Source organism: Prosopis cineraria, unplaced genomic scaffold (assembly GCF_029017545.1).
Source record: "Prosopis cineraria cultivar Desert tree isolate PC_DT_omini unplaced genomic scaffold, ASM2901754v1 PC10, whole genome shotgun sequence".
In the NCBI taxonomy this organism is placed as follows: domain Eukaryota; kingdom Viridiplantae; phylum Streptophyta; class Magnoliopsida; order Fabales; family Fabaceae; genus Prosopis; species Prosopis cineraria.
The window spans coordinates 33,620,177-33,731,376 of record NW_026555341.1 but is presented as its reverse complement, the minus strand read 5'-3'; the positions used below and the strand labels follow the sequence as shown (position 1 = coordinate 33,731,376).

Here is a 111,200-nt window from a genome sequence, read left to right as displayed (position 1 = left end):
TTCCTCAAAATCTAAATTCCACAATTTCTTTATTATATAAAAATCAGGATGTTACACTAACAATGCAATTGATATTGTGGTGTCACAACACAACGCTCAGCCGGTGCCTTTATGCCAAAATGAGATAGTTTTTGTCAAAACTCACTCCTACATCTTAAGTATAAATAGACCCACAACGCATGCAATAGCCCCTTGAAGTGTGTGTTCACACACTTGTAATCTCTCTCTCTCTCTCTCTCTCTCTCTCTCTCTCTCTCTTTGTGTGTGTGTCTATCTCTCTGATTTATCTTAAACTTTTCACTACCCTTTGGTTCTATATTCCAAGTAGTGCTTAAAGATGTATCAGATTCCAAAGGCAAGCTTGCTACCTTGTAATCTTTGATTTCATGCCTCAATTGCACCTTTTTGCTCCAAACGTGATCCATGGTCATCCTAGAGGCATGCTTCAGTTGCATGTTGCATCACTAGCATTCATGAACAGTAGCAAGAGAAGAGAGATGTTAAGAGTGAGGAGAGAGAGAGGAGGGGGATGTCATGATATATAGGCCCTACACAATGAATGTTTAGTCTAATTTAACGATTGGGAAAGATTGTCTTAAGTTTAATTATTCAGGGTAAAAACATATCACGTACAAGTTTAAGGTTCAAATCGCGTGCCCCTGCACCTATAGTTTAAGGTGTAAATTGCTATTTAACCTGAATTTTTTTAATCCCTGAAAATTAAAATCCTTATATTTTTCATTGAAAATAATAAAATTAAATTTTTTTATTTTTATTAAATGATTATATAACTCTATGATTAATTACATAATTATTATAGCTCAAAATTTATATAATAATGTTCTCTTCTAAATAGTTTTTACACATACAAAATTTTTATAAAAAATTTAAAGAAATGTAAACAATGTATTAAATTAAATTTTCTTTTTTCAATTTTGGCTTAAAGTATTAAAAAAAATGTTTTGCAAACTCCAAAAGTATTTTTGTTTGTTAAATTTGATAATTTATTATTAATTTTAAACTTCAAGAGTTAACATATATAATAAATAAAACTCTATCCACTTGATTGAAACAAAATAAATTCTTTAATCATTTCAAAAATGGCAACAACATACCAATTTTTTGATTTCTTTCCATCAAAGAATCATACAAATAGATGGTTGATACCCCTAAATTCACTTTTGATCGAAATAGTTTTATTAATTCCAACAATTTTTACTTTTTTTTTAACTTGCTCAAATTGAATCCTTTCAATTTTTATGGTGAAAATATAGTTATAAAGTTTTCTAACTTATTTTCTAACTCAAAAAAAATTGTTCTAACTTATTAATTTTTAGTAACCCTAAAAACTTGTCCTTGATAAATGAATCAACTCAAGCTCTATCATGTACTATTTCCATTATCAAACTCTCTCTTAAGGTACCTATTTAACCTTAAGCAAAATTTTAAGAGCCCGCAAATTAATTTTTTTTCTTTTATTTTTTGATTGTTCGCATTCCTATTTATAAGATTGATTAATGAAAAATGTGTTCTGAATTGATAATAAAAAAGAATAAATTTTAAATACTTTTTTTGATCCCCAAAATATAAGAATTTATTATTTTTCATTTTCTAATTTTTAATAATTACATTTTTTTCAAAAAAATAGTACTTTCAATTATTTTTAAAGAAAAATTATACAAAAGTCTCACATAAAAAACTAATTATTTATAAGTCACATATACTTATAAATACTGCAAGACAAATAAAATATTAAAGATTGACTTGTAAATAAGTTCAAAAAATAATAATTTCTTTTTAGGACCTACTGACTGTAATCTCCCCCTTTTTAATACACAACAATGATCAACAAATGCATAAAGAATTTTTTTTTTGTGAGAAGCAAGCATAAATTTAAATAACACATAGTTTAATAAATTTATTTAGATAGACAAAGGATTTATTATTTTTAGAGCCAGGTTAATAAATATAAGAAATATTTAATATAAATTTTAATTAGTAAATAGTATTGTATAATCTTGTTAAAAATATTGTCAATAGTATTTAGAAAGGGAAAACTTATATACTTGGTTTTATATAGTTAATGGGCCTGTTTTAATTAAATAAAAACATGAGGACCTTTTATAAATTATTTAGAAAAAATCGCTTATACATCTCATGGAGCAAACTTATTTACAAATAAGTCCTATAAAATTATTAAAAATTACATCCATGTCTCTTGAGATCTAAGTATAATTTTAAATTAAGATACAAAGATAATTATTAAAAATACATTATATTAATATAGTAATTTACAACTGTTGGATATGTGTACAAATTATTGATGAAATAGTTATAAATAATTAGTTTTAAATATTGTTAGTAACACATAATTAGTTTAACCATTGGATATTTAAGTTACAATTTTGAAAAGTTAAAGTGATAATTGTATATTATTGATTAAGTAATTATAAATGTAAAGTAGTTGTATTTTTAATAGGGACATTATATTTTTGTACTCTAATTTCAAAATACACTCAAGTCTTAAGAGACATGGATATGATTTTTGAATTTTCAGGAACTTATTTGTAAATAAATTTACTCTACAGGACCTATACATAATTTTGTCAATTATTTACTCTATAATAAATTCTTGTTATTAGTTTTATTAATAGTATAAGATTCACTTATTTATGACTTGATTTAGACATAAGTACATTAATTATATAAGACTAAGTATAAAAATCTTACTCATTTAGAAATTGAACTAGAATTCCACTGGAAAAGGGGCTCACACTTAGTATCCAACATTGTTTCAAATAAAATTTTCTCTAACAGAAGGATATGTGTGTGTGTGTGGGAAATTAAAAAAAAAATTGAACTGAGATTAATGTTTGCGAAAGTAAAAAGATGGTGAGGGACTCAGATATTTCACTCGATAAAATAAAACAAAACGAAACATATTATATTAATTAAATTTATTTATATATTATTTTCTTTTTATGACATATTATTTACTAAATTATTATTATAAATAATACTATTACTCAAAGCCCATTAGAAATTTAAAAAAAAAATGAGTGAAACAAATATGTACACAATACACACTAGTTTAAAGTATATACCATTGTCATCCTGATTTCCTTTGCTTTATTCTCGTTCCTCAATGGGCCTAAACTTCTCTCATCCATGCAATGAATTTCCAAGAACGAAAGGTTCCTGAGAAACAACCATAGACGACAATGGCAATAATGATGATCATGATAGTGATGACTAATATTCTCTCTTTCCATTCTCCGGCCATCACCACCACCACGTTGTGATTAAATTGTATCATTGCCTTCGTTAAAAGGCCTAAATGTCTTATTCTGCAATAGGCCTTAATTTCCATTCCTCCTCCTCTCCGCCGGCAACTGCATACACCACCTCACCGGTGATCATAGCTTTCACGCTCGGCATCCTCATATGTTTCATCGTCAGTTTTTGCTTCATCTACTTGTGTCGATGCTGTTTCATGAATTACTTCTTTTCTTGGGCCTTCCATCGTCCCACCGCCGACCATCTCGTTCGCCAGATCCATACCCCAGCCGACGGCGACTCGTCTCCGTTCCGTGGCCTCGACCAGGCGCTACTTCAGATCTTCCCGACATTTCCTTACTCCTCTGTGAAGGAGTTTCAAGGGAAGAATAACAAAAACAACAAAAGCTATAGCCTAGAATGTGCCATTTGCTTGTTGGAATTTGAGGAAGATAGCTTCCTTCGCCTCTTGACCGTTTGCTGCCATGTCTTTCACCAAGAATGCATCGATCTCTGGCTCGAGTCTCACAAGACATGTCCTGTTTGTCGTACAAATCTCGATTCATTATCAAAGGAAAAATCTCATCAGGAAAACCAAACAACAAGATCAGAGCCATTCACAGAGAACAACAATAACGATAACGAGACCCGTATCGATGTAAGCGAAGAAGATGATGATGATGATGAAGATTCTAGAAGAGAAGAGGAAGAAGAAGTTTTTTCTAGGAATCTGCAGCAAGTAGGAGAAGGAGATAAAGCGAAGAGGTTTTCAAGGTCACACTCAACGGGTCATTCCATAGTTGTGATAAAAGGTGGAGAAGAAGAAGAAGAAAGTGATGATGATGATGATGAGAAGAAGAAAGAGGATAAATATATGTTGAAATTACCAGAGCATGTTCAGATAAAACTGATAAGAGGAGGAGGACATAGCCACACAAAGAGTTGTGCCTCTTACAATGAGATGGCCAAATTTAGTAGTAGTAAATGTTATTATGCTGAGGCCGTATCAGGATGCACTACTTCCTCCCAGCCTTTAAGGGTTTGAATTTTATTCTAGAGATTAGAATACAGACACATGCACATGCAAACACCATCAGCTAGTTAAGGCACATATATGGCATGTATATGCAGAAACAAACTCTTTTATTAGTTGAGCCTTGCCAATTAAATCAGGCCAATTATGGACACAACTTTTCAAGGAAAGAGTAGAGATATACTTGCCCTATAAAAGAGAGACAAAGAATGAAATTAAAGAAAAGTGAGAGAGATCACACAAATTTTGATTTTGTTTAGGATAATCAAGTTGTATCATAAAAGGTTTATCCAAGTTAGAATCAGCATTAATTACCACACCAAAAGTGTTCATAAAAATATTAGATTAGATTCAAATTAAACTTGTGTTTATGAAGAAAGAGAGAGAGAGAGAGAGTGTGTGTGTGTGAGATCACAATTGGCATGATGTTATTCATGATCAGTGCAAAATTGATTCATAATTTCATAGTATTGATAACACGAGGTAAATCTCTTTAGAAAGATTGATCATACTAACATCGAGCTTATAAGGATAATAAGGATTTGATCCTATATATGCAAATTGTTGATTGAAAAGATCTTATGTATCGACTTCATTTTGTTTGATCATGAGCCAACATGCATTGGCAATTGATGGTTGTGTGTTATTTGTTTTGCAATTTTATTTTTCCAAGCTAGTAAGTTTACGTCTATAGTTTATTTTGTTTTAGGATTACATGAATAATTATTATTCCCTTGATTCTATATATATACTCCTTCTATTAAAAAAAATATAAAGTATTTTTAATTAAATTTTATCTCTCAATAAAATAATTAATTATCTTTAAACCATTATTATCTGTTCATATTTACCCTTATTTAATAAAATGTTTCACTTTAAAATAAATATAAAATAATTTATTTATTAAAGACACTTTTGAAAACAAAAGGAGTAATAATTATATCTTGAAACATTAAAAATACCTTACATTTTTTAACATTCAACTCTTCAAAAAATGTATTATATTTTCTAACAGGAGGAGTATATAAATTGCTTTTATCCACTACTTCGCTAGAGTTAATAAAAGGTAATTAAAATTATTAACACTGTCCTAAAAAAATTTTAATTTTAACCTTATTAAATGCATCATCTTTAAAAATGTTCTTTCTCTCTCAAATGTAATTTTTTACTCTACCCGTAGAAAATATTGTGGAAAGGGAGAACTCAAGGAAAATAATGATTTGGGCTTGGGCTTGGGCTTGTGGGCTGACAATCTTGATATAGGCTCCTTTGCATTTTTTTTAGGGTGTTAAACAATAATAGTTAAGAGTTTATGTTCATCTTCGCTGGGCTCTAAGGAATTTTATATTTTTATTTACAAACCTTAATAGCTTTACTGATTTGGGAGGGGATGATGGCAAATCCATGTCCAAACATTGGCTTTACATACAAGGAATTCAACCTATACATATATATATATATATATATACATGGTCTCTTTTATTATTTAATTTTTTTCACTCACACACCCTCCATGTTAGCCCGAGCACATAGTTCAATTTCACCATATTTACCTGAACTTTATATAGTTCAATCCTACAACTTTTCATATTCAAAAGGCCTCGGTGCCACTGAGGATGAGTGAATAACACTTGTTTCATTTTTAACAAAAACAGTAAATTTTATTAATTTTCAAGAAAACAAAGATCTATAATAATAAATAAGTCTCATCAAAATAGACAGATGATAAATAAGTACCACGATGTGCAATAATTACTTTCAAGTCTTTAGAAACTTATCTAATCTATTTTTATGGAAAAATATATCTGCAGGTCCTTACAATTTTACTCAATTTTAAATTAAATTTATGCAATTAATTTTATTTTAATTGAGCCCTTATAGTTTAACCAATTAAATTTTTTAATCCCTGAAAAATTAAAATCCTTACATTTTTCCTTTAAAAACCAAAATTAAGAACTTTTATATTTTTATTAAATGATTATATGACTTTAGAATTAACTACATAATTTTTATAATTCAAAATTTATATAATTAGGTTATCTTCTAAATATTTTTTTATGCATGTAAAATTTTCATAAAAATTGTCATAAAAATATAAAAAGTGGATTAAATCAAATTTTCTTTTCCTAGTTTTGGCTAAATGTATTAAATTAAATTTTCTGCCAACTCTAAGAGTACATTTGTTTTGTAAAATGAAATAATTCATTTTTGATTTTAACATTTAAAGGTCAATATATATAATAGATAAAACTATGAAGGCTTGATTAAAATAAAATAAATTGCAGAGACTTAATTCAAAATTCAGTGAAGTTATAAGGACCTACAAGTATATTTTCTCTATTCTTTTTGCAACATTACATTTTTGGCCCCAACCAAGATAATAAAAAACATAGTTGTTAATATCAAAACTAAAGTTGTTAATTAATAACAAAGGTGAAATTGTTAATATAAAAAATGAAGTTTTAATTTAGTTATGCAATAACAAGTGCGTTTCTTCTATTAACAACTTCAATTTAGTGATTAACAATTTTAGTTTAAGTATCAATAACATAATTGGTCATAATAACTTCAGTTAATTAATCATGCAATAACAACTATGCTTTATGTATTAATAATTTTACCTTTGTTGTTAACATAATTTTAGTTTAAATGTTAATAACTAAGCTTTTTATTATTTTGTAGAGGGTCATAAACATAACATTTACAAAAAAAATTGTGATGGTTAAGACCCTAGAGATTTTAGATTAATTAATTATCTCATTTCATAGTACTATTTTGTCATTTACCTATTTTAATAAGATTTATTTATCATGTTCTCAAAAAATGAAGATGCACTCCATAATTGTCAATTGTTCATGCTAGAGAAAATAAAACCTATTGAGTTATAATCATACAAACCTAAACGGTTGAACCTTTTTAAGCAATAGAAAAACAAAGTCATCCTCTTTAATTTCTGGTTCTGAAGTTGACCTTTATCTTTGGTTTGAATGGAAAGAAATTGGGAGGAAATAAAACGGAAGAAGAGAAAAATGGAGTGAAAAGAAAACTAAAATAAAATAAAATGTTATTATCTTTTGTGTACTTTCTCAAAAAACAGAGGAAAGAAAATGAATAAATGTCATAATGACAACAATATTTTTAGGTCAAAATATATCATGCATATTCCATATGATCATCTTTATAAAAATGAATTAAAATCAAAATTACATAAAAATTAGCATCATCAAAACAATTTAAAATTCAAATTATTTTGGTATGAGATATATTTTTATTTTATTATATTTTAAAATCAAATAATTTAGTAACAAATATTTGCATTCAGAACTTCGATCACCATATTTTCTTCCTTCGTCCCTTCCTTCAGATGCCATTGACGAAAACTCATTTACCTAATATTCTTCATGGGAGAATTATAAATTGATCCCACATAAAGAAATTAATTACTGTAGGGTCAATTGACAACTAAATTAAACTCTATTAATAATTTATTGTGTTGTCAATATAGTTTAATTCAGTTATCAATAGACCTTGTATTAATTTTTTTTGTATGGGACTTCAATGTTATTCTCCCTTTATTCATTTAGGTTTTAAAAATCTAGTCCTTTGAGGGGAAGACACAAAGATGATGAACAAATTAAGGGGAAGAGCAGTTTTTGAAACAAAGTTCTCTTCTCAAAATTTCTCCACATGGAGAGAAAATGTGGTGAATCTCATATGTGTTATAGTGAGTATAGGTAATTAAATGCACTTCTCGCATTAGCAAAAAAGACAAAAGGAAAAAAAATATTCATAAATTTTTTCTTCCAAGAACACCTTACCATATCTTTAAATGAAAAAAAGTATAAGAGTACCTATAAAATTTATTTTAATAGGTATAAGAGTAATCGAACCATTAAATATACCTAACATTTGTTAATTTTCAATGTTCAGCCAAAGTCTCCTTGCCAAGTGGAACACAAAATATGACGTGTCTCCCTTCTTCATCCTTCTCAAATGCAATCACACCAAAAACTACTCCATGATCAACGCTATCTCCAAGCTTTATGACCTAATAATATAGTAGGTTCAAGTCCCAACCTTCACCTCCTATGGCCATCATCTTTGACTTCTTCCTCATCTAGACTCTTAAACTTTCCCATAATTAATTGTCAATTAATGATCTAAAAACTAATTTTCCATTGTAAACTAGTTGAATTATGATATTTGTCGAATGAGAAATTGGTGAGATGCATACTTGTTGGGGGGTAAAGTGGAAGGTGCCAACAAAAGGGACGATAAGAGAATTCTCAAAAGAGTGAAAAGACTCGACGTGAATGACATAGAGGGAAGCATGGTTCCAAGAAAGAGGCTGGTAAGTGTTACAGACAACGACCTTCATGAATCCTAGAGACAGCACTCATTCAAATTCATGTCTCACAATTCTTGAATCAGAGCAATCAATTTGTATTTTGAATACCTATGCCTTATCGCCCTTCGCTATCTCATCCGTAAATCTCAATATCCCTATGTTCATTCATTATATAATTAATTACTGCTCATCAGAGTTTCCAAAGATTAATCAAATAGAAAGGGAGAATAGATTAGCAAAAAAGTGCGTAGATCGTGAGTAAGGATGGCAATAGTGTACTCGACACTAAAGAGGACAGACATAGGGCAAATATGGAAGAGGATCACTGCACCCTTAAGGCAGATGTACGCTCTTGTTTTTGTTTGGTTGGAAAGAAAATATAAGAAGAAAATAATAGAAAAAATAACTTTTTTCCTATTTAGATAAGAGGAAAAAAGTGAGCAGAAAGAAAAGTTAGGAAGAAATTGAGGTGTGAGATTCATCCCATTTCTCCCTACAACTTTTCTCTCCAAATATGAGGAGATTTTGGGGGTAAAATTTTATTCCATCGTTTGCCCTCCCTTTCCCTCTTATCAGTTTTGGCGCCGGACACTCATCTATTTTCTTTCACACATAGCAATGCTAAGGAGACCGACTCAGGCAACATAGTTGTCTTTTGGCTTTATCTTCTTCTCTAGCATGTTCCTCATTGCAATTCCTCAATTCATGGCTTAATCATCTTCATCCTTGAACAGAAAGTACATTTTAATAAAAGTGCCCACTTTTGATTTTTAAAATGTAAAAATAACATATTTTTACTAAATCATTTGATTTCAAAATCTAATATGAAAATTCATTTTTAACTATTAATTTGATTTTAAATTTATTTAATTATGTTAATTTTAATATAATTTTTGCTTTTAATTTATTTTTATTACACCTATAATTACATGAAACATGATATATTTTGATATAAGGGCTTTATAGTGATATGATATCCATTCATTTTCTTCCTTCTTATTTTTTTATGTCATCCAAACAGAAGGAGTGATAAAATTTTCTTTCCAATTTTCTCTTTTCTTCATTTTTTTCCTCTTAACTTTTCCTCCCATCTAAATGGAGGGGTAGTTCCAATGGCCTAACGAACAACAAAGGCACTCTTATTAGATATTAGTGATACTTGGCAAGGAGACAAGGCTTAATGTTGAAAATTAATAGATGTTAGTGATATTTGCGGTTTGGTTACTTATACACCTACTAAAATAATTTTATGACCACCATCACACCTTTCTTCACTTAAAGATACTAGGTGCAACTTTGAATTGTCCTGAAGGAAAATTTTGCGATATGGAATGTGGTATGTAAATTTTGCAATTTTTCATCATTTGAACCAAATAAAAAAAACATTTAAGTTCCAAAGCTTATTATATATGTAATATTTTAATGACATTTTTTTTGCCAAATAATATTTTAATGATAGAGATGAGATAAATGACCATGTTAACATGTTCAATATTTCTAAAAAAAAATAATGACCAATCTACGTCGTGACATCCTAGTGTAATTATTATTTTTTATTATTTAAATTATTATTTTAAAAATTTATTAATTTAAAAATTAAATTATCTTGCATCTTTGACTCTAGGTCTCCACCACTACTCTGGTGGCTCATTTTTTCTTTTTCTGCTTTTCTTTCCTTATCTAAACGAGAGAGAGTTGTTTTTCTCCTCTATTTTCTTTTCTCCCCATCTTTTTCCTCTCAGTCCAAACATAATCTAATTGGGAAAAAACAAAAACAAAACCTGCATATAATAACTTATTTTAACTTATCAAAAATAAAGTCACTTATGCCATCTTCATCAGCAACATTCCCATTAGTAGCAAAGTCTTCCCCTCTATTGTCACTTTGAATTTGTTTAAATCATTAATTTAATCTCTAAAATTTAATCTTTATCAAGTAACTTCTTAAAATATTAAAACTATACACAATTAGCCATTTTGAATATTTGAGATAACATCATATATAAGGACTAATTTATGTAATGCAGTTTCTTTGTTTTAAATATGTTTATTTTTTAAGTTATTCTCTTATCTTTTGATCTCAAGAAGTTTTCCCCCTAATTTTTTAATCACTAACTTTTAATGTTATTGTACATTGCATGGAAGTAGTATTTATTTATTTTAAAGATACTTCTTTTTTTTGGCAGCTGGCTTGATCCTCAAAGAATTCATTCCAGCAAGACTCTCTCTGTTCGTGAGAGCTTTGAGACTCTCTCCACACTAGGTGTGTGAGAGCTTGAGATCACCAGTGAGTGAGTGAGTGAGTGAGTGAGTGAGTGAGTGAGTGAGAGTGTGTGTGTGTGTGTGTGTGTGTGTTTGTGGGGTGGTGGGTGGGTGGAGGATCGAAGGTTGATTCTATATACTGGAGTGTGGGTGTTGAAGTGATATGGAGGCAATTGATGATTCTGATGCTGTGATCAATGAACCATTATTATGGAATAGTGAGGAATCTAAGGCAATTTTGGTTGGTAAATTGCTTGTTGAGAAGGAATGAACAACCTTATGTTTGAATCAATGGTGCGTAAGGCTTGGAATCTTCAAGATGGCCTGTATATAACTATTTTGCAAGGAAATGCTTTTGCATTTCGGTTTGATGATGAGGATGAGCATAGGAGCATTTTGCAAGGACGTCCTTGGTCAATTAATGGCTCTCTGTTGAATGTTCAAGAGTGGTATCATAATAAATCGATTGAGGAACTGGATTTTAGCCTTTGTTCATTCTAGATTCAGATTCACAATGTTCCTTTGGCGGTGATGAATTTTGAAAATGCCGTTCAAATTGGTAATCGTGTTGGAGAAGTCATGATGGCAGAGGATCCATGTTGGAGTAATCGATTGACTCGAGGCTATTTATGAGTACGTGTTATAGTGAATTTGGGGAAGGCGTTAGAATCTAGTTTTTGGTTACAGAAGCCTGACAAGGAGAAGGTTTGGGTTACTATGAGGTATGAGAAGTTACAAAACTTTGTTATCGTTGTGGAAGGATTGGACATAATTTTTGATCATGTGGTGCAAAAAGGTTGATGTCTTTTGCAGATCTAAGTGTGCCTTGATATGGTGCTTGGTTAACGACCAATCTGATGAGATTTTAGGAGGATGTGACTATGGTGGTTAGGCAGGGATGGGTGGAGGCAAGTTGAGGGAGGAAAGAAGGACGGATTAGGCAAGGAAGAAAGGATAAGAATGTGGAAGGTGAAGTAAAAGAAATAGGGAGGAAGAGTGAAGATGATATGTTTGTTATAAAAGTGAGCAATGGGATTAAAGGTGATCTAAAATTGAAAAGATTTGATGGTGTTAAGTTGAAAATAGAAAAAGAGACTTTATGTGGAGAAGTAAGTGACAGGACCCACTATAATAAAGGGTTGACAGAGGGTGAGAAGGGGGATAGGCCAAGTTTGTTTGGGCCTAGTTGTAGTAATTGTGAAAATGTTGTGGAGGAGGTGGTTCAGGAGAATGCTTTGATTCTGAGCCAGAACAGAGTGGGCTAGTCAAGGTGGATGGAGCTGTGGACAGTGATGCTAGGGTTGGTGGTCCAGTGGTCAAACAAGAGGTCCAACAGGTGGCTGAGTAGATTAGTAATTTGAGATTGAAGCAAGTTGCACAAGAGGAAATTGAAAATTTATGCATTAAACGGAGGAAGATTTGTTTGTGTTATAGCATACAGAAAATGTGCGTAGAGTTAAAGCCAGACTAAGTTAGTGGTAGAGTTTTTGGTGGAATATTGGTGTGGTTGCTGAAGGTAGGGAGGAATCTCTGCTGAAGGGTTTTGAAGATGGTGTGGCTAAGGCGAGGGAGGATGGGGTTGTGTTGGTTGAAGGTGCTGGTGGCTGGCCTCAATTAGCCACCAGGTCACCATGAAACTCTTAAGTTGGAATTGTCAAGGCCTTAAGGTGGCCTTGACAATTAAAAAACTGAGGGAGGAATGTAAGTTGAATAAACCCTCAGTTGTTTTTTCTTATGGAAACAAGGATGAGAAAAGAAAGTATGATAAAGGTTAGAAAAAGATGTAAGATGGAGGAGGAGGTGTATGTGGAACCAGTTGGTATAGGAGGAGGTTTGGTGATATAGTAGACAAATGAGGTTTTGGTAAATGTTTGACACTGTTCTAGTAACATAATTCATGCAAGTTTGGAATCAAATTCTATTAAGGTTCCTAATTTTGTTACTTTTCTATATGGGGCTCCTAGAGTTGAAGATAAGGAGAGGGTATGGGGGAAGATACAAAGTATTGCTGCTAATATTAGTAGATCATGGCTGTGTGTCAGTGATTTTAATGACATACTCTCCAGTTCTAAAAAGATGGGAGCGAGACCTATGGATTTGAGACAAATTCTAAATTTTCAAAGCATGTTGACTGATTATGGATTGTCAGATCTTAGTTTTAATTGCTACCTTTACCTGGTGTAATGGTAGAATTAGTAGTGATCATGTCAAGGAAAGGTTGGATAGGGCTATATCCAATGTTGAGTTTCAAGATGATTTTTAGAATGCTACTGTTATTGATACATGCTATATTACTGTCAAGGGCTTTATTGTAATTCACTTTAGCTAAAGATTGAGTGTTACCTTTAGAGTTAGTTAGAAGAGAGAGAATAACCTTAGTGACGTGTTATGGGCTAGGGTATATGGTTGTACCTAGTGCCCATTTTTCCCTTTTTTGATGAATGAATCAGCTTTCTTTCTCTTTCGCTCATATCAAAGGTATTAGAGCCTGGCTCTCTGGCCATGTCGCCGTCGGAGACTCGATCTTCTGATCGTCTTGGTGACTTGGAGCATCGTCTTGAGCTCCAGAATGCCATAATAGAGACGACCAATACTTGCTTGGATCAGACCGCTTATGATGTCAGTGAACTCAAGCAGGCCACAGCTCACATGGAGGCTTGTATGCAAGCCATTGATGTAACATCCCAATTTAAATTTTAATAGTTAATTTTGGTTAATAGAAATTTTGAAAAATATTTAGAGATAAGAAAATTAGTATAAAATAATTATTAATCTAACTTAGGATATAATTCTAAATTAATTTTTTTAAAAAAAATTATTATTAATTAATTAATTAAAAATATTATTAAATTATTATTATTATAAAAAACAGAGAAAAGGTATGAATAAAAAAAAAGGGAAGAAGAAGAAGAAGAGCGAATTTTGCTTTCGGCGCCGCGTGCTGCAATCATTACGTATATATAATAATAATAAAAAAAGGAGAGAAAGGAAAGAAGAAATAATAAAAAAATGTGGGACCCACTGAATTTTTATAAAAACTCACCCGTTTCCTTTCATTTCTTCAATTCTTTTCTTGTGCACGAGCTGAGGCGAAGAGAAGCGAGTCGCCGGTGCAAAATATCTAAATTTTTAAGGTAAGAGTTTTTAATAGGATATTTAGGGTGTGATTTTAAGCTTTTCAAGACTAAGTAAGTATTCTAAAAATTTTTCTTGGCCATCCTTCTTCTTTAGTTTCTGAGTTTGTAGTGGTAAAAAATTTAAGATCTGGAAGAGGGATGAATTTATGTTGAATAAATATGATTTTTGAGGTTGTCAGTAGTATAATAAATGTTCTAGAGTATAAATTTGTTGATGATCTTTGAATTTGTGGCTTATGGATCAAATTCTAAACTAGATCTGAAAATATGTTGTTGATTTATTGAGGTTTAGATGATTATTTGGGATGAGAAATGAATTATTATGGTTATAGGATTATGATTCTAAGCTAGAGACTCAATTTTTAATTTTGGGTATTTTAGGTACGAATTTATGAAATAAAAAGAAAATTTTGATAATAGAAATTAGTTTAGAAGTTGATTTTTAGATTATTAATGTTTATTGATAATTAAAAGAGGAGTTAAAAAATTTTACTTAATAGTATTAACTCTAGATTTGTATTAAGATTGAGATTAGGAATTATGTTATATTTTTAATTCTATTATTAGAATTATTTTATTAGTTTCAAAAATTGAAACTAATATTTATAAATGATATGTTATTTGTATTGTATTACTGGTGAAGATTGTGGTGAGAGAGAAATTTTAAGAAAAATTTATTAAAAAAGCCAAAAGGTAACCATGCTTTTAATTTGTGATTAGTATTACTTCATGTTAATTGGGTGATTATTGAGAAAATTATGAATTTGTTTGATTATTGTGGGAGGTGTTGGGAGACTTGCTATTGTTGTTGTATTTATGTGTCACGTGATACGCCCCTATTGGAGCTCAATAGGTGGCTTGTAAGGGCTCGAGCTAATTTACCTTTGGCCGGGTAATTTAGCACCGAGTGAGGGCTACGGCTCGAGGTTAATGGAGGGATATAAGGATGGTTGTTTGTGTGTATTGTAATATTTCTTATATTTGTTGGAATTATATTATTTTTAATTCTCACTTAGTAAGCACACACTTAACTGTTTGTATACACTATCATAAATTGGCTTTGGTTACTGGGACTTTTGAGTGTCATTATGTAGTTAACAATTTTTAGGCGAAGAGCCACGAGTGACACGTGGAGGAGTTTCAAAAGCTTAGTGGTATAGATCCACTGTCTCTTTTGGATATTTAATTTATGATTTATAATGTGTTATATTGCCAATATTAGGGCTTTTTGTTTATTGTCAATTATATAAATATATAAATGTAATCATGCCTTTCAAACTATTTCTATTTTTGGTACAATTTGAATGACTGTAATTTTAATATTTGGTTTACTTTGGATTGATTAAAATGGCATGATTATAAGGTCAAATAACTGGCTTGTGTTGAAAATTGACTAAATTGCTTATTTTACTTGTTGGGAGTATAAGGATGGACAAATGTGATTTAGTTTACTTGTTGAGAGTATAAGGATGGACAAATGTGATTTAGCCTAATGGCATGTGGGAGGTAAAAATTTATCTGAAATGTTATAGTGTGTGAGTTGAAGCCAATTATAAAATATTTTATATTGAAATTATTGATATAAAAATATGTTGGGTGGCTGTAATCTAACTATGGTTGAGTTAAATTATTTAAAAAAAAATTTTGGTGTGTTACAATTGATACTAAATTATCTCTGCTCAATGCTAATAATGGGAAACGACCTGCATCTAGTAGTCATGGAAACAATAGGCAGGAAGGTGAATCTCCATTTAATACACGTATACCTCAATTCGGGTCTTACTGTGAGCAGCTTCATTCCTCTTCCTCTTACTCTGTTCCTACTAAGCACAATCGGGTAGAGTTCCTGAAGTTCGATGGTTCTAATTTTTGAGGCTAGGCATATCGTTGCCGACAATTCTTTAAGGTCGATGGTACTCCTCCAGATCACCGAATTCGTTTGTTGAGCATACATTTAGAGGGTCATGCTTTGCGATGGCATCAAAACCTTCATGAGACACCGTTCCTTTTCTGATGTTGCTTGGGAGGATTATCTCCGTCAAATGGAAATTAAATTTGTAGATGAGAAAGAGGAAAATCCTACCATTGCCATTAAAAAACTTCACCAAGACGGGTCTGCGGCTGAATATGAGAGAAAGTTTGACGAGTTCCTTTCTGAAGTAGATATTCCGAATGATGTTGCTATGAACTTGTTTATTGGTGGCCTTAGGACTGATATTCAGAAATCAGTCATCAACTTCACCCCATCTACGTTGGCTAGTGCTATGCAAATGGCTCGAATATAGGAAGCCACCATTGCAACTGTTCACGAGAATGCACCAGTGTCTACGCCTCAGAGTTTTTGACGCATCTCTCCTTCTTTTTCTCATGTCAACGAGTATACGACTGGCATGGCTAAGCTCATTTCTATAGCAAGCCCAAAACAGAGCCCACTTACAACGCAACCCACCCCTGTTTCCAGCCTCACTTCGTCTGGGTCTTCTAAACCCATGTGCCATCTTATGAAGAAAGATATGGAAGATCGGCGGTGGAAGGGGCTTTGCTACTGGTGTGCCAAAAATACACCACAAATCATAAGTGCAAAGATTCTCAAGTGTTTGCATTAATAGTAGACGATGCTGAGGACATTTTTGAAGATGCTCTAGATGATGAAATATCAGCTGGCCAGACAGGTACAGTGAATGCCATTGAAGGACGGGTAGGTACCTCTACTTTGAAACTTCTGGGTCATATTAAGAAACAGCAAGTGATCATTCTAATTGATACTGGTAGTACCCATAATGTGATTAATGCTTCAGTAGCAAAAACATTGAAGTTAAAACTTCATGAGCGATCTAGTGTTCAAATTGCTGTAGCTGATAATAGGCGAGTTTGGGTCACTAAGCAGTGTCAAGCGCTTGAATGGGAAATGGGTGATGCTATGTTCATTGCTGATTTTTTTGTTATGAAAATTGGTGGATATGACATGATCTTGGGTGCCCAATGGTTGAAGACCTTGGGTCGTTTCAGCATGGATATGAATTTAAAAATATTTGAGTTTAATGCCCAGGGGCGTCCATTTGTGTTACGAGGATTAAGCGGTGCAAAGTAATCTATACCTGAAGAATTAGTGGCTATTCGAGACTTAGTGGTTGCCAACTCTATCTTTTTGATTCATACACCTGGTCAATTGCAAGTGGGATTGGACTCTAATTCTCCTCTTCCTACAGATAAACAACATGATTTGAAATTATTGTTGGATTCTTTTGCTGAGCCAAAATTATTACCTCCTTCTAGGACTTTTGATCATGCTATTCCTCTTCAAGTTGAAAAGCCAATTAGCTGTAAACCTTATTGTTATGGTCCTATACAGAAGACTGAAATTGAAAAATAAATTCAACAAATGCTTGATAATGGTATTATTAGGGAGAGTTCTAGCTCTTTTGTAGCCCCTGTGGTCCTAATCCAAAAGAAAGATAGTACATGACGTTTTTGCGTTGACTATCGAAAATTAAATGAAGCTACTGTGAAGAACAAATTTCCCATTCCTGTCATTGAAGAGCTTTCAGAGGAATTGACTGGAACTCAGTATTTTTCTAAGCTTGATTTAAGGGCTGGCTACCATCAGATTCGCATGAAGGAACATGACATTGCTAAAACAATATTTAGAACACATGAGGGGTTATATGAATTTATGGTGATGCCTTTTGGCCTTACTAATGCCATTACAACTTTTCAAGGGCTAATGAACTCTATTTTCAACCCTTTTTGCAGAAATTTATCTTGGTATTTTTTGATGACATTTTGGTCTATAGTAAGGATTGGGTAACTCATTTATATCATTTAGAGCAGACACTTTCTCTTCTGCAGCAGCACCAATTATTCGCTAAGGGTTCAAAATGTATCTTTGCTGCCACTCAAATTGACTATTTGGGTCATATCATTTCTGCCCAAGGTGTCCAAGCTGACCCCGGTAAATTAGAGGCTATCGCTTCTTGGCCACTACTTACCTCACTTCGTGACTTGAGGGGTTTTCTTGGCCTTACAGGTTATTATAGGCGATTTATTAGAATTATGGGTCTATTAGTAGACCATTAACTGATTTATTAAAAAAAGCTGAGAAGTTTACTTGGTCTCCCAAAGCTACTACAGCTTTTCATACTCTCAAGCAAGCCATGTCTTCTCCCCCAGTACTTGCTCTCCTAATTTTTCTGACATTTTTGTTATTGAGACTGACACTTCTGGTTATGGATTGGGGGCCATTCTTTCTCAAAATGGGCATCCTTTGGCTTTTGCTAGCAAAGCTCTTACTACTGCTAAGAAACCTTTATCGGCTTATAAGTGTGAGCTTATGGCTATCATTTTTGCAGTCAAACAGTGGCATTCTTATCTCTGGGGATGCAAATTTATCATCAAGACTAACCATTTGCCCCTGAAGCATTTGTTAGATCAACGGGACTTAAGCCCAGACCAATTTAAATGGCTGCACAAATTGTGGGGACTTCATTTTGAGATTATTTACAGAAAGGGGAGTGAGAATGTTGCTACAGATGCTTTGTCTAGGCGTTCTGATGGATCATGTTCGGCCCTTTCCACTCCAATTTCTCCCCTTTATAAGCGCGTATGGGATTCCTGGCTCACTGATGATAGCTTACAACAATTAATTCGAGATCTAGAGTAGGATCCTATATCCCATTCCAAATATACTTGGCAACATCACTTGCTCAAACGTAAGGGTAAATTGGTGGTGGGAGCTGACCATGGCTTATGCAATGATTTACTCACTTATTTCCATACAGATAGCATTGGAAGGCATGCGGATATGCATCCCACTTTCAAACATATTGCTTCTTTTTTTTTCTATTGGAAGGGATTTGAAAGAGATGTTCGCAATTTTGTGCGTGTTTGCACCACTTGCCAACGTTTTAAACCTGAATTAGTGGCATCTCCAGGACTTCTTCAACCCCGTCCCATCCCTGAACAGGTTTGGTTTGATTTATCCATAGATTTTATAAGTAGTCTTCCCAAGTCTTTTCTAAGACTACTATTCTCGTTGTAGTAGACCGATTATCTAAAGCTGCTCATTTTATGGCCCTTAAACATCCTTTTTCTGCAGTGGATGTAGCTCATGTTTTCATGGATAATGTAGTTAAACTACATGGTTTTCCTAAATCTATAGTAATTAACAGAGACCCTATTTTTTGTGGCAAATTCTGGAAGGAACTCTTCTGCTTGTATGGTGTCAAGCTTCAATATTATCAGCTTACCATCCACAAACGGATGGCCAAACAGAAGTTCTTAATCGCTATCTGGAATGTTATCTTCGTTACATGACCGGTGATTTTCCTAAATAGTGGGTTAAGTGGTTATCCTTGGCTGAATTATGGTATAACACTACTCACCATTCCTCTATTAGAATGTCACCTTTTGAGGCTGTTTATGGCATATCACCTCCTGTTCATTTGCCTTATATGGCAGGAGATTCATCCAATGACTTAGTTGATCGAACTTGTTTGTCACGTGAACTCGTTCTGCAAATATTAAAGCAGCACTTGTTGAAAGCACAACATAGAATGGTGTAGCAAGCCAATAAGCACAGGTCTGAACGTAGCTTTGCTGTTGGTGACATGGTTTATCTAAAACTTCATCCATTTAGAAAGAATTTACTTAATAATTCTTCTCTTCACAAACTTGCCGCTCGCTATTTTGGACCCTTTAAGGTCGTTAAACGTATTGGCACAGTTTCTTATGAATTGGAATTGCCTTCTAATACTCGAGTGCATCCGGTATTTCATGTCTCACTCCTTAAGCAATAAGCTGGTCCTTCAGTAATTGTCAACCCTTCCCTTCCTCCTGTTGATGATCAAGGCCAGTTCTGCTTAAGCCTGAAGCTATTTTAGGAAGGAAGATCATTAATTGTCACCATCTTCCGGTTACTCAAGTTCTAGTTCATTAGAAGTTTTTTGCACCGGAAGATGCTACTTGGGAAGATCTCTCTGTTATATAGTGACAGTTTCCCCACTTTATTACTGCTACACCTCCAGCTACAACTAACCTTGTGGACAAGGATGTTTTTTAAAGGGAGAGTATTGATACATGCTATATTATTGTCAAGGGATTTATTATAATTCACTTTAGCTAAAGGCTGAGTGTTACCTTTAGAGTTAGTTAAAAGAGAGAGAATAACCTTAGTGACATGTTATGGGCTAGGGTATATGGTTGTACCTGGTGCCATTTTTCCCTTTTTGTGAATGAATCAGCTTTCTTTCTCTCTTCGCTCATATCAGTTATTCATGTGGAACCGCTTGCTCTGACTATCACAGGTTGCTTGTAGATTGTGATTATAGTGAGCCTAAATTAGATTTCCTAACATTAATCATTGATTTTTCAGAATTATAACATCATAAACCTTCTTGATTGACCAAAATGAGACACTTAGAAGCCTCTAAGTGTGGTGCACCATTAGACTCAATGGACACTAATGAATCTAGGTCAAGTAAATTTAGAAATTAATACTATGTTCAGCCTTATTCTACACAACATCAAGGTAAATCATAAATTCCAGAATTGAAATAGCGTAAAAATCTAAATTCAACATTCATATTCTCATCAAATCTGAATTAGAATCACAAAATCTTCAACCACAACAGAGGTCCAGAATTTGAATTCCTCAATTAATCAAGACAAGAACATGAAATCAAGAAAATAAACAACAATTACAAATCCGAAAATCTCATAATATTAAGCCATCTTTCAATCTGAATTAGAATCACAAAATCTTTCAACCCACAACAGAGGTCCAGATTTGATTTCCTAATTAATCAAGACAAGAACTGAATAAGAAAATAAACAACAATTACAAATCCAAAATCTCATAATATTAAAGCAGCCATCTTTCTTGGAGCTCTAAGATGACAGCCTCTCATGCTCTTCCTCTTTATTTGGATCAAACCTTGAGAAGCCTCCATGAATGTATGAAGATGAAGATCAGATCTAGAATTAGTGTGTGCTGATGAAATTATGGAATTGAAGGAATGGATGAGGACGTGAATAATGGACAAGAAAATAAGAAAATGGCGTGAATCTCGAAGGAAGAGGAAGAACAGTCTGGACTTGAGGCAATGATAGTGAACATGGGGTATGGATGAAGAAGATGAGAGAAATGGATCTGGAAAATGGAGGGAAAATGGACGAAATTGAGAGAATTATGGCTGAAGAGAGAAGTGTGAAATGTGTAGAATGAGGCTCTAATTTGAAAATATGGCTTTTGCATGTGTGAATAATGTAATGGGTGATAATTCTAAAGTGGTCCAGATCTGAATGTGGCTAATTATGAGCTGGAAAATTTAAAGTGTCAAAAGTGTGACTTCATTAAGCTTCAGCCAGCTACCACGTGAATTCTGCATTGGATCAGATATGAAATCACGCATAAATGCTCTTTGTTAATCCTCATGATGTGTCCACCCAATGCTTCTTTGAATCAGCATTGAATCACGCACCAATGCTTCCTTGTTTTCCCTTAATGATGTCAGCTATTACTCTCTTGTGGATCAAATTTAATTCATGCACATCATGCTTTTCCTTGCCTAATCATTCATTTAACTCCTTTAATTAAATCTGAAAATAGGTGCCAATTCCACCCCCTCAGTTCTGGAGTGTTAAATGCCAATAAGCTTTTTCTTGCTCTTGAATTCTCTAATGAAGTTGACTTAGTCTTTGCTCTTTGATTCCAATTTGCTCCTTGAAGAATCTGAAAATAAAAAGATACAAAACTAAATAAATTCTAAAAAAGAAATTAAAAAGGTCAGAAAAAGAAATTATTCCAAAATCTCAATTTAAGATGTTAAAAGTGTCAAAACAATCATCAAATAGTATTATTAGGGTTCATAGAGTCAATATAGAAAAGATAGCTCAAAATCAATAATTAAACCTTAATATGCACAATTTGATGCCAAAAACCAGTGTTTAGTATGTAAAATATGAGTAGGTCATTGATTAATTGGTTTATGGAATGTATCAGCTCGGTTAACTTGAATTTAGTGGCTTTTGGTAGAAATTTGGAAAGGTACAAATGGTAGGGACATCAGACAGGGAGATCCTCTGTCTCCCTATCTGTTTATTTTTTGCAATGATGTCTTATCAGCGATATTTAGATGAATGTGGAAATGGTAAGTTGAGGGTTATCAAGTTGGCTCAGAGTTGCCTTATGTTGCCCCATTGTTTTTTTTTATTGATGATGCACTTTCTTTGTGAGTGCAAAAAAGAAGAATTGTAGGGTATTGAAGCAAATCTGGAAGAATATTGCAATGCCTCGGGCCAAGCTATAAATTTTGATGAGTCTTTGTGTTTTTTCTCTGGTAATGCTGAGAATGAGGTTAAGCGGAATGTGTTTGCGGTTTTGGGGATAATGCTTCAGATAACCCAAGGATGTATCTTAGTATGCTAATGGTTTGGGGTCGGTCCTCTTGCATTTGTTTTAAAGCAAGATGATTTCAAAGTTGCAGGGGTGGAAACAACAGACTTTTAATTTGCTGGGGAAATTTGGTTTAAATCTGTTTTCAATACGATTCCAATTTTCCTCTGACTTGTTTTAAATTTTCTAAGAAAGTGTTGTTCTAAGCTTGACAATATAGTCTCAAAGTCTTGGCGGGGGCGAGAGGACATGAGGGAAAGGATATTGGAAGGCATAAAAGTCTTTTTGTATGTCTAAAGATGAAGTTGGTATGGGGTTTGAGACTTTAAGACCTTCAATAAGGCTCTACTTGCAAAAATGGCATGGAGGCCTACTTCAGAATGATGATGATCTGTGGTGTGGCATTTTGAAAGGTGCGTATTTTTATAGTGTGATTTTTACATGCTAAAAAAGGTAGCCAAGGCCTCTTAGGGTTGGTCAAGTATCTTAGAGGGTAGAAGTTTAATTGAGGAGGATGTTTGTTAGAGGATTGGGTCAAGGACAAGTGTTAGTTTTATGGATCAGTGGATTCTATCTGCACCTAGTAGATGTCTTGAGAAGAGAAGCTTAACAAATGAGATGAAGAGATTAAAGTGCAAGAGATTATTTCTGATGTGAAAAATGGGATTTTTCCAGAGTTGAGAATTGCTTGAGTTTGTCTGATATAGAATTAATTTCTAGTATCAGAATCCCTGTTGTGAGTACTGAAGATAAGTAAGTGTGGTTTGAAAAATAAAGATGGCATTTACTCTGTGAGAAGAGGTTATAAGATGGCAATGGATTTGGCTTTTTAGGGAGGGGAAAAAAGATTCGGGTGGCTCTTATAAAGCTTCAAAAGGGCTATGGAAGAATATATAGAAGATAAAGCTTCCTCCAAAGGTTCTTCATTTGTGTAGAGAGGCTGCAAGTGGTGTGTTGGCTACTGGAGAAGCATTATTCAAGAGAAAGTGTGCATGGATCCTTTGCGTCCTATCTATCCTTCACATGTTGAGTCTGTTGAACATGTGCTATTTTCTGTCCCTGGGTTAGACATGTTGGTTTGCATCTCCTCTAGCATTGAAGGTTGATCTGGTTGGTATGAGTCGTTTTGGTAGGTGGTTAGATGAGTTTTTGTTTTGCAAGTTTAGAGGAGATGAGTTTGAAGAATTGGCTGTTTTTGTTGCAATCTGTTGGGTGATATGGAAAGCTAGGTGTGCTTTTATTTTGAAGATGTTGATATTAAGCCTGATTTTATGTCTGATTAAGGCTTTAGGGTTAGTTGAGGAGTTTTGGGGTGGTTTATGTAAAAGGATGAATTGCGTGGGCCTGCTGCTGTCACTGAAAGGCATCTGTGTGAGAGAAACTTGAGATGGGGGTGATTAGATGATAAGATTAATATAGATGGCTCTTTCATATTGATAGTAGGAGATGGGTAGGGATTCTGAAGGAAATTTTTTGGGAGTTGTGGGGCTGTGGTACTGGGTGGTTTTAATTGGAGAAAAGCTAAAGGAGTTTATTTGCAACCGTAAGGTGCCTAATAAAACTTAAAGGAAAGTTTTATCGCACTTCTATCAGACCGGCAATGTTATATAGTAGTGAATGCTGGGCTCTAACGGGATAGCAAGAGCATAAAGTTAGAGTAGCAGAGATGAGAATGCTACGATGGATATGCGCGATACACGCAAAGAAAAAAATTTGAAATGAGCACGTATGCAAAAAAGTGAGGGGTGGCACCTATTGAGGAAAAAATAGTAGGAAAATCGGTTGAGATGGTTGGGCAGTATAAAGAAGACCAAGGGAGGGGCACCGTAAGTAAGAAGATGGTAATTTTGAGTCTGATTAAGAGAGGTAGAGGAAAGCCTAAGAGAATACTCTTGGAAGTTGTTGAACGCGATCTCTTAATTAATAATATTCTAAAAAGCTTGATAAATGATAGAGTACAATGGCGTCTTGCAATCCATGTAGCCGACCCCACCTAGTAGGATAAAGGTCTTGTTGTTGTTGTGTTGTTGTTGTTGTGGGGCTGTTGGTGCAAGCTGAGTCAGCTTTATGACTGAGTGTTTGGCATTGGTGAGGCTCTTGAGATGAAGGATATTTTTAGTGATGGAAATGTTATCATTGAGACTGATTGTCAAGAATTATATAGGAGGGTCAAGAATCTTGATGCTGCTGGTTGTGAGTGGGCATGTCATGATCTGTTGTAAAAGTGTTTTGCTATGAGTAGATCTGATGCAAGTTGGTCTTTGTCTTTTGTCTCGCGTAAAGGCAATGATGCTGCTAATCATATGGCAGCTCGTTATGGGAGGTATGGTACTGCAAGGATGGCTTTGTAAGCCACCATCCTCCTTGAATTTGGTTCTGCAGAAGGATCTTTGTAGCAGAAACACTGATGCTGTGAAGAAAAAGGGTATTGGTTAACATTTGTTTCTGTTTTGTGATGTTTTTGTTTGTTGTTGTTTTTGTTTTTTTTTTTATTGTGTATTCGTTTTGTTTTTTCTTTTAGTTTGTATGTTAGATTTACTGCTTCCTTTTTGCTTTCCTGATTAGTGTGTGTAATTGATTTTTGCTGATATTAATAAAATTGGTCTGTTTTCGTTCAAAAAAAAAAATTATAGTTCTTTTTTAACTTATGTGTGTGCTGTGTGTGTAACATCATTCTATAGGATACTTCCTTTTTTAAGCTTCTCTCTCTTTTAGTCTAAAAAGTTCTTTCTATTTTATTTTATTTTTGACGCGAATAACATGTTTTTATCATTGTCATTAATAATAAGTTTAGCTTTAACAAGTTTCTCCATTTATATTTGTAATACTCAATATTCCCCGTCTCATTTTACAAAATATTTTTAAGGTGATTTGGGTTCTCAAATATAAGATGTTTTTAAAAAAATAAAATTTCATTAACAATGTTTATCTCAATACTACTTTCATTATGTTACTTCTTAAATATATTTTCCTCATCTCTCTTATTAATGAAAAATATTTTTAAAAATTTAAAGAAAAACTAAGATTATATTGTATTGTATTTAACAAATTTCTTTTATACGTGTAATTTTGTCAAAAATATTTTATAATTAAATTAAGATAGAGAAAATATTAATTTACTTTTAGTTCTTTAATGTCCCGTACACGAAAGAGTAAAATTTAGTTTAATATTAAATATAAAAAGTTGTTTCTCCGTAATGAATCATGAACACTCTGTTGCGTGATTCCTGATGCATATTTGTTTGGACAGCCACTGACAATTTTAGAACAATTTATTAACTATGGATAACTACTAGTATTTATTACTCCAATCCTTAATACATGATGAAGTTTGAAATTTTTTTTTTTGTTTTAAATATAAGATGAAGTAGAATAATTAACGCTTTCTTTCACTTTTACCCTTTCATATATTTATTGTCATTTGAATTTCAAAATGACAATTTATTGTAGTCATTAATTATATGTAAAACTGAAAAATTATAACTAATACTCCTTTTGTTATAATTTACAAGACACTTTAAAAATATTTAACAATTCAAAATATAAGATATTTTAATAATAATAAAATTTTATTAATAATATTTTTTTAATAAGAGAAAACTTATATATTTAATTTTTATATGCTTAATGTTTTATTTTAATTAAATCGAGACATATAATTCTAGATTATTTATTCTATAATCAATTTTGTTATTAGTTTTATCAACATATTAAGACCCTTTTGCTATGATTTAATTTTATTAAATATATAACGCTTGGTACACAAGTCCTATCCTTTTTGATATTACTCTTTCAATTATATTCTCTCTATTTAATATTCTTTTATAAATGAAGTATTAATTGGAGGGCAGTTTTGAAATTTTATTTTTTTATCTTAAAAAAATAAGATTATAAAATTTATTTAATAAATTTTATTAGTATGTGTAAAAATATCTTACAAATTGAGATGAGTGAATATTTTTTAATAAGTATAAAGTTTGTTAACTTTATCTTATATTAAAGACCACATGGAGTATTAATTATTGATATACTTCCTCCATTTTTAAATATAAGAGAAAAATAATTAATTTATACAGTTTAAGGAATTAATTAATTCTAATAACTTTGTCAAAAATCAAAAAGTCTGAACTAAAATACTTTTGCAATTAATATTTACTTGTTTTCTTTAATTTAATGATACTATCATTTATGAAATAATAATTTAAAAAGAATGTAAAAAATGCTTATTGAAATTTGTATTTTTTCTTATAAAAAATAATAAAAAATATAACAATATCTCTTGTAGTAAAATATATACACGCACAATATATTTAGAAAAAAAAAAGGAGGTTGCAATCACCTCAAAACTTTACTCTGGAGGGCATCATTTACCATTAATTATTAGTTTGTATACTCTCTTTTGATTAGTAGTTCAATTTTTTTATTAAAAAATCTAATTTAATTACCAAAAAATGATGATTAGCCCGAAAGGACACTAAAGACGGTGCTGAATGTAAGTTTCTAATGATTTGGATAACTCGTCCCTTATTTAATATTTCAATTAAAAATTAATCACCCCACCCCAAGAGGAAAGGATACATGCCTCCCACTTATTAGCGTATTCTCATGGGAGGACTAAAAATTAACTTTAAAATTAATTCTTCATAATATTGAAATCATAATTTTAGGGTCAAAACCACAATTTTTATGAAATATTCTTTATTTTTTATGGATCTAAGTCAAAGTCATAGAGTAGTTGGCCTTATTAATGATATACACATTCTTTATTTATTTTAAGTATTAGGATATTTGTGGGGAGAGGGGAAGAATTAGGACATTGTGTTTATCTTTGTGATAGTGTTTGAATTCTCTAAATTTGACAGTTAAAAGTTATCTAAATTTCATTTGTATGATTTAAATTTCAACTTTTTAATTTTAACTAAATTTTTAACATTTATTTTTGTATTTAATTTATTTTAAAATTAAAAATTTTAAACTTACTAAAAATAATATAAGATTCAAATTGTTCAAATGCATACTAGACATGCTGGATAATCATTTTTATTGAAGCTGAGAAGAAAAAAGATAAGCATTTTTGGTTCTCAAACCCATGGGAATTTGGTTATCATCTTGGGGGATCAATATTAATTTAAGGATAATAGTTACCCTCCGTTTAAAAATGTAAGATATTTTTAATTAAATCTCAATCCTAATAAATTAATTACTACTTTTAAATTAATATTATTTTTTTATATTTATCTCTATTAAACACTCAACGATAAATATAAAGTTATTTATCAATAAAAATATTTAAAAAAAATAATAATTATATTTAAAAAATTTAAAAATATTCAACCCCTTAAAAATATTTTATATTTTTTAATAAATGAAGTAGAAGTTAATTTTTTTTCAATTTTTAATTCTAATTAAATTTAAATAATTATAATAAAACGCATATCAAATCAAGTGTCAAGGAATGAAACCAGTCCAAAACCCAAAACGAGGGTGGCCCCACACGGGTAGCCCTTCCCACTCCTTCTTGTAACCTTGTTGGCTAAGGAAACTCAACGAAAAAGAAGGGTTATGTAAATTGCTTAAGGATTATTTATCTCAGAAAATAATGATAATGATAGCGATTGGGAACCCCAAAGCCACAATTCGCATTATACACGGATATGTGAGGAAAGGTCTCATATGCCGATGATTTTTACACACTCTTCTGCTATATTTATGCGATCTATCCGCCTGAAGATATTTCAGTACGACTCGGACTAGAGTTTCGAATTCAAAAGAATTTGGACTCTGAAAATATTTATGGAGCGAGCTGTGAATTGAGAAATTTGAGAGCTTTAACGAATTTGGGTTTTCTTAACACTGGTGAGAGCGAACTGCGTTGGGATTGCTTTCACTTGTCCTTTGTTTAATCAATTGGATATTGTTGGTGTGAGGAACTGATCGTGTCAAAGATGATGCTGCATTTTGAACAGCCTTCTAAGCTGAAGACTAAGAAGGTACTACTTTCCGTTATGGGGTTTATTTGGATTTTTTTGTTTATTTGTTTGTATCTAAATTTTCACGTGCATATTGTAAGCTTTGTCCTTCTTCTCTTTTACCGAAAGGAAAAAGCGTAGTCTTTTCTAGGCACCATCGCGTTAGTTCGGTTGATGCTTGATGGTATACAACTGATAAAGTAAGACGTAAACAATTCACACTCAAATTTGATAACTTCAGTCCTTACTTGCCAGTGCCTTTCACTGGAATTAGCGTCTCTATATAGCCTTTAAGAACAAGGAAAAAGAAGTATGAGGCTAAGCTTGGTCCCATAAAGTGCATCTGTACTGGCAGATTGAGTTTCTGCTTGCTTATAATTTCCTTTCTTTTTTCTTTTGGATCTCAAAACCCAAAATTTTGTCTGTATTTAGTTTTTTCTGTGGAAGAAAGAATAGAAGGCAAGAAAAGAATGTCAAAATAGGGGGACAAGATATCCTCAGATGAAAATCACAAAACAGAGGAGCACAGTAAATTAAGAGGACTTCAAATCAAACCTACTAGAAAGATTCCCCAAAAAAAAAAAAAAAATCCTTGTTAACTAAATGCACCTTGATATCGAGAAAGTTCCACATTGCCTTTTCCTTATAAACCTATCTATAAACCTTGCAGCAAGAAAGCCTTCAAAAGATCAAGGGCGCAACCTGTGTTCTCCATTACACCAAACTTTTTATTCCTCAAAACAGCAATATTTTGAGAAGTATATGGAATTTGTATCTGAACTATTCATTATAATGACACATTCAAAGGGAATGGCTGTTTAAGGATTAGCAGTAATTGTTTATTTTTATATTATAATCCTCTAGGGAGCTGCGGTCCAGATTAATGACTCTCCCTTAAAAGCAGCATAGACTAAACTCCCAATTTTAAAGAATAATTGGCAACTTGTATTTTTAAAAGTTAATTATACTCTCTTTTGTCACGTTTTGACTTATGTTTACCTAAACAACTATGGCTGAGGACAGGACTGACCTATTACTGAAGGTACAAATATATGGTACTGTTTTCTTAATGCTTTGATATTGAAGATTTGTAGTGTTTGCTTGCAGTAGTTCTTTAGTCTATATATTTTGTCACTATGGAACTGATTTATTGTTTACCTATCAGTATACATAACCTTTATCAATAATATAATCAGTATCTTCTTGATAATTTCTGGCACAGTGGCACTCATTACAGATTTTCATGTTGACAGATTGTGTTTGAGGATGTATATGTTGCACATGATTCTGCTACACTTGAACAACTCAAGGAGTTAAGCTCAAGGCGCAGAGCAATTGAAGAGTCTATCAATGAGAGCAGTTCCATTACAAAAGCTATAGCAAGAGAAATGTCTGGAGGGTTGGTATCTTGTCATGAACAGGTAACTTCATGTTCTTTTTGTAAGGAACCTTCTACTTAGCACACTATGAAAATGACAATAATCTTGGATCCTTGATTTCAATTTATTTTTAAGTGGTAATGTCTGCAAATTACACTCTTAAAATGAAATTTCACATGAACTTTTGAGGTGAATGTAAGCAAATTAGTACTGTAATCTTCTTGAAATTTTTTTGGTGGTGCCAATGCTTTTAAATATAATCTTTTATGGACAATGACTTCAGGAATGACCTCACGGAGTTGGAACTTTTGTTTTTGCGTATCTTTCTGGCAATGGCACAGTATGAAATCACTTCTCTGACCAAAACTGTTGAGTCTTTTGACAAAATTGAAATGACTATTGTTTGCCACATTTTTTAATTTCTAGGAATATTGATGAATTCTATTGATGAATTCTTCCCATTCTGTATGAATGCCATTTATTCATTTTATTTTGGCCTGTATCAGGATCTTCACAGAATAACACAGTATCTCCCATTGTTGGAAAATCTATGTTTACATAATGAAGAAATCACAAATAGGCAAATGCATCAATTGGATGCCTCTCTTAAGATACGCTGGAGTAGTGCTCTAAGCCCATCTTACCTCTTTAGGAGTACGAAGTTTTTCCAGATTGACCATTTGCTGTTCGAGCTTGGCATGATCCTTTTTCTTTATGGTGCAATCCTAAGGGAGAGGGCTTTAGAAGTTTTATCAACAGGTATGCATTAAGATTCCCTTCTCCATGATGATTTACTTGTTTCATTGATTACACTTATTTATAAGGTGTTTGTTTTGTTATAGATTTGGTCCAATCTGCCACCACTTTTAGAGAAGCTGCTGGTATTTATCATCACCTGGCACTTAATGTTCTTCCCAGCTTAATGGCTGTGTGGGCACCAGGAGCGCCACCAGAAACTCATCCTTCTGTCTCCACTGTCATGAGCCTCATTTGTTTGGCTGAAGCACAGGTTGGTGTTACTGGTGCTACTTTTTGTTAGTTCTATATCATAAATTGCTTGGTCATATCTTGAAACTCGGTTAGTCATATTATTTCTAAATTGTTTCAAATTAATTTTCCCATCTGAAGAAGATGGGAAATTTTTACTTCTAGTGGTTGATAATGTTATAAATATCTAATATAGGCAGTAGCAACAAGGAAGGCTGAAGAGAACGGTAATTCTTCAAGTCTTTTAGCGAAGCTGCATCACGGTGTTACACAGTTTCTTGACGAAGCAAGTGGGGTTTTAGAGACTTCTCTAAGAAAGGGAAGAGACATTGCACCAAACTTAATGGTATTTTTTTCATATTTTCCCTATTAGAATTTACCTGTCTTTCCATATTAGTGCAAATCTTTGTACTGTCTGAAATCTGAATCTAATTCACGGTATATATTCCAGTTAAGCTAAATCTGAACTAGCAGTTTTAGTCCTTATGCTAAGGAATTTGCTCGATTGGTAAGAGCAGATAGAATCATATATTTATTTCTTCCAGAGTGCATCCTATATGCCCTCGTCTTTCACACTACTATACTCATATTTTTCTTTGATATACAATTTCTTCTTCCATCCATTAAATTTAAATATTAAAACAAGATTGTGGTTGAGAAATTACATAATTATTTTCATGTGTTCTTTTTTCCCTTCATTTATTCATTTTAATCCCTCCCCCTGGAGACTAAGTTGTGTTCATGGGAGAGGTGAGACTGAGAATAAAGAGGATTGCACTGGAATGAGTGTGAAGGTGTAATCTGTTGATACTTGCTAGGTTTTCACTAACAACCAACTGAAATACTCTTTTTCATAGAATGTTTCGAGAAAGTGTTGGGATTATTGTAGAGATGAAGATATAAATCATACATACATACATACATACATACATAACATTTATTTTACCATTTTCGTGAATTTTAATTAAGGAGAGGCAACTAGCCAACGGCCTTTAACATAGAATGCCATTCAATTCCCTCCCAATCCTCACTCCTGCTGGGAAACACCTATGGACAGGAAATTCTGACGCCCAATGCTTTCATTTTTGTTTAGACCATGAAATTCCAAACCCCCCCAAAAAAGAAAAAAAAAATTCATCTTTTCTTCATTTTCTCACTGGTGGGCTTTCTCATATGCAGGAATTTATTCATTGCTGCAAATCCCTACATGCGTTGAGAGGTCAGCGATACCATGCAGAAAGTCTGAAGGCTTCCGATCATATGGGGGCTGCCATCGGAGTTCTTCAGTCTGAATTGAGCAAGGTCAAAAAGAACGTATGGGGTGATACAAAATGGAAATCTGTATTTGAGAAGGAAATTCACAATGCTTCTGAGGTGCTCCAAAAATTTGTACGTGAGAACAATTTTGTTTGGCATGAGAAGATCCCTTCAGAAATTGAGTTACCATTGCCCCAAGGTAGCAAAATTGTCGATTCCATACCTTATAGTCCAAAAAGATGGGAGAGACACCTTTCTTTTAAGATAGCAAGGTAGAGGAAGTTATATAAATTATACCTGTGTCTGCCTTGCCTAAAACTGGTCCTGGCTCATCAAGAATTTGATGTTTCTTCCTTAAGTTTTCTCTCAAGTTTGGTAGGTTAAAAATTTTGATAGGATTGAGTTCCATGAAAAAGTTGTGCAAATCCCAACACATTTCTGGTTATATTCCTTGAAGCATAATTTACTTGCAATAGATATACTTTCTCTTAGGCTGCCCGCAATATTAAAGCATAATACTTTACCCTTCGAGAATTACCAACCATTTGTTTTATTTTACTTCCAAAAAACATTAGGTTAATGGAAATCAACTTTCAAAGTCAACTCGTGTTAGTGTTGCCTTTTTTGAGGGAAAAAAACAAGTTGGCTGGTGTTACTTGTTTCGAGAAAAACAAGTCTGTTTGTTGTGAATTAGTTGATAATTAGAGTACCACTCTTCCAACTTCCCCCTCCCTCTCTTGTTTTTGCTTCAATTGTGAATTATATAAATGACAATTTGGTCTCTCGAAATATCATAATATCAAAAATTTGACATGTGAATTTGTGATTTGTTGTTGTATTGTCGTAAATATAAGAAAGAAAATTGTAATTATTTAAATAAAATTTTTGATCATTACTTGTTATTTTCAACGCTTGAAACAATATCAAGTATTTGACATGTAAATTATATAATTTATTGTTGTATTGTTGTGAATATAAAAACAAAAATTATAATTATTTAAACAAAATTTGTGATTATTATTTATTATTTTTAACACTTATAGCAATATTAGGATTTTGACATGTAAAGTTATAATTTGTTGTTACATTATTGTGAATATAGAAAGAAAATTTATAATTATTTAAATAAAACTTGTGATCATTTTATTTTTAATAAAAGCAATTAGGTCATTTACATAAATTCATTAATAAAAGAGAAGTTCTTAGGGGTTTCAGTGGAATTATAATATTTTAACTGACGAAATAATTATTTATGTAATTTAAAAGATTTTATTGTTATTTTTTCTTTTTTTTTTTGAAAAAATTGTATTGGAATGCAAGCAGAGTCACTCAATGAACAATGCTAATTTATAATACAAGTTAAATGATTATTCTTAAGGAAAACATGTTGGTAGAGGCAACATATTTCTTTTCAAATCAATCTCACATGATTGGCAATCGGGTATACTATTTTGCTTTGTCTCTTAACTTAATTCAATAAATGGACTCAATTAGAAAATTAAAGATGAGAAAAATATAAGTTGTATAGCATGCAATTATAAATTTTCTTTTAATTATTTATTATTTATTTAATTTTTAAGTTTTAACTCATTATAATTCAACCACTTTAATTTATTGCATTGAGAAATTAAAGAAATTATAGAAATTGAGTGATTTCAAATTTTAAGCTAAGAAATTATAAAGATTAAAAAATTAATTAAAGTGATTGTAAATGCAAACCTTCTTTCATATCCTTCATATGCCTTGCATTAAAAACTACTTCATCTGTTTAAAAATATAAAATATTTTTAATCAAATTTTATCCTCTAATATTAGTTACTTACTTTCAAACTAACTCTATCTTTTTATATTATCTCTGTTAAATACTCTATAATAAATATAAAGTCATTATCAGTAGGGGCACTTTTGAAAAAAGGTAATGATTACATTTAAAAAATTTAAAAATGTATTACATTTTTAAACATCTAACTTTTAAAAAATACTTTACATTTTTGAACGGAGGGAGTGTAAAAAAAATTAGAGAAGGTGCTTTATAATAGTAATAGAAGGAATGAGTATATTATAAATTATAAATTATAAACTCTCTTTAATATGTGTACTAATTAATAAAAATATTTTTTTAAAAAATTATAAATTTAGAAGATAAAATTGAAGTCACAACACGCCCATGTTGCTTCAATCATCAAAGAGGAAACACACAATCAGTTGGGAACATTAATCCAGACGAGCAGGCCTGGGAGCCTCAAGGCAACTAAGACAATTGCCTAGGATGCCAAAAAAAAAAAAGGATTCCTTAGTATGAAGGAATATGTAGTTGTACAATTTTGTAGTAAATGTTAAATGAAAAAATAAAGTCCCAACTCTTCTCCCCATTAAAGAATGAAAGCATTTCCACGTTCCCAAAATCATATTTAATTATTAGGTTAGCCTTAATTTAATCATTACTTATTTTTTATTCTTTTCTCTATATTTTGTAAGATTCTTTTGTTTAAAGATATGCATATAGATGTTGCTTTAAATCATTTAAAAGACTTTACTACTTATTTAAAGAATTATAGAGAAAATGGTTTTGCATCTGCTTTGGAATTTACAAAAAATATGGCCATTAAAATGAACATAAATCTTAATTTTTGTGAAAATTGTATAAATCATAAGAAAAAAGCATTTTAATGAAAATATTAGTGATGAGATCATACATTCAACTAAAGATTCTTTTCATATTGAATATTTTTTTATACATTTTAGATCAATTAATTTTTTCATTGAGAGTCGATTTGAATAATTTTTAAAATATAAAATTATTTTTAGTTTTTTATTTGAATCTAAAAAATTTAAAACTTTGGATGATGCTGAAATGAAAAAATTTTGTATTAATATTGAAAAGTTCTTAAGTTTTAATGACAATTATGATATTGATGGTTTTGATTTATTAAAATTTTTGAGCGAGATATTAATAGAAAAAATTAACACACCAGTTGAAATATTAAACTATGTCAAAAGATTAGATACTTTTTTAGATGTATGTATTACTTATAGAATATTATTAATAATACTTGTAACAGTTGCTACTGTAAAAAGAAGTTTTTTAAAATTAAAGCTGCTCAAATCTTATTTAAAATCAAATATGTTACAAGATCAATTATATGAACTAGCCTTATTATCTATCGAGAGCGAAATGTTATAATTATTCAATTACAAAACTTTGTTATTTGATTTTGCATCTCAAAAAGCTAGAAAAAGTAATATAATGATCAATATTTTATTATTCTCTCCATTAAAAAATGTAAGGTATTTTTTGAGGAGTTGAATGTTAAAAAATGTAAAGCATTTTTAATTTTTTGAGATATAATCATTATTTTTTTCAAAAGTGCTTCTATTGATAACATTTTATATTTATTATAGGGTGTTTAATAAAGATAAATATAAAAGATAAGATTAATTTAAAAATAAATAATTATTTTATTAAAAAATAAAATTTAATTAAAAATATTTTATATTTTTAAACAGAAAAAATATATATAAAGCCTCCTGTTTATTTCACCTTAAGCCTCAAAGTCTTTGACATGGCCCTGCAGAGGAGCCTCAAAGCGACGAGACCTCAGGTCAGTCTGAGCCAACACAACATTCACAGCTCGAGAAAATAGCGGGTCAGCGTCAGACAAGTGGCTCATGCATAGTCAGATATAAATCATTGAATCAAAGCCAACTTTGCTGTGGGTGGAGCTCAATTGTTCCCAAGGCTCTTGGAAGCAGCTATGGCCTCCACTATACACTGCAATTCGCTTCGTTTGAGCCGACCATTTCACACCTCAAGACCATCGACCACCTTTTCCCCATCTACCTCTTTGGCCTCAAGTCTTCGCAATTCGGTTTGCACAAATTCGAAGCCTTTAAACAAATCGACTTCCAGGTTTGCCTGTGCTTCTTTCTGATTCCCTCTAGTTAGAGTCTGCTAGTAATTTGATTTCTTGAATTGTTTGGCTAATTCAAACTTCTCGAAAACGAGGAAATGATCCTTTCTGCTCATTACTGATTTTATAATTTGAGACGTAGAAAGAACTAATAAGTAGTTCTTTTAAAGTTTATTGGGGATGAAAGCTAAGAAAGTCTTTCTGTTCGTACTGAGATTTTGGTTATGGCCGTATATTTGCTAATACTTGAGGTTAAAAACTAGATGAATCTAGCAGTCCATGCTGAGATTTTGGTTATGGCTGTTACTATCATCAATCACCTATAAACTAACCTAGGCTTTAATATAACATGGTTATGCACCTTTGAAAGTTATAACTAGGTAGCTCGTTACCAGGTGGGATAGGATTGTTTCTGCTGTCGTATCTGAAGAAAATGCAATTGGATCGAGTTTCTCTGCTACTGATGTCTTCAAGTTGACATACTTAGAGGTCGGTTACTGGTTCTTGCCTTCTTGTTCTTGCTCTAAATTTATCATGAATTTAACTTCTTTTGGTTTTATTTGACATGGTGAAGTACCTTTTTAGGGAAACAGTTGGGTGTGGAATGTAGGTGGTGTAAACATCTTGGTTGATCCAATTTTGGTGGGCAACTTGGATTTTGGAATTCCCTGGCTATATGATGCTGCTAAGAAGGTTCTCAAGAAATTCCAGGTATGTTTTGTTAAATGCTAAAGGGTTACTACTTACTAACGACCTCTTTCTTTAGCTTCTGTCCTCTTGTTAATGGCTGAGCTTGCTCTAACTGATTCACTACTATAGTGCAGCTTAGTGATCTTCCTGAAATCAATTATTTACTCATCACACAAAGCCTTGATGATCACTGCCATTTGAAGACCTTAAAACCCCTCTCTGAAAAATCTCCAAACCTTAGTGTTATAGCAACTCCGAATGCCAAGGAATTACTGAATCCTCTTTTCAACAATGTAAGTGTACTATATATTCCTGAAATATTTTATTTCTTGTGGTGTTGAAAGCACAAGTGCATATGTTCTTGGAATTGGACTTATAGCTTGTTTTACCAGCTATGTTAAGTTGTTAACCATGTTATTTATTGTAGGATTTTATGTTCAATATTTCTGTGGCCAGAGAGAATGCTCTTCAATGAGCTAGTGTTGAATGTCAGTCATCTGGACTCCTTGAACGCACTCATTTTTGTGGGATTAACATTTTTTTAAGTTCTATCATTGAGACTCAATGAATATCTAGATTATTAAGGAACCATAGTTTTTCTTTACTTCCCTACCCTGCAAAGCCTTTTCTTTTTCATCTATGCGGAAAAGTTGTTAAAGGGAGGCTTGGTGCCCCATCACATCTGAACCTAGATATTATTGATTTGATTCTCTTATGTGAATCTTAACATGACATTTTTTCTGGGCTTAATTCTGTCCTCTTCTTTCTGTTACCAATTTATTATTTCTGAACAACAGCACTTCATGGATAAGTTTCTCCCATTTGCTTTCTATCTGTGCATCGCTGCACATGTTTCTGGGTTCTTTTTTCCTCTGATTATATAGTTTTTTCTTCATTCCCCCAACCTTTCATCTGGGTTTTTTGTTCACTGAACTTCCGACCTAAATGCTGCCTATTGTTATTTACCTTTTTATTTTTAGCATGCTTTCATCTATCTCTTAACTAATCGTATACTGGAGTTGTTTGCAAAATCCTTCTTTACCACTTACATTTGCACCTAGTTTATTTGCAGGTAACGTATTTAGAACCTGGACAGACCTCTGATATTGAAGCAAGTAATGGTTCTAGGATCAGAGTTAAGGCTACTGCTGGACCAGTTCTTGGACCTCCTTGGCAACAGCCTGAGAACGGGTGAAGTTTTTCAGAACTTCTTTGCTCTTCTAAATTTATGTGTAGATCTAATTTCTTTATATGTTCACTTGAATTGTACTCAGTAAAGTGATTGGGTACTCCATTTGTTGCAGGTATATTGTTGAATCCCCGCAAGGTCAATTGACTCTTTACTATGAACCCCACTGTGTGTACAATCAGAGTTTCATTGAGAAGGAACGAGCAGATATTGTGATCACACCAGTCATAAAGCAACTTTTGCCTAAATTCACTTTGGTTTCAGGACAGGAAGATGCTGTGAAACTAGCAAAGTTGCTGCAAGCTAAGTAATTTCTCTTTTTTCTTTTTAAAGATGATCATCCAACTTCTCTTTTAAGTGCAAATGAGTAATTTTGTATATTCAGTACTATCAATCTGGATTTGACTTACATCAAAACCCAAATAGGAGGAGCTCTCACAACGTGGATTTTCACGTTCAAAATAATGAAAACTTTTAAGACCTTGTTGATGGGGTGTCAAGTCTCTTCTGGTCGACCCAACTATTGGTCTTTTTAATTCATGTAATAATAATACTAAATCATTCATTAGGATTGTTTCTTTACCTTCCATTAAACAATAACATTGAAATGAGAATATTTGCTTGAATATAAATTTTTAGGTCTTTTTTTGCCTGAAATACTTAAAGTACACATAGACTTGAACTTTAGCTGAAATAGGCGATTCTGATCATCCATTAATTTCTTATCAGGAGCGTAGCTTTATTTCTTAGTTCTCTCTTCTAAGTGTGCCTCTGCGTATGTATGCATGTGAGAGAGAGAGAGAGTAACCTTTTTTCTTTGTGTTATAGGTTCATTGTGCCAATGAAAAATGGAGACCTAGATAGCAAAGGGCTCCTTTCAAGCTTAGTTCGGTCAGAAGGATCAATGGAATCATTTAAGGTTTGAGCTATTTTGCCAACACTTTACCATTTGTTTTGTTTTTGCAAAATATAAGAGTTTTGTAAAACTGGCTTCATGTTATGATTTGGGATATGCTAGAAATTAACATGGCTGTAACTTGTTAAAACATTGTTTGCTTTCAAAATGATAGGGGAAGGTACTTCTGCTCTGGGAATAAGAAGTTGCATAAGTTTGTGACTAGGCCATTTAAGAAAGTTCACTAGAATTCATTGGCCCAAAAATAAAAAATAAAAAAAATGGTCCACTGTAATACACCTTCAAATTCTTGTCCTAATTTATTTTAGTTTTCCAAAAGTTGTCTTTTTCCATTTGATTAAAATGTCAAATTTGATTACTTGTCTACAGTTTTCCCTTCAATTCCTTTCCAAATTCTGGTGTTCCTAGCAGTTAGCATAGAGCTAAGAATACTAATTAACAAGGATGCAACTATCTCTCAATTCATTGGTTGGCTTGTGGTTGTTCTTGTATCTTCCACTAATGAAAACAGCTTTTAGCTTTGTCAATTAGATGTAGTTATTGCTTTCAAAATGTACCTTCTTCCTTTTAACATGTTTTTGGAAATGATTAAATATTATTATGCAGGAGCTCTTATCAAAAGAGTTGCCAAACTCGAAGGTTCTTGAACCCGCACCTGGAGTGCCGTTAGAAATTCAGCAAATTCAAGCTTACAGTAATGTTTTACCTATAACTTCAGGATGATTATAGATAATAGTCAAATATATTATGTAACAAAGGCACTATTAATTATGTAATTAAAATAAAATATTCAGTATCAGAACTATCCAGGTTTTTTGTTCTATCTACAACAGAAAGTCTTAGATAACATGATAGCAAATCCTTGATAACTACACCTTAGGTGTTTCACACCCACACAGTTTTATTCTGTTTCACACCTTTAATTATCTTGTTTTTACTACAGTTTTCTTAACCATTTAGGGCACAATGATGTTCATTAATGAATAATAATGCCTACGACAAGCTTAAACTCTTGGGAGCCCGAAATTCTGGTCTTTTTTGGCAAAGCTAAATTAGTTAATACTCACATGAACAACATGCCTTGATGGTGTACGATCGATCTGAAATAACTTGGTGTCAGTTAGAAATATCAATAAGAAATATTGTTAAACCCAAACAATTTCTTGCTGAAAATTTAAATTTTGGAATAGAATAATCTGACATGATGATGTAATTTTTAGAGTCAACTTATTAGAAATTTGATGATTGTCTCGTCCATTATTTTCATTAAATAGCTCTTAGGGTATTGTTGAATAGTTTGACCTGATATTTGTATATTTTCAAGTAAAAAGGAAAAAAAGAAGAAAGATATACTACTGCTTTCATCTTTTTCCATCTTGCCATGAAGGCCTAATGTGCTTATTGCTAAAACCCAATTTGGGTTTTATATGTAAACAAAAGGGGCTGTGTTTGAAGCGTGAAAAATGGGGGATTTCGAAGATTAGATCCTTTGGACAGTTACTCAATGGTATTGGGTTGTGAATAACCATAAGCCCGGTCGATACTGGATAAGCTGAATGGGCCGAAAAAAAAGCCTGCTGGCCCAATTCATCCCAAGGTATAGTGTTGCATTAATCATGGAGCTGCACATGGATAGGGTCGACTTCAAGATTACTCCTGCTAGGTGCCCAAGTATTTATGCTAGGTTTTGCCTTGAAAAAATTTTTACAACTACTTTTTTGAAAAATATATAAACAAATTATTTTTTAAAAAAATACTATTATTATCATTTAACATATATTCTTTATAAAACTAATATTAAAATCACAAGTAATCTTTTTTAAAAATTACATCTAATCAACAACTATTAATTATTTTTATATAATTTTTAGTTAAAAGCAAATTTTAAATTTTGAAAGAGATTAAAAGATTATAATAATAAGAAATGTCTAAAAAGGTCATAAAAATAATATAATTCAGGATAGTTCTCAACCAAAAATAATATCATGAAATAAACATTATTTACAAAAATAAAAAAAATTTACATGTTTGGGCTATTCAATAATTTGACTCCTGCCCAGTATATGAATGGCTCAGGCGGGGTGCTTAGGCCTAAAGCGTGTGATAATAAAGCATGTATTATACTAGTACTATCACCAAAATCAACACAGATTAGCAAGGGCCAAGGCTTCCTAAATTGGTCCTGAAATTTAAAGGGCAAGTTACACTTTCACATGGTTATATGAATTTAGTCTTTAAAAGACTACGACCTATCTCTTGGCTTCTAAAAAAATAAATTAAAAAAATTTCATCAACCTGCTGTGAAATGATGCTGATTATATATATATATATATATATATATTAAGTATAAGGAATAGGTTTTGCCAACATTAACGAATATTTTTTCTCAAATATTGAAAATAATACATAAACTTCTCCCAACTAAATTGTTATATGCACCAAGATTAGAATTTAAACATCCAATCACTTGCTAATTATATTTATGTTAACGAAATCTCATGAGAGTCGAACAAAATCTCCACAAGATAGTTAAGCATTAAATTGATGGGGCCTGGATATATATATATATATATATATTTACAAATGAGATTATGAGTCATCGAGATTCCAAGCTTTAGAATAAGTATTAAATTTTTAAAGGTACTTGTTAGAGATAATTATAAATAATAGATTATTCAATAATGAGTTTCGCATATTAATAACAGGACTTAGTAATATTGAATGAGCCATGTCATTACTAATTGAACCAATGTGTATTGGTAAAATTGGATATATATAATTTTACCAAAGCAATTCTCTAAGGTTGAGATTCCTAACTTCTGGTAATTTTTTTTAAAAATATTTTCTCCATTTTATTTTTTTTTATAAAACATAAAATTTCCTCTCTTCTCCCTTTCTTAAAAAAATAAATTTTATAAAATTCACATATTCTCAACTTTAGAGTATCCATTCCCCAATTTTGGAGCACAAAGTTTGTGACAATGAAGACACAGTGGGAATCAAATAGTGCCACTCAAATAGTGGTACCAATTCATCTTAGGAATGGTTGGTGTTGAATATTAATAATAGGTTCTCTCAACTAAATGTGGAGGTAGGTTTCCCCATTCAACAACTCCTTGAGGGGTTTGCGCCCTTGCCTATAATTTAATTAATACTTAAATAATTATAAATAAAATATTCTTCTGGACTGGAGTCATTTGGAGGTTGAAAATCTTGGTTTTCAAATTTCTCAAATATTGTATCCAACACTTTTAAATTTTTATTAATGTTTTATTAATATTTTTATAATCTTATTTTTAAATCACTTCGAATATGTTTCACTTAAATAAAAAAATTTAAAAAACTCATGAATTTTGTCAAAAATTTTTATAAATTTTTAATTTTATTCCTATTAAATAAACATTTTTTAACATTTCATTAATCTCAAATTATAAGATAACTTTAAAAGTATTTCATTGTTCCAAAATGTAAAACAATTTGACAAGAATAAAGTTTTGTTAATGATGTTTTTTAATATTATCCTTTAGATGAAGAGAGAATTGAAATCATTCTAGTATAATGATTAAATATGTAGATTTAAATTTATACTAAACCAAGGTCACCTTGAAAAATTTATGTTTTTGTTATGAAAAAATAAATTTATAAAGTGTTACTATTGAGCTTTATTAGTATGAGTAATCTTGTCTCAAATTATCTTGTAATTTGGGATGTAGGAGTAATATACTTTTTTCTTATTAACATTTAATGGAGGGTAAAATGAAAAATTATGGCATGACTTATAAATGGAACCAAAATGCTTATCCAAAAAAAAAAAAGACAAAATTTTTTCTCCCTCTCTTCACATCCACATTATAAATAGGATTAGAGAGAGGATTTTACAAAGATCTTGATGCTTCCATGTAGGGTAAAATATACTTTTGATTCTATAATTTTATACAGTGTTTCAATTTCATTTCTTAATTTCATAAAATATTTTTTTAATCATTTAACTTTAACACCTGTAGTTTCAAATTATTATTTTTTCTACCAATTATTATCATTTTTAAAAATTAAATTTAATATGTTAACTTTTAAGAATGTTTTGTTTATATTTAAAATTTTATTTAAAAAATTTTTGTAATAAAATTAATGATGTTAAGATTAAAAAACTGTATAGACACTTCATAAATTTAAAATATTAAAATAAAATTTTATATAAAATTAAAGGAATGTAATCACGTTAACATACATATACATACATAATTTGCAAATCATTAACTTTTTTTGGTGAAAGTAAATCATTAACTGGTTATGTCTTGTCTTGGTCAAGAATGATAACGAAACGTCTACTCCCCGGGGCTTCGTTTATTGAAGAACGCCAATTGAAGGCTGCCCTTTTGTTCAGGGAATTTTATTTAGAAAAAATCACAATTAAATATCTGTGAAAATTAGTAATAATCATTTAGAATCTCAAAATATTGAAATTGAATTTCAGAATTATGGTCCTTTTTTGCAATTTATATTTTGATTAAAACACTCATATCTAAAATGCACATTTAATCACTTATTTTTAAAAGTATTTTAATTTTAATTATAACAATATTTGTAAACAGAAAAAATCCCAGTATTTAAATTCAATTTCAAGATTTTATATTCCTCAATGATTATGACTTATTTTGGCATGTCTTTATTTGTGATTGTCCGTTTTTGTTTATATTTTAACCTGATTTAGCTAAATTTAATCAAAAAGAATTATATCAGTGCTAATCAATTAATTAATTATATATTTAACTGCGAAAGTCTTTAATTATATATGCGTTTTTAAATATTTATGAAAAATTAATTATTTTAAACTGCATCTCATAAAATAAGTCTACTTTTTTACACTCTAGAACATATATCAAATTTTCACGTGATCATCGCAATTAGCACCAATTAAAAAAATAATTGTTAGAGCTAACGAGCAATGAAATCGACTTCAACTCTGTCATTTAGCAGAGTCTTCTTTCCTTACTTTCTTGCTTCATTTCCCCACTCTTTGAACCTTTTGTTTTTTTTTTTAAAGAAAAAACTGATATCTGAACTTTTTTTGTGCAATTAACAAAACTTAATAACTAATTAATCTCATATATATATATATATATATATATACATATAGAGAGAGAGAGGGGGGGGCACAGAACATACCTTTCTAAAGATAATACATAAGAGGTTCAAGCAGGCTGGCTCAGTTGATTCTTAAACATATATAAATTGGGTGTGTATAATTCACTAAACTCAGTTCTTTTTTAAAAAATAATAATAATAATAATAATTGCAAGCTTTAATGGCTTAATTCAATAAATACTCGCACTATGTGTGTGTATGTACGCGTGGTTATATATGCATGCTTGTATAAGTTTGAATATGTTTAAACGATATAGATTTTGTTTTTTTCACATACATGTAAACCTTTGTTACCGACAATTGGCTACTGCTAGCTTTAAAAGAAAAAAAAAAAGCAAAATACTCTAAAAATTGTTAAATTTTATTGTAATTTGTTATACTATAATAATTTTCTTGGCCTCAATGAAAAACCCCAACAACTCTATAAATTGAACTGTTCTACTTTGTTTTTCCCATTTCATCATATGGTAAAAGGTGAAAATATAACTACCATCCGCCCAAACTAATTTAGAGCCTTGCTATATGAGGCCATTTCTTACTAATGACATTTTCATAAGCACCTTAGAAATACTTTTTACATTTTATTTAATGTGGCTATATATATTTTATGGTTCAAACTCAAGATTATTATAAAATAAGTCAATTCAACTCACTCAACTAGTCAGATTAAGCATCCCTCGGTAAGTTAAATTATTTCTTTTGGACTTTCACATAACTTATTGTTAATTAATTTATGTTTTTTAAAGCATTTAGTTGAAATTTTGATTTTTAAATTTTTTACATATTTTCAATTATACTTTTAAATGGAATAAATATAATATTTGATTTATTTAAAATATCATTATCAATTACTTAATGACTTATATTTTGAATTAAAAAATATGAAACATAATTAATGTCTTATATTTTAAGAAAATATAAAATATGATTAATGCTTTATATTTTAAACAAAACGAGACTTCTAAAACACTTCATATTCATAATCAATATGTATATATGCATGCATGCTTACTTCAATAACTCATTAACAGTCTATTGGGTTAAAGTTGATTGGACTAATGCCTGCTCCTCTTGAATTTGACACCTAAAATAATGTTTTGCATATTTTTATTATTGCAAGCGATATCGTTCTTATCAAAAGATCACATATCGTTTAAATTGAATATTATTTTTCTTTTTAGCTAGATATTTATGAATGCGAAATGAAGATTGTTAATAATAAAAATTTTGATTCAAACTTTGTTAGTCATTATCGACTTATCTCTCTCTTAAGTCTTATCTCACAACATTAATAATATATAAAAATTGATCAATATAATAGAAAGGGACTATATATATGGTCTTAAAGGAATCAAAATTAGAGTAAAACAAAACTCAGAATAATAAGGAATTATATGTCATATATTTAATTATTTGAATATGACTAGAAAACAAGAATATTGTAATATTAGATTACACACACACACACACAACAATGACGCAAAGAATACGAAAGAGACAAGATCAATGCAAGATTCTCGTAAAATTCACGTTGTAAAGTGATGTATTATATATCAACACATATGTATACACACGTGTCTCTGACTGGGGAAATGTGTGTGTGTGTGGGGTCAGTATTAAATATAAATTATCATTTTGGGTTTGAGGTTTTTTTTGTTTTTTTGGAAGAATTTTCCTTATCGTCCAACTCGTAATGACACATTCATAAACTCAAATTGGGACTTTATTTTCTATATTATTAATTGTTTATTCTATACGCATTTGTGTGTATATATATATACTCTCTTCGTTTAAAAATATAAATTATTTTTAATTAAATTTTACCTTTCAATAAATTAATTACCTACTTTCAAACTAACCCTATCTTTTTATATTTATCCTTATTAAATACCTTATAATAACTATAAAGTCACTATCAATAGGAGCACTTTTTTTTTTTAAAAAAAAGTAATAATTATACTTTGAAAGACTAAAAATATTTTATATTTTTTAACATCCAACTCTTTAAAAAATATTTTACATTTTTAAATGGAGGGAGTATATACCTCTAAAAAACCTTAACTAAGGGATCACTTGGCCTTCTATTCCCTGTAAAGCCAGGTTTGTGTGTGTGTCCCAACAATCATGTGCAAAAAAAATCATTAGTCCAAGTCGATCTTCAAATAAGGATAGAGCCATGCCATCCTCACATATGAAAGCTTATCAAAACACATGCGCTTAATTTCTACCGTTGACAAAATGACTGATTAATCAAGTGATTGTTTTATTAACGATCGTGAAAGAAAATTAAAGCTATCTTCCACATGGTGGTTTGGTAAAAAGAAACATGTTTTTTTTCCCAATAAAAACTCGATTTAAGATGTGTCTATCTTAAGGATTTATATTAAGCTTTGGGTAGTTTAAAAAGCACTTATAAAAGTCGTTATAAATTACCTACTAATTATGAGGTGGTTATATTCTCAAGGAGAGTCAAATCCATGATCTTTATAAGATACAAGTCACATCCTGACCCACCAAACCAAATTAGCAAAACATAGATCTCATAAATTACAAAAATACTATTAGATCACATCTCGATCTCATCAACCAAACTTACAAGACTCAAAACTTCATTTATATATTTTTAATCCTCATCCTAACCAATGTTCTGACCACTTAGTTGGATCTTGAGATTTATTTGATCTTAAGCAAGTATTTAAATTTAAAAAAATACCTATAAAAATTCTTAATTTACAGCTTGTTCATTAACAAAAGTCTCACATTTATAATAATATTTAACCTCATGGCTTTTTAGATAATTATTTGCAAAATTCTTATTAATTCTCAGCTTTTATTAACTTGCTTAGCCGAATGTTAATTGCAATGACATTCTACCACTTGTAAATTAAATCTGCGTTTTTAAACAATGATGTGACACACATAAAAGTTGCATATTATGTACACGTGGTATTTGAATAGGTGCTGACTCTCCAAGAATTTGGATTCGATAACTATATTTAGTATAAATATTAAGCATATATAATATCTGAATTGTTGAAATCCAAATCAACCGTTTAGATAATGTCACTCATTTGTTAATCTTAAATAAAATATGAAATTAGAATCATTAATTTAGATTTTAACAGTTTAGATATTATATGCATTGAATCCAAATTCACTCTTGGAAGTGCACAAAAAAGTTAAAAAAGGACTAACATGGAATAATGTTAATTAAATGGAGAAAAATAAAAAATAATAGGAGTCGGTTGCTTGTCACGCAACGAAGATAATGTAAACAAGAGAGAATATTTGAGAACATTCACCAAATGTAAAAATCGAGCACAGTAACAGTATTGTGGTTACGCCTAGAATATTCTCAAGCTGACCCGACCACGCCATATATACAGAATTCTCATGCTTGATATGACAACATTGTGAAGATATCATAAAGAGCCATTGGATTCTCAGTCTTAGATAAGTATCACATTAGTTCTAATATCTTATTAACTTTAGATTGGTGTAATTTTTTTCCCCTATAAGTTTTAAAAATAGTGTAATATTATTATATTTGACTAACATTTCACCATTAGTTGAATAATTTTGAGGATTAAGGAAAATTTTATCCGAAAAATTTAGAGTAATTAATATCATAAACTTTCAATTGCCACACTATTTTTAGATTATTAATATTAATATTCTTGGCCAAAAAAATAGATTATCAATATTCAATTTAAAAGAATGATTTGACAACCGATAATGGTTTGATTATAATTAAACATCACTAAGTCAAAATTTAGAATAAAAGCAATACGCACCTTTCATTTGCCAACAATTGTTGATAGGTTTTTGTATTCTTTTAATTTAAACATTAGCAATTCAATAACATTATTTCAGGTAAAAGTTTAGAATACTAACTGTTCTTTTTAACAAACTTTCAAAGCAAATTTTTCTTTTAGCCCTAATCAAAATTAGTTAATTAATAATCAATATTAGTCAAAGATGACATTGTACTATTTTTAAAATTTTAGGAACATTATGTTAATGGAAAATTATGGATACGAATTACTTATAAGGGTAACTTTATCCCTTTAACCTTTTTCTATTCAATAATTTAATTTTATGAATTTGACCCCTTTTATAGTACGAGTCAATGTTTTGAAACTCAAACCAAACATCAAACTTGAAAGAGCAACAGGTCGCAATCCTTATGGTTGAATACTTGAGCTGATTAGATCGGTGGTTGAATCGGTGATATAAAAATTAAATAAAAAATAATATTTATATACACAAATATATAAATAAAACATTAATTTATCGATGATGCTTGAAATCTTGATGTCAAAGGCTAGACTCCTGAACCGCTGGAGTTGGAGGCAAAGGGATGTCGACACAAGCTTGCAATTTCAAAGCAAGACGCTAGAGCTGGAAGTGCGCCGTCATATCATGACTCGTGAGCTTTCAATTTCAATGTTAAAGACTAGATCACTAGAATTAGAGGCAAAGGTTGAAGGAAAGATTAGACATTGAGTTTAGTTTATGGAGGAGAGATCAAAGATTAGCGAAGAGAAGATAAAAAAGAATTAAAGATTAGAGAAGAGAAATCATGAATTTGAACAACTGAGCTTAAATTTCTTTTTTTTTCTCCCTATTATCCACTTTAATTTTTAGGTCAAAATTGATTCTCTTAAACCCACCTAGATCAACCCGGTCTAAATGTTCAAATGATCTAAATGGTTAAACCAAACTATTTTATTGAGTGGTTAATAGTCGAACAATCCGATTTGATTCGAGTTTCAAAATACTTGTACGAGTGGCTATATTGCAAATTGGTTAGGCTAGGAGGCGGAGAGAATTACCAAAACCAAACTACTTCAACAATTTAAACTTTTTTTAATTATTTATTATCAGTACAATTAATGGAATTAACTTGTTGGATAATTGTTTACTTCTGATTTTAAATATCTTACAAGCGTTATTACACATGATTACCAATAATTATAGATTTACTTGATAATTACTATGATGACAAATTTTTAATTAACTGTTGAATTCAATATGTAATTATAAATAAGACTCAATTTAATTTATTTAATTTTAAATATTAATTATGAAATTTAACAGTGATATAAATATATATATGTATATATATATTTACAAAAACGTGTATTTGGTTCCACTGAATGAACCTTGAATCAGTTCTTTACCAATTCATTTTTAAAAACAGTCATCACACTTTGACCCAAAAAAAAAAAAAAAACATCACCACCCAAATATATGCCCATATAAACGGGGGGAAAGGGCAACCTATGCCACAGTATCTAGCTAGCAAACTTGCATTCCGTTATTAACATTAATTCTTATAACAATATAAAGCCTCCTGCATGGTTCTTTACGGTTCATTAGCAAAATAAATAATCACAAGGCTACACTATCTGCAATTTGAAACTCAACCTATCTCTAAAACTGCCAAGTGATCAATTTTTTCAACAGCATTCGGAGGTTCAGACTCATACATCATGACTCTCATATAATCTTGGCATAGATTGTGGAGGAACAATATGCAGAACGGAGCTAACTCATGAATCCCCCTCCACCCATGTTGGGTGCACCTTGCGATGATACCTGTCCCTGAGATACCAGTTGTGACCGTCCCGGACCTTGAACATACGCTGCTTGACTCATCCCTGCACCAACCATTTGCTGTTGCTGAGGAATCTGCTGCTGATGTTGCAGTTGCTGAAGTTGAGGAAGCTGCTGCTGCGGCTGCAGTTGTGAAAGCGGCTGTTGTTGCTGTTGCAGTTGCGGGAGCTGCTGCTGTTGCAGCTGGGAGAGTTGTTGCGGCTGCACCGGGGGAAGTTGTTGCTGTTGTTGCATGTGAGCAACCTGCTGTGGCTGTTGCTGTTGCAGCTGCGGAAGATGCTGCTGCGATTGCATCTGCTGATGCTGATGCTGCTGCTGCTGTTGCTGCATTTGTTGCTGCTGCTGGCTGGACAATTGTGGCTTAAATACCACCATGTCCTGTTGCATAGCAATTTTCAGAGAAATAGTGGAAGTATAAACAAGAAGATACCATTATTCTTTGGATTTTTTCATAAGAATTGGGTTTGTCAAGGAGATTTAGACCTTGTTTGGTACGAAGTATTGAATTTTAAAAGATTGGGAATGGGATTAGGATAAGAGTGAGAATAAAAGTTTTAAAATGCAGTTTAGTATGTCATAAGACTAAAAAATAATAACAATAAATAAGACTCAAATTTAACCCAAAAAAAAAAAGTAGCTAAAAGACAACATTTCCCTCATCTTCATCATCATCATCATCATCCTTCTCTTTCCTGCCACTATCTCCACTCCACCGTCAACACCATTCAATCCAACTAAAACAACAATAACTTGAACTTGATTTTTAATGAGCTTGCATAATTATATTCAATTACTATTGAACTTGCATAACCAAATCTAGCTTCCAAATTTGAACCACATTCGTCCTCCTCAGTCACCGCCTCCACTGACGTCAAGCTCACCAGATCTGGGCCGAGGAGGGAGAGGGATTACTGTCTAGCTCACCAAATCTAAAGTTCTAGGGATGCTGATAACGAGGAGCTCACCAAATCTGATCTTCCAAGGATGCCGACGATGAGCAAGGAAATGGAAGGGGGAGCAGATGTTAGGGAGCCAGGGGCGCTGATCCTCCAGCGAGCGATGGCAACACAAGGAAAACAGATGGGGTAGAGGGCTTTCGTCTGAAAATATTCAATCTCAGGACTAATTTTTCAATACCAGCAGGATGGTGGTATTGGGTAATCCCACATAGATGGGATCGGGATTCAATTTTTCATTATCTTGTACCAAACATAAAAAGCTGGTGCTAGCCAATCTCAGTCTTAGTCCCACCTCACCAGTCCTCATACGAAACAGGGCCTTAGTGCAGAGTTTTAGGTTGTTTTTCGACTACAGATGAAGGTAGAAGTTTTGGTTGCACAAGCACACATACCAAGTATCCTACACTTCGTGAATGGGCATTCAACAATGTTCTTTCAAAATATAAAGTGCAAGTATAGTAATGTACTGCATAAATAAAGAATATTTTACATGATACAACATTTTTACAACAACAACAAATAGATAATGACCGTTCTGTATAAATAATCAAAACAAAGGTCAGTTGCCTGTTGATAGTGTCATGATTATGCTTTCATCAGAACCACGTTGGTCACATGACATGTTTGAAAATAGGTGTCTAAGCTTTATAGTTAACTCATCTCCAGGGCAAGAGAAGAGTAGCTCAACTTCTATGCTTACTACAGTGTAAATAGCATTAAATGGAAGTATCAACAACTAATTGAGAAGTACTCACACGAACTCTCACGACAGTATAATAATAAACACAACGCTGCATGTACCTTAAAATCGGCATACTTCAAAGAAACTCAGAAATTCTTTTGATATGTGAGCTAATTGATTACGGAAAAAAGTGCGGATTTCATTCATCCCTATTCCCATGAAAGAGAAGAAAATTTAATGTTCAAGAGGCTTGAGTTAAGAATTTCTCACCACAGGAAAAAGCATCCCAATCAAGCGGCAGGCTTTGTCAGAGACAGATAGTAGCAACGTCTGTGAGGGTAATCGGATAACGGCACACTGAAATGAGGAAAAAAAAAAGAAAAGAAAAGAAATTCAGCACCAGAATAAGCATACCAAAGCCAAGAAATATAAACGGTCCATCCAGACAGATCATATTAAGTAGATGATTATATAGCCACCTCTTATTTTTGTGGTGTTGAGTTGTAGCAGAGAATTTAAATTATAGAAGATTGGAAAGCCCCGTAAAGCCCTCTCTCTTTTCCTTTCCTCTCTTTTGCTCAGTTTTTTATTTTTTAATTGATCTAGGAGGGAGATTTTATTTTAGGGTTAACGAGCAATTTTGCTTCTCACTATTCCCTCAGAAACATTTGATATTCTAAACTTTCAAGTGGTGCAATTTCCCTCTTCCACTTTTGAAAATTGTGCATATATAAAAAGGGACCTCAAAGAGGATTTAATCGATATCAATTTTCTTATAGAATACTTATTTGTAATTTTATGGGTCCTTTTTTGTAAGTTTTGAGATCCTTTTCTTGAATATTTTGGATCAACTAACAGTCAAAGTTAATTTTTTAATAGCAAAGTACCCAATGCACCATTTTCAAAAGTTGAACAAGAAAACTGCACCGCACGAAAATTTAGGATACTAAATGCCTAAGAGAATAGTTGAAGGGAAAAAATGCCCTTTAACCCTTTATTTTATGCCCCCATCTGCACTTCTCTTCTTTTTCTAGTCAATTCTTCTTCTACTCACTAAAAGAAAAACACAGGAAATGCTGCCCGTTTGTTTTGTATGGGTCTCATAAGTATGCCCTGCCCGCGTTCTCCTAATTCAAGTTTACAATAACTATCCCTTTACATGCAAGCAAACAAAGAATACCCACAAAACAAGCTCGTAGCATATGCAGGCAGCAGGCACAAAAATTACAATAGTTACAATACTTCAATGAAACAAGTAAATTATCCATTCTCATTCAGCATCTCAAAAATGGAGTTTGAAATAACACAGATAATTATACAAAGTGTGATTTACAAAATTTGAGCGACTGGTTATACACTTGTGATCCCAACTTATATCTGGCAACAAAACTTTCTAGTTCATTACCTAGACAAATTTGAAACCATTGTATTCAAGACATTGATAAACTGCAACTTTTAAACACAGATAATTAAGCATACAATTTCAGTGCATATCATAAACTCATATATAAGGTTCACTTTATCAATTGGTTATTTTTTCCCACTAATAAGTAATATATGGCATGCAATTATTATGCTTACAGGACAATATGGGACATGCCATTCTTTTTAGGGGAATGCAGAACAAAGTCAACATTAATATAAATAATTACTTTTGAAGATAACATCATGCAGACAGAGTCATAGTTCCATGTAATCTACGCTATTATATTTTTAGTGAAGTGATTTTTTTTAATCTTCAAATTTAATTAATTGGAGATCCTCGCATTATAACAGCTACATTTTATCTTACTTTCTAGAGCGAGGCTTATCGATTAATGAGATTGTTGTAGATTAGTAGAAGAAATTAAAGAAAAGGGAAACAAAAACTAAGATGCACTGATAAATTACCAGCTTCTTTTCCTGAAGCTGAGCAAGAAACCCATTCGGGTTCATAGCGCGAAAAACTAGGAAATCCGCCTTCCCAACATATTGCCTTTTGTCAAAACATTGTCATGTCAGAATATATACAGAATAATGTCTGAACACATACAGCTACACACTCTAACATAAATGAGCAAGACCCAAGCTGAGCACAAAAAAGAAATTACTTGTTATTCATGTGGTCTTGAGATATAAGACGAACTATTTGCATTGTTTGCGGCCAGTTTGATGCAAGCCTGGGACCCATAAAAAGCAGTCATTAACTTTTTATAATTAATGCCCAGTTAGGCCAATATAGGTGACAATTTAAAGCAACTGCTGATGATTTAGGCCAGGAAGACATTTAGGAAAATCCCATACTGCTTCAGCCATATCGATATAAATTTGGAGCAAATGATGTGTCATGAAAAGTTAAATATCTCAAATGTCTTAAGGTAATTTACTATGAAGAAATGGGAGAAATGTCGACCCAAATAGTTACAATCACTTCCATTTGCACATAATACAGAATACTCATGCACACTTTGCCCCATTAAAAACATGTTCTTTAGATAAAGATTATATAACTCGTAAAGGTAACCCTGAAACGGATTTCATATGTCACTAGAATTATAACTAAAGTGGGATACCAGCTAAAATTAGTGTGTGTGTGGGAATATTGAGTAATTATTGTACATTATTAGTCTTTGTTAGTCTTTACTCTATTATCTTCTCTTCAGTTGTATGTATACACACTACGGTATCTCACATGAATGATAAGAGAAAATATTTTCTTTTCTAAAATCTACATGGTATCGGAGCCTAGTTTCGCTCAAGACTTGTAAGCCCGTTATTTCACACAATTTGAAGTCTAAAATGGGACTGACTAGCTATAATAGGGACTCGTATGCACCACACCATTTGAAACTCAAAAACCGGACTGGACCTAATTGGAAGCACAGGAACTTGGTGTTTGGGGCATGTTTGATATGAGGAGCTTGTGGACTCACATTTGAAGAGGAGGTTGTTAGGTTATCCAAATATGAGTGAACTTAAGCGGATTTGGTAAATCTCACATCAGATAAAGTTGGACCCAATAACTAATATAAAATAAAAAGAAAGGACACGTTAACTTGAGCCTATTAAGATGTGGTGTCCTTTCATAACTCTTACTCATTTCTCCTCTCACCTTGTTTTCGAGCTCTATTGTTTTCTCTTCAATTGTATATAATTATACATATGTATGTATACACTATCACATCCCACATGAATGATAAGTGAAAATATTTTCTTCTCTAAAATCCACATTGAGTAGTAGGGGCTCTTGTCACTTGAGCAAGCGGTTAGGAGTTCAAATCTCATTCCTTGTATATGTTACAATTTAGTTAGAAGAGATCTTCCATTTTCCCTCAAGACTTCAAAAGAGATAATCTCTATTGTTCATAGAGTCTACTCCTTATACTTGTTAAGGATAAAAAACTCAAGTGAGGAGGTTAGAAGTTTGACCTTTTCTATTCTAAGTCCCAAAATCAAAAACTCTAGGAATTTATTGATTTTCGTGGATCAGTAGAATAAAAACTCAAAAGTTAGCTTCTCAAAATGCTTGTTAATAATAGTTACCCTGTTTTTGGCCCCAAAAAAAGAAATTAATGGTTACCCACTACCAAAAGCATGGTTCGAGGGAAATCATCATCTAGTAACTCAAACTTTTTGAAAAACCAAGTAAGCCATCAAGGCAGCAGGAATCAGTAATTTCTTTAATGCAAAATCAACTTAACGACCCATAAAGAAAAGAATATTGGATTGACAGTTTTAGAAAGTCTAACCACTGAAAATGATCCCTAGACTTCATGAAGAAAGAATAAATAAAGGGAAAATAGTGATGAAGGACTGCTGGAGAAATTTTATATCAATCAAGGACTAGTTGTTATCAAAATCTGAATGGAAAAAATCCCTAATGGATTGTTATTAATTTAAAATAAATTGTAAAAATCTGAATGGAAACTTATTGATAGAAGACTAACTCAAATCGACAAGTATCCATTCAATTTTTGACAATAAGTAATCCTTCATTGATATAAATTTCCTTCAACAGTCCTTAATTGATATTTTTTCAAGAATAAAACTTCCTGAACTTACGATTCAGAAGCTGAAAAACTCCGATAACCCTGCCATGAAGAAAGTATTCATAAAATTAATGCGTGCCACAGAATTACAGGAATTACCACTATTAGGAATGAAACTGAAAATGAACAAGATTATTGCAATGGTCAAGTAAGGAGATCTAAGATAAAATGAATAGAGAAGTCAGATAGATAATTATCAAGGTTTGGGATCATACCTCTAGTGTGGTGATAATTACGGGCTGTCCTTGTCTTTGCCCAGATAAACGCCCCTGCATGAATTGCAACAATTAAGAATATAAAACTTATGCAAAAGCATGCAAGAATAACAATGAGAAATTTTCATGACTTATGCTTTGGGGCAATTCCTACTTATCATTTGATGATTTACTATTATTTATGGTTACAGCCACTGGACAACATAGAATTGATTTATAGAATTTTAGAAAATAAAGAGATAATTTCAATGAGATTAAAGCAGAATTGTAAGGGCATATTAGATTTAATGAACCACAATAGAATAAACCAAGGTTTCAAAAACCAAACCAAACTGACTAATTCAACTAATCGGATCTTGAACCAGCTCTGAGTCTAGTTCACTGAAACCTCAAACAAGCAAAAGTCAAAGACCACATAACCCGATCAAAACCCAGAATGACGAGTTGAACTGAGCCAATTTTTTTTAAAAAAAAAAAACGCTTGCATTAAAAGACAAAAAGACTAAGTTGTGTCTTGTGCAAAAATGTTTGGCCTATTGAAGCTCACAAGAGCTTCCATTGCACACTACTCCTTGCCTGATTGCCTCTCATTGCTTCCTTTCATATAGTACCCTGTCCCTTCCATCTTTCATCCCCCCACGATGTGCGATTCACTTCTTACCATAGCACGCTCCTTCAGTCCTTGTTTGGCCACAACTTCTTTTTCCATTTTCATCTCATCTTTGGTGATTTTTTTGTCAATATTCATGACTTTTTTATTGATAATGGAAACATATATTTCATATTTGCTCTTCATAGTATTTATCTATATTTTTTCTTGATCAAAATATTTTAAATTTCAGTTTAAACTGGCCTACAAAAAAAGCCTGATGATCACAACTTGAAAGAACATAAAACATTTTAGTCTTTCTCTCCAATATAAATTTCTTCTTTAATTGATCTTTGATTAGTTTTTTATTGTTCATAAAAATTTCCTCAATATGTAGACAAAAACTTCATATTTGTATTTTAAATTATTTATCTCTATTTTTTTAAATAAAATGTATAATATTTTAGTTTCTATTTGCCTTTAAAATGTTTGTAAATGACCATCCTATGTCTATATTTATACTTATAATCATCCATTGCAATACAAAAGTAAAAATATGTTAATTTATGATCAATCGGCTCGACTAGTGAACCCGTGAACCATTATCTCGACCAATTCAATGACTGGTTCAATTTTTAAAACCTTGGTATAAACACAAGGTAACAAGAATTTTCAGCAATATTTTTCCTCACCTCTTAGCAATGATATTGTCCATTTCATAATGTCAACCATCCATAATTTATCAAAGAATAAGGTAGTACAAGTTATGACCATTGCATTACATGGGATAAATAAAAATTGAACGTGGTGGCAAAGCAGAAAAGGTATAATGCAACCTACAATACAGACATTTATGATATGTAGAAATAGTGATAATGATAATCTAACACAATGTAGGCAAGAAGTGAAGACGCAGCAGAGGATTTCGAAAGGCCATCCATCTAAGATACATAAACTGAATTTATCAACATCCAATATTCACTTCAAGTTAAACATACTAACGGAAAAACAAAGACATGATCCAACAAAATGGGGAATTGACAAAACTGTGGTCTACCTTAGTGAACCATAACAGAAAAGGCAACCATTGCAACTAAAATGAAAATTGCAGTTTGCAATAACAGCCTTGATTTTTCTAAATTGAACACTTAATTTCATATCAAATAACAGTTTCGAATTAGATGGCAAAAAATGATTAGCAGTAATACTTCAAAAACATACTCCAATCATGCTATAACTCAAGTTTAAGCCTTATAAGGCATAAGTGACAAATTATTCTTATCAAATATAAAGAAACTGATGAAAAATGCATGATGCTCAACTGATGCTGGACAAAATTCATTATAGAGAAAATGGTAGGATTTCATATTCCATGCCAATTAGTCTAAAATATTCTCAAGTAAGGAAAAGGGAAAATGCATGAAAGTAAAAGCTTAAGAGGCAGAATTACAAGGACTAAAAAGGGATCAAGACAAACCTCCCAAACCTTCACATATTTTGATTGTGTAGATTGCATACCACCTGAGGTCTGTTGCTGTAAAGGCATATTGGCTGCTGCATTATTCACAACAAGTGGTTGCATCCCCGGTTGTACTTGCTGAGACATTCCAGGAGTAGGAATCATTGTACCAGTGCCAGAAGAGACAACTGATGGACCAAGGCCACTCATCACATTTTGGTTCGTGTTAACTCCCATCTGTGCTCCTGCAATGTTTCCTTGGCTCATGGCTAACCCTGGCTGACCCATACTAACAGTACCTTGCAGATTTCCCAATGGTTGTGAAATCCCAATATTTGAATTTCCAGACATATTTGATGTGGCTGAAGTTAATGAACCAAGACCTGAGTTTGCTCCAACCTGCACGGGACCAGTAAGAGATCCAGAACTAGTTATTGAATTTATGCCTGACTGTCCAGATGAAAATACATTTTGAGCTGCTGGTACAGAAGACGCCATTCCACTGGATATCATGTTTGACATGTGCATAGCCACGGGAGTTGGACCCATTGACTGAAGTCCCATTGAGGTTCCTCCACTTAGGACCTGTCGTGCTTGAGAAAGATTGTTAAGAATGTTGACATTTGCTTGAGCAGGACCCACTGGACGCAGGGCCTGTGACACTGGCATCATGGGCTTTACATCCTGTGTATTTTCATTACTTGGCATAATATCTTGAGAAGCAGAAGATGGAGATGAAGTCTGCAAGCCTGGGACAGCTTGACTAGGAGCACGTGGAACTGATGACATATGAGGAAAAGTAGGTCCTGATACCATGGAAGTAACAGGAACAGGCTCCTGAAGAGATGTGATAAATTCAGGATCATTTTGAGATTTAAATTTAAAAAAAAAAAATCAGTGCTAAATTTTAATAATGATTTGATACAGGGAAATTGAGGATCTTACCACTTTTATAGTAGCAGGGGCCATATTCCCAGCAGGAATTGGTTGCCGGTTTGCGATAGATCCATTAACTAAAAAAATTCATAGAAAAAGCAGACATATTAATAGATCTTACAACAAATATTACAACATGTAAAAGAAGAAATATGGTAAAATCAGAATCATCAGAATTTAATCGAATTAATTGCATGGGGTTGTAAATATCTGGCTCTATATTTTTTCCCCCCTAATTGTGTATATCCTCCGTATCATGCTTTCCCCCTTTTATATCAAAGGGGATGCTCTGTATGTATTGTAATATTGTGCCAACAACAACAACAACAAAGCCTTATCCCACTAAAAAGAGTTAGCTACAATGATTGCACGATGTAATTGAGCTTTGTCTGAAATCAATTCTTCTAATAAGCCATTAATAGAGAGATCTTGATTAATGACTTCTTAAAGTGTCCTTCTTGATCTTCCTCTATCCCTCTTCATAGGGCTAGAGTTTATTTGCTTGCACCTCCTTACTAATGCCTCTACTACATTCTTTTCACATGACCAAACCATCTTAAATGATTTTCTATCATTCTCCTCTATTGTAATGTTGTGAGATCAATAAAAATCATCTTGATGGAGACTTGATAGTATGACATACCGAGTCTCACATTGAGTAGTATGGGATGCTTAATGGGATATTTAAGTGAGCTAGTTCTCAAACCTCAATAGCTAGCTTTTAGGGTAAGATTCCCCATCCCACTTAGATACCCATCACATCTTCAATGCAATGATTCACATGGGATTACAACATAAGCTAGAAATCAAAGACAATGAGCCTCAAACTAGTACGGAATTGAACTTAGGTGAGGAAGTTACACACTTTGAAATGATTTCTAGCCTCAATGGCTCCTCCATGTCCAACTTGTGCCAAGTTAAAGCTCAAAGGTCCCATGTCAATGACTTCTAACCTCAAAAGGCCAACGGTTATGAAAAATCCAGAGAAGCTGAATGGCAAAAGTTACTGTGAGCTAGCCCAGGCAATAAAACTTGTTAAAGGTTGTTGAAAGGTCAAATATCTCGCTAGCGAAACACCCTTGTCAGACGCATTGAATACTCAGGCCTTATAACGACGATAGAAGACTGAAAACTCAATGGGGCTTGTCTTGGCTGATAAATGATATGAGCCTAACAATAAACAGTGTCCTGGTTCTCCCAAGTAGACATGAAATATAGGACATTGTTCACAACTCCTGTTTTCAAGTCCTTCATATAGATAATGGCATAAAATACTTGAACAACACCTTAATAGAGTCGACAAATTCTACCCAAAAGTCCTTGAGAGAAAGAATAGACATATTCCAGAGATTTTCAAGGCATTAGCAATGTTCTTAAATTTTAGTGGGGCAATGCTATCCTAAATGCTACCAATCTTAGCCATTGAATGCCAAGCAAAACCCCATCCTTAAAGACCCCTCTCTAAGTTCTCCACACCAATTATCCCACATTTTAACTTGAGAATAAACTTCCTTTAAAATTTTTTGAGTGCATTGTATATGTTCACATTCATCACAATGGAAAACTTAATCCTAAAGCTGTCAAATGTGTGTTCCTTGGTTATTCTGCATCTCAAAAAGGGTACAAGTGTTATATGACCCTATTAAAAAGAGTGTGTTAGTTGTGATGTCACATTTAATGATGAAACCCATTTTACCCTCAGTCTTCAATTTGAGGGAGAGTTGGAGTGAATTTCAACCCATGGAAGAAAGAGCTTTACAAATTCCTCACTACCCTTGGGTGCCAAGTCTAAGAGTAGTATCAATCCTAAGAGTAGCACCATGGTAGAAAATATTCCCATCCCAGAAACTGAAGTGAATCCTAACACAAGAGGAGACACCAATGCAAATAACACAAATGGGAAGGACTTGACTATCTAAGTACGGATGAAGAAACCAAGTAGTAAACCAATGCTAGATCTTGACCTGCAAAGTGAAGATAATTAAAAGAAGAAGAAGAAGAAGAAGAGCAAGGTAATCCTGATGATTCCAAACCTATAACTGAAGTTGATAATCTTGATCTTCCCATTGCTCTTTATATCCTACAGATAAATTTGCATCTTATAAAACCCTTTCACCTCAATATTATGCCTTCACCATTGATCTTGATAGAATAAAGATGCTGTATGATATTGAGGATCTTACAATTCCTAAGTTGAGAAAAGCTATTTGAAAAAGATGAAAGGCCTAAAAAAGAATGGCAGATGGGAAGAAGTAGATCTTCCTCAAGGAAAGAGATGGTAAAATATAACTTGGATAGTACCAATACAAGGCAAGACTAGTACCATGCAACAAGCTCCCCCATACTAGAGACGCTACAAATACCAAGTCCTTGCTGAAACTAAAGCTTCCAACATCATCTTATCTTCACATAATTCCCAACCATATCCTATGCTCTGATAACAGTAAGAAAAGGAAGCATATAAGTAGGCTCAACAATACATCTTAACCCAAAACCTTAATGCTCAATGTTATGAGTCCACTTACACTTGACATATCCTAACAAATCTTGTTGTCCTTAGCAGCCAATCTAGATTGGCCTCTTCATTAGCTTGATGTTAAGAATGTCTTCCAAAATGATAATTTAAAGGAAGAAGTATTAATGACAGTCTATAGGATGAAAAATCATCTTCTTTGATGCAAAGACACATAAGAAATAAGCAACTTAATTAGTGGCCTTCCAATCTCAATTCATATAACTTAAGGAAATGATCCTAGAAACACGAATGAAGATCTCCAACGGAAAATAAAGACAATATGTTATCGTAGTATATGCCATGGCATTAAACCTTCCTAAAAAACCTAGGCACTGCAGTCAATTCATGTCTTTTTATACTGTCCTTTCACCCCAAAACCATTCACATCAATAAAAGAAGCTGTAGTGCAAAATCGTATATTTGAGATCTAACATGGTATGATGTGTTCAATTGATGCCAAAGGATTATACAAGTGTCAAGCCAGCAAGTCTATTGATTTACACATAACTAGCATTTATAACTATCTTTGACAAACGATGCATCTGCTAAGCTTATAATCAACCTTGTGGCGTAGAAGTAGGTACTGTCACGGTAACTGGTGCAACAGGGCCTGCATCCACCTTCACAGGACTTTGATTTGAAGGTAGAGTTGTGATTCCAGAACGACTCAAAGCAGAACAGGCTTCCCTGAAACTTTCAGATATTAAAACAAGAAAATGGGAGTTTTTTGTATCAACAGGTGGACCTGCTGCACAGCTGTTTCGCTTCCCCTACATTGCCAAAGGGATGTAGTCAACACCTTGAAGAGCTCAAAAGCTAATTTCATTTGCATGCTAAATTTAAAAATAAACATTAAAAGGAGGGAGAATAGCAAATAGTTCACTAAATATGCTCTACTTTTGCTTTACAAAGGTGAGCATCAACTTTACTAAGTTATCAGATCATGCTTGTGGTATGAGTGGTTTATATTAGACAAAGTATCTGATATCTCGTCCTTTGAAAATAAAATACATAATTCTTTTGTTAAAAGAGTCATAACCCATCCTTACCGCATTGTAAATGACTTTAACTTTGGGGAGCTGCTTTGGACAGATAACAGATAGAGAAACAGAACACTGCATGCAAAAGATTACATTCCAGAGATAAGGGAACAATGAAGGAGACAGACAACCAAATTTAAAAAAAAAAGGAAAAAAAAAAAGAATACCTGAGGAAATGCTTTAGCAACAGCTTCAGCATCATGTAGACGATTCCCTGTATTTGATTCTATGGTTTCACCTTGATCTAAATTCTGCAGTCGTGGTACATAAACTGGTGTCGGCAAAGGGTAGGGATTACTTGCTGCAACAAGAATGCAGTGCTTTTGCAAGTCCACGTTCTGTTGACTTTGCCTTCCATTTTGAGAAGTGGGGAACATCTGAGAATTTGAACATTTTGTCATGAATAAGATTCCAAGTTTTCAAAAAGAAACCCTTGACAATTTTAAATAACGCATTTCAATGTATTAATTATTATAGAAGACTTGTGTGCAAGACTACAAAGTGAAAAGCAACCCTAACAATTAAATTTAGGCACTCTTTACATGCAGTAAAGGTCATTCAAAACAGGTGTATGTTGTTAGTTAAATGAATAGTCACACACAAAGCTGCATCAACCAAATACATAATAGGACTAGTTTTAGCACAAATTCCAATATGAAGTAGTTTCAAGACATTATTGAATATCTAATATTTAGGTTACTAAATAATTAATTCACAAGTGATTTGAGATTTGACAGATGATGAGGAATGAGATATTTCCTATTGTTTTGCTTTACCAATAAGAAGATAGGTCCTAACTAATCACTAAGGAAGCTGAAGCACCAAAGTAGAGCTCAAACTCTAATCTTCTGTTCTCTCTTGTGCTTTGTTTTGGTGGGCCTGTGATTGGAGCAGATGAAAAAATGCTAAGACACAACCACTATAGAGCAGCTCTTCAACTTCATCAAAGGAGGACTTGATAATTTGAGAACAAAGTTTCCTAGCCCAACTGAATCCAATCCATTTTATTTCCATGGATGTGCAAGCATACATGAAAAGATAAAATCCAAAATGAGTATATACGAGAAAAAATGAACGTGTCATCTATTGAGCAGAAAATGGTAGAAAATCATTTGAGTGTGGAAGGCACCAATTAGGCGAATGGAATGGATAATCTTGAATGCTGTAAAGAGAAGAAAAGGAAAATAAAAAATAACACTTATTTAAGTTACTGAATAAAACCTCTTAGTTAACATTATTCTCAAAAGCTTGGTTGATGATACAGCACAATAGTATCGTGGAATCCATCTCACCGACCCCACCTAGTGAGATCAGGCTTGTTATTGTTGTTGTTGTTGTTCAGTCAATCCAGGTTGACCACGAATTTTGGCCATGGAAAAGGAGCCCAAGAAGGAAATTGGACTTGTTTCCAAGGCCCATCTGGCCCATACACACCCTACATTCAACAATAAATTTTTCTCAATTCCTATCTTTTCTCCTCAACTTTTGCTCTCCCTATAGTTCTCATCACCATAAAATTTGATGCCAATCAGCAGGCCTTTTTGAAGGATTCAAAAAGTCAATTTTATTACTTCCAAGTTTTATAGGTTTCCAACATTCCATGCTGTCTAATTCTCATCTTATCTGTCAGACATGCTTCTGCATTTTCTCCAAAAATCTAAAGTCTTTTAGTTGTCTCAGATTCAAGGTTTTGATGTCAAATTAAGCAGTTGAATCCACCTCAATCAGAATTAGAAACGATAATTTAGTTTTCAAATGTAGTGCAAGTTTTATAGAGCCAAACTCCTAAGAAAAATTTGCTACAGAACTATTGAAGCAATACAACATTTCAAGAATTGTGCCAGAAACAAATGTAACATTTAAAGCACTAAACTCAAGGACTGCAGCCACTAGTAATTAAGTGTTTTGAATGAGAAATTGAGAGCCTATAGCTTAAATAACAAGTTCAGCTAGCATGCATGCATCAACTTTATCAAGCATAAGTGTTAGTTTTATCAAGAGACTAGAAAGCTTGCTTGTCAGGATTTCTCTTAATTTGGTATGCTTTTAAGACTCTTCTAGCATTTGCAACAAGTTATACCTTCTCTTCCTACAATACCTTCTTATTTCATCAACAATAAATAAATTATCCTATCTCTTTCTTTCTAACACCAAGTCCTAGCAGCCTTAAACTCTGCAACCTCAAGAAGTTATTCACTTTATTCAAACCCAGGAAACCAAAAGAATGACTGGGAAGTGGCAAGACATGAAAAAGCCCAATCCCCATCAAAATACCTTTCAAAAAGGAAAAAAAAAACACACACACACATGCATGCATGCATGTAAGCGTGTATGCACAAGCTGGAGTTCTACACAGTGCCCCTATATCAATCCCCACATTGAATCTGGCCTTGTCCAAGATCCTCTAAATGTCAATATATGTTTCTCCCTTACGTTAGAATATTCCATTCAAAGTAAGCAAATTCGGGATGCTGGCATTAAGAAATGGTAGAGCCTTATGGAGATGGAAATACTCTTAAAGTCAACTGAAACTTGAAAGGAGAACATGACTCAGAAAAAAGAAAGAGGAAACTAACGTATTATACCATGATAGCTTCAGAGAGCCCTTCTGCAATTGCAGCATCATCAAAACCACCGCCAACAAAGGACAGAGCTGAAAGCCATTTGCAGAATGTATCAGGGTCACTTGTCCAGCCAGTCCGTTGCGCAACAATGCCTGCATTCAACGATGCCAAATCAAGTAAATATGTGGAATTTTCAGAGAGGAAAAAATTGTATTGTCTCATTGCTATTCTAATGTACACACTGGCCCTATATATAGACATCAAGAGAGATAAAAGCTAATAAATACTAATAAAGCCTAATTAATGAGATCCTAATAAATGCTAATAATTCTCAATAATAACATAATATTCCCACACTCCCCCTCAAGTTGGATCATAGATGCTAATCATGTCCAACTTGCTTATACAACTCTCAAATGCAGGCTTGGGTAGTCCCTTGGTTAGTACATCCGCAGCTTGTAACTTTGTAGGTAGGTATGTCAGACATACAATACCTCCTTCTACTTTCTCTTTGATAACATGTCTATCTACTTCAACATGTTTAGATCTCTCATGCTGTACAGGATTCAATGCCATGCTTATAGCAGCCTTATTATCACAATACAATTTCATTGGTGGATCAACTCTGACTTGTATTTCTTCCATGACCCTTCTTATCCATAGTTCTTCTGTAATTCTTGAGCTAATGCTCTCAATTCTGATTCAGCACTGCTTCTGGATACAACTCTTTGCTTTGACTTTTCCAGGTTACTAAGTTTCCCCACACAAATGAACAATAGCCAGAGGTGGATCTCCTATCTCCATAAGTCCCCCCCAATCTACATCGGTGTAAATCTCAATTGTCCTTTGATCATGCTTCTTGAATAACAATCCCTTACCAGGTGTACCCTTAAAGTATCTGAGAATCCTATATACAGCTTCCAGGTGTCTCTTCCTTGGATCACACATGTATTGACTTACTACACTGACAGCAAAAGCAATATCTGGCCTCGTATGGGATAAATAAATCAGTTTCCCAACCAGTCTCTGATATCTGTCTTTATCAATGGTTTCTTCTTTCTCCTTGTCTTCTTCTTCTTCAACTTCATTATCAGAGTTGTTTTCTCCTTCTAACTCCTCAGTGCCGCTTTTCTCAGGTGGCCTCTTCTTTTTCGAGACCACTATAGGAGTTTCCTGAGGTTTACAACCCAGCATGCCAATTTCCTTGAGAAGATCAAGTATATACTTCCTCTGAGATACATATATTCCTCGTTTTGACCTAGCAACTTCCATCCCAAGAAAATATTTCAAGTTCCCAAGATCCTTAACTTCAAATTCCTTACTAAGGATAGTTTTTATCCTTGCTATTTCATCAACATGATCTCCTGTAAGGATTATATCATCAACGTACACAATGAGGATGCACTTCTTAGCCCCCTCAGCCTTAACAAACATCGTATGATCTGACAATCCTTGCTTGTAGCCTTCTAACTTTAGGACCTTTGAGAATCTGTCAAACTATGCCCTAGGTGACTGTTTCAAGCCATACAGTGATTTTTTTCAGCCGACATACTTTGTCATTTCTGCCTCTATCAAACCCAGGAGGTAAAGTCATGTAGACTTCTTCCTTCAATTCTCCATTTAGAAAAGCATTTTTGATATCTAGTTGATGAAGATGCCATTCAAGGTTGGCTGCCACTGACAATAGGATTCTTATAGTGTTTAGTTTTGCCACTGGCGCAAACGTCTCTTTGTAGTCTATGCCATAAGTCTGGGTGAAACCTCTTGCTACTAACCGTGCTTTCAACTTGTCAAGTGTGCTATCAGCCTTATACTTTGGGGTAAAGACCCACTTGCAACTAACCAGTTTCTTACCTCTAGGTCTTTCAACAATCTCCCATGTTTCATTTTTTTCCAAAGCTCTCATTTCCTCCGTAACTGCATTTCTCCATTCTGGTATTTCCAATGCTTCTTGGATGTTGTTAGGAATAACAACTTTATCCAAATTAGTGATGAAGGCTCGGTAACCAAGAGAGAGAGCCTTGTAAGACACATGCTTCTGAATCGGATGCAAAGTACAAGACCGAGGTTGTTTCCGAAGGGCAATAGGTAGATCAAGATCAGTAGATTCACTTCTTTGTTTTGAGTCATCTGGCTTACTAGATGGATCAATCTTTGGTATGTCAGCTTCAGGGACTACCTCTGGTTCTGACTCTCTTGGTGCCTCAGGTACAAGTTGCTCACTATCTTTTGTTTTCTTCTTTCGAGTATAAACTAACAACTCCCCCTTTTGTGGTCTTTCCACATCTTTCTCTGTTATCTTGTTTTCCTCAAACTTTGGCATAAGAGAAGAGGTTGGTGAAGGTGGGGTGTTGGACAAAGGTAAGGGTGATGGTTCTAGTAAAGGAGACACGGACTCAAGAAGTATATTAGGTTCTAGTTCCCAAGTCTGAGATTCACCTATATTCTCCCCTTGAATTGAGGAATTGGAATAAAAAGGAGTTTCTTCATGGAAAGTAACATCGAGGCTTACAAGGATGCATTTAGAAACAGGATCAAAGCATTTATATCCTCTTTGGGTAGGAGAATAGCCAAGGAAGATACACTTGATAGCTCGAGGTTCAAGTTTACTGCTTTGGTGAATATGAACAAAGGTTGTGCACCCAAACACACGAAGCGGAAGTTTGGTTTCAATGTGGGATGTAGGAAAAACACTCTGCAATTTTTGGAGAGGAGTTTCGAAGGCTAATATTCGACTGGGCATCCGGTTGATGAGATAGGTTGCGGTTAAAATGGCATCTCCCCAAGAAAACTTTGGCACGTTGCAAGTGAACATGAGTGCTCTTGCAACTTCAAGGATATGTCTATTTTTTCTTTCTGCGACCCTATTTTGTTGGGGTGTATGGGCACACGTACTGGTATGGACAATCCCATGCATTTGGAGAAAATTACTCAAAGATTGGTTGAAGCATTCAGTGCCATTATCGGTGTGTAAAACTTGAATGTTAGTGTTGAATTGGTTTTTGATCATGGTAAAAAAACTCATGAATGTGGATGCAGCCTTGGACTTGTTTTTCAAAAGGTAAACCCAACAAACACGAGTATGGTCATCAATGAAGGAGATGAATCATTTTGTTTGAGTACGGTTTGAAATGCGAGATGGTCCCCACAAATCACTGTGGATGGTTGTGAAAGGTTTGATAGGTGTGTATTTGGCTCTAGGAAAGGAAGTTCGGTGGTGTTTGGCAAGTTCACATACCTCACACTGGATTTCACTATGATTCAAGGTCGGGCATAAAGTTGGAAACAACCGCTGAAGGTAATGAAAATTGGGATGACCCATTCTCTTATGCCATAACATAAAATCATGAACTTTAGAGGTAGATGCAAAATTACCAACAATAGGTGGGTTATCCACTCGAGTGATGACCTCTAAATAGTAGAGCCCCTTATATTCTTTGGCATTGTCGATTGTCGCACCAGACGATAGATCCTGAAACACAAAATGTGACAGGAGAAATTTAGCAAAACAATTTGAGTGCCTGGTCAGTTGACTGATTGAAAGTAAATTACAGTCAAGTTTTGGCACGTGAAGGACAGGTTCCAAAGCAATAGAATCTGATATACGGATACTCCCTTTTCCTGCCACCGGTGCTAAGGAGCCGTCTGCAATTTTCACTCTAATATTTCCAGCACATAGGGTGTAAGTGGTGAACAATTGATGACAATTAGTCATATGATCAGATGTCCCGGAATCCACGATCCAGACCACTGCACTTCGAGTCGTCTTTAAAGCCTGAAGGAAAGACCCTCTTTTTGAAACAAATGCCATGGGTGCAGATCTGGAATTATGCACAACACTACATAAAAGTAGCCACAGCACCACCCCTAGCACTTCAAATGAGGGAAAAGCTTTCTGGTAGATTGAAAACAGAAGCCACAACCCAATATAACTCCAAACCCAGCAAAACAGGGCACTAACAAGACCATACGACCTGATATGGCTCGAAAACGATGTGCCCATACACCGGATTGTGCTGGATCTGGCCGGAGAGAGTGCGTCGTTGTCGTCCGAGAAGATCGCATCCTGAACGAAGCCTCCACCCGCCTCCACGCGCCGCCGAAAGCTTGCTGACGCAGTGAGCAGGGGTGGCACGTGTGGTCTACACGCGCCGCCGTTCGCCGCCGCCGCCCTGGGTTTCGTCGTTCGGAGCCTCCTGAGTACGTCTAGGGTGGCGATGAGATTCAAAACTCACTCCACCATTGTCCACACAAACGCTGTCACGTACTGTTCAGGCAGCCCCATTCTAGCCATTCCAGAACTAATTTAATTTGAAATTTTGAGCCTGATGCTCTAATACCATGTGGAATTTTCAGAGAGGAAAAAATTGTATTGTCTCATTGCTGTTCTAATGTACACACTAGCCCTATATATATACATCAAGAGAGATAAAAGCTAATAAATACTAATAAAGCCTAATTAATGAGATCCTAATAAATGCTAATAATTCTCAATAATAACATAATATTCCCACAAAATATACTCCATATATTAGTCAATTGCATACAGATTTTCTGGCGTAAGAGAGCAGAATTCAGACTTCACAATATTCAAGAGATTATATTGTTGAAAATTAGTAAGTAGCGAAATTTTGTCCAATTCCTTGCTCTACTTCAAAACTAACAGACAATTGTTAATATATTCTATATTTAAAATTATACTCAATTCATCGAAAGAAATCACACTCATCTAATTCCCTTGTCAAAGAAATCAATTTAAAGTGCAAGGGATGGGTAACAAAGGAATATTTGAAGAGAAATAGTAAGTGGTAGAATCATAGAATGTATTTACACATGCGCTTAAAAGAATAGACTCACTTTACCAAAAAAACAGGAAAAAAAAAAAAGAATAGACTCACAATCATGCATCAACATCTGAAGTCCTAATAATTCAACAGTAATGCAGTCTAAACAAGAGAAGATTTTAACAACACCATTAAAAGATTATGCAAGACTGTACCAGAATAACATCCACGAGTACTAAAGGTAACTAATGCAAACTCAACGTTGGAAGTCGAAGGCTTCTGCATAAAAAAGGGAAAGGAGAATTTAATAGACAAGCAAACCAAAATACATCTATTGTCAAGCTAGAAAACATATCACATCCACTAAGATAGCAAAAGCTAGAAACTAATGTACTCTACTTCACTCGTTATTGAGGGACTAGGCTTTTTCCACACTTCTCATGCTAATAGCATTTGTGGGACTTCACCTAATAGCTTAAACGTTCAGGATGGATTAGTCTTCCTATACAGCAACCAGAGCAAATTTCCTTAATACTTCTTTCTTTCATTTTTAATAGCTACTTTCTTTCTTTTTTACAAAAAGGAAAATCAGCATCAGAGGTACAAGAGAAGATATAGCATTAGCGGCCAGAAGATATCAAGAAAAAATTAGAGAGAGAAAGCCGGGGGTGGGGGTGGAGACTCCACTACATAGAAAAGCTTTTTCAGTCTCTGTGCAAATCAAAAATTATAATTCATTTGAAACACAAACACTCATTCACAGAGCACTAAAACAAGGCTGTAAACAAAACTTTATCCCACAATAGTAGGAAAGGCAAGGAGATATCCTTGAAGATATGAGCAGCCCTTGCCTATAATAGTAATAATTTCAACCAAAAACACATTAAAATCTTGCAAGCTTCCAACACCGAATAAATCCTTTGAATCAGTTACACAACTTTCTTCTACCCAGGTAATTGGGTCAAAATAAGACAACAATAGCTTCAAGCCAGAGTTTAGGACTAAAAGACAGCATAAAATAAGATCACATAAACAATATTCAAGCAGTTGATTAGTTGAAACTATCCAATAGATTATCAAGACCAAATCATGCATATCTCCAAACTGACCAGTGCTGGAGCCTTGTTAGTTTAGTAGAGCTTTAGCATCAAGCAAAAATAACAATTATAATATTGGCAATGAAAGAATCTACTGGCCAGTGCATAAAATCAGGAAGAACCAACAACATAATAAACAAATATTTGTCCCTCAATGCCAATAAGAAGACAGCATTTTACTTTACCATCCGTGAATAAAAGTACACTAGATTAAATAAAAGAGCTAATAAAAAGTGAGCAAGATCACATTAGACACTAATACAGTCCTCTCATCTTTTCCCTAGATAGTACTATTTTCATTTGAGTGAAATCATGCATACCTGCCCAGTTGTGTCATTTCCACCGAAAGACCTGTATGAATACCATAAGATGTTAAAAATAGTTACTAACAAACTATAAAGTGAGATAGTTATAGAGAGTTAAGTTATTTATCTAAGCTAACACGGGAAGGACTTAACATATGAGGACTGCTAGATGTAGGTTTACCTTACCTCACATGTAAAAGGAATCAACTGATAATTATCACTAGGCACTAGATAGAACAACTAGGGGTGGTAAAGGGTGAAATTAACAACTACTTTCAATATATTTCTTGATAATCCTTTTGTGAGTATATCTGCCAATTGATCACCAAAAGGTATGTAGGGAGTACAGATTAGGCCACTTTCCAACTTCTCTTTGATAAAGTGTCAATCAATTTCAACATGTTTGGTCCTATCATGCTATACAGGATTATGAGCAATGTTGATAGCTGACTTGTTGTCACAATAAAGTCTCATTGGACCTTACCATTTGATTCTCAAATCTAATAAAATTATCTTCACCCACAACAACTCACAAATTCCAAGTGCCATAGCTCTAAACTCAGCTTCAACACTAGATCTAAATACTACATCCTACTTCTTACTCCTCCGAGTAATGAGATTTGAGCCAAGAAACATACAATATCCTAATGTAGACCTTCTAGAATCCATATCCCCTCCATGATCTACATCTGTGTATGCTACAAGAGTCAATTTTTCCTTCTCTTGAACAGAATGCCTTTCCCCGGAGTGCCCTTCAAATACTCAAGTATGCGATAAATCGCTTGTAAATGAGATTCTTTAGGATCGTGCATAAATTGACTTACCACAATCACAACGTAAGCAATGCCTGGCATAGTGTGAGCTAGATAAATCAATTTCCCAACAAGTCTTTGATAGGATTCCTTACTGACAGAAGGCTCTGGAGGAAGAGGTTTGTTGGGCTCATGACTTTTTTTCGGTTTGCCAGGACGTCTTCCTTCCTTATAAAACCTGTGATTCTGTTCAATTGGAGCGTCCATAGGTCTGCACCCCATTTTTCTTGTTTCAATGAGAAGGTCAAGAATATATTTATGTTGGGATATGAAGATGCCATGCTTAAAATGCACCACTTCAATGCCTAAGAAATATTTCAACCTCCCTAAATCTTTCATTTGAAATTCTTTCATCAATTAACTTCACAGAGACTGAATCCCTTACAAATCACTCCCTGTTACTATAACATCATCAATATAAACAAGTAAAATTGTTACTCCCCTTGAAGAAGCATGTTTGATGAATAAAGTGTGATTGCCTTGACTCTGTTTGAACCTCATGCCAACCATGGCCTTTGAAAACCTGCCAAACCATGCCCTAAGTGATTTTTCAAGCCGTACAAAGCCTTTTTTAGCTTGCAAACAGTACCAGGAGGAAGATGAGAACCAAACCTAGGAGTCTCCATATAATTCTCTTCTTTTAAGTCACCATGTAAGAATGCATTCCTCACATCAAATTGCAGCAATTCCCAATCATAGAGAGCTGCTAAAGATAATAAAATACGAAAAATATTCATTTTCGCAACAGGAGCAAAATTTTCTCGATAGTCAACCCCATATGTTTGAGTATATCCTTTGGTAACAAGTCGAACCTTTTATTTGTCTAAAGAACCATCAGAATTATATTTGAGAGTGAAGACCCACTTACACCCAACAAGCCTGTTTCCCTCCGGTAATGGAACAAGATCCCATGTATTGTTGTTTTCAAGTGCGTCCATCTCAACCTTCGTTACCTTAACCCAATTATCATCTATTAATTCCTCAAATACAGATTGCGATATTGAGATGGGATGAAGACTGGTAAGGAAAGCTTTGTGACTACAAGACAATTTTTCATAGGAAAGAAATGAAGATATTAGGTATAAGGATTTTTTAGTACAACTGCAGGCCCCTTTCTCAGAGTAATAGGTAGATCCGAATCAAGCCACTCTAAATTATTTTCATATGCATCCTGACTATCAGAAACATCATGAGAACTTGAAGGAATTTTAGTGTTTTCAGGAAGATCAGGAGTTACCTCACAATTTTCATGCACGGGTTTAGAAGTTTGAGCAAGAGTTGTTTCAGATGATTGAACTTGTGTAAGTTAAGATATTCTCTTCTTCTTCCGAGTGAAAACCTATAGTGGACGACTAAATTTAGGGTGATGGTACTTCCAAGGTCTCACTAGGTGGTAAAAAATTAAGAAATTCGTTGACAAGGGGATCATGACCCTAGTCCTTATTAAGAAGGCTCTCTCTTTCAAGAGGGGTATTGAAATAAGAATCAAATTCAAAAAAAGTGACATCATCAGACACAGAAAACTTCCTAGAAAAAGGATGATAACACTTACACCCTTTTTGAGTAAAGAAATACCTAACCAACACACATTTAAGAGCTCTAGGGTCAAGTTTAATCCTTTGTTGAGAATGCAAATGAACAAAGACCACACATCCGGATATTCTAGGTATAAGTCCACTTGGTGCATTAAAATTAGGGAAAAATTGGGTAAGAACATCAATAGGACTTTTTGAACCAAGGACCGAGGTTGGAAGTCTGTTAATCATGTGGGTAACAGTTAAAAGAGCTTCTCCCCAATATTGCTTAGGCACATTAGTTTGAAAAAATAAGGCTCTAATTACATTAAGAAGACGACTGTTTTTCCTCTCAACCACCCCATTTTGTTAAGGAGTATTAACACAGGATGATTCATGTAGAATTCCATATGTATCAAAAAATATGGACAATGATTGATTAAAAAAATCTTTTGCATTGTCAGAACTAAACCTTTGTATCCCAACTCCAAATTGAGTTTTAATCATGTTATAAAAAGTGGAAAAAGTACTAACATCAGATTTTTGTTTTAGCAAATAAATCCATGTTACACGAGATCAATCATCAATAAAGGACACAAACCATCGAGAGCTAGTAACATTAAGGACACTAGATGGACCCCAAATATCACTATGAATCACGCTAAAAGGAACAGAAGTTCTTTTGCAAACTCGCAAACATCACAATGAAAGGCCTCAACAAGTACATCTTTAAACCAAGAAGGAAATAGTTTTCAAAACATTAAATGAAGGATGACCCAAACGACGATGATAAAGCCAAATTTGATCTTTTCTAGACTTGACTCTTTTTGACTGAGAAGAAGAGGAAGCCATCAAGCTTTGAATCCTACTGCATTCACTAGGCTCATCAAAAAAATAAGTCTATCTCTTTCTTCAGCAAGTCCAATCATCTAATTCATTCCTCGCTCCTGAAAAAAGACAAGAGAGAGAAGAGAATAGGACATAACAATCAGAATCAGTAGTAAGTTTTTTCACAAAGATAAGGTTTGTGCATAGTTTAGGAACATGCAAGACATTCTTTAGCAGAAGACCAGCACTCAATCTAACATCTCCTTAATCGGCCACAGTAGCTATAGACCTACACCCCACATGATTTTCTTAGTACTAGGACATAGACTGTGTTGGATAAGGACCTAAGGCACCATAGGCCCATATCAAAATTAGACCTATTTTTCCTTATTTAAATAAGATCTGCTATTTGTTATTAATATCTAATTTTATCTCTTATCAACATCTAATTTGATTTGCCAAGATTATAGGAGAGATATTAGTGATTTGTGTAGATTCTCTTCCTCTCATCTCTTCATATATTTTAACACTTCTTATGAATAAAATATCAATGTTGTTCTACCTTAATTATAACATGGTATCAGAGCTTTGGCCTGTGATCATTCGTCTCTTAAAGGAATTGAAGATTGATCTAAATGATCCGATTAAAGCATGGTGTGATAATATGTCAGCCATAAAGATCGCTAACAACCCTGTTCAACATGACCGCATGAAGCATGTGAAAATTGATAGACACTTCATCAAGGAAAAAATTGAAGCTAAGGTGATAGATCTATCTTACATCCCTTCAGGGAACCAGATTGCAAACATTATGACCAAATCGTTGACCCAAAACAAATTTGCAAGGCTCAGAAGCAAGCTAGGAATGATTAACATCTATTCGCCAGCTTGAGGGGGAGTGTTGGATAAGGGCCTAAGGCGCCATAAGCCCATATCAAGATTAGACCTATTTTTCCTTATTTAAATAAGATCTGCTACCTGTTATTAATATCTGATTTTATCTCTTATCAGCATCTGATTTGATTTGCCAAGATTATAGGAGAGATATTAGTGATTTGTGTAGATTCTCTTCCTCTCATCTCTTCTATATATGTAAACAATTCTTATGAATAAAATATCAGTGCTGTTCTACCCTAATTATAACAGACTATAAGATACAAAATTCTTGGAGGAATTTGTCAAATGGTTTGAGGCTCCAAAATCCACAATCCAACAGTGAAGAAAATCTTGTTTTGAGGCAATTAGTGCAGATAAAAATAAGACAAATGAAGACTGAAAGGAGATACCTGAGAACCCTAAAGAACAAATACCTGTACTAGAACTAGAAGTAGTCGCCTTGTCAAGTGACTCTAGCATAGATCTTAATTTCTCAGTCTCCCCCTTAAGGTCAGTCTAACTAGAATTCTCCTTGGTAGAATCAGTGGCCACGTGAGCTTGTCCTTTTTTCATATTTGGAGGCTTACCATGGTGCTTCCAGCACTTCTCCTTGGTGTGTCACAACTTCTTGCAATGAGCGCATCAAATAGGTTCTTTCTTGGAAAAGTCCCCTCGTTTCTCATTTTCCACATAATAAGAAGCAACATTCCTTGACACCAGGACAGAGCTTTCCACAAATGGAGTTTTCATCATCATTTCTCAACGACCTTCTTCTGCTAATACAATGGCAATAGTCTCATTGAGAGAAGGAACATCTTCCCAACCATGAAGTTGAACTCTTACAAAATCAAATTCTAAATTACGCCCAGCAAGATACTCAAAAATTCTCTGCTTCTCAATGAAGCGTTTAAAGGCAGCTGCATCATCAGGATCTTTCAAAGTAATACACTGATAGTAGTCTAATTCTTGCCACAAACTCTTCATAAGTGTAGAATATTCAATGACAAATTTACTACCCTATTTGGTATTGAAAATCTTGGTCCGTGTCTCATAAATTTGGGTAGCATCCTTCACTTTCAAGCAAATCTGGTGCACTGTATGCCAAATCTCCTTAGCCAAGGACAGAAACAAACACATGCAACTAACTTTAGGGGCCATAAATTGCCACAACCAAGACATTACCATTGAATCAGCTTCATCCCAAGCATCGAACTTAGGTTCTCCGAACTTAGGACCAATTCCAAGTAAATGACTAAGCTTCTCTCAAACCTTTAAAAAGGTACGAACATACTGAGACCAAGCTAGAAAGTTGGCTCCAGTTAATCGATAAGCAATCGAAACACTTGGCAGCTCCCCAAAAACCCTAAACGAGGAAGACCCAATACTGTCATACGTGTTTTTTTCGTCAAACATGACTAAAACAAGGAGAGAAGGAGATTCCGAGCAAAATGGAGGTGACTAGAACCCAAACGCACTCTCATGCACCGAAAACACAGCACTGGGCAGATTCAGTAGGGCAACGTGTGGCACCAAAGGGGGATCAAACTTCTAGGTGGGGTCAGTCAACGCCAAGTGAAGGCAGTGGTCCAACACGTGTAGGTTAAATAGTCTCCGGCAATAGTGGGTTTGACTGTTCAGAACCCAAACTCACAGAGACAATTGAAACCCTAATGCAAAAAATGAACCCAACCTCAAAAGAACTCTAAGCCTCAGATAGACTTTGATACCATGACAATTTCGGTGAAAAACTACTCTTTTATTATTTTCACTACTATCATTTACATAATGCTATTTATAAGAGTACATCAACATAGAATAATAAATCCTATTATAACCTCTAACCTCCAACTACCAACTAATCCATCTATTAAAGAAATAAAATAAATTTACACTATTTAACTACACATTTTAACAGAATTTTTTAACACATTATACAGCAATTATACAAGAGTGTTGGCTCAAGTGTATGCAAACAAAAAGATGAGATCTCTTATCTAATTTAAGTGTTGAACTCTCACACGCCCCCTGTGTCACGATACCATTTAGACATGACTAAAAATTTAAGAAGAAAGGAAAAGTCGTTTATTTTTGTTTAACCTCTTGGCAAATAGAGCTTTTAGGCACTGAATTTTTTTAATTTCACATTCACTTAATCATTATTAATTAATAGCAAATAACATGTTGTGTAGGTACATACAGCATTATAAGGTAGTTCATATTATGTAGAAAGCAATAATTTAATAATAAAATAAACAGCAAATCAAAAATTTAACTCACATCAGACATCACTAATGCGTAACTCATACCAACTATATAATAATTCAAAATCTAACTAAATTAACAAAAAATGCAACATCAGACATTTGAATCATAAACATGTCTGTCTCTGCTAGAGACAATAGGAAAGAAATATTGGGTACGGGAGTATAAAATAAGAAATTTGCGTGCATTGAAAATTTAGAGTGATTTGGATATTAAATTAATTAGTAGTAATTTGGCGTTACAACAGTATTTTAAATTAATTGGGGATTAATAGTAATTTAGGATTTCTCTTCTATCATTTGGGGTTTGCCAGTTCAAGTTCTAAGGATTGCTACAAATTTGGATTTGTCAGACATGAATTCAGGACTGAGAATGTGTATAAGAATTGTGTTTTCTCACTTCTGTCCTTCCCCTTTTTCTCTCATCCCATAATCTCTCTCTTTCCTTCGCTGCTCTATCTGTCCAGCATGAATTTTCCCATTGCGCAGGGGCCTACAGAGTAGGAGAAAGCATCGAATCCATTCCTATCAATTTTAATTCTTGAATGAAGAGAAATGAAGAAAAAATACGTGGTCCAAAAGAAAAGGGCAACAGTGTGCTTAAAATAAGGTATATGATGCAGTTCACACGGGTCATGCTGTTTTTAACTTTTCTTCTTTTCTTTTCTTTTGTTCTTTTCTTCTTTCTTTTTTTCTTTTTGGTGGTGGGGATCATGTATTTGAATTCACCTCCCATGCCGATGTAACCAGAAATATATTGGCAATGAATGATCCTGCTTTTAAAATGACGGTAGGCTGTCAGGACTCACCCAAAATCCAAATGTTATGAGAAACTCAAAGCAGGTAGCTATTGATTCTCTCCCCTAAACAACTAGACCTTTGGGGCAATCTCCCCAAGGTTTGATTCAGGAGCCAAGAAAATGTATCAAGCATTCACAATATTCAACCATGATTTCATCCAACTTCAACAGAATTTTTACAATTGTGATGAAAAAACTTTTGCAACTTGATTAAAATAACCAAATCCCAAGTCCACTAAGTGATGGTTTAACTATATCTATTCAATCAGACCCTTGAGAAATAGTTAACAACGGAAAATAAATTATCAGAGTGTCACTTTTGAGATCAGTTTCTGAATGTACCATCTGATTGCATTGCAGCCATTTGCTTCGTAAAAAGAGTATCCACAGTCAACTTAGAAATGAAGAGAAGAAGCACAACATGTAAACCAACGAGAACAACTTAGCTTACAAGATTAGCATTACATCTCCAAGTTCTTAGAATTTGAAAGGAAAAGGCGAAGGGGCAAGGTGTTTCGCCAATTCCGTGTAAGTGACAGTAATTACGGAGAGATAAGACTCACTTACATCACTAACACAACATGCTAGAAGTTGAAATCTGAAAAATCAAGTCAATGAAATAAACTTGAATTGGAGTTGAGGCAGACTGTACTTTTACACACCAAAATCAAAGCCGAAAAGCGCCATAACTCAGAGGTAGTAAAAAAAAAATCCCTAACCATGATTCAATATAACAAAGCACAGATACCAAAAGAGAATGGAACCTGATTATCTTATCGAGATAATCCGAACGAATGGTTTGCCAATACGGCCCCATAGCAGCAGTGCTTTCGACTGCGACAATCAGCTGTTTCTCCGACATGATTGATTCAGAGTTCTTCGAGACACGCGGTAAAGTGAAGTAGGTCTGAACCAGACGATCGCTCTGATTCGCCTTAGCCTATTCGATTATTCCCATTATATTTATTTGTAACTAGATTTTACTATCCTATGGATCGCACGGGGAGCAAAAATTATATCAAATTAAATATCACACTTTATAATTTTTATATTAATATTATATTAGTTGTAATATCATTACTTCATTACACAATAAAAGGTATTCTTACCCAACAAAAAAAAAATCCCATTTACTCACAACCTTTATTAATAATAAAGAAATATTAATTCATTACTACAACTTAATGAAATCAAGCATAAAATAGATGACAATTAGAATGCATATATAATATTTTATGAGCCCAAGCCCCTAAAATCTCAGTAAATAACATTTGTAGTTGTTCTTTGATTAATATTTTCATGATCATGCATCAAAATCTACAACCCATCCATGTTTCTTACCTTGACAATGCCACATATCCTGTTTTTACTTCCCCTACAAGACAATAGAAGATTATATATAAATATTGATCAAATATAATGATTAACTCATAGATAATTTATTACTTGCAAGATTTGTTTGTTTCGGTACCTTTCACGTAAGGAAATTGAAATTGTTAACTACCTATTTATGATATTATATTCTATAATTTTTCATTTTAAACATAATGTCTTTATTTATCTTGGGCACATATTTTAAATTTATATATAATGCCTCTATTATACAATTTTATGAACTTCACATCCTTATTATACTAAAACAACTATTTTTTTTAACAAACAGCCATTTTTATTTTGAATGTAGCTGGCTTTTACTACCTACCCCAAGAGATTATCAGTAATGTCTAATTGAATTATGTATAAATTAATTCTACTTCAAAATTATATAAAACGAAGATTAGAATTATTGTAGAATGTCCTGCACAAAAGTTCTATGAAAGGAGGATTTTAACATTGGTTATAGTCAACTTGCAATGGTTTCATGTAAGTACGTATGATATTTAAGATTTTGTAATGCTAGACCTGTATCTCCATAGTGATATTGAATTGAATTCAATATTAGAATTGGGCCAAATTTAAAATGAGTTATACTCAATAATTGTACATATAAAATAAATTTTACATGTACTAACTGTATAATTCAGATTAAGCTTACTTGAACATTGTATAAAAAAATTACTTAAACAAAAATTAGTATAAACATGTAAATTTATTACAATTTTCAATATCTCATTCAACGTACATTAGAATAAGAAGCTATAAAACAAATGTGTCTTGCAACACTATGAGTGCTCCCATTGAACAAAAAAATTTATATATTCAATGATGCAAAAGCAAAGCAAATTTATATTTCTTGCAAAGCAAAAGAAGAACAATCCTTACCATAATATTGTAAACTTATAATTGCACTATTTTACACACACACAAAGGAAAGCAAAAACGAAAGACAACAAAATTAACTCAAACTATCACCACCAAAGAAACCTTCAATGGAGTTCCCAACAATATGAGGAAAGCTAAAGGGAGAAGACAAGGCTCTTTCCACTAAGTAATCAGCTTCCATGTTCAACTGTCTTTCCACATGCGTAATGTCCACTGTCCATTCTCTCTGAAGAAGTGATTTGATCTCAAGAATTATATCTTTATCAGCATGTCATTCACTGTAGTGAGCCCTACTTATCTTGAGAGCCACAGCACAATCACTTTTCAGCAAAACCTTTCTATACCCTTTCTCCCATGCTCTTTGTAAACCCATAATTATGCGGTCAGATTATCACCATGGTCTAACTTGAGCATAAAAACTTATTACAGTATTCTCAATCTGTATACACCAAACAAAATTTACCACCAAGGAAGCCTAATATTACAATCCACAAAACAAAAGGCATAACTCTACCACCTAGATCTCATATAAACATAAAAAACTTGTTAATAGCTTCAAAGAAGGTTAATGCCTCATTCCATCACCACTTTTATATCACCAATTAGAGAAATTGCAACGGACCATGTTTAAGTCTAGACAGTTAAAGTTTGCCTTGCATTTACATTAAAAAGACCACCAAATATTAATAGGCACTATGTGATTTGCCCTGTATCATATTAGCAGATTAATACCTCTCTAATCAATAAAAGAAAAATACAAGAAACCCTCAATTAATGCATAATTTTAAGAGATAAATAAAGTGAGCACAAGGCTTACAGCTGGGAGTTGTTAATTTAAGAGTCCTAAAAAAGATATCATATAAGGCTTCATTATCTAGCGGGTAAACTGAAAGAGTGGCATTGTAAGGTTAAAGCCAATGAATCCACTTACTAAGCTCCTCCTTTTCTAAAACTTCAAACTGCACTAATGTCCATGAATCTCGAGTTCTCACATAAGTGAATCTAAATTTACTGTCTTCAAATTTCTCTATCCTACCAAAACAAAGGAAAAGCCAAAGATTTAACGCCCCTAATGTTACGGCACATATATGGGAATAAACATCAAAATATAAATAATAAAATTTTATCCTTACAAGATTACTTATATAGTCTTAATATTCCTCAACATGCTTTAATCTGACATGATTCTCTTCTTCTATAAATCCCTGCTAAAGAACATGATGAGAATTAATAATATTTCCCAAAAATACCAATGTATTAGTTGACGACACAAGTTGTTCCTCTTTCTCACTATTCATCTATAACAAGAAAAACATGCAGCTTGAAAATGATGGAACTTATAAAATTGAAGCTAACGATTAAAGCATGCATGTCTATTTTCTGTTCATCTTTGAATAACAATGGAGAAAAAGCAGGGCTGTCTTCTAAACACATTTTTCCTATACATAATTTAGAAATAAAAGGGAGTTTTTAAGTAAATAATCGACAAAAACAACAGGGGCTTTTTAGTAATAAAAATACCAATTTTAGATAAATCAACAATGCATGATAGTAAAGAAGAATACACATCTCATAAATTTTTCCCGATATACATAATAGAGATGATGATTAACTAAGCTACCAATATAGCTAGAAAGCAACTAAATCTCAATATTCTATTTATTTTATGGAAATTGAGGTTACCAACTCTTTTAGTTCCCTATCCCTTTGAAGGTGATCAAAACGTCCCTGTAATCAACATAAATATAACTTAGAAAAAACAAATACATGTTTTTTTACTGGAGTATATTTGAAGGCTACGTAGTATAAGAAAGTTAAAATCAAGTGGCTCTGTGCACAGATCAGCTTAGCCCATAGTATTTTAGACAAATAATGTCAAAAGCCTCCTATCATTGAATAAAATACACAGAGCATCGCAGTAAAAGACCATATTGATGAAATCTCAGCTTTTCAATTTACTTCAAGGATCCTTTATCGGATCATCTCCTCAATCAAGGCTGTAACCTTTTTAGTCATATCAAGATTAAGATCAGCTTCTAAAGCACTATTCATGGGTCTCTTGGTTGCAGTCACTTGTTATTAAAAGCCAAAGTTAGTAATCTAATATCTAAAGATTTATTGATTAAGCATAAAAGCTCAAAAAGGAACCCACAAAAAGTCAAAGAAAAGAGGGGGATACATTACTTCTCCTTAGATGGTCCATACTTTTTGGCTCCAAGTTAGATTTTTAGTCATTGATACAACAAAGCCATATATCCAATAGAAAATTTCCCAGACTTCTTTCATTGAATCTCCTTTACACCAAAAGAAAGAAAAGAAAAAGGAAAATAAGAAATTTTATTAGAAACAAAGCGGCTCGTTTAAAACTCCTTTGCCATCTTCGTCAAGTCAAATCACAAGATCAAGATCTCAAGGTTCAATCATGATGTCTAGAAGTTAGTAACATAAAGAGAAGGTAAGTAGGAGCAAGGAATCATTACCTGTAGTCTTTTGCTTCCTTCCTTCCTTTTGAGCCTCTCCATCATCTCATCCTCTCTTTTCTCTTCAAAATCAAGCTACTCAAACCTTTCGTCCTCTTGGCTTTCATTCCTCTGTTATCATATATATTCAAAAAGTTTATGTTTACTGACAAAGGGATTGAAATTAAAAAAAGAAATGAAGTCCTACTACCTTGATCCTAGAGTCCTTGGCCTCTTCTCCAACTTTATATTTATGAATCCCTGCATCACTGCCCCAACTTTGCTTTTAGCCATGCCTTGTCCTTTTCTCTAAGGGAAAGAACAGATGAAAGTGAGATATGATGAGAAACAAAGAAAAGATTTGAAATTTGAAGAGAGTATGAGGCGAAGAAGGAAACCATGAGGGAGAGAGAAGTGAGATACCTAAGTCTTCATTCTGCCATTACTCCTAAAACCTTGCCTCTAACGTGAAACGCCCTATGACTCTTTTCCTCTGTCGTTTGATTTTTGTCATGAAAGTAGTAAAATGAGTCAGGTCTTTTGATCGATGGAAGTGACATTTCATTATTTTATTTGTAGATATAATATTATCTCTTATATTAAAAGAAAATTTGGCAGAGCTTGCAGCCCACTCGGAAAAGCTTTTTTTTATCTTCTCATGATGTATTGATGTTGATTTAAGCTTCATTCTCGATGGCTCATACACGAGCCCAATGAGATTTTTTACCTAGCCCACTTTCAACTAAATGTAACTTGAGAAGCTTGTGTCACGGAGCCCTAAGTAAGCTGGCACTGTTCATAAGGATGAATTTAGTGGAACAGATTTAGGTGATATATTGATTCTTCATCTTCTATTTTATTTATTCCTAAAACATCCATTATTCTTTGAGTATTACCAATGTATAGACAATACAAGAATTCTAGTTCATTTCTTTCTTGTTTGGAGGTTCTTAAATATATTATTATTCCCTGTCTAATATTTTCACTAATTAATCGTTATAATCTAGTTTTTTCTACTTTTCAAGAATTTACAAAAAAAATAATGGAAGTAGTATAGGGAATGGAAAAATCTGACCAGCATAATTAAAACAACAAAATAACAAGTAATTTAAATTTCATTAAATATTAGAAATTAAGAAGTTCATATTATCTTCTTCCTAACAAGTCGTAACCATGCTCTGATGTCATAACAAAAATAGTTGGCTATATGCTAACATAGGGTTTGACCATAAATGATTCGGGTTGCAAAAGGGTCTCTGTCCTCTTTCATACAAAAATTATCAGGCCAGATGTCTCTTAATCTGGCACAAAACCTATTTGTTTAATATTTTCATATATATATCTTGTTTATTTTATTTTATTTTTTCATTTATTATATGATTCGATTATTCTCATCATATTTATTTGTGATACTTGATGTTCTATCTTTTTTATTCATAAACCATCCATTATTCTTTAAATATTATATTTTATTAGACTTATGTTATATTTTATATTTTTTGTATCATATTTCAATTCTCTAATTTGCTCATGACAGTCTTTTTTTAGGAATTGTGATATTTGTAGGACCTAAAGAAATTTCTTATAATATTGACATAAAATATTATCTATTATTAATTTTTATTTATCTCTTTTATAAGTTTTATATTCATTTGTAAATACTAATCATATAATAACTGTAATACTTATAGTTCTTGACTCTGACAATAATTTTACTCCTCCTAATTTATGGCATACTAAAAGTGTTTTATTCATATGTTCATTTGCTCAGCTCACAAATGAGTTGAATAATTTGAAAAGTAATGTGAAAGATTTGACAAATAAGATGAATTCCATGATAAAAGAACCATCATTTCAAATAAAAAGAACAGTAGCCAATGTTTTAACTTAAACATCAGAATTTCAATCTCATAGTCCAATTAGGTAAGGCCCAATAACACTTTTCACTGAAATAGTAAAATAAGTCCAAAAATTCAAGCTCAAATAAAAACTCAAACATCTTTAGATATTATTTTATATTGATTTAATTAAATAAATTATTTTAGTGCTTCGTGTTTAATTATGCATATAAGATTTAATTTAATAGATATAAAAAACTTGTAATAGTAAATTGGTGTTCCTTACATTATAAAACTAACAATACACCCATAATTTGCACAAATATATTTAATATAACATGGTATTTATAGATATCTTTAACTTTAATATATATATATATATAATAAAAATATTTAATATTAAACATTGGATTTAAATCCTCTAAATTGGAAAATCATATATAATGCTTTAAATTAATGACAATTAGCGCAATTTGACTTTTTCTTTAAAATTCTTTCATTTGATTTTATTTAACTAGATTTTATACATCATGTCACGCGAGAATCTTAACACATTATTAGTTTAAAAATATCATAATAAAATGAGGGGAAAAAAGGAGAAGACTTTAATGAGCTTATTTTTTTTATAAGCGATGTTATAAAAATTTAATAAATAGAAAATATAAAGAGAAAGATTAAGAAGAATAAATTAAAAAAAAATTAGGGTCATTTATTTCAGTTTATTTTATGAAAAATATCATTTATTTTTTTAAAAAAATCTATTTTATGAGTTTTTATAATATTTGTTTAAATTTTTAAATAATTAGGATTTAAAAAATATTTTAATTATTTTAAAAATCTAATTTAATGTTAGTTTAAAGATAATAATTAACTTATTGGGGATATAATTCAATTAAAAATTTTTTTAAACTAGAGTATATAATTTATTTTAATTAATAACATATCCAAATCTATCTCTTTCACCATGACCTCACATTAACTATTTATTTTTATTATGAGTTTCACATTTATATTTTTAATCATAGCCCCACATTCTTTCATCTTTTTTTAATCATATAAAAATAAAAATCTGAAAAAAAGAAGCTAACCATGAAAAAAAAACTTGGTGGAAGTTTACTATGTAAATCACTGGTAATTAACAGCAAACCTCATCACACTTTACAATATATAAAGATTCAATATATATTTGTGTTCATTGTATTTTAAATTGTTAAAGTTTAATTAACAATCATTGTAGAATACAAAATTCTCATATTAAATTTGGTTCTCTTTCATATTTATTGTGTTGATATGCTTCTAAAACAGCATAGACTTGCAAGAAAAAGTTATTCATTTCATCTTCAACTTCAAATTTAAATTATAATTATACTTGTAACTCATTCTTTTAAATTTAATTTGTTACAACTTATGTTAATAATGGCACTTATATGATGTCTTTATCAACATCACGAAAAATACACATGGCAGTACATTAAAAGAAATAAAATCACAAAAACAAAAAAGAAATCTAAAATTTAAAAGGTGACAAGGACAAGTTTGGAGTGGAGCAATTTGAATACTTCCTTCATCGCCTACAAAATTTTCAAATAATTTTCATTTTCTATGCCTACCATTTTTTTTTCCACTTCTTTTTTGATATTATCCCTATTTGCAAAATCTTCTAAACTTAGTTCCTACATTAAAAATGTAATTGGTGTCATGAACCCATATTGAAACCATCAATCTTTCATAATGTCTTTAACGAAATATCTCTTTTCTATGTTGACCACTAGTAATTTGGAGACCAAATTCTTTTGGTTATCGTGAAATCCAATCTAGGAATGTGCATTGAGCTATAAATGTTTTCGTATAAATTCTCATCACATTCTTACATGGAACATACCCAAAAAAAAAAAAAAAACAAAGCAGAGTAGTTACTCCAACAATCTATTTCGATTTCAAGGAAAGATCCAGAGTAACTTGAAGATCAAATTATTTACTTCCCAATCCTGCCTTTGATTTTACTGTCTCTTCATCCCACACTCAAACTTGTCTAAATTGCATATTTATTTTTTTTTCATGATTTTATTTTTTAAATGTATTATTGCCATGTAAATCTTACAGGGTGCTAATGAGCATGTCATGTAAGCACCCTTTGTGACACATATAAATAAAGTCCAATTTGATCTGCTAATGATGAAGATGAAATTTTTAAACAAACCAAACTTCAAGGATTAAATTGTAATGAGTTAGATTTGCAAGGTTGAGTCATAACCAAGCTAAAAATTAAAGGGTTAAATGAATAATCTTCTCATAATATAGAAACATATAAATATTTACATAAATGTACATAGATCTTCACATTTATCGTAAATCATTATCATAATTTATATTTATATTAAATTATTAAATTCAAAGAATGCTCACTTGAAAATGTTCATTTTATTTTGGAAAAATATAATTGTTAGTCGTCACAATTTTTCTCAATTTTAAATTTAGTCTCTATAGTTTTTTTGTTTTTCTTGAGCCATTATAGCTTGATCAATTAATTTTTTAGGTTAAATGACCATTTTGATTCTAACTTATAGATCCAAAGGTAATTTAAACTTTAAACCATATGTGGTATATTTTGTATCCTAAACGATTAAACATGAGGCAATTTCACCCTTGCCGTTAAATTGGACTAAACGTTCATTGCGTAAGGCCCATATATTCTAATATTTCCCTTCTCTCCCTTCGTACTTTATGTGTCTCTCTTCTCTAGCTGATGATGGTCGAGCCCTCTCCCCCCTCTCTCAAAGTCTCTTTTCCCTATATGATAAAGGACACATTATAGTTAAGGGATGAACTCAACCTCAACAAATTCTTATTAGAAGTGGCTCAAGTTAGTCAAGGAAGAACTCAAGGTCTGCCTAATCTAGTACTTGCTTGCTTCTTCCGAGCATCAATGCCGTTCTCTCACATCATATCAAACTATTAGAAGAGCCTCCATCAACAACCCTCGTTCCATCTCCCTTTGAACCCTGCCAATAATGGAATTAATACCATGGTGTCACGACACAACGCTCAGTTAGTGGCTTTATGCCAAAACGAGATAGTTTTTGTGTCAAAACTCACTCCTAAATCCTAAGTATAAATAGACCTACAATGTATGCAATAGCCCTGAGTGTATATTCACACGCTTGTAATCTCTCTCTCTCTCTCTCTCTCTCTCTGATCTATCTCAAACTTTTACTACCCCTTTAGTTCTATATTTCAAGTAGAGCTTGAAGATGTATCAAATTCCAAAGGCAAGCCTGCTACCCTATAATCTCCAATTTCATGCCCTTGTTGTAGCTCCTTACTTCAAACGGGATCTGTAGTTATCTTAGAGGCACACTTCAGTTGCTTGTTGCGTCACTAGCATTCATGAACACTAGCAAGAGAAGAGAGATGCAAAGAGAGAGGGAAGAGAGACGAGGGAGATGTCATAATATATGGGCCCCATACAATAAACATTTAGTCCAATTTAACGATAGGGGAAGATTGTATTAAATTTAATTGTTCAGGGTTAAAAACGTATCACATACAAGTTTAGGTTCAAATTGTGCACCCCTGCACCTATAGTTTAAGGTATAAATTGCCATTTAATTTGAATTTTTTAATCCCTAAAGATTAAAATCCTTACATTTTTCATTGAAAATAATAAAATTAAATTTTTGTTATTTTTATTAAATGATCATATAACTTTATAATTAATTACATAATTTTTATACCTCAAAATTTATATAATAAGGTTCTCTTCTAAATAGTTTTTGTACATATAGAATTTTTATAAAAAAAATTAAAAATGTAAAAAAATGTATTAAATCAAATTTTCTTTTTTCAATTTTGGCTAAAAGTATTAAATCAAATTTTTTGAAACTCCAAAAGTATATTTGTTTGTGAAATTTAATAATTTATTATTAATTTTCAACTTTAAGAGTTAACATATATGATAGATAAAATTCTATCAACTTGATTGAAACAAAATAAATTATTTAATCATTTGAAAATTGGCAACAATATACCAATTTTTTGATTTATTTCCATCAAAGAATCAAACAAATAGATGGTTGATTCTCCCAAATTCACTTTTGAGTGAAATAGTTTTACTAATTCCAACAATTTTTACTTTTTCTTAACTTGCTTGAATTGGATCCTTTTCAATTTCTATGGTGAAAATGTACTTATAAAGTTGTTCTAAGTTATTTTCTAATCCAAAAAAACTTATTAATTTTTTACTAACACTAGAAACTTGTTCCTGATAAAAGAATTAAATTGAGCTCCATCATGTACTATTTCCATCATCAAACCCTCTCTTAAGGTACTTATTTAAACTTAAGCAAAATTCTAAGAGCCTCTAGATTAATTTTTTTCTTTTATCTTTTGACTGTTCGCATTCCTATTTATGAGATAGATTAATGGAAAATGTGTTCTGAATTGATAATAAAAAGAATAAAATTTAAATATTTTAAATACTTTTTTCAATCCCCAAAATATAAGAATTGTTTTTTTAATTTTCTAATGTTTAGTAATTATATTTTTTAAAAAATAGTACTCTTAATTTTTTAAAGAAAAATTATATATAACTCTCATATAAAAAACTAATTACTTACAGGTATATTTATAAATGCTGAAACTTGACAAAAAAAATTAAAGATTAACTTGTAAATAAGTTGAAAAAAAAATAATTTCTTTTGGACCTGCTGACTATAATCTCCCCTCTCTTTTAATATACAACAATGATCAACAAATGCATGAAGAAATTTTTTTTTAGTGAGAAGCAAGCACGATTTTAAATAAGACATATTTTAATAAATTTATTTAGATAGACAAGGGATTTATTATTTTTAGAGTTAGGTTAATAAATATAAGAAATATTTTAACATAAATTTTAGTTAGTAAATAGTATTGTATAATCTTGTTAAAAATATTGTCAATAGTATTTAGAAAGGGAAAACTTATATACTTATTTTTATATAGTTAATGGGCTTATTTTAATTAAATCAAAACATGTGGATTTTTTATAAATTGTTTAGAAAAAATCACATGTAGGTCCCATGGAACAAACTTATTGATAAATGACAATTCTATATTGACAATTCTATATATTTTTATCCTTTTAGTTTAGACAATTAAATATTTATTTGAGGTTAATTAAGTTTAATTAGATATTATTTGATTTTATTAGCCAATATTCAATTTTATGATTTTAATTATATAAATTTATGATTTTAAAATATAAATGATATCTTTAATATTTTTGTACAGTTGTTATTTAATTTTATCTTACTTGTACAGATTTTTTAGATTTAATTTGAAAGATATTGATGGAGAATATTTTGGATAAAAAAATATAGGCATACTTGGAGATCAAATCAAGAATTAAATCTTTAAAATTTTGTTTATATTTATTTTGAGTTTTTTAGTGTAGTTTTTCAATAAGGGTTATTTAGAATAATTTTATCATTTTATTAAATTATTAGGTTTATTTTGTTTTGGAAGAGATGCAGCACAAGAGGCTACCCCCCCCACACACACAGATATATATATTATATAGGTTATTTATTTGATAGAAATTATACTTCATATTCTTTTATTTTCTTTTAAAATTGTTCATCTCTTCTATTATAAGGTTTAGTTACTCTTACTTCCCATGCTTAGTTTTATAAGGTGTTGTTAATATTATTGCTTTTTCAAACATTTGTAAAGGATAATATTGTTTTATAAAATCTATTTCTAATATTACATCACATAAATTATCATTATATTAATTTAATTTTTTAATTTTAATTCATATTCTCCTATTTGTATCATAATATCTGCTTCTAATTCTATATCATTAATTTCTTGTCTTACTCCTTGCATTCTTTTATTTTTCTTTTTCCATAATTCATTAGGTAATACATTTGTTTTTGCAACTAAGATATTTGCTCCTTTGTCAACTAAAGCATGATATTTTTTAAATCTATATTTTTGATAATTAAATTTTATCAATATATAATATAACCTTGTCATATTAATTTTATTTTCTAAATGACTATTATTTGATGATTTATATTTATCAAAATTCTATTTATTTGTGTTCTCCATGGTCTTACTTGTTCTAGGAAGTTTTTTTCTAAAATTATTTTACATTGATTATTATTATTATTATCTATTACCCATAATTTTATGGTTATTACTTCTCTTTCATTTATTCTTATTGTTGAAATTGTCTTATTTCCTTCATTTTTACTTCTAAATTATTATTTGTTAATTCTAATTGTATTGTACTTTTTTCTATTTTTGGTTTATAAAGGCCATTACATCTATCCAATTTGCATCTTGTTTTATTTGTAAAGCTATATAATTATTAATTTCTATAGGTGTATTGATCCTTAATGAGTCTAGACTTGAAGTTATAGGTCTTTCACTTCTTGGTCTTAACAATAATCTTTCTTGTTCTAATCTTTCTCTACTTGTATTAGGTCTTTGTTCTAGACTAAAACTTCTTTTAGTGATAGGTTGATTTATATTTATATTTAATGTAGGTGTACTTATTCTTAATGATCTTTGTCCTATATTATCATTAATTATTAATCTTCTTGAATTATTTTCATTATCATAATATCCTATAGTATTATCTAATTCTAACTTCAATTGTTCAGGTATTATTATTCTAGTTGGATCTAATTCAATCTCTTGTAATACAGGTATAAAATGTTTATCAATAATTAATTTTCCTTTATTACTTTTATAAATTTTATATTCATTTGTAAATACTAATCTTATCATAGCAGTTATAGTTATTGTTTCTGATTCTGGTAATAATTTATTCTTCCTAATTTATGATAAATTAATAATATTTTATTTATATTTTCATCAGCTCTTGAAATACAAAAATTATTTATTGTAAATTTTAGTTTTTGATATATTAGGTTTTCAGTTAATATTCCTAAAATAATATCTTCTACACTACTTATTATTCTCCCATCAGTTATTAGTAATTATAATAGTAAGTTTCTTTCTTCTTGAAAATAAATTTTTACAAATAATTGTACTCCAACAATATATATTTCTGTTACTTCATCTTTAAATGATAATTTATTAATTTCAACATCTATTGAGGCTTTACTTATTAATGGTATTCTTAATACTTCTTCTATTAATGTTGATTTGATAGGGTGTTTCTTTTCTAATACTATGCATGCATATTTTTCTTATTTTTTAGATTTCACAAGTTTTCCTCCTTTGTTAATAAACTTTCATTCTTTAGTTCTTCAAATTTTAAATTTAATTTTAAATCTCTTATTTTTTCATATTATTTTTTTATTAAATGTCATTTTTTTGAACTATTCCTTCTTCTGCATTTATAACTTCTTCATATTTATCATATTCATTTTAATTATTACTCTCAGGTTCATCTTCTAACCTATTCATCATATACATATAACTTATTTCTTTTAATTTAAAAATTTTTGTATCTGAATTATTTAATTTATTTTCTATTTCAGATAATTCTTCATCATATCCTATTAGTTCTAAATTTTCTTTATAGGCTTCTTCCATTATTTTTATAATTTTTTTATCTTTTTTACTTGGACAGTTAGGTGATATGTGTCCTAATTCTCCACAATAACATTTATATTTTTTGAGTTTTTTGTTATAATTTATTCTTTTTTTTCCTTTTCTTTTAAAGAATTTCCTTGGTTTGTATTTTTTATATTTTCTATAATATTTCTCTTTTGGATTTTTTAAATTTTATTTTTAATTTTCTTTTCTTTCTTTTCCTTTCATATTTTTTTGGTTTACATCCCCATTTATGTCCTCTCATTACTTCTCCATATCTTAGTATTGTTTTATTAGTTTTATAATATTTCATATTTCTCCATGCAATTTTACATTTATCAGCTATATATTTTCTTAAAAATAATTCTCTTCTTCCCATAGTATCTACTTTATTTAAAACATTTATTGGACTTTATCTTATATCATCTATTATTTCTTCTCCTGTAGAGGTTATTTCATAAGTATTATAATAGTCTTCTAATATCGTATCTAATAATAATTTTGGGTAATTTTCTATAGAATAGATTCAAATAAAATCTTTCTTCTTTTAAGTCTTATAATCTTACTTCATAATAGTATGTTTTTTATATTCACAAATAAAAATAATTAAATATTCTGATTCTAATGAATATAATTTTATTTTATATAGTATTTTTATTGCATCTTTATGTCTACTTATTTCATTTATATCTTGTATTATTCCAATAAATTTATTTTTTAAAGCTTTTGATATTTTCTATAATCATTGCATAATATTCTTTTCTATCTGTATAACTTCTATCTAGTTTTTTAAAATTTTTTCTAAATTCATGAGATCTACTTTTCCACCAGTTTGTACATTTCTTATAAATGTTGCTTTATTAACATAGTTGTAATTTGTATGTCTACATTTTTTTTCTATTAATGTTGCTTTTTCCTATTCTTCTATTATTTTATTAGTATCTAAATTACAATATAAATCTAACCATATTCCTAAATTTGATATTTGTTTGTTTTCATATTGAGCTAAATGGTGTTGGTATAAATTCATTATTTTTAGGTATATTAAATGTAGCTTGAAAAGGTATATTATTACATTTGTTTTATTTGGTTTTATAAAGTCTGTTTGATATTGTGATTCATGTTCATTTGATTCTAACATTCTTGCATCTCTTAGTTCTTTTGATATTCTATTTGATTCTACATTTTTGTCATTATAAGATGGATCATCCATATTTGATGGTATAAAGTCTTGAGGTATTTCATAGGGTTGTTGTTCATGAATTACTATTTGTGAATTTTACATATTTATAAAACTTTTATCAAAATTATTATTTATCAAATGTTTATATTTTTGTTTTATTTTTTCTAATTCTTCTCTTTCCTCATTTTCTTCATTTTCTAATAATTTTTTAAATTTTACTTCTAATTCTTCAGATTGACTTTCTATTTCATCTTTTATTTTATTTATTGTTTGTGCCATATTTATTTTTACATTTTGGTGAGGTTTTTGTTGAATTTTCTTTTTAGGTTTATAATTATAATTTCCTAACATTATTTCTGCAGCTCTATTTATACTATCTCATTCTTCTTTATCTATTTCATTTTCTCCTTTTAATTCTCTTTCTACTTCTACTTCTAGTTTTTATTTTATTTCTTTATCTTTTTTCTTTGCATAATTAGTTTTATTTTCTCTATCAAATATTTGTAATTCTAATTTTTTTATTTGTGCATGTATAAACTATATATTATTATTCATTATTTCTTGTCCTTTTCTTAATTTTTCTGTTTCTATTCTTGTTTGTTTTATATTTTCATGCATATCTTGTTTTCTTATTTTTTTTCTTCATTTATATATTCATCTTCAACTATTCTCATCATATTTACTTGTGATCATTCATCTTTTAGTTTATTATAAGAATTTATTCACAAATATTATATTATTCTATAAATATTATGACTTATCATACTTTGTTCAGTTCTTAGTCTTTCTATGTTATGTTTTATTTCATCTGACTTTTCATTACATTCTTTCTTTATTTCATATACTTTTTGTTCTAAAGGTTTAGCATATTCTTTAAGTCTTTTCATTTTTTCTTTAGGATTTTCTTTTTCTAACATTATTTGTACTTCTTCTGGTAACATTTCATTATTTCTTTTTCATTAAATATATGTTCTAAATCTCCTATATTTTCATTTATATAACAACCTAATTGTTTCATTAAAATATATTTGTCCAATTAGCTTGATTACTTATACTTTCACCTTCTCCTCCTAATAAGAAAGATACTAAAATACATGTTAAATTTTTTACTAGTATATAAGAACTTTTTGGGATTTTATTTTGTTCTATATCATACATTTTTGGTTCAATTGTTTTTATGATATTCATGGTGAAATGATTTCTAATGTTTCTATAATTGCAAAACTAATACTTAGAAAGATTAAAAATTTTCTAATATTTCTGTCTTATAGGTGTTGAATTATATATTCTAGTTTCTCTTTCTACATTTTCATTAATTGCCAATATTAATCCTATTTTTATTTCTAAATTTTTTAAATCTTGTTCTATTAACCAATTTAAAAATATAGATAACATTATTTGACTTATTATTTGAACAAATATTCCCCTAATTGTAATACTATTAGCCAAACTAATAGACTATCAAAATATTCAAACTATTCAAAATAACATATAAGAAAAGCAATTAAATAGATAAGGAAAGCAAGAAAGCAGGTAACTGAGTAAAATAACAATAAGCTTTAGGGACTAAGAAGTTCATATTATCTTCCTCTTAACATTATTTTGACCTTCAGCTCTGATACCATGACGACAACCAGCTGGCTATGTATTGCTACAAGATTTAACCAATACTGATCCAGGTCATAGCAGAACGTGAAAGGTTCTCAATCCTCTTTCATATTGAGATTAACAAGTTGGCAGTCTCTTAAGCCTGGCTATAAACCTTTCACAGAACCACTTCCTTTAGACCAACAAAGCACAACCTTCCTTCGTTTCCTACTAGAGGCATAGCCATAATAACATATAACCAGTAATTCCCTTTACAAGATCATTGTAAAAATCCAAAACTTAGTTAAGCACCAAATAATAATCCCCCCTTAACATCTAAAAGGAAATTACTCAAACATACTTGTTAATCTTCAATACTTGTAAAAGATGAAATAATTAAAATGAATACTTTTATTGATTGTAAGAGGGTAAAGTTACAAGAGAATTGGAATTCAAAAAGGCAAGTGAGCAAGCTTCTATGAATACCCGTGTCCTACCTAATGGGATTACAAGGCTTTATATAGAGCTGGCATCCCAACTCTAGTTACATAACCATAGTTAATAGGTGATAAGAAGTAACTCAAATAATTATAAGAAAATGAAATTACTTTTGACAAAATTAAAAAGTAAAGAAATAATTACAATGATTACAAGAGACGAACTAACTTTCGGCTACTTTTGACTTTGTTTTCCACCATATCTACCACCTTTTCTTTTCTTTTTCTTTCGGCTACGTTTGTCTTTGTCAACTACTTCTTTTCTTATTTTTATTTGTTAGCAGGTTAATTTAGAATATTTATATTGATAGATGAATCTTTATAGTCCTTATCAACTTGTCTTCTTTCATCACAGTACTTGCACTGACGGATGGCATATTCTGACAATATTTGGCATATTTTCTGTTTATTCCCTTTATCATTTTCCATTAAATTTTTCCTTATTCTTTCACACCAATTATTGAAACTTCTTGAATTTCTACTATTTATTCCTACCGAAAACATACATGTTGTTAGGCCAGTGAAATATGTCCACTGTCCTTCTTTTGTAATAGTTGTCCTATTGAACTCCTAAAAAATTATATGTACTTCTTGTGCTTTAATAGTGAAAATCTTATATCTTAGGTCTTCATCATTCATAATGTCCTCTTTTTTTTCTTGGTCATATTCAAATGGTCTTTTTGTCATTCCAAATTTAATCAGATTAATTGAAGGATAAAATTTATCAATAATTATTTTAGTTATTGTTGAGTAACATTGAATAAAGACTCGATATTGGGTTATTATTTCAAAATAGTATTTGGCAGCTTCTTTGATGGACTCTAAAAGTTTGGATATTTCAGACATATTATTGGAAGAATAAATGGAGTAAATAAGGCCATAGCTATAAAGAGTTTTTACAAGTTCTATGTGTGTGTGTGTGTGTGTATATATAGACACACACACACACATAAATATAAGTCAGCGATGTGAGCGAAAGAGGAAGAAGAAACGACAGAAGCGATCGCTATTCTTCTTTTCTTCAATACAGGCAATAGCCTCTCTTATTCTCATCTCATGTTGCTTGATTTTTGGTTTTAAACTAATATTTTTGGTATGATCAATTACCAACCATGATTCTAAACTTTAATCATAGTCTTTGATATTTAGGGAAGATTTTGTTTTAGCTTTATTTTAATTTACTCTTTTTTTCTTTACCTCTAAATTTTATGCTTTAATTGCTATTGCTGATTAGAGTAGCTTTACTGTATAATTTTTGGGTTATAAATTTTATCTGAGGTTTTACTTACTATAATTGATTGATATAGTAACTTAAGAGTAATTTGGCTTGGCTTGAGTGATTACTCATACTTTGTTTTTGGAGTGGCTAACATAAAACAATTATTAGATTGTGGATTAAGGGAGATTTTAATTAATCTATAACTTAATTTCTTGTTTAATTCTTGAATGATAATTTGAGAAATATATAATAAAATCAAAATAATAAAGTTAAATAAAATTAATTTAATTTGTGGACAAGGAAGGTTAAGTTTAAGTGATTAGGTTGTGATTGATTGCACTGCTTGTTTTTGATAATTTTCTCAATTGAATTTCCTTTATTTAATTTTAATTTATTTTTTTAAATTGATTTCATCATAAATTTCCCTCATTATTTACCTTTTTATTATCATAATTTAAATAGTTACTCTATTGACTCTTAGGGAGACGACCTTAGTTCCACTTTGCTACAAAAGCTAGTTTTATTAATTTTGGTGCTATTTGACAGTGGTGTCACTTATTCACAAATAATTCCTGTAAAATTTACAAGGGACAATTAAATTCAACCCCTTTTCAAGAGAATTAATCACAGATAAGGATCAACAACAAGTCTCATTCGAGAAAGAATAAGTTATGTTCTTATTTTGATAATAATTCATTTTGTATTGGGCCTTATCTGTGATTAATTTCCTTAAAGGAGTTGAATGTGATTTTCCCAATGTAAAAACTACATTCATGTCCCTTAGGACCTAAATGTAATTTACAATTAATGTGTAAAGACAACAATATTAAAAATACATTACATTAATATAGTAATTTACAACTATTGGATGTGTGTAGATATAGTTATAAATTATTGATAAAATATTTATAAATAATTAGTGTTAAACTTTATTAGTAACACATGATCAGTTTAACCATTGGATATTTAGAATTATAGTTTTAAAAAGTTAAAGTGATAGTTGCATATTATTAATGAAGTAATTATAAATGTGAAATAGTTATATGTTTAATAGGGACATTATTGTCTTTGTACTCTAATTTCAAAATATACTTAGGTTCAAAGGGACCTAGATATGATTTTTAAATTTTGAGAAATTTATTTGTAAATAAATTTACTCTGCAGGATCTATGCATAATTTTCTCAATTATTTACTCTATAATAAATTATTGTTATTAATTTTATTAATATTATAAGATTCACTTATTTTTTATTTGATTTAGACATAAGTACATTAATTATATAAGCTTAAGTACAAAAATCTTACTCATTTATAAATTGAACTAGGATCCCGCTGGAAAAGGGGCTCACACTTAGTATCCACCACTATTTTAAATAAAATTTTCTCTAATAGGAGGATATATAAGTGAGAAATAAAAAAATTAAATTGAGATTAATGTTTTTAAAAGTAAAAAGATAGTGAGGGAGTCAACTATTTCACTCAATAAAATAAAAAAACGAAACCTACTATATTGATTAATTTTATTTATATATTATTTGCTTTTTATGACATATTATTTACTTAATTATTATTATTATTATAAATAATATTATTACTCAAGGCCCATCAGAAAATTTAAAAAAATATGAGTGAAACAAATATGTACACAATACACACTAGTTTAAAGTATATATTAGGAGTGAGCATTCGGTCGATTCGGTTTCAATTTCTTTAAAACCGACCAACTGAATTATATAAAAAATTTAAATAGAATTGAATCATAATACATGATTGAATCGAATTGAATCGAATTATAATGGTTTGATTTGATCGGTCTATTCAATTCATGGACTTTGAGTTGGGTCTGTGGAGTCTAATTATTCATATATTCTTCTATCTAATTTTTTTCCTTGATCTTGAAGGCCCAACAACAAAAAAATAGCAATCTTATATTATAATTCATGAGAAAATTAATAAAATTCAGTACTATTGCATTAATAACAAAATTATAAAAATAAAAAATTAAAACATCTCATTAAACAAAAAAATACTCTTATTGTAAGTGATAGAAAGATATTTCTTACTTACTTAGATAAGAATTTATTTACATTTTTTAAAATATAAAAAAAAATATTATAACTTGGTTAGTTCAATTTATTTGATTTAAGAATTTTTTAACCAAATTGAACCAAAAAATTAAATAAATTGAATCAAATAGATAAAATTCAATTCAATTATGTTTTGCTCACTCCTAAGTATTAGCAGGGTGTCCAAGTATTTAGGCTTAGGTTTTGCCCTGTGAAAATTTTTACAACTACTTTTTTGAAAAGCATATAAACAAATTCCTTTTAAAAAATCAATTATTATCATTTAACATATATTCTTATAAAACTAATATTAAAATCAAGAGTAATCTTTTTAAAAAATTACAAAGTTCATAAAAATAATGTAATTTAGGATAGTTCTCAATAAAAAATAATATCATGAAATAAATATTATTTACAAAAAAATTTACATGTGTGGGCTACACAATGATTTGACTCCTGTCAAGTGTCCGATTGGTTCAGGTAGGCCCGAGTTTGTTGGGCTCGGACAATGTACGTAGCCCAAAAGCGCAGGAGAATAAAAGCATGTATCATATTAGTACTATCACGAAAATCAGCACAGATTAGCAGTGGCCGAGGCTTCCTAAATTGGTCCTGAAATTTAAAGAGCAAGTTACACTTCCATATGGTTATATGAATCTAGTCTTTAGAAGACTACTCCTTATCTATTGGCTTCTAAAAAAATAAATAAAAAAAATTCCATCAACCTGCTCTGAAATGATGCTGATTATTTTTTTTTTTAAGTAGGAGGAATATTTTTTCCAACAGTAGCGAATATTTTTTCTCAGATATTGAAAGTAATTTGTAAATTTCTCCCAACTAAATTGTTACATACACCCCCCAACCACTTTCTAATTATATTTATGTTAATGAAATTTCATGAGAGTTGAACAAAATCTCCACATGATAGTTACGGATTAAATTGATGTGGCCTGGATATATATATATATATTATGATTCGTCAAGATTCCGAGCTTTGAAATAAGTATTAAATTTTTAAAAGTACTTGTAGGGATAATTATAAATAATAGATTATCCAATAATGAGTTTCGCAGATTAATAACAAGATTTAGTAATATTGAATGAGCCATATCATTACTAATTGAACCAATGTGTATTGGTAAAATTGGATATATATTCACACACACACACAATTTTACCAAAGCAATTCTCTAAGGTTGAGATTCCTAACTTCTGTAATTTTTTTAAAATATTTTCTCCATTTTATTATTTTTTATAAGACATAAAATTTCCTCTTCTCCCTTTCTTAAAAAAAATAAATTTCATAAAATTCACATATTCTCAACCTTAGAGTATCCATTCCCCAATTTTGGAGCCCAAAGTTTGTGATAATGAAGATTGAGACATAGTGGGAATCAAACAGTGCCAGTCAAAATAGTAGTACCAATTCATCTTAGGAATGGTTAGTGTTGAATATTAATAATAGGTTCTCTCAATTAAATGTGGTGGTAGGTTTCCAACTTTCAACTACTCCTTGAGGTGGTTTACTTTTTGTTTGCGCCCTTGCCTGTAATTTAATTAATACCTAAATAATTAAAAATAAAATATTCATTTGGATTGGAGTTTTTGGAGGCTGAAAATCTTGGTTTTCAAATTTGTCAAATATTTTATCCAACACTTTTAAATTTTTATTAAAACTCTTATAATTCTATTTTTAAGTCACTTCAAATATATTTCACTTAAATAAGAAAATATTAAAACTCAAGAATTCTATTTTAAAATTTTATAAATTTTAATTTTATCCCTAATAAATAAACATTTTTTAACATTTCATCGATCTCAAATTAAAAGATGACTTTGGAAGTATTTTGTTGTCCCAGAATGTAAAACAATTTGAAAAGAATAAAGTTTTGTTAATGATATTTTTTAATATTATCCTTCAAATGAAGAGAGAATTGAAATCATTGTAGTATAATAATTAAATATGTAGATTTAAATTTTTACTAAACTAAGAGCACCTTGGAAAATTTATGTTTTTGTTTTGAAAAAATAAATTTATAAAGTGTTATTATTGAGATTTATTAGTATGAGTAATCTTGTCTCAAATTATCTTAATAATTTGGGATGTAAGAGTAATATACTTTTTTCACTAATATTTGATGGAGGGTAAAATAAAAAATTATGATAAAAAATTTATGACATGACTTATAAATAAAACAAAGGAGCTTACCTAAAAAAAAGAGAAATTTTTTTCTCTCTTCACATTATCACTACTGTAAAAAATAAAATTAATGATGGTAATTAACGTCGGTTATAAGAAAACCAATGTTAAGAAAGGGCAGTGGCATGTCAGTAAATTAAGGGAAACAATTTCACATCAATTTTTAATTAACTGAAATGAAAATTATTTACCACATCGGCTCTAAGAAAAACCGACATGGTATGTTTAAAAAAAATTAAAAAAATTAAATATATTTTTTAACGTCGATTCTCGTTTCAACCGACATGAAAAAAATTAAAAATAAAAAAAATTGTCACTTCTTTTTCACATCGATTCTACTAAGAACCAACGTGAATATCTGTTTTAACATCGGTTCTCATTAGAACCGACATTAAAACGTCAGCTAAAAGATGTTAAAAGACAGCTTTCCTTGTACTCTTCCCATTCCGCATTTTCGCCTCCCTAGTCGCTAGTTTCAACATTTTGTCTTTCTAAAATTCAAACGTTGTGCTCCAGAAAAAAAGATGCTCCAATCCACTGTTCCACCGCAGTCGTTCATCACCCGCTGTCCATCCGCCGTCCTTCTCGTCGGCGTTACTACTCTCTTCTCTCCCTGCCGTCTTCTTCAATGATTTTCTTTGGGTACTTGAGATTTTTCCTCTTTTTCATTTTTTTTCTTCTTTCTTTTTCCCTCTTCCTCCTTTATTGTTTTTTGATGCATTTTTGTAACCTCTTCTTCTTCCTTTCAACAATGCAGGTTCATATTTCTTCTTCCCTCTTCCTATTTCATTGTTAGTGTTTTTGGGGATTCAAAGTTTCTCATTTTCCTCCTTGGTCCAAGTAAGTTCAATATTTTTTTAATTAATTTTCCATTTATTTCTGAAATTTATAATAAATTAAACATAGTTTTACATTTAAATTTGTCACTTTAATTTGTTGCTGCATAATTTTTTTTATAGTTATTGCATTATTTCTAAAATTTGATGTTGTTGCTGCGTAAGAAAATGGTTAAGCAGGGTAGAAAAATTATTACATCTGTAATGCTAAGATTTTTGCTATCTTAAATTTTCATATTGATAATTTTTGTGGTTGTTGATATTTTAGAATGTTCTAATTTTAAAGGAGATTTTATCAATTTTTTTAAATTTTTATAAATAGAAAATATAAATATGATAATTTTTGAGTATTGAATTTGTTTTGTGATTGTTGAAATTTTGGAATTTTGATTAATATACTTTAATAAAGATAATGAATGAGATTTTGATTTTTTTATTTTTATTTATTTTGAAACTTTATAAATTTCTTAGAATTACTTAAAATATACTTAAGCCATAAATTGAAATTTGTTATTGTTGAAAATTGTTAAATTATAAATATGACAAATTTTATGTTAATTAATTAGGTAGTTAAACAATGAATCATAGTTGGATGAATACTAGAAGAATGAGTGAAGAATATGAGAATGGGGTGGAATATTTTCTCAAATTTGCTAAAAGGAATGCTCCTAGTAAAAATGAACTATATTTTTGTCCATGCGTGAAATGTCTAAATGGGAGTCGACTAGATATTAATTAAATAAGAGAACATTTACTATGTGATGGAATAAATTTGAGGTATAGAAAATAGATATGACATGGTGAAACTGAAGGGATGAGTTCAATGTCTCAAGAAAAAGAAATAGATGTGGATGCTTGGGATGATAGAATAGAAAATATGACTCGTAATATTAGAATGGAGTCCTTTGCGCAAGCACATGTGTATGAGAGCCTACAAAATGATGCAGAGAAATCTTTATATTTGAGATGTCAAAAATATATACGTTTGACGGGTGTGTTGAGATTAGTCAACTTGAAAGCGAGATGTAGATGAACCGATACGAGTTTTACTTGGTTGTTTGAATGTTTGGTAGATATGTTTTCTAATGGTAATATGCTTCCCAACCGTTACTATGAAGCCAAAAAAATCTTATGCCCGATAGGTATGCAGTATAAACAAATACACGCTTGCCGTACTAATTGTGTGTTTTACAGAAAGAAATATAAAGGGTTACATAAATGTCTGATATGTGGGGCATCACGATATAAAGTAAAGAAAGACGTCAATGGTAATTGTAATGAGATCATTAAAGGCTCACCTTCAAAGGTGTTATGGTATTTTCTAATAATACCATGATTTGAGCATTTGTTTCTTAATGCCACAGAAGCAAAGCATTTGAGATGGCATTTTGATGAGAGAATATCTGATGGTAAACTTCAACACCCAGTAGATTCTCCTCAATGAAAAATGATAGATCAAAAGTTTTTTAATTTTGGTAGTGAGCTAAGAAACCTTCGACTTGGTCTTTGTACGAATGGAATTAACCCTTTCAGTAATCTCAGCAACACACATAATGTGTGGCCAATTCTCCTAGTAATTTACAATCTACCTCTTTAATTGTGTATAAAATGCAAACATATTATGTTGACCATGTTGATCTCAGGACCAAAACAACCAAAAAATGATATTGATGTCTATTTGACACACTTGATTGAGGGTTTGTCGATGTATTTGATGCTTAGCAACAACAGTTCTTTAGACTACGTGCCGTGATTTTTTTGCATGATAAATGACTTTCCTACGCATGGGAACTTGTCTGGGTATAGTGTCAAAGGGCGTAAAGCACGTCCTATTTGTGAAGAAGGCATACACTCTCAATATCTGAAACACAAAAAGAAAACAGTGTACCTTAATCATAGAAGATTTCTTAGTCGATACCACCCTTATCATAGATTGAAAAGGCTTTTAATGGCTCACAAGAGTATGAATTTTCTCTCAAAGCATTAACTAGGGAGCAAGTTTACCAATGGGTGGAGAGGATTAATGTAACCTTTGGTAAGAATAGAAAGATTGCAAGTGAGAAGAATTTATAGAAAAGGATGTCTATCTTCTTTGATCTTCCATATTGGAGGTGTTTCGATGTGAGGCATTGTCTTGACATGATGCATGTGGAAAAAAATGTTTGTAATTGTAATGACTTAGGATTTTAAATTAAATGATTTTTCATCTAATTAATATTTTATTAAATTGTTCAAGTTTTACGATGAATAAGAAGTAGTGGCTTGGTGAAAATTATGTTGGTCTCTATTTAAATGATTGGGGGTTCGAATCTTACCTACGCCAAAGGTGATTTTTTTTCTGGTGATTAATGAAATTACCAAAATATCTTTGACTTTTGTGTTATTAGAGAAAATATCTTCTGGGTTTTTTTGTAATTTTCTCTAAACTTTAATATTTTAAAAATCCCTCTGTTGGTCAAAGAAAACAGAGCACAGTGAGCAAGAGTGTCCAGTTTCTTCTACACACGTCTCCCCCACATCACCGACTTGCTTATCTGATCCCCGCCAGCAACTAGCGTCCCATGCCATCACAATTTCTCCACCGTAAATGATGAGGCTGTTCGATTTTCTTTTCTCCTTTCTTCCCCTATTTTTCTGTTGCGTGAGTCATACTGGTGTGTGTGTGTGAGGTTGGATTTTCTCTCCTCTATCTCGTCACCAGTGAGGTAGGCTGCTAAAATCCTTGCCTTTCTGTCATTTGTCGCACCTCCTCTATCTGTATCTATTGTGGTTGCTGCTGTTAGACCTTTCTCGAGCAGCAATGTCGCTGGTACTAGTTGATTTATGTCGTCGCCATTTCGGTGGTCATAGGGTACATCGGTCTTCCCTTGGTTCTGTTTCTTGGTGCTAGAAATCTCTCCCTGATTCACGTTGGACGAGTATAGTAACTCGCTGGAGATGAGAGAATTCTAAATCCTTTGCTCTACGATCTTCGACCTCTATTTTTTTTCATTCACCTTCACTTCTTTTCTATTCATGTTGGCGACCAGATTGGGAGGGGTATTTGCATTCTACCTCCCTGTTCACATGCCCAGAATCTCCTTCTATTTGCTATTGCCATTGCTAAGGTAAGGATCCTAGAATCTCCTCTTCCTTGTTGATGCTATGTGCGTACTAGATGACTAGAAAGTTTGATGCGTTCTTTCTTGCTCTGTTGCTGTGGATGAATTTTGTACAGTAGGAGTTTGAGTAATTTGAATTTAAAACTTATAGAGGCATTTCTATTAAATAATCTTAATAATTGTTTGAGGATCAATGCCTGCAAAATGTTTAATAAAATGTTCAAGAAGAAATCTTGTTATACAGTGACGTGATATATATGTGTAAATATATTTGATGGTTATGTTGTTGATTAGATAAACCATCATTAGAGGACAATTACCTTTCACAAAATTTGGTAAGTTGATTCAATTATCTATTATCTATTTAATAAAATTTTGGAAGGTGGAATCAAGGAGGAAAAAGTTTCGTTCGAGTTTAAGAATTAATGCATGAAAGGTGATTGACAAAAAAAATGTCTATTGGGATGGCTAATTGAATTTTGAAAATTGTACTATTGATGATTTATAAATTATGGTGTTGATTTATGACTCGTTTTATGGTGCATTAAAGGTATTTGATGAAGTGAGTTATGGATATAATTTCTTAATTTAATAGAGTAATAAAGCTCAGGTGTGCATGTTGTTAGCTCTTGATTCGAGCTGGAAAGACAAGTATAACATAGAGAAAGCTTTGGATAAATAAATAATATGTAGTATTGTGAGGATTGAAAAGACTTAAGATATGTATAGGATCAATTTGAGAACTTAGGGTATATTGTCCCTGTTATGGAAAAGGAGTTTTATTAGACTCGAATAAAGGTCACTAAAATTTTTGTATTATTGAATAAGGGATCTGAAGAAAAGAAATCTTGATTGAAGTAGTAAGGAAGGTTTGTTTAAAGCGTTAAAGGGTGAATTTTTGTGCTTGGAAATATTACAGGTAAGTGGATAGTGTCCCAACTGATTTTTTTTCAATTAAAATTTTCTTTAGTAAAATATTATATTTTTCTGAAAATTATTTTAATAGCATTAATGCGATTATTGGATATTTGTTGATTAACATTGCTTTATTTTGAGAAATTAGCTTTACCAAATTTGAAATGTTATTTGATCAATTAAATCAAGTTTGGACTTTGATTGTGAGATTTTTATTTTATCAAATATTGAATTGATATAGAGAATGATTCTTGTGAGTTCAACTTTGAAATTTTTTTGATTATTTGATAAAGGCAAGCATGAGCGTTGAATATAAAATTTTATTCTAGAAAGTTTCAATGCTTAAAAGTATTCATGTGAGTTTGATTTTGAGAATGAGAACTGTATTTTGAAAGTAATGATTTTCTCGCATGTTTGAAAACGGTTTTAAAAAAGGGGACTTTATATGGAACACTGGTTACTAACGGCAGTTTCATTAGCCCTTGGCGCGTCATAGTACACTTAGCTAGCAGGGTGATTATAGGAGGTGCTAGCTCTGTGCAATGGCCAACGCACATGAAACGGAGGGATGGTTATTCGTGGGCTTTGGACCTGCATTTGATTTTGTGGCTTCAAGCCGTGTTTAGTTAGTATTACCTTCGTGGATTGTGTGTCCATGTTTGTTTTGTGGTTTCGGCTGTATTTGGTTACTTACCCTCGTAGATTGTGTGTGTCCACGTTTGTCTTCGTGGCATAAGCCGCGTTTGGTTAGTTACCCTCGTAGACTGTGTGTCCACATTTGTAAATTATTTTGATAAGTCTTTATAATTATAAATATAATTATTTGATGATTTTATATTCCATTCATGTTATTCAATAATTTGTTTATAAATATTAATTTCATTTATGTGCTTTCTTGAAAGCAAATCCTATTAATATTAGCCATGATAGTTCAAAGATTTAAGATTGAATTTTAAAAAAATTTTACAGAGCTATTCTATTTTAAAGTTTATTACATTTTTCTAAAGGCTGTTGTCTCTTTGACTCACAATTATTTTAAACTTTTCCTTTTTATTCAAGTTTTATTATTTATTATTGGAATGTTATTCACTGGAAATTATTATTTTGGTCTCAAATACGTCAGCTGATGTTGTGCCTTCCGCTAATCCTTGAGGGGCTGTAATATTCAGTTGAGATGAAAAGTTGAGATCAAACTTCTTTTAAGTAAATTTCTTATGTTAGGTGCTCCACATAAGCTACAGTTAGGGTCCTCATCCTTATGATTTATACTTTGATAGTTACTGATTGGAAGAGAATTCCTTGCTGCTACTACTACTTTATAAAATATTAAACTTTTGTTCGTATGGTTTGTATTGAAGATAGCTTAATTTATTATCAAAGGTCTTCATGGCTTATAAATTAGAGTTTTTTTTAGTAAAGACTTTTAGGATATGGGTATTATCTCTATATTTTTTTTGTGCCAAACATGTTATATTTTCAGGGTGTGACAGTAATAGTCTTGTGGGCACACTTCTACATATGAATAGAAAGACTACGGATGGGATAAATGTTAGACTAAACTTGGCTGAGATGGGACTAAGAGAACGATTATTTACTTGATAAGAAGAGGGAAAAAGGACTTATCTGCCTCCTGCAGCCTACACACTTTCAAAAAAGAGAACTTCTGTGAGTGTTTACATGGTATTAAAGTGCCATAAGGATATTCTTCTAATGTCAAAAATCTTGTGTCTATGAAAGATTTGAAACTACTAAGCTTGAAGTCTCATGATTGTCATGTATTGATGCAACAACTGTTACCGGTAGCTATTTGAGGCATATTGAAAGATGATGTGAGGCATGCAATTACAAGGTTATGTGGTTTCTTCAATTCTATTTGCAATAAAGTCATTGATCCTGATCAGTTAGATGAATTGAAAAACGAAGGTTATATCATTTTGTGCCAACTAGAAATGTACTTTTGATAAATCACATATTTTGCACACTTTTTTTTTATATTTGTGACTATATTTTATTAGTTTAGACTGTTATATGTATATTTTTGGCACTAAATTTGATCATAGGCTCATTTGCATTGAGTTTTAACATTAAGGGAATTTTGCATATTTTTGTTGGAATTAAATATTTTTATTCTGAAATTTTAATTCCTTAACATATTTTATTACTTGGGCAATTTTTATTTTCATTTTTAAGACTTTAGTTGGTCCTTTTGCATTAGATTGATTTTTGTTTTATTTGTTTTGTGTTTTAAGAAATTTATGGGCCAAGATTAGTGATTTTCTCTTTTTCCTTTTTCAAATCAGATTTGACTTTTCAAAAAGGAGAAAACGAAGAGCTGGAACAAAAAAAGAGGAAAAGAGAAAGGCTATTCACGAAAGAGACGGCGGGATCATCTTCATCTTCCTCCCTCAGTCACACTGCACACACACATAAAACACTCATCTCTTATGAAGTCTGAGTTCGGTCACGGGAGAGACACGATCACTCATCTCCTTTCATCTTCCTTTAGGGTTTAGAGTCTAGCCTATTGCGCGTGCACTATCGCACAACTGCTGCATGTCTTCCTCTGAGTTTAGTCCATCGTTCACAGTCATCGTACAGCTCTTCTCAGCCACCTCACATGAATAAATACTCATCTTCTTCTCAGTTCAGTTCACTCACCATCTCTCATTTTTATCTCCATTCATCTGGTCGCACACAGATTACTCATATTCTTCTCATTCAGCCGAATGCTCTTTCATTCACAGCTCCTTCAAGCATTCAGCCGCAGCAGCTCTCACAAGCATCTACCTTCAATCAGTTATTGAAGAGACTGAAATGAGTAGCTGAATTTCATCTAGAGTTCTTTAAGGAAGATGAGACTTAAACTTGAGTTTTCTTAGTTCAATTCATTTTGGTTCTGCTTTAATCACGTTTGATTTCTCTAATTGTCTTGTTGCTATTGACTTGATGATTCAATTCTAGTTAGATTGAATTCTCTGGTTAGTTTCATTCTTTTAAGAGAATTAGATGCTATGATTTAACTCTTTAATTGGATGACGCACATTATATGTTTGAATTTATGATTCAATTGCTATTGTTGTATAAATGCTAATCTATCCATTTCTTGTAGTACTGTCTAAATCATTTACCTTCTATTTAGGTCTTAAATTGAAGTTAATTACTTAATTCTTGATTATTTCTAAGTGCTAGAACATGGTCAAGGCAAGGCAAGGTTTAATTCTTAATTTAAGTCATTATTTGGCATAATTTTCATAGGGATTGTGTCTTGATCTAAGCCTTAATCATCTAATCCTAACGGTAATTAGGAATTTTACTTAATGTCAAATGAGTTACAAGAACCGAATGAATTTAACTTAGAATTCTATGATGGTGGAAGTGGATTCAAATCTTGGAGAACTCACTTGTTTGCTTGGTTAAATCAATTTCATTTCACTTCATATTTTCTTATAAAATTCAAAAATCATAAACAATTTAAACTTTAATTTTGATTTTCAAAACCAACATTGTTTTTAACTTGTGAAAATGGTTTATGAATTGTTTTTGGTTGTTTAAACTTGCTCTCTTGAGATTTAATGACCTAGAGTGTACTCAACTACATTCTAGTTTTTTTAAAAAGTTTGATACGACTTAGGGCTTTTTAACTTTCCTCCAGTTTTTTTGATATTATGGTGCATTTAATTATTTACTTGTGAGGAAAATAAGATACTGCGGTCCTGCCTATCTTAGGTGGATGTACCCATTTGAGTGTTACATGAAAATATTAAAGGGATATTTAAAAAATTAATATCATCCTGAAGCCTTTATTGTAGAAAGATTCATTACAAAAGAGGCTGTAAAGTGTTGCACAGAATACCTAAATGAGGTAAAGGTTGTTAGAGTTCTAAAACCTCGCCATGAGGGGAGTAATCTTATAGGTAAGGGAACATGAGGGGTCAGAGTAAAAAGTATGTGCCGTGAAGAGGTGTTGCAAACTCATCTTTACATCTTGAATAATATGGAAGAAGTTCAATGTTACTTAGATACTTACAAGAAAATACTGAAGGATAAAAACCTAAAAAAGAATGATATGCAGATAGTTAATGAGCATAACAAGACATTCTGCAAGTAATTCAAGGAAAAGGTTTGCAATGAGCCCAATGTGTCTGATACGATAAAATAGTTAGCTGAGGGGCCTCGTTTGAGATTGTATGATGGGGTGGGTTTGGCATAAATAGGTATTCATTCTATACAAAAACTTAAGATGAAAAAAGTACTGTTCAAAATAATGGAATGATGGTGGGGGTTGAAGCTCAACATTTTTCTAGTTTAAAAGATAAAAACCTAAAGTGGGCACCTATGCCCTACTATGAAACTATTGAAGATATTTGGGAGATTAATTACACAAAATTTAAAAATGCAGTATTCAAATGTAAGTGGGCTCAAAGGAGTGGCATCTAAATAGACAAGGTTGATGGGTTTACCTTAGTTAATCTCAATAGGTTGGGTCACATTGATGAGCCCTTCATTTTAGCAAATCAAGCAAAACAAGTGTTTTATGTGAATGATCCAACAAATAAGTGATTGTCTATTGTTCTTTAAGGTAAAAGACAAACTGTTGAAGTAGATGATGATGATGACTCTAGTTTTGATGTTGATGAAACTCTACCTTTCACAATAAATCCACTTCAATCAATTAGAGTGGATGAGACAGACAATGAATATGCTTTTAGAAATGATCATTGCGAAGGAATTTGGGAGAATGAATGAAGTAATAGTCTTTGTTTTATTTATTATTTTACTTCATTTGCTTTAATCTTGCTTTTTTTTTTACTTATATTTTTATATTTATGATTTATCTATCTTATCTTGTTTCTAAAAGGCATGTAGAGGGTTCAGAAGGAGGTGGTAATCCCACTAATTCACGTGGTAAATAAAGGGGTAGAGGCCTAACAAAATTGAGAGAGTTGGCCATACATCATAGGACTATAGAAAGGCTACATGATGAACTTAGCCCTGATTTTGTTTTACTTGATGCTGAGGGAGATCAATTTATCAACTTCATTAGCCTTCAAGCTCGCAGTAAAATTAGCATGTTATACAAGGATTGGAGACAAGTGCTACGAGCTATTAAAGATCAAGTTTAGAAAGAAATTCTAGTTAGTATCACAAACATCAGTAGTTGTTATTTTTATAGTATTTTTTAAAACTTTTAACTTATTTAATACTTAATTACTGTGCAGCTAACTTATGATATTCTTATTACTACTGAAATAAAGAAACATTGGTTAAAGAATGTTGCTGAATGATGGAAAGATTTTAAGTCAACACTGACTAGAGAGTACATCTGTGCAAATGGAAAGAAGGCAGGTTAGGATCCATGTTAAGAGTACAATTTTCTTGATCAAAACACTTGGAGACAGTTTATGGCATATCGGAATGACCCTGAATTTCAAGTGATAAGCTATCATTTAATTTCTATCTCATATTGTTTTATATGATTCACTAATTTAATTTGTTTTCATTTGCACAGAAAATAAGCACAGTAAATAAAGCAATACAATCACAAAATCTATGTCTTCATTACATGTCTTGTGGAGGATATAGAAAAGTTAAGCAAAATTTGATTGATGAAGATAAAAAAAATGGATGAAGTAGCAAATCAAACCCCACCGTTATTGTTTAGCCCCCACCACGACCAACTTGTCAATGAAAATGGAAGGCTGGGAGGATCA

At 31.7% G+C, this 111,200-nt stretch overlaps 4 protein-coding genes across 10 annotated transcripts; 3 read left to right on the top strand and 1 right to left on the bottom strand.

Moving 5' to 3' along the window:
• The first annotated feature begins 3,237 nt into the window (after nucleotides 1-3,237).
• On the top strand, nucleotides 3,238-4,454 carry LOC129322653 (RING-H2 finger protein ATL29-like). The gene has a single exon (XM_054968971.1). The coding sequence runs from the start codon at nucleotides 3,338-3,340 to the stop codon at nucleotides 4,319-4,321; it is 984 nt and encodes a 327-aa protein (XP_054824946.1). The 5' UTR covers nucleotides 3,238-3,337; the 3' UTR covers nucleotides 4,322-4,454.
• Nucleotides 4,455-28,007: 23,553 nt separating this feature from the next.
• LOC129322650 (uncharacterized) lies at nucleotides 28,008-32,577 on the top strand. The gene is made up of 6 exons (XM_054968969.1): nucleotides 28,008-28,438; nucleotides 29,671-29,838; nucleotides 30,303-30,555; nucleotides 30,639-30,805; nucleotides 30,980-31,129; nucleotides 31,963-32,577. The coding sequence occupies exons 1-6, from the start codon at nucleotides 28,394-28,396 to the stop codon at nucleotides 32,314-32,316; spliced, it is 1,137 nt and encodes a 378-aa protein (XP_054824944.1). The 5' UTR covers nucleotides 28,008-28,393; the 3' UTR covers nucleotides 32,317-32,577.
• Nucleotides 32,578-35,619: 3,042 nt separating this feature from the next.
• LOC129322651 (uncharacterized) lies at nucleotides 35,620-39,593 on the top strand. The gene is made up of 8 exons (XM_054968970.1): nucleotides 35,620-35,950; nucleotides 36,347-36,440; nucleotides 36,537-36,662; nucleotides 36,776-36,934; nucleotides 37,714-37,832; nucleotides 37,946-38,137; nucleotides 38,659-38,749; nucleotides 39,353-39,593. Exons 1-8 carry the CDS (start codon nucleotides 35,796-35,798, stop codon nucleotides 39,467-39,469), a joined length of 1,053 nt encoding a protein of 350 aa, XP_054824945.1. The 5' UTR covers nucleotides 35,620-35,795; the 3' UTR covers nucleotides 39,470-39,593.
• A 9,596-nt stretch (nucleotides 39,594-49,189) lies between these two features.
• Nucleotides 49,190-78,725, bottom strand: LOC129322646 (mediator of RNA polymerase II transcription subunit 25-like). 7 transcript variants are annotated; one of them, XM_054968949.1, is made up of 16 exons: nucleotides 78,539-78,725; nucleotides 77,375-77,467; nucleotides 70,699-70,729; nucleotides 69,497-69,560; nucleotides 64,519-64,649; nucleotides 62,101-62,310; nucleotides 61,943-62,008; nucleotides 61,456-61,663; nucleotides 58,388-58,455; nucleotides 57,461-58,279; nucleotides 55,395-55,448; nucleotides 55,193-55,221; nucleotides 53,242-53,310; nucleotides 53,042-53,126; nucleotides 51,422-51,508; nucleotides 49,190-49,888 (listed from the first exon to the last, which is right to left on the bottom strand). In XM_054968949.1, the coding sequence occupies exons 1-16, from the start codon at nucleotides 78,634-78,636 to the stop codon at nucleotides 49,442-49,444; spliced, it is 2,559 nt and encodes an 852-aa protein (XP_054824924.1). In that variant the 5' UTR covers nucleotides 78,637-78,725; the 3' UTR covers nucleotides 49,190-49,441. The 7 variants fall into 7 exon arrangements, with proteins under 7 accessions (XP_054824924.1, XP_054824926.1, XP_054824927.1 ...); XM_054968951.1 differs by lacking the exon at nucleotides 77,375-77,467 and adding an exon at nucleotides 72,733-73,956 and having other exon boundaries at nucleotides 78,539-78,680; XM_054968952.1 differs by lacking the exon at nucleotides 77,375-77,467 and adding an exon at nucleotides 73,879-73,956 and having other exon boundaries at nucleotides 78,539-78,680.
• Between the last annotated feature and the right edge of the window lie 32,475 nt (nucleotides 78,726-111,200).

What these genes read in the sequence shown, in the direction of transcription:
- LOC129322653 (XM_054968971.1), top strand. Translation starts at nt 3,338, where the DNA reads ATGTCTTATTCTGCAATAGGCCTTAATTTCCATTCCTCCTCCTCTCCG.
- LOC129322650 (XM_054968969.1), top strand. Translation starts at nt 28,394, where the DNA reads ATGATGCTGCATTTTGAACAGCCTTCTAAGCTGAAGACTAAGAAG. An exon ending in TTTGTTTGGCTGAAGCACAG is followed by an intron (nt 30,806 to 30,979) that starts GTTGGTGTTACT and finishes TATCTAATATAG; the next exon opens with GCAGTAGCAACAAGGAAGGC. An exon ending in ACATTGCACCAAACTTAATG is followed by an intron (nt 31,130 to 31,962) that starts GTATTTTTTTCA and finishes TCTCATATGCAG; the next exon opens with GAATTTATTCATTGCTGCAA.
- LOC129322651 (XM_054968970.1), top strand. Translation starts at nt 35,796, where the DNA reads ATGGCCTCCACTATACACTGCAATTCGCTTCGTTTGAGCCGACCATTT. An exon ending in TCAAGTTGACATACTTAGAG is followed by an intron (nt 36,441 to 36,536) that starts GTCGGTTACTGG and finishes GTACCTTTTTAG; the next exon opens with GGAAACAGTTGGGTGTGGAA. An exon ending in GCAAAGTTGCTGCAAGCTAA is followed by an intron (nt 38,138 to 38,658) that starts GTAATTTCTCTT and finishes TTTGTGTTATAG; the next exon opens with GTTCATTGTGCCAATGAAAA.
- LOC129322646 (XM_054968949.1), bottom strand. Translation starts at nt 78,636, where the DNA reads ATGTCGGAGAAACAGCTGATTGTCGCAGTCGAAAGCACTGCTGCTATG. An exon ending in GAAATGACACAACTGGGCAG is followed by an intron (nt 69,561 to 70,698) that starts GTATGCATGATT and finishes TTTTTTATGCAG; the next exon opens with AAGCCTTCGACTTCCAACGT. An exon ending in CCCCTGCTACTATAAAAGTG is followed by an intron (nt 58,280 to 58,387) that starts GTAAGATCCTCA and finishes ACATCTCTTCAG; the next exon opens with GAGCCTGTTCCTGTTACTTC.